Genomic DNA, 144,179 nt, shown 5'->3' on the forward strand with positions numbered 1-144,179 from the left:
TGCTGAGTTTAGTCTGGATGTCAAGAAAAGGGAGAGAGTGAGATTAAATTCTCTATACAAAATATAAAGTATTGATTCCCATATATGTTGTGGAGCTGTGATTAAGGGTAAGGCTTCTTGATGTATTGCAGTCAATTGAAGGAGGGACTACAAATTGCTCTGTATGCACCAGAGCTGTGCAAGTCTGGGTGTGTTTTCTAATAATCAGCTACACCCCCCCCCCCATGTACCTGACTGGAGAGAGAAGGAAGGGAACGTCATAAAAATGTGATGTTGGGACCAAAATAAACATTACTTTAAATCTTTATCTAGCAGTGATGTCTTTTTCATTTTTACTCTAGAGTAGGAGCAAGAGGCTTAAAAGCTCCCCCCCCCCCCAGGGTGTTGATTAGGTCCAGGGGCCCATACTCTAGAGTAAAAATGGGGGGGAAAGACATAATGGCTCGATACGGATATGTCTTATTGGCCCTGAGTGTGCCTGTTGTACCTACCTAAAACATTAGAAAGAGGTGGGGAAGACACCTGTTACAGCTTCACTGTTTAATAATACCTCTATAAATGTGTAAGAAACCCAAGCTGCCTGAACTCCAAAGCTGCCCTATGTATTATATTTCTTTTATGTCAGCCCCTCTTCTGTTCCCAAGGGAATTTCCCTCAAATCATTCCTGATCACCTGAGATGACTTATTCCACCCTTCCCCAACCTGATACCCTCCAGATGTTTTGGACTTCAACTTCCATCAACCCCACCCAGCATGGACAATGGTCATGAATGCTGAGAGTTGTAGTCTAAAACATCTGGAGGACACAGGTTGGGAAAGGCTGTCCAATGGTTATGTGAAGCTGGATTAGGAGCTGATGACAACACAGCTGAATCTTAGAGGTGCAGGTGAAAAATAAGTTACATTCTCCCCAGAGTCATCTTTGCAGTAACTGTCCTGTTTTGTGGTTTTTCTTCTCCTTCTCTGTAAAGGTGCAGACAGATTGGTGGGTATATGTATGGTCATGTATGGTGTTATCTAATGGACTTCTTTAAGGTAAAACTTTTTACTTTTTAAAATTATCTGTGTTTACTCTCACCTGGTGAGCAAGAAAATCAAAGAGCCAAATTACTTGTTATGCTAATTGTGTAGTATGTAGATCAGGATTATCTTTTTACTTTCTCTAGTGTAAGCACAAACAGCCCCAATTCAGATTAGGACCATTGTGCTCTAGGAAAGCAGGATTAAACCTCCCCCCCACACTGTTTGCTTACCAAAATTCCCCCCACCAACCCAAGGGAGTTAACAGAAGAAAAAAGACTTTCCCCTCTTCTCCTCATAACACCACCACACCCTCCAACCCATTCTAGAGGGGACCCTGAAGGAGTGCAGGCACCTGCAGAGAGAGGGGATCCTTTTCCCTGTTCTGCTGACAAAAGCCTTTCTGTCAACAGGAGGGATTAACTGGGTACATCCCACAATTATTTTGTTTGTTCTCCAGAACATCTGTGGCAATAAATTTTACCACTTTTCCTACTCTATAGTGTGTATCTTAACACGGTCTCTCTGCTTGTGTTTTATAGAAATCATTGTTTCCCTTTTTGCTCTAAAGAATGTGCTTGTAAGAAACTCTATTGCCCTGTTAATGTGTTTATGGCTTTCTTCCTCATTCATGTTGTGTTCCTGGGAACAAGCCCCAATGATCACAGTGGGATTTCCTTCTGAGTAGACATGCATGGGAGTGGGCTGCTTGTCACTGAGACTGCTGAGGAGACCAATATACCAAATTATAACCATCTTCCAGACACTCAAGGAAGGTGAAATGTTGACATAGTTACAATTCATCTGTAAGCAGATAGTGGAAAATCGAAACCTCCAGTATTTAAACTTGTTATTTTGAACCCTATTCCTCCTCCTGCACTACCTCCTTCATCACCAGTTTCAGGACATTGTTTGTCCAATAAGGTCCTATGTTCACGATTTGAGTGAATATGCTTTTTTAAAAAAATTGGATTCTTCAAAACAATTGTGAGTGTGCCCCCCAGATACAGAAAAGATTTGATTTGTAATTTATCAACTTCCACATAAGCAAAAACTTCGGTTTCATTGAGAAAGACTTGAGAAACCAATGCGACAGTTTCAAAGAGTTTTGGAATTACGCTTGCAATTATGAAGGACAGTTTTTAATGGCTCTCCACCTACATTCATATTAAAGGACTTTCACTAACACTTTCTATAATTCTCTAACAGATTGTACACATATTGCAGGTTCTTCGCTTTTGGGAGGGAGGAGGAATTTGGAAAGAATTATCTCCAAAGAAGTAAAGCAAAATTATAATTACAGCTATAATCCAGCCAAAATTAGGCATTTATAAATCCAGTTCAGTTCAATAGCAAAATTAAGAACATACTTTAAACAGCTGGGTCATGCCACATTGATATACAATAAAGAAAAAACAGAACAGAGAAGGAGAATCTGAAAATAGCGTCATTTCTTAAAAGCTTGTTTGTGCTTCATTACATTTCATTTCATTTGTTCTTGGTTCTGATGTGTTATATCAGTTCTGTCTTCATGAGATGCTGCACTCTTCTCATTTGCAACCGGTTGCAAATCTTTTGTGTGAAACGTCATGGAATTTCATGCACTGCTTCCTATGAGATTCCATTCCCCACCCACCCACGCATGCATGCATGCATGAACAGTCTTCTGCAGGGATTTCCTGTACTTAGATTCCTACAGCATGCAAAGTTTCACCTGAATATAGGATATGATTTACACAAGGAGGGATTTGAAAGAAGGAACCTGTTTGTTTTTTTAAAAACCAATTTCCTAAAAAAATAAAAGAACACTGAAAATAGATAAAATAGCAGCACGTTCAAAATTAAAGCAATTCGCGTGAGTAACACTTTAGTTTCCTTCCATTGTAACATGTGTTTCCTGGCTGTGTGCGTCCCATTGATCAACATAACTTGGCATGTGACATGTTATGGTCACTGACAATAACTGATGTATTTACTTTTTGGTTGTATACCGTAGATATCATTGCCCCCCCTGCCCCCATGCACACACACATGGAGCTAAAGAGTGGATGTCCTGATTTAGTGCACAGGCTGAGAGTCCACAGCAGATCAGTTTCTCAGAACCAGCACTGGCTATTGTTATGAGCACAATTCATCCATGACAATGACATGAGCTGGATTTGGTGAGCAACTGTAGAAATGGCAGCGGTGACATTTACTGCAAGGGAAACTTGTCAAATCTTGCTCCTTCCTTTGGGAATTTTATTTCCTGATGTTTATAAATGGTCTGAAGCACAACATATGATGGTCTTCTTATTCTTAGTAAGAGAAGCAAAGAGATTGACAGGAAATACATTTACCTACAAAGGAGAGCTGTGGCTCTCAGACTCCATCCTCTGGAATAACCGTGGAGAGGACTTCAACTGTTCTTCTCTTGCATGGCACAGTTCATTAAGGAGAGAGAAGTCACCCATTTTGTACACTGTTCGAAGGACATACTAAGAGGAAGGAAGGACTCCCTAAGAAGCTCCCCCCCAACCCTAATCAACTCAGGACTGGGTTGCATATGAACCTCCATCACTTAACGTGGGTGCATATGTGTAGAACTCGTAGTCTGGCAGTCCCAATTGCTTTATGCCCTGCAACTTGTCCAAGTCAGAAGTGTTTGCCTTCAGATATCAGTCTTGTGTCCTCCCGGCCATCTAACCTTTACATATGTACAAGGCAGACACACCACAAATATCATGCCAGCAACAGAGACACACTATTTTTCAAATCCCTTCTGCTGAAATCAAGCGTAAATGTCCACTGGATTTTCAGTGGAATGTACCAGGTAGAATGACAGGAACTGCTCCAAATCTGTCAGATTCCTGGAACAAATTTTGCATTGGCTGGTTTGTGAGGTTCCGAAAGGACAGCAGAGATGAACACAAATATTGTTATGTTTCTGTCTACTTGAGACAGGAAGTGGAAATACCACTATAAAAATAGCCTCTCTCTCTCAAGGTATTTCAGGCCTGACCTCAGCCTGCTTTCTCATGATTTCCTGCTCAATTTCTCTGCCAAGAAGGGTAAATGAAGCAAACTGGAAATGACATGTTTTACATCATCATCCCATAATTGCGTCTAATCAGAAATGAGACAGGATAACCAAATATGGGCTGTTGAAATGGTCTCAGAAGTGAAAATTGAGATTATGAAAAATGAAAGTAGAGATTATGATTTTGGAAGTCCCCAGATAAAATTTCACCCTAGTTTTCAGTAAAGGACAAAACAAGCCTGACAAGGGAGATGGATGAGTGGATTTCCATAGGGTTTGGGATTTGGAAGGTTTTTTATTACTTTAATGCAGCTTCAACTGCAAGGGGCTTCTGTTTTTGATCAGAGACCAATGACACCTGGATGTCTGTATTCCCCACCCCCCAGGAGGGCTGCTTCAGGAAAGGGGGAAGGGGACTTAGATTGGTCCTTTCGCCTCTCCCTCCCCACATGCTGCAGCTTCAATCAAAATTGGAGCCCTCTGTGGCTGCTGTAAAGTTAAGACAATAACCTCAGGAACTGTTCATGGTCCTGTGTCACGTGTCTGTTTTGACCTGAATTAGCTTTTGCAATGTCTGTAAGGCTGCTTCAAGAAACCTCTGTTGTTATTAGTTTTTTCTGCTTTTAATGTGCCCAGCATGGCTGGCTGGGGCATACTGGGAATTGTAGGATTTTTTGCTGACTAAACATGCATAGGATTGCACCCTTATTCATTTCAGTCATTTATTGGCCACTCTTCAACTGAAACTCCATGAGTGATTTATAAAAACAATGAAATCCACCAATACAAACAGTAAACAGCAGAGCAGATACAAGTCCCAGCATAAAATATCCTCCACCTGCACTGAAAAGAAAGCAATGATTGCACCAGATAAACCTCCCTGGAAAGATAGGCTTTGCATAATTTAAAAGGTGCTGTCTCCTGCCATTACCAGACGTCTCACCTCAGATGGCATTGGAAGATGGAGCAGGATCTCAGGTGCTACTCTCAACTAGGGTGGCCACTAAAACACTGCCAAATGAAATAAGAGGACTTGCATCACCAAAAAAGCAGACAGAGATTTGCATAAGAACTGCTTGGTATTTCAGTTATTGTTCCAGGCCAAACTTTTAAAAAATGAGTATTTGCACTTGTGGTCTCAAATAAAAGAAATCTCAATTATGGGCTACGGCCCAGTTTATACACAAAATTACGCTGGCCAGGTGTCCTCTTGTAAAAAGGGCAGTCCTCTATTTGAAGGGCTGCCAGAGGACCATCATCTATTTGAAGGACTCCTGTCTAATTCTACTTTAAAGAGGATGAACCATAATGAATGAACTGATGTCACCCATCAACAATTAGCACCTGAACAGCAGACTGAACAAGCAAGCACACAGGTCACCTGGTTGCAGACTTCCACACTACTCTGAGATGTACTTTATTTCTATTTAAATCATAATAATGATTTCTAAATTTAGATCTGTAAATATAAATTAGCATATGCAAATTTTATGGAAATCACTGTCCTTTTTTGTCCTCTTTTTTGGTTATGCATTTCCTTTTCTTTTTAAGTGGTCAGTCACCGTAGGCTCTGGCCAGGCAGGATTGCAGGATGATGAGGTGCGGATATGGGCACTCAAGCCAGGAGTTTCAAAAGTGAGCCAGACAAAGTATCTGCTGGCAAAGTTGCTCTTTAATAGCAGAGCATATAAGTCGAAAGAGAGAAGCAGGTGTCCGCAGGCAGCAGGAAGGCTTCACAGGCTGCAACCTGAGGGTAGAGGAGTTGAATAGATGCTTGATGGATGTGGGTGCTGGGTGAAAGCTCACAAAAGAATCTGGGGTTCTTTGCTTTATCAGAGTGGTAGGAAGCTTCAGACAGGTGGTGCTTAATCGGTACTTGCCACAGACAGTGGTGTTTATAGTTCCTGTTTCATACCTACAGAGCAAAAGAATGGGACCAGGAGATGTCTTAACTGAACCAATTTGTATTCTTTTGATTTGCAGCGCCTGAGGGGGCAAAAATCTTAACCGTCTAAAATGAAATCTCTTGGCAGGCAGTCTTGAGGCAGCATTTCAGTTTGTGCCGCTTTCATGCTTGGCTATGCATAAGTAGTTGTTGGGGTGACTTTGGAGGATTAAAGTCTTAAAATCCTGTGGATTAGCATGTTCAAATGTATCTTTCAGCTGTCAATAAATGGAATGCTTGAAAGCAGCATTTCTTGAGGAATAGATATTTTGGGCTCTTTCCCTTTTACAAGAGAGTGCATTCTGAGCTTCTGAGTTACATTTATTAGCCAACCCGGGCTCTTTTTAGAATCCTCAAAATCTCAGCTCTGTTAAAACACACACAGAGACATACACACACCCTAGGCTATGGAGTGAGAGGGTTCTACCCTCACAGGCAGAGTAAAACTCATCGTACATAATTAAATACCTCAAAAGATGACATCAGGATTCTTTAGGCAATTTTTGAAAATGAACATTATTTTGTTTGTTTGTTACATGTATATCCCACCCTTCCTCCAAGGAGCCCAGGGCACTGTACATGGTTCTCACCCTCTCCATTTTATCCTCACAACAACCCTGTGAGGTAGGTTAGGCTGAAAGTAATTGACTGGCCAAAGTCACCCAGTAATATTATAATATATATTATATTCTGTAATCATAGAATAAGTTATATAGTTATAATAGTTATAGTTCATAGTTATAATAAATGAATGAACTAAATAACCCCTATTATCTAATTCATTCATTTATTATAACTATATAACTGATTCTGTGATTACAGAATTGAGATTACAGAATTGAATGTTGAATCTATCCTCTTTGTAGGTCTATCCTCTTGTTGAATAGATTTGTTGAATCTATCCTCTTTGTATGCAAATGGCGGCTGTAGCCGCCGCCATTTGCATACACAGTTTTGTTTTGTTTTTTACCCAGCCATGATAGGCTACGTAAATCTTTACGTAGCCTATCACGTCTTGTAAAAAACACACACACACACACACACAAGACTGCAAATGGTGGCGGCGGCGGCCGGTCAGAAGACCAGCCGCTGCAGCTGCCACCACCGGAGCCAACGCCACCTCCCAGAACATCCGCCCCAGGTAAGTCTCGCCCCAGGGGGGATCTGCGGGGGGGCGGGGGGTGGCAGGCCATTCCGCCACCGAGATCCGTGGCAGAATTCTCTGACATCCCTAGTCCCTGTGCTTTTCAGGGAAATATTTACGTAGCCTATCATGGCAAAGAGTAGGGACACAAATGGCGTAGCCAATCTAAATATTTATGTTTATATACGTAGGCTATCACCGAAAAGCACAGGGAGGCAAATGGCATTGGCTACACCAGATGCCATTTGCACTCACAGTCCTGCAGCGGATGCAAGTCCAGCTGCTGATGGGCCCGGCCAGCAGCTCCGCAGACTCGCCACGGAGCAGAGCCAGCCGGGGAGGATTCTGGGGGGAGGGACGGATCGCCTCCTCCCCCGCAGATGCCCCCAGTGGACTGGTGAGTATGTTTCGTACATCCCTAATCACTGCAAAAGGCAGGGACTCAAATCCGCTACCCCGGATGCCATTTGTGTAGCAGCAGCCAGAGGCCGGCTGCGGCCGGGGAGGATTCCGGGGGGAGGGACGGATCGCCTCCACTCCCCGCGGACCCCTTCAGTGGACTTGTGTGTTTCATACACCCCTACACACCAGTCAAGGCATGAACCTCAGCTTCCTGTTTCCTGGCTTTGTAGAGCTTGAGCCAACATAGCCTTCACTCTGGTCTTAGGCTGGCAGTACTTTTGATCATTATACTGGATTATCAGGTTAACAGCATCAAGACACATACAGCACAATCCTATGCATGTTTACACATAAGTAAATCCCACTGTAGTCAATAGGGATTACTCCCACCTAAGTATATATAGGAGTGCAGCCTTAGTCACCCTGGAGGGTTAAAGGTAACAGCTATTCAGAAAAAACGTATTTCCAAGTCTCTTCAGAATTCTGCTATTGTTTCTAGAAGCACTACATATGCTGCTATCCAAAAGACATGCAGATTCCATCAGCCCTCATTCTTGTGAGAGGAACACATACTTACACGCAATAAATTCATACTTCTCTCTCCCAGCAAGACAGATTTTGGGCACTTTGCTTCTTAGCATCATTCCTTGCCTCCTGTGGCACCAAATGGGCCTGACAGATACATTTAATATTCAACCAACTCGTGTTTTCTGTATCCTGAAAGCCAAAGTAATGGCTGGGAAGGGGGGATCTAATGGGCTGACATGAAATCTTTTGGCAGGCGGCCCTTGACGGCCTTTGCTCCTTCATGGAGTTTTCTTCTTCAGCCAATTCTACGAGGCAATGTTTTCTGAAAAGGAGATTACATGTGAATTAGAGAGCCAAAGTTACCCAACTCAGGTGAACAAAATAACAAATGCTTGTACTGACTGATTCATTTTTACTTTGTCCTGTTCTTTGAGATTGTTGATCTGCCATATGTGCCCATAAAACTATCCATTCAGATGAGGCAACCTAAATCTGAAGCTATAAAGGTTATACTCTTGGATTGTCTGGGTTTGGAGAGGGGAGGAGAAGGGGCAGGGGCAGGATTGGACCACCCCGTAAACTGTATTAAGCCCACAGGGCAAAGGTTGCTCTCCCCTGGTCTGGGGCAACAGGGAGAACAGACTTATAAATTTTCACAAATTTGCACGTGTGGGTGGTGCTACTCTTAATAGCAAGCAACAACATTAATGCTAGCAATGGCTTTAGAGCCATTATAAACCACATACCATGTTTTCATCTTGCTGCCCAATCAGGTTGGCCTTTGATTGCATAAAAGTGCATATTTGGTTCTCCTGCCATATGTTAAGACCTTTGGAGGCCCTCCTCTGGGTGTCCTGGCCAGCTGAGGTGAGGTGGGTGGAATGAGAGACAGGGACTTTTCAGTGGTAGCACTTGAGCTATAGAATATTCCCTCCAGGGAAGTTTGCCTAGTGGATTTTTGTTTTTGTTTTGGTTGTTATCTTTTTAGCAGCAGGCAAACACTTGTTTTCCCAAGCCCTTGGACCATTTTAATCCACTGAAATTAGTTTATGCTGCTTTTCTATGCTGATTATTTGTTATTAGTTTTGGTATTGTCATACTTTTGTTGATTGTACTTTGTTTTTACGTGTCATAAAGCTGCCCTGGACAACAATCTTTTTGAAGCTGCCTTTGAAAAAACACTTTTTTTTGAAGGATGAAATATAAATTTGAAAATAAATAGGATGGCTTGAATTCTTGATTACTTCTTGATTACTTCTCCAGACTGCCTTGCCTCTGAGGATCCATTTTCTCTTGTATGCAGAATTAGGGTGCAACCCTATCTGGATAGTTGCCAGCCCCCAAAATCGGAGGCTGCCAACTGTCCTGTGCAGAGCAGCTGGAGCACAGAGGGGATCCTCTCCTCGGCACTCCAGCCGCCCTGCATTTTTGCCTAGACAGGCGATTTTGCCCGTGTAGACATAGCTTCAGAGAGGGGGAGGGCATCCACTTGGAGACCCAATAGGAAGTTGCATGAAGCAGCTTCCGCAGTCTCCTCCCCTCCCCGCCTCCAAGACTGCACCCCTTTCCCCGTCTCCGTGCTCCATTTCCAAGCGTGGAGATGTAGCCGGAGTGGCAAGAACTGTGCTGGCAATGATGGGACGGGAGTGGGAAGCAGCATTTCTGGGCTCCAAGATCAGAACCCTGGTTCCAACCTCAGATCCTAGAAACCAAACAATCCTATGTCCCCCCTGATGCTGTATAGAGGGCATAGGATTGCTCTCTTAGTGGCTGTCAGTGTCCAGTTCCCCCATCATGAGTTTTCTCCCTTCCAATATTTCAGGTATGCTTCTTGGGATATGATTTGTAGCCACACGCAGCTACCTAAATATGGAGTATATGAGCTGGTTCTCACATAAACTATGGTTTAGCAACATGTGCATGAGCTGGAAAGAACCCACGTAAAACCTCAAGACTGTGCACTCCCCTTCCCCTCCCTCTCCCCCATGTGGTCGGAAGAAGGACTTGGATATCGTTTGGTTTCTCATCCAAAGAATCCTGGTTTGTCACATCATCCAGACCAGATATGGTTTAAAACGAACTCTGGTTAGTTAGACAAGTCAGCCTGAGAAACTGCAGTGCGAAGTTGACTTGTTTAGAAACTGTCCAGAGTTTGTTTTAAACCAGGACTGCAGGCTTGTTATGGCACAACAAACCAGGATTATTTGAACGTGAAAAATGTTACCGAAGCCCTTCTCCCAGTTGCATGGGAGGAGGAGAGGGCAGGCATGCTTTGCTTAGGCTCATTCCAGCTCATACACGTACCGCTACGACATGGTTTAGCATTAGGTGTAAACCCCCCCACTGTGACTTGCTTCCAATATGACGGATGAAGATTTGTTCGGCACAGGGGGCCTCACCCAGCAGGGCAGATACAGGGCCAACATCTATTGTTCTATAATTGTAGAACTGTAGTTGTCGTTTTACCTCAATGCAGATGCAGATTCTTAGAGTATAGAATGGACAATTCATAACTGTTTGCTTGATGCTCTGGAATAAAGCACATTTTCACCTAGTGAGGGACAACTCTCAACTTGTGCATTTCCTCATATATGTGGTGTCTACTAATGTCTACAACTCACGTCCACTATTATCAGTTTTGTGAAGGCTTTTCCTGCATGGACAATTAATTAGCCCACAGTCAAATTCAGCCAGAAGAATGATCAAGAAGAATTCCAGTAGTTACTAACTGGATTACCCAACATATAGAATTAATATTCCTATAGTGGAAATCCATGGAAGCTACTGCCTTACTTAAAATGCAATAAAAGTCAGGCTCTTAATACCAGTGAATTGAGTGTAGTCCCTGAGTGCTCAGCGTAACTTTTCCGAACCAAGAAAATGCTGGGGAGGGGAAAGCCCTGTCACTCATCCTTCTCTGCAGATGGCCACACTTAGAGCAGCTGACCTTGCAGCGCTTCCTATCATCCGTTGCTGTGGAACTGCCAAAAAGGAAACAAATTGGTCTGAAATTATCTCTACACCAAGGACCTTGAAACCTTTCAGCATGCATTGTTTGAGCTGGCAAGTGCAATGATAACACCTTGAAGCTACTGTCCTTCTTCCAAGGGTATGCCGGGAGCACCACCACCACCAAATTGCAAACAGTTCAGTTTGGTTCCTACAAGTAACGCAAACGTGCATAATAACCTAGCATTTAAATAATGCATTTTTCTCCGTACCAGGATGAAATCTTATGTCAGAGTAAGGAATTCATAAAGCACTGCCTTGGATCTTCATAAAACTCTGGCTGAGCACCTTAGACATGGATTATGCATCTGGATGAATGTTCTCCCATGAACTGAATTGAAACTGTTATCTTAATTCCTGGGTTATATGCAGAAGCCCACTGGCCTGTATCTTCTAATCCAGTCATCCACTGTTCTATTAATCTGTCTTGTAAAACAGCAAAGTCTGCTTCATTCCCCCGCCCTTCTTATTCTCCCCTACTTGTGTTCTTAAGACAAACACTAGTTAAATGGTTGAAGATGTATATCTTTGCCACCTGCAGAGAGTCCATTAGATGCAAATCCAGCCATGGCCAACATACACTGATAAAGCTGAATCAATATTATGCATGTCCCAAACTCATGTTTCATTGCTCTTGGCCATTCGGGGCCATTTCTCCACACATGCCTTACAAAATCATGTGAGATATGCCCTTAATTTTATTGCAAAGCAATTGGCCTCTTCCTATCAAGCTCCAGAGCCCTGGCAGAACAGAAGCAGGGCTCTTCTGTTGCCTCTCCTGAGAGAGCCTTTGGCTCTCCCCAATGGTCACTTGCCAGCAGCCATTCCATTAGGCTACTTGAGCTATTTCCATCCCAGCTGGTCATGATTAGAACTGTGACTTTAAGATCTGGTGCCTGAGTTTGCTTTATTCCTCCTCCACCCCCATTCCATTTCCTTGTGTGTCATGACTACTTTTGGATTGTAAGCCTTAGAGCAGGGACTGTCTTACTACTGATATTTGTAAGCCACTCTGGGAGCCATTTGGGATAAAGAGTGGGGTAAAACTGCTTTAACTGAATAAATAAAAGGACAAATCCAGAAACATTTAACGTGATGAGAATTGAGGGGAAAGTCTCCATGTATATTGTTGGTTATGCTCAAATGATTTCTATTTGGGCATCTGTTACCTCCAGCTCTGAGGACAGGCCCCCTCTCAACTGTCCTATAAAGCAGGGGTTCCCAAGGGCTGAATTCCATATTGCAGAAGCATCTGGAGGCCAGGTCACAGCGGTGGCCAGGGCCAAAGGCAAAAGGAGGTGGGGCCAAAAATACCAGCATATTGCAGCTTCAAGCTTTAGGGGAGGCATTTCAACCTTTTAGAACAGGGAAGAAGAAACTGCACAAGAGCCGGGTAACCACCAAACAATTAATGGTTGGGGAAAAGGGGTAAGGCCAGGGGAAGGGGACATCTGGGGAACTCTGGAGGGCCAGATTGGGACCCCAGGAAGACCGGATTTGGACCTGCTATAGAGTCAGACCTTTGCAGGCCAGGGGGGAAGCAGAGACGCCAGCTAGAGGCTTTGGATGTCTACTGCTAGCCAGGTAAACTGCGGCAAGCATCTCCTTGTGTGCATGTGCCAAGAGAGAGGGACCAAGTGTCAAGGCTCCCCTGACAGAATACCATCCAGCAGGCCCATCCCACCCAGCAGGCTTACAATCAGGGACCGGATAGCAGCAGCACTGCCACCTGTGAATAGCTGTGAGCATTCCCACAATGCCTTACCATGGTACGGTAGTCAGGACAAGACTTTGGGGCAGAAGTCCAGGGCCCAACTCAGCAGAATGAGCAGGAGGGCCACCAAAGGCAGCAGGGCTCAGGGCCAGCCCTACCATTAGGCAGACAGGAGCGGCTGCATCGGGAGGCAGATCCTGGGAGGAAAGGAGCTGTAGCAAGTTGTTGAGAGGGCAGAACTGGTCTGCACCCCCTAAGCTAGCCTGCTGCCCTCGGGTCGGGTGTGGTGGAGGATGCCATCCCAATTGCAGTGTTGAAGTAAGGTTCAGCTGCCAATTCGTTCGGCTTTGTGCATGGAACAGGAGAGGGCACCATCTTGTCCTTTGCTTGCCTTGGGCTGGCCCCAGCAGGGCTGGCTTACCACGTTATGAAGTCAGTGAAGTAATACACATGCCATCTATAGAGGGGTCCTTCCATCAGACCAGGAAGTCCAGAGTCTATCTTGTTCCAGCACTGTTGTTCTGACGTAACAGCACTCTGGGGCATTGTGTGGAAATGTCAGAATGGCAGCTTCCTGCCTGTTGTTGCTGGCAAGGGCAGATGGGGGAGCCCCTGGCAGCTTCCAGACTGTGCTGGTCCACTCCACACGGGAAACGGAGCCAAACTGGTTGCCTAATTTGGTGCCTTTTTAATGCAGAAAATTCAAGAAAAAATATGACATCGCGGTAGGTTTTTATCATTTTAACAGTTCAGTGCTGGAGACCTTTATTTAAAAATAGATTTGAGACCTTCAAAATCTCCCTCACCAGCAGTGCAGCTAAGTTACTTTAGACCCTGGACTTAACGGTCTTGTCACCGGGGGCTCTTTATACAGCCATTTGGTAAATTTTTGTATCGTTTCAGTTACGAAGCACACAACTAACATGTCCCCCCCACACACACACCTCCACTGTTCCATGCTTTACAACTACTCCTACATTCCTGACAGGTTAAAAGTGTGTGGGTGGGGGTGGGTGGGTGGGGACTACTTCCCAACCCTAATTAAAAAAAGAAATATTCTGAGTATGTGCAGTTTCACATTTTAAACTCACTTAAATCATAGCACCATCATGACTACAAGAATAAAATGGTGTTTGCTTCTGCAGTCCTGACGCCAAACACATTGACTTGAGAATAAGCCTCATTTTGTTGTAGAAAAGCCTGGCTGCCCCCTGATTCTAAGGAGAAAGAAAGGAGGCTGCAATGAGCAACATCAGTCCAGTGGGTCCTGGCATGCCCATGCTGGCCCAGATGTTGATGCCAGGATGGTTTGCCACTGCTCCTATCACCTGCTGCTTCTGAGAGGTCATCCCCCGCCCCCGGGTTGTGGGGCTCTGGCCCTTGGCCCTGAGATCCAGCCCTAACTGTCCCTCACATGCATGCATGCACACACACAAAAATGGGCTTCAGAGTGAGAAATATCAGCTAAGACTGATGCGTGGCTCTGTGTAACTCAGACATAGACTCTCTGAGTGCCTTCAGGTAAATTATTCTCTCAGCCGCAGATTTTCCCAATCTGTGAAACTGAAATAATAATTCCTTGTGATACTGGTTTTACAAGGAATTAATTGCTGACTTAAGGCTAAGTTGGGCCACAAACCTAAAGTCTGGCCCATTTCCCTATTAGAGCATAAGAAGAGCCATGCTTAACCAGACTAAAGGCCTACCTAGTCCAACATTCTGTTCCCTGAGTGGCTGGCCAGATGCTTATGGGAAGGCCACAAGCAGGACATGAGTGAAATAACCATTGCTACCCTCTGCTTGCGTTTTCCAGCAACTTGTATTGAGAGAGAGATGCCTCTGGTACTGAGTGTAACATACAGACATCCCAATTAGTAGCCATTCATAGGCTTCTCCTCCATGAATTTGTCTAATCCCCTTTTAAAGGCTTCCAAGTTGGTGGCCATCACTATTAACTATGTGCAGTGTGAAGATTTCTTTTTTTTCTGTCCTGAAGTTCCCACCTCTCAGCTTCAGTAGATGACCCCAGGTTACATGACTGTGAGAGACAGAGTAAAACTTCACCCTGTTCTACTTTCACCACCCCACACATACTTGCGTGCATGTCTATCATGTCCCCCTCCTACTTGCCTATTTTTCTAATTTCTACACTAAAGAGCCTCAAATGGGGTTTCCTCACCCCTAAAGTTAAAGAAGGGCCGTGGTGGCTTAGTGATTAAGACGCTGAATTGCAGACCGGAAGGTCAACAGGACAGCAGTTCGAGACCCGAGTGCTGCGTGACGGAGTGAGCTCCCGTCTTCAGTCCCAGCTTCTGCCAACCTAGCAGTTCGAAAGCAAGAAATTGCAAGTAGATAAATAGGTACCACTTCAGCGGGAAAGGTAACAGCGTTCCATGCACCTCAGTGTTCAGTCATGCCGGCCACATGACCATGGAAGCGTCTTCGGACAGCGCTGGCTCTTCGGCTTAGAAATGGAGATGAGCACCACACCCTAGAGTCGGACACGACTGGTTGGGGACACCTTTACCTTTTTAAAGTTAAAGAGCCCCAGATGCTGCAACCTCTCTCATGGAAAAGTGGCTCCAACCCCTTGCTCATTTGGGCTGCCCTTTTCTACACCTTTCCCAGTTCTTTTACTTCAAGAGAAATCTCATAATATACTCTTGGAGGGACACTGCTTAGCTTCTGAGTGTTAAACTTTTTAAAGGGTTTCAATTTGGCCAAAGGGTATGGGCTTGTTGACTTAAATAGGAGTTGTTGGTACAAATCGTAGGTCTGAATTTGAGCCTCAAGCTGATTTATTACATACTGTTTGCATAAGGCCGTAAAACTTTTTTTTCCTGATAAACTAGCTGTCTGTAGAGAAATACATACATAGGCTCATTACTGCTGGAGAGATTAACATTCACTTGTCATTTCCTATCTCCTTATACCATGCTGTTTTGGCTTGGAAAAGACAAGGATATTTAGAACAGGAAAAGAAAAAAAGGGGGTTGGGAAAAGAATGAGCACAATTTTTAAAAGTGTCTTCAGCCACAGTTCTCAAACCACAGTAACATGGAGCATGAATCTAGCGTTGCAAGGATAGCAGCATAAGGCTGTCATTCACAAACCATCGGGTGTAGAATAGTGGCTATGTTTGAAGTGGAGCCAAGAAGTACCTGGTTGATTCCCCCCCCCCATTCTTGAGCTCACAAAGTCTGCAGTCCTGTAGCCCATGAGCTGTCTCCAATGGGCTGAAAGTTCTCATGCCAGCGGAGAGGAGCTCCACCAGCAGGGAACCAGTCTCTGCCAACTCCATGTTTTTGAGGGTCCTTGGGCAAGACATCAGGGATCACCACACAAGGGTTTTTAATTTCGCAATTTACCGGGGCTTCTGTTTCCGCATTCTAAGAGAGATAAAGATCAACTCTTTACACAGGCAAGTTCTCCGCAGCCTTGGGGCGGAGAGCGAGTGGAGAATCAGCGAGTCTCCCGAGGGATTCAAATATCTCTCATTCACTCATGCTCTCTCTCGGTAAAGCAGTGCAGGGGGAAGGGTGTGGCTTCACTTCTGTTAGCAGTTTACATGGTGGGTCACGGTCTTCTTCTTCTTCTTCCTCCTCCTCCTCCCCAGGCCAGCTCTGCACTTGCTTTGAGCCTCTCCTAGCCCAGCCAAGAAAACTCTCTTCCCAGCCCAGGGCAAAAGGCAGACACGCTGGAGGTGAAGAAGGTGAAGAGGTGGAAGTGAAGAAGGGGGGAGGGCAATTATGATTTTCCTGCTCCACCCAATGGCTTCTTCTTCCCAGGCTGTGATTATAGTGGAACTGCACATTTACACACAGCCATTAAAGCAGATTTACATTCAAATAGTGGATTATCTCAGGATTGGGGGGGTGGTTGCGGATAAAGATAATTATGTGACATTCGCATAGGGATGTACGAAAGTGACTTACCTTTCACGGATTACATTGATGGTGGAGGGAGGCGTTCCGTCCCTCCCCCCGGAATCCTCAACGGGGGGGGAGGCGATCCGTTCCTCCCCCCCAGAATCCTCGATGGCCAGCTGTGCTCCGCGGCAGCTCCGCAGAGCAGCTGGCCAGGCCCAGCCCAGCCCAGAGCCATCCGCAGCCGGATTTCTGGCCGCGGAGGGCTCTGGGGAAAAAAACAAAACCGCTTATGCAAATGGCGGCGGCTACGGCCACCGCCATTTGCGTTCCTTATTTTTGGCCGTCTGAATCTACGTAAATATTTACGTAGACTATGACAGCGAAAATAAAGGGGAACGCAAATAGTGTAGCAGGCACTATTTGCATCCCTTTTTGATTCACCATTTTAGCCTACGTAAATCTTTACTTAGGATAAAATGGCGAATCAAAAAGGGACGCAAATAGCGCCCACTACGCTATTTGCGTTCCCCTTTATTTTCACTGTCATAGTCTATGTAAATATTTACGTAGACTAAGACCGCCAAAAATAAGGAATGAAATAGCAGCGGCCGTAGCCACCGCCATTTGCATACGCAGGGGTTTTGTTTTTTTTTTAACCCACCCAGCCATGATAGGCTATGTAAAGATTTACGTAGCCTATCACGTCGTGTGTGGGTTTTTTAAAAAACCTAACCATGATAGGCTACGTAAATCTTCACGTAGCCTATCACGTTTTTTGTTTTTTTTTTTAACAAGACTGGAAATGGTGGCGGCAGCGGCCGGTCGGAAGACCAGCTGCCGCAGCCGGAGCAGCCACCGGAGCCGCCGCCAGAGCCGCCACCACTCGGAAGATCCGCACCAGGTAAGTCTCGTCCCGGGGGGGATCCGTGGGGGGGGGCGGAGGGGTGGCAGGCCATTCCGCCACGGAGTTCAGGGGGCCGAATGCACTGGCATTCGGCCTCACTGAGATCCGTGGTAGGGATGTACGAAAGTCACTTACCTGTGATGAAATTTGATTTGCGGTGGGGGGAGAGGCGCTCCGTCCCTCCCCCCGAAATTCTGGCTGGGGGGGAGGCGTCCCATCCCTCCCCCCCAAAATTCTGGCCAGGGGGGAGGCGCCCCATCCCTCCGCCCCGAAATTCTGGCCGGGGGGGAGGTGCCCCGTCCCTCCGGCCGTGAATCCTGTCCGGCCGGGTCTGCAAATGGCAGCGGCCATAGCCGCTGCCGTTTGCGTCCCTGCAGTCAGCCGTGATAGGCTACGTAAATGTTTACGTAGCCTATCACGGCTGAGTAAAACAAAAAACAAAAAACCGTGCGTACGCAAATGAACCCACTTGCGTCCCTTATTTTGTCACGTCTAGTCTACGTAAACATTTACGTAGACTAAGGCGAAAATAAGGGGAACGCAAATAGCGTAGACGCTACGTTATTTGCGTTCCCCTTATTTTCGCCGTAGTCTACATAAATGTTTACGTAGACTAGACGTGCCAAAATAAGGAACACAAATGGCGGCGCCCATGGGCACCGCCATTTGCGTACACGCGGTTTTTTGGGTTTTTTTACTCTGTCGTGATAGGCTACGTAAACATTTACGTACTCTATCATGGTATTTTTTAAAAATCTAGCCATGATAGGCTACATAAATCTTTACGTAGCCTATCACATTTTTGTTTTTTTCTAAACTTGGAAATGGCGGCGGCAGCAGCCGGTCGGAAGACCGGCCGCCACAGCTGCCGAACCGCTGCTGGAGCCGCCGCTGCCGCCAGGGAGATTCACCCAAGGTAAGTCCCGTCCCGGGGGGGGCAGACCATTTTGCCACCGATTTCGGGGGGCCGAACGTGCTGGCATTCCGCCTCCCCGAGATTCGTGGCGAAATTCTCTGACATCCCTAATCCGTGGCGGAATTCTCTGCCATCTCTACATTCACAGTGGGGGGGGGGGAGGCACTCCATCCCTCCCCCCGAAATTCTCTCCGGCCGGCTCCACTCCACAGAGATTCCACGGAGCCACCGGCCGGGGCCACCCACAGCCGGACATCTGGCCGCTGGGCAGCCTGCAGGGATGCAAATGGCAGCTGCTGTAGCCTCCATTTGCTTCCCTGTATTTTGCCATGATAGGCAACATAAGTATTTACGTAGCCTATCACGGCCATAGTGATGAAGCGAATGGTGGCCGCAGACGCGGCCACTATTCGCAAATCAGTGCGAACGGCAGCAGGTAGGTGTCCCGTTTCGCACACCTTTCGCAGGGTGGGGGGGTGGGGGTGCTTCGTTCTGCCACAGATTTCAGGGGGCTGAATGCACTGGCATTCGACCTCACCGAGATCTGTGGTGGAATTTCTGACATCCCTAGAACAAACAGGTTGTAATGAAGAAGAGCACAAGCCCAGTGGGGTCAATGAGCTCCTGCTGGGATATGGGTCCTTTGCAAGTGCCTCACAATGGGCCTGTAGAGAAGGGTCGGCTAGGGAGGGCCTGTGCCCCCTAAATTTTCTCTGCCCCCCTAATTTTTTTTACAAACAAAAAAAACAATTACAATTTTGTCTTTAATAGGCCTGCAAACCAGATGAACTGCCCCCCTACTTCTTTGGCATCATCCCCAGAATGGTTTAGGCTGGCTACAGGCCTGCCTGACAATGCCTGTCCTTGACGCCAGCCCTGGCACCACTTATACCTTTGAAAGAGCCCCCACAAGCCCTTTCTATGGTGGTAGAAGTTCTGCCAGCATAGATATATCGCCAGTGGTATTTCCACAACAATCATGGGACACTTCATCAAGTGCTGCTTGATTGAGTGGTGTTGCTAAAATGGGACCTGAGTAAGTGACTCAGTATTGCTGCCGGTGTGGCAAGATGATCGTTTGCTCAGTTGTCCCGTAATGTCTCCAAGCTGTGACTTGCTCCGCTGTAGGCTCAGTTTCTAGAAGCAAACACACAATATTCTGTCCAATACTGCGGGGGGCTTCTGTGCATGCGCTTGTGCCTGCCAAGCAGCTTGCCAAACACCTTGGACCCACCAGATCCAAAGCCTCCTTATTTCCACAACATGCCCTCAGAAAGGGCAAAAAGGTACACCAGTCCTGGAGCTCATGCTGTTATTTTCCCTTCCACTGGGAAAATACACTGCACGTCTGCACCACACTACAGCCAGTGTGGTGTAGTGGTTAGAATGGTGGACTGGGACTCAGGAGGGTTAGTTTCTAGTCCCTGCTGGGCCATGAAGCACACTGGGTAACTTTGGGCCAGTCATTGACTCTCAGCCTAACTTACCTCACAGAGTTGTTGTGAGGATGAAATGGAGAGCATGTAAGCCTCTTTGGGTTCCTTGAAAGAGGAAGAAAGGCGGGATATAAATGTAATATTACATACATACATAAAATAGCATCAGTGGTATTAAATGGTCAAATTGGGAAGAAAATCTGCTCCCCACCCCACCTTGCCTGGAGCAAACCAGCATGGCTTAGGGAGTGGTGGCTCCTCTGCCACATAATCTGTCACCACCATCCCCTTAGGATAGCTCTGCCTGGCTGCAATCATGGACCCACCTACCTGTCAGTAAGCCCTCAGTGAACTTACTGATAAGTAAGTATGTTTGTTTTGTTGCATTTTTATACCACCTTTCTGCCAAGGGACCCATGGCAGTTTACAGTCTTAAAGACAAAAGCAAAAGCAAAAAAAAAAAAAAAAGTTATGGAAGATAAAAAGGCAAGTAGTCTGAGACCATTGGGGGACCCTTCCTGAGCTGTTGGCACAAGCTCCGTGCCCTGGGCTTCTTCTCTTCTGCCTTCTCTCAGGGTACAATATGTTTTAGGGAAGCCATTCCCTCACTCTCAATCCTCCCATTTGCAAAATGGGAATAATAATAGCGGCCAATTGTGGATAAAAAATATTTGGGGATTGGAACTAGTGGGGGGGAGAGCTGGGGATTCCTCCCTCTAATCATTTATTTATTTATATGTGAGCTGCTGAGGGACTGTATTATATTTAGCTGTATATAAATATCACAAATAAATAAATAAATTTTATATAGCTGCCCATCAGTAGAAATTCCCCATCTGGATTGCAGAGCAAAAAGTAGAACATTTCCCCCCCCACCCCAAAAAATCAGGGAAACAACCCAATATACAATAATTAAAAACACAAAACAATAAAATGCAGTACAAAATATGGAGTAATACTTTCCTTCAAGCAGGGACAAAGCAATTAGCATTTAAAATGTTCGATTTTAATGAACTGACAATCTTGAAAAGACATAACAGGTTCTAAACAAGAAGAGAGAGAAAGAGGCAGAGAAGAGGGATGTAAAGAGAGGGGCAAGGGATAGCTATGACTGCTGTATGTTTTGAACAGATGGGTTCAAATTTTTAAATTTTATTCACAAGATGCGTAAGCAACTGAGGAGCCTGGTTAGGGTGGCCACTTATGAATTGCCAAAGAAGAGGACAAAAGAGGACAGGGATGTGCATAGAACGCACATGTGCTAATTTATCTGTATAAATGCGAATGTATAAATTATTATTATAACTTAAATAAGAATAAAGTACATCTCACCTCATACTGTGATGAGATGATGTGTGCTCCTGCCTGTTCGATATGCTGACCAGGTGCTAACCATTGATGGGCAACAGTCCTTATGGTTTATTATCTTTAAACTAGAATTAGACAGGACATCTTCAAATAGAGGACTGTCCTCTGTAAAAGAGGCTACCTGGCCACCCTAAGCCTGGTTATTTTTTCACACATAAAACAATTGGGGGGGGGGAGACTTTAAAAAGAAAAAAAAATCTGACTAGGGGCTCTTTCACACTGAGCTTTTATCCTGCGACTGAGATTGCTCCTTCACAGAGGTTTACGGGCTCTTTACATGACGCCATGATCATTCAAGGCGTCTCCTTCACTAAATGCCCTTTGTTCTGTTTTTAAATAGATCGCAGATAATGAGCTATCAAATTACCCTGTTGTGTTCCGCTTCAGTTTCCTCCATGAAAAGAGGAAAAGCAGCAAGAAGAGGAGGGAGATCAATGAAAGATAACAGAAGACTCAGATATGGGGAGAAGGAGGGGGAAGGGGAGGGGGGAAAGGAAGCAGGTGAAAAAGGCAGTGGTTGTGATCCTGCATTTAAAATGGAAGCAGAAAGCAGCATTTTAAATGCAGGATTTTAGGCTGGTGTAGAGATGCCCTAGGGAGGAATGGAGAAGAGCCCAGGTCATGTATCTTGTTGGTATCCAAGGATCTGTGTGTTCCTGAAGAATTTCACCCTCCTGATCATCTGTGTGTGTGCTGGCCTGTGTGGGTCTGTGTGTATCAGAGGACGTTTGGGTTCAGACCTAGGCAGATCCTCCACATGTTATGAGGACATGGATGCCAGGAAGTATATTTTCTACTCACGTCTTTATGAAATGAGTAAGGAAACAGATCTTTGGAAGTGGCCCTGAAAGAAACACTCTTCATTCCCCTTGAAAATGTCTCCAACTGTAACAATTAGGGAGGCTGTGAGGAAGCAGATGTGACAGATGTCCCGCTGAGAGAAATCATGGCATGCTTTCCTGTGCCTCTGCGGCAAGAAGAAAACCTCCCTCTGTGCTAGCAAATAACAACATTCTCTGGCCATTTGTTTAAAGCCAGTCATGTGTGAAATGAGGCTAAATGTTAAAAGTTACTGGCAACAAAGGATGTTCAGTCTCCAACATCTGCACAATGTCTTGCAGTGTTTTCTAGGTGGCTGATGGTAAACTGGAGAGAGAAAGGGTGCAATTTCAGACTTCAGGAAGAAGGGGACAAAATTCTCTGCTTGGTCAAACTATATATCTAAGGCAACGTTCTTATTTTTGAAATTTACCTTAAGAAAATTGGCTGTGGTTATTCTGAAAGCCACAACAATTACAACAATGCTATTAACACAGATTAACAATCATTCATGTTTTAAGCCAAGGAATGGTACCTTTGTCATGGATGTTAAGGGCAAGTGTCCATTTCATGCTCAAAACAAGTCACCCTATGTCTATGAGCGGTTCAAAAATGCTGGCGCTTCTGGGGAATACGTACATGTGGTCTGAAAAAGAGAGATGCAAGATTATAGTTCAATGTTGCCATTTCTAAATAATGCTCATTCCACATGCAGAGAGAGCAAGAGTGTGTGTAATATATGGGACCTGAAGTGACTTTTTAGATTTAGTCATTATAGACAGCTTCGGCTATTGGCCAGTACAGAAATAAATAAATAAATAAATAGTGATTGTGCTCAGATAATATATAATCAATAAACCACCAGTATTTTTGCAAATACAATGCTTGATTTTGGCTTGCTTTGATTCATGTGGTCATATTATCTGTTACTCATTAACATTTGAACTACTGCTGGGAATTTGTGAAAATATTAATGAATCCCAGATACACAACAGTTTTTAGCCAGCATGTGCACTCCTTAAAGTCAAACCAGACATGCATTATATTTAGACAACCCATTCCTTATTGACTTGGCACAAGTAAAGCATATGTATTTGAACCTGACGATTCATGGAGGAGGCACAATCAACTGGAGACATCGTATTTAAGGTCCATTGAAACAAATGAGTGTATTTCACGGAGTCTTGATCAGATGCATCTGTAGTGCCCAGTATCTTTAAAAGGTAGGAGAAATTCAAAATTATGTATGTAAGAGTAGCAGAGTTGAGTAATTGCAGGAGCAGTCTGTAAGGGAAATAAAAATGGGTGAAATACTGGACAACGAATGATGGGTTCTCCCAATACATAGATCAGGGGTACTGAGCCTCTTTCAGCCTGAGGGCCGAATTCCATTTCAGAGAAGCTCTTGGGGGCCGCATTCCATTGGTGGGTGGGGCCAAAAGGAAAAGGGGTGGGGCCAAAAATACCACCACATTTTAGCTTCAAGCTCTTCCTGTCAGTAACTAAGCCTTAGGAGGCGCATTTCAACCTTTTAGAATGGGGGAGGGGAACTGCACAGAAGCCAGGAAATCACCAAAGGATCAGTGGTTGGGGGCAAAGGGGTTGGATCCAGGGGAAGGGGTGGGGCTCTCTGAGGAACTCCAGAGGGCCAGACTGGGGCTCCAGGTGGGCCGGATAGGGCCTGCAAGCCTCACCTTCAGCACCCTTGACATAGATCAAGTGCATGAAATTGAAACACCTGGAATCTGACCTCAGGAGCCACAATGTTGAAGCAATATTATCCATAGCATTAGATAATATGGTAAAACTAAAAACATGAAGGTCATCATCCAATCAGTGCGGAGAGGAGACCAGTAAGCAAATCTGAGTTTACTGGTCAGAGTGGAAGAGTCAAATCCTGCAAGGCATAGGGGGAAGTGGGGGGGGGGAATGTGTCTCAATCTGGAGCTTCTATCACCTTATGTTCTGTGCCACCAGGCCTGTGTCAAGAACCTGGCACTCCGAGCTCTGTGTTTCAAATGCTATTGCGCTACCAGCTTGCCTGAGCGTTCAGTCAGCTGTCCCCATGGGCCAGTCCCTTCTCCAGTCCTCCACCAGGCTTATAAAGCTCTCACCTCGGAACTTGCTTCTAAGCACATAGTCTCATGGGTGAGGATGCTAACAGAGGAACAGAGGAAGCTGCCTCATACTGAGTCAGAGCATTGGTCCATCTAGCCCAGTATTGTCAACACTGACTGGCAATGACTGTCCAAGCTTTCAGGAAGCATTCTTTCCTAGCCCTATGTCCGATGCTGGGGATCGAACCTGGATCCTTCTGCTTGCAAAGCATGGGTGCTACCACTGAGCCACGGGCCCTCCCACAAAAAGCACTGGCTCCTTTTCCTGAACTGCAGCCCTAGGAATGGACCCCTGCCTGGTTTTGACACTGCACCTACTTCTATTCCTCCTAATCCTTAATTGCTGTCTTGAAATGGTAGCTCGGTGGTAGAGCACCTGCTCTCCATGCAGGTCCCAGGTTGATCTCCAGGTACGGCTGGAAAAAAATCCTTCCTGAAACCCTGAAGAGCCGCTGCCAGTCAGTGTCGACAATACTGGACTAGAAGGACCAATGGTCTCGCTCAGTATAAGGCCGCTTCCTGTGTTCCTAATTTGACCCATTTGCAGCCATGCAACTGCTTATGACACAGTTGGACCAACAAATAGCTCCCCTACCCTATCTCTACTTCTGGAACCTGATCCTTGCTGAAGCCTGACAATTACAAAGAATAGGAACGGATGAGGTCATGGAGTCTCCACACAACCAGGAACGTCTCCTGGTGCTTGAATGTGGCCCTCCCTGCCACTGAGGCAACAGCAGCCATTGGTTGGCTCCTGCACCGGTGGCTGCTTCTGGCTTTCGCCACAGGGTGGCTGGTTTCATAATGAGAGAGAGGGAAGCAGGCCCTTGTACAGTATCTCCTCTTAGTCTTCCATAGCAACCACAGCAAGGGAAGGCTTGGCATTTCTTGCAAAGGAGGGCAGAGCCAATGCTTACATCACCAGCCTATTTATATGGCTCTTTGATTCATTTTGCAGGACACAGAAAGCAACATGCAGGTTAAGGTTTACAAGACTCCAGCGACTGAGAACTGTCAGAAGATTCATTTTCAGAGCACCTATGGGGAAAGACAGACAGAAACTGTCAACAAGTTCCCAAACAACGTGGACTGTTGGAAGGAATCTTCAAGATTTTGTTTTGCTAGTCTGCTTAGGCAGAGATGCACTTAAACATTACATCTAATGCCAGGGTTGTTTCAGTCTCTGTTTATGGACTGAATAACTCTCTAAATCAATGCCGTCTACAGAGTGCAGTGAAATCTGTATCTTTAAGATCCTGGACTTACTCCTTTGTACTTTTGGAGCTTAGTGAATGCTTCTAACGTTTTAAATGTAGCATTTTCTGACATTTCCAAAGCACTTTGGGTTCATTATTTCAGTAATCCTTATTACTTGGCCTTCCCAAACCTGGTGCCCTCCAGTTCGGTTGGACTACAACCCCCATCATGATGGGAATGATGGCAGATGCAGTCTAACACATCCAGGGCACCAGGTCGAGGAAGGTTTCCTTATAACAACAATTCAGTCCAAGAGGGAAGAGCTGCCCTTCAAAATGAACTTGCTTTTCTCCCCCCACCACTACCAGCTCAGAGGCAGACCAGTGGCATGTCAATTAATCTCAGCAATGGTCACCATCCAGACACTCTCCAAGCCAAACATGGGAAGAGATGTGGGACAAAGGTCTTTGCCCCCAAAAGGTATTTTTACATGTGTGTACTGCATGCCCAAGTGGTGAGACGTTTTAGGAGTTCCAGTGCTTACCCCAAATTCAGTTTCCTTGGGAGGAGGTCACTGGAGACTTAGGAAATTTATGTAATATAAGTTTTGTTTACACATATGTACAGGCTGAGCATTAGATGGGGGTTCACAGCATTAGCACTCCCAACAGATTCCTGCTCTCATCTGATATCTAGGGGAACCCATAGTGCTGCAGGATTTCCGGAAGAGAGGAAAGTCAGCCCAACGCCTCCTTTTCAGATCCAGTTCCAGGACTGACTATCTTTTACACACAGAGAATTAGCTTGCTTCTATTGTTCTCACAGACCTCTCAATTAATACATTCCTTAGGGAGGGGAAAAGGAAAAGTATCCCCCCCTTTCAGAACGTATGAAGATCTCTGAAGATTGCCACCACTCAGTTTATCTCCGTAACACGACAGTTTCTGCCAGGCTAAAATTGCCCAACCATTTTGATACATTCTCTTTTCACAACCACAGACTCACAGGTTGGAGGGATCCTTGGGAGGTCATTTAGTCCAGCAGTGGGCAGGAAGGAGATCTCCAGGAATTTTGGACTTGAACTCCCAGCATTCCTGACCATTGGCCATGCTGGCAGGGGCTTCTGGGACTTAAAAGTCCAATACTTCAAGAAATTACCTCCTGCCTACTCCTGATTTAGACCACCACTACCACCCAGCTTATAACAGTATTATACTGCAATAGGTATTATATCAATTAGCATGGCACAGAGATGGGCTCAGTTAGTGGTAATGTCAGTCCACTTTTACTTTGAGCTGAGCTAGATGTGAATGCGGTGGGAGGAAGAGCCATGAAAAGCCTTCTGGGCACTGCTGGCCCCCTCTGACCATCATGTAGGCAGATCACCTTTTCACCTGTCTACCTCCTCTCTTTGTTTAGTGTGGAGAAGGGGAGGAGAAATGCATGTGGCCACAGAGGTGCGGAGTTGATGGCAGCTCTGTCAGGACTAAGCCAGGAATAAGGGAGTGAACGGTTCTTTTCCAGTTCAAGGCAAAGCCTGGACTAGGCCATATCCACATGGCTTGCACAGGTGGCAAGAGGGGCTCCCAGCATTACATGAGGAAGGGCAAGCAGCCCCAACAGACTGAGCAGAGTGGAAGAACAATAATCTCCACATGCTAACCACCACAAAGATTTTTAAATGGCTGGTTCAGGGTGTAGTAGTAGCAGTAGTATTTTATTACATCCCACCTTTTTTCCTCTTGCAAGGAAACCAAGGCCTACATGGTCCATTCTGCTCTTTATTTTATCTCCACAACAACACTGTGAGGTAGCTTAGGCGGCGAGTCAGTGACTGGCCCAAAGTCATCCAGTGAGCTCCATAGCCAAGTGAGGACTAGTACCTGGATCTCAAGAGTCACAATCCAGCACACTAACCAATACATCCCACCTGTCTTGACTCACCTCACCCATGAATAGAGAAGTGGTGAGCTTCCCGAAGGGACAGTCTGCAGTCTACATACAAAGCAAAACAAAACGAGGTCTTCTAGACGTGGTAAAGGAGCCACTGTGAGGTTCCTCATAATATGTAAAGAACTGCAGCCTTTAGCAGTCAGGGCAAAATTTATAGCTTAGAATCCAAGAATTATCTAAATAGATTTTTCATGTTTTGCTCCATAAGTTGAGTGTGAAAACAATATGAGGGTCTCAGGTTTTTCTTTGTTTTCTTATGTACAGCATTGACCTCTAGAAGGGCAAACAGGATCTTTCTCCTTTGTTCCTAGTGGGAATTGCATCAACAGAGGAAATATTGTTGACTTCTCTGAAAAATAGAGCCTGGAAATGTAGTTCCAGAACAATCATGGGAAGCTGTTCTAAAGCATGTCCTCTTTAGCAGAGAGAGTGGGAAATGCTTGTCTTGTAATTCGAAGTTCAAAGATGGGACATGGAGTTCCTGAAATCACCTACTTACCAAGATACAAAACTACATATGGAACTCCAAAAAAATTAGCTTGGGAGAACTGATATTTGTCATTTATTCTCAGTAGCCATGCAAATGGCCAGAAACAAACCATTATCTGAGGAATCTCTAGGAATCTGTCAGATAAAGCACTTCTGAAAAATTGTTAATCATGACTAGAGAGGGAGAAATGATCATCCTTTCACTGCCACAGAACATCCTGTAAATATGTTTTGCACTAGTAATTTGCAGAGGGGCAAGGCCCTCATCCAGTTTAATGGATCACCATCATGTGATTTCTCTGATGCAAGAAAATATCTATCCCCACCAATACCAGTTCACTATATTTTATCTTTGTTATATATTTTGCAAAATCTCATTCTCTCAATGTTCCCACAAATAAATTAACCCCCCAAACACCTCGATCAAACTCTATCACATGAGCGCACACACACGTGTGTGTGTGTGTGTGTGTGTGAGAGAGAGAGAGAGAGAGAGTGTGAGAGAGAGAGAGAGAGAGAGAGAGAGAGAGAGATCTTGAAATAAGACCAGATAAATGTATTGTGTGTGTTTCACTACAACCCAAAGGTGTTACCAGATGTTTGTCTAAAGCAAAATTCAAAGGAAATTTGGAGTTTTCTCCTCAGGTGAAGTACTTCAGGAATGTGAGTGAAGCCAAAATATTTTTCTGTAAGACTAGTGGTAGCAAGAACACACAGCCCCACTCCCAACCTCTGGATGCTGCCACACATGCTGGCCTTCCCCCCATCCCCATTGTGTAGGTCCTATTTTTACTTGTTAGCCGTTCCCCATCACTCCACATAAGGTACTGTTGTTCCCAGGCTCCCCCCCGCCGCCCCCCAATTGGGTAGGTACTATTTTTCCTTGTTAGCCACTCTCCATCACTCCACATAAAGCACTTTTGTTCCTGGCTTCCAGCCATAAAGCTATTCACAATGTATTTGGTTAAAGAGTTTATTCATGGTTTACCACAGTAGAAAAACAAACCATGTTTGGAATGAAAAGCAATCCCTCCATCTTTTGAAGACAGAGCAAGAGCCATTCAGGGTTATTTCTACAACAACAAAGGAAGGCAGGATTTGGCATTTAGATTGGGTTTAAACATCTATACCTGGCAGCCACATATTTCTGGAACTAAAACACCTGTGCCTATTAAAATTAGAAGCAGCATGACATTTAGGTCTTCAGGGTAGCCCCTGCTATAACTCCCATGCCAAAATCTGAAGGGATGGGGGAAGAAATGGTTCACATTTTAAAGTAGAGTTTGGTTCACATTTTAAAGTAGCTTACTAATTTTTTGAACCACTATGCAAACTGGAACTCAGTTATCCTTCAAAATTTACACTTCTCTAAATGTTGCAATGGAGTTCTTCAATCAAAAAATGCATGCAAGAGTGTACATATTGGGGGAAATAACCTTTGAGAAATGCTTTATATTAGGAAAAGTGCTTGCAAAAAATGTGGACATTAGGCACAAAGGCATACGTACATGTTAGGAGAAATATGCACAACAAATGCTTTTGAGATTCCATATGAACTATTAAAAAAATATATAATTCAGGATGAGCTAAACTTAAGAAAATAAATTCTGCTCACAGGATGCTCCTGCCAACGGAAGAGGTGGAGGCAAGTTTCACTGATTGCCCCTTCCTCCTGCAGCCCCTTATGTCCCCCAAAATCCACTCTGGAAGGTTGGGAGACCCTCTGGAACAGTATAGGGGCTGAGGCTGCAGTAGAAAAATCACCTCCCTGCTTCCATCAGCAGGATCCTCCAGTGGCTCTCTGTCTTGTCCATGGAGCCCTTTAGTCTGTGGAAGCCTGGTTAGCATCCAAGCCCAAGTGACCTAAGTTCAACTCACTTAACATGCATCCAACCTATGCTTCTATGGTCATCCACTGCAATCCCCACCTTGTACCTGTATCTTTGGACCCAGATTACTGCCACATCTCTCTAGGACCATGAGAACTTAAGATCCTCTGGGATAAAAGAACAGAATCTGAATTCCACCAAGCTGAGAGAGACAAGTCCCCACAGCACTTATTACTTCCTCTGTTCACAAATCAAACTCTCTGTCAGCAGAGGTATGTTTATAAAACCAAACGTGTATTTCTATTTAGAGAACCATAGTTATTCAGGAAGGATTACACAACCTGTTCTTATCGGTAATCAGTTTGAATGTTGATTTAAGGCTTGCTCCTTTGATAGATTAACACAGCTTGCCTGTGTTCCTACTGGGCAAAGGCAGAGAAGGAAAGACTTTAAGATCCTCTTGCTTGTTTACTTGGAGAGGAAGATAGAAATCTTTAGTATCTCTGGGTTTGTTTTTAAGCGAATATTTTGACATTTTCAAAAGCTGCTTTCAGGGAAAAGTTTGGTGGACTCCTGAGAACTTGAAATATTATTGGAAGCCATTTTACATAATGGATGTCAGCCAAGGGTTAACTAGGTTAACAGCTATGTAAATGATGAAGATTAAAAAGCAAGCATACAACAGTCCAGCAAATACACAGGGGATGAAATATTGGCTGATGTAATTATAATCTGTCTATGAACCCATGGAGGAAATGGAAGTATGTGCCGGGGGGATAGTTATTGAGGCCCATTTCTACAAGGCCTCAATAAATGCTGTGTGCTTCCTTTTCCAGGAGACTTCTAACATGTGCAGATGGAATATTTTTAGTTGGCTTCACCCAGTCCTTAACAGCCAGTTTTAAGACACTCCTAAAGGGGCAAACTCACATACACAGACCGGTGTAATTGGTCTGCAATCTCATTAATCTGAAACACTGTGGAGTATTTCCAAAACATTCAGATAATCTTAAATTAAGATAAAGAGGAGTTATTTATTCTGGATTCAGTTGCTATAGGAACACAAACTAAATATAGATGTCTAGTGACTTTGGATGACAAAGTGTTAGCATTGGAGAGACTGGTCTACGCAACCCCAAAATTTACTCCTTTCAGAACTATGTTGACATGATCTTTAACACAAAGGCATGAGGTCAAACTAGCTTCAAACTCAGGAAAGCTGCTACTAACTGAGTGCTCTCTTTAAATCCTAGCAGGCAGAAGTTTGTAATGAAATGAAGTCAGGAGTAAAACTGATGTAGATGTACATCTGTCTTTCTCATTGAACTCAGATGGCTTCCTAACCATACCACTTCATTTAGATCATCTTCTCAAAGAACCTCAGGCTTTTGTGTTGGGGTTTTGTTGGGGCTTCAGTGTTGGGCCCTGGTGTTTTGTTGGGGCTTCAATGTTTCTGAAGAACTCAGGGCAAAGCAAAGAAACAGTTAAACAAATGTAAGCCATGTTTAAGAAATACTGGACAGGCATGCATGAAATATAACAAATATAAAATAGTGGGGGGGGGTTAAAAATGCAAATATAACAAAAACAAAAAGGCAAAAAGATGGGGAAAACAGCAATGAAAATGGAGAGGGAGAAAGAAAAGAACATAACATAAAAGCATATCCATTCACAATAATCTTTCACAACATAATTAATAAAAAGAAAAGATTCAACACTTCTATTTGGAATATGTTCTAACCAGTATGCTGCTCAAATGTGGGTGGTACTTGGAATAGCATGTGTAGCCTATGTGCAGGAGCTCATCGTGACAGTCCCCATAGCCACACCCCCAAGGAGAGGTAAAAAATGCAGGCAGCTGGGCTGATCCATTTCAACAAACCAATTTCATCAGGAGCAGGTCCTTTCTGAAGCTAATGGGTCTTAATTGCCCATTCAAGACCAAGCCACCAAAAATACTTTGCGTTACAACAGGGAACGATGTCGCTGGTAAAATTCATCCCCCCCCCCCGTGAGATTGCAGCTAAGCTCAGAGGGAACAGGGAAGTCTGAAGCAGGTGGCAGATGACCTCAGTGTCCCTGCTAATTAAAAAATGCTGGTGCTGCATCCCTCTGAGTCCCAGGTCCACTACACCTCCGCTAAGACGAAAGAGCTATGAAGAGACCATAATGTTATCTACAGGACAAAGATGGAGGGGGGACTATCACAGCCCACCTGTTTTATGCTGCTCAGTTGATAGATACTTAATTTGCAGATGAAACACAGGCAGTTGTCAAGGTCTTATGGCAAAAGCTGGAGAAGGGATCATACAAACAACAATATTATCTCTAGTAGGTGGAGTTTAAAGCCCATGGTGAAATGCCCTAATCTGTATCTGATGCAAGATAGTCAGCAAGGGGTAGAAACTCTGAGATAGCAACTTCTGAATCATGATTGTGAAAGCAATCTAGTCCGTCTACTGCAATCAAATATTTTCCGAATAAAAAAAATCTCTTTAATGGTTTTAAACATTATTTCCACCTCAGTTTTTACTAGTTGTGACATTCTTTGCATTCTAAATCCTGACACTTATGGCCTTAGGATCCCTTCCACCTGTGGTATAATGCCCAATAAATGGAGGAGAAATTCTATATCTCTTTCATTCAAGAATGTATCTTTAAAGAATAACACCCATACTTTCTTGAAGTTACTCCTTTTGTAGATTTGTCTGTCTAGCATCTTTTTGCAGTACACTATATTTAATAATTCCCTTCTTTTTTTTCTTCTTCACTTTTTTTTTTTGCTCATTCCAAGGGGCTCAGTCTGGAGGAATCATTTATCCTTAGAATTTAAAACATTAACTGTGAGAATAAAGATCTTAATAGGGTTTATTTTACCCATTTGTTTGTGATGAATTAGGCCCTCATGCTTTTTCTCTGTTTTCAAAATCCTTGAATTCACCCTCCCCCACCGTGCTTCCAACCCTCTGGTATTTGTCTCACATTTAAGATGACAAAATATTGGTTATTGAAACAAAGACATAGCGTTCCATCTCCCTTGTTTTATGTAATGGGTATTCTAAGAACCCTGTGTTAGGTGAACAACTGAGTGTTAAGATACTATCAGGATTTAAAGGAAAATTAAAGCTCCTGATATTCTTTATTTTCCCTTGATTGTTCCCTTGATTATTCCCTTGATCCTTCACATCCCACCCTCTCCTGCATTATATTACCTAATCAGCTTCAGACTTAAAATTATGAGCATACAAGGGATGAAGGACAAAGTTAGGCTTACTTTTAAGTCGCAATACCATATAGAACACATAGATGCAGTTAGGGTGACCACGTGTCCCATTTTACAGAGGAAAGCTCTCGGTTTGAAGATATCCTTGTTGTGAAGGGCTCTCCAGTCCAAGTCCAGTTAAAAGATAAAGAACCATAAGAGGGAAAGCATGGACCTTGAAGGTCTCCATCAAGTTAGTACCTGGACATCAGACTGAGTGGGCATAGAGGTCACCTGGTCATACTCTTTCTCTCTATAGTGAGATGTATTGTATTTTTATTTAAATGATTATGATAGTAATTCTTTCCAAATATACTTCTATATGTTTCTTTTAAAAAGCATATGCCAATTTTATGTAAAGCTATGCCCCCGTTTGTCCTCTATTTTGGTGATGCATTTCCTCTTTTTTTTGGTACTGCGTAAGTGGCCACCCCAAGTGTGATAGTCCTACCAAAGCATCCACAGACAGAAGATGGGTAGGAAAGAGGAAGAGGGGGCCTGCACTGAGTACCCAGTCACCAAGAGTGAGGGAGGAATCCCATAAGTGCTCAGCTGCCATTGAACTTGTGGATCTCTGAATCCACTACCTGTGAAACTTGGGGAAATGGGTGCAGCAGGGGTTCCTCTCCCAACAGTCTCCATGCATGGTATGTGGTGTGTCTGTCTTTCTGTTGTCTGCCTGTGGTGGGGATGTAAGTGAAGGAAAGTTTGCTTACTAGATGGAATACATTATGTAATTTTTAACACCCAGCTCTATGTCTCCACATCATCTACATAGGTCAATTGTAGTCTGAGCTCAGTAATGGGCTGGATGAAGGCCAATAAACTAAAGCTCAAGTCCAATAAAATGGAGGCACTGTGGGTAGATGGTTCCTTCATCCAAGAACGGGGAGTCAACTTATTTTGGATGGGTCTTCACTGAGTTTTTACATGAGTTTTTATTGTGCACTCGTCATACCTTGCACATGTTGTTTACAGGTTCTTTAGATGATGTTGTAACCCTCCAGTTTCAATTCTGTTTGTAAACAGCACTTTTGGTGAGGTTTAATTTTTTTTTGAGCAAGGAAAATGGGGTATTATTTCTGAAAGCAAAAGAAAACACTGTTTCTACTTGTCTATTTGCACTATTCTGCTATATCACAGTGCCACCTAGATGTTATGTAGTGGAAAAGCAGGAAAGGAACACTCTTTGTGTAGTTCTCTGATCTCTATTCTGCAGTGGAACTGAAAGTAGATGCAGCGGATTAACAGCTTCATGTAAAAAACCCTACTATCTCTGAAGGATCGGGTGAACTGGCTGGAAGTTCTCCTTAATCCATCTCTACCACTTGAGGCACAAATGTCCTCAGTGGTGAGATTTTTTAAAAAATCCTCTTAGGCTCACACTACCTCTGAGCTCTCCTGGACAGGGATCATATGGCAACAGTGATACATGCTCTGGTAACATCCCATTTAGACTATATAAAGCACTGTAAATGGGGCTGCCCTTGAAGATGGTTCAGTTAGTTCAAAATACAGTGGCCAGAATGTGAACTGGGATAGCTCACTGGGAATACATCTTGCCAGTTTTGAGAAATCTACACTGGCTATCAGTTAGCTTCTGAGCTCAATTCAAAGTGCTGGTTAAACCTTTAAAGCCCATCATGGCTTGGGACTCATGTGCCTTGAGGAGTGCCTTCTCCCACATCCATCTGCTCAAGTGTTAAGATCTCCCGCTGAAGCCCTTATCTGAGTGTTGCAACCATCTGAGATCAAGTGGGCGCAACAAGGGAGAAGACATTTTCATCAGTAGCACCCCCAAGTATAGAATTCCTTCCCCATGGAAAAATTGGAAGAGCAGCTGATTCCCCCCTTTGTTATATTTAGGATGTTTTTATTGTGGAAGGCAATGTAAATGAATTGCATTTTAAGAACGAAGCACCATATTTTTTAAACACTGGAGCTAAGTTCTAAAAGAAAAGCCATTTTGGGAAATCCCAAAAATGCTCAATGAGCTTTCAGGACCACGAGAACTCTTCTTGAAGTTGAGTCACAGAATGCTGAGGGTGCTTGTTGGAAGAAAAAGCACACAGAGAAAATGGATGGGAGGATGGAATTTGCCTGGTTGAGTGCCTTCAGCGATGACCCAAGACATTTTGCTACCTCTGGCAAAGAACAAAATGGCACCCCCCTCCATTCCATCCAGCTGACTGGATTCAACATTGGCAACAGGATAGGGTCCGCAACCACATGTGAGGCTAGCAGGCTAGCATAGGGGATGTAGGAGAGGGGAATGGCTGGCTGACTCAGGGTAACAGGTGTGGATCTGCCACTGCTGCCCCCAGCATAAAATGCCTGAGGCAGTTGCCTCACTCTGCCTAATCGTTGGGCTGGCCCTGAGTATCTATGTACTTATAATATCCTGGAGGTGGGGATAAAGTTTGGGATGCATTCCATGAGGTGAAAAAATTATCCTCCCTGTACTATACAGTGAAATTTCAGGAGAGAGGAAAGGAAAAGCATACGTTTTCCCTTCCACACTCTCCAGAAACATACAGCAGTAAAGTATTCAGGATTACCAAATCTGAGCCCCGTAGCACAGTGGAAAAAAATGTTGAGAGAGTGAGAAATATAAAAACTTGTTCCTTTTTGTCCCCCACCCCTCCTGAAACTGTCCCTTTACATGAGCCTGAGCAGCACTACAAGCTTCCTGTTCCAGGCTGGCTGGAGGCCTGAAGAAGAAGACTCATGTGATGGGCAGGGGATTCACGGCAGTATTTTGTTGTGGGTCTTTTGGTTTGTTTGTTTGTTTGTTTTACTGTTATTGATGATTTAGCTTCTACTGTAAACCACTCTGGGACAGACATTATGATGAGTGGTATAGAAGTACCCCCAAATAAATAATAAATAAGTAGCTGGGCTCCAGTCAAAAAGCTCTTCTTAGCTAAGTAAAGAGTATCAATAGCCATACGTGAGCCCCAGTGCCTGCAAAGGCCACCTCCTTCACCTCAGAGAATGAAATAGACTGTCATGTGTATTCCTTTGCTCATACATATCTGCCACTTTCAAATAAATGCTTGTATCAGCTCCACAGCTGACACTCACAGGAGTGCACTCAGGGCTCTGGTCGGCAAGCAGCATCAGGCAGCACCAGAAAAGAAGATTAGAGAGAGCACTGGGGTGGGAGTGCGGGGAAGCATATCAAAAGTGCATTTCCTTCAACTAACCACAGGGGTACAGCAATGGTAAAAGGCAGGTAGGGCAAGCTACTTCTGTGGGGGACAGGCACCCATGACTAGGACACAGAGATAGGGAGAGGTTAAAAAAAAAATCCATCATACTGAAACACTAAAATCGTAACAGTATATACTGATTCTCTTAAATGGTTGTTTCTATTTTTCCACTGGGACTGTGTGACTACCACAAAACACTTCAGGCCGCAATCCCATCCTATACAAGCTTACCTGGGAGAAAGCCCCATTGAATTCAGTAGGGTTTCTTTCTAACTTAGACATGCATAGGATTGCACTAGTAGTCTGTGTACATAAATGTTATATGTTCATTTAGTTATTTGCAATACCTAAACTCACTTACGTACTATAGTTAGAATTCATTCACAGGTAGATCAAAGTCAATTCTCCCTTTTCACAAAGTGCTGTCTCATTCTTATAATTCTGCCCTCAAAAATGATTTTTCCCCTCCTTCACTAGTTCTTTCTTGGGATGGAAGAGATTATATATAAATATGTAGAAAGATTGTTTTAATTCTATTGGACTGTTTTTAATCACCAGAGTACGAACATATGGTGTTAAGAAATTGTTCAAATGCTTTTCTTTGAGCTTAAGTTACTGAGAAATAGTTTCTTTTTAAACAAATTAAAGGGCTTCTAAGAGATATTGGTGCCTGTTAAAAACCATTCTAGATACTTCATTTCTGAATAATGAAGTATTTCAACCTACAGCCCTGTATCATATGCTTTTATCGTATACATAACTACTTACAGTTTCATCTTCTTCTATACCATACTTTACTTCCTTTCCTTTCTTCTTTTTATTTTTGTTGCTTTTGACAAACAAATGGAATGCAAAGTCATGGCTGAAGACATAAGGGATAGGAAATGTAAAAATGTTGATTGAGAAATTGGATCCATTGAAGAAAATGGGGCTGAGGTTTCATTCATCACTTTTAATTCTAACGGGGGGGGGGGGCAGTTTTAGGCTACAGTCCTAACCACATTTAATTAGAAGCCCCTTTGAAATCATGGGGCAGTATACAATACTGCCACTGCACCTCTGCTTTTTCTGTTGCCCGTTGCACCCATGGGGCCAACTGCTAGCATGACAGGGAGCTGGTGCTTCCTAAAGCAACCCCGGAAACAAGCAGAGAGACTCGTTTCTGGACCGGGACAGGTCAGTGGAGCTCCATTCTGTGAGTTCTGCTGACCTGCCCCATTCCAGAAACAAGCATTTGGGCTCATTTCCAGTTGCTTCAGAAACTGCTAGCAGTGGGTCCTATTAGTGTGCGGGCAGCATTGGATACTGCCCAATGGGAATGATGTCTAAATAAAGAGGGACAAGGGTGGACCATAAGATCTTAGCCTTGGCAATGTATGCTCTAAGGTATACAATATACGTCCACGGAAACATCCTGTAAATGCAAAATTCAGTAATCCCAATGTTTACTTGTTTTTCTTTCTTCTGCAATTTTTGGCTGGCTCACTGGCTTGAATGACCTGGCGTTATTGCTATTTAGCTACCTGACTGCAGTGTTCTCTCCTTATGGGGAGGGGCTATAGCTCAGCAGTAGAGCACCTGGTTTACATACAGAATATTCCAGATTCAGTCCCTGGCATCTCCAGGTTTTGTTTTTAAAGACCAGTTAGTAATAAATACGAACGATCTCTGCTTGATGCTCTGAAAGCTGTGACAATACTGGGCTGACCTGGTACAGGGCAGCTTCCTATGTTTGAAGGGTGCTTTGTACGCAAAAGGTCCCAGATTCACCTGCTTTGGATGCAAAAGGTCCCAGATTCAGTCCCTGGCATCTCCAGGTAGGGCTAGAAATACTCCTGTCTGAAGCAGCCTACTGTAGTGTAGTGGTGTAACAGAGCCAAGACAATTAGGGATGTACGAAAGTCACTTACCTTTTGGGGATTATGCTAATGGTTGGGGGGGAGGTGCTCCGTTCCTCCCCCCCCCCCCGGAATCCTGGCCGGCCGGCTGGCTCCGCTCCACAGGGATTCTGCAGAGCCGCTGGCCGGCCAGCTCCGCCAACGGCTGGACATCTAGCTGCTGGCTAGCAGGGACGCAAATGGCGGCAGCCGTAGCCGCCGCCGTTTGTGCCCCTGCAGTCAGCTGTGATAGGCTACGTAAATGTTTACGTAGCCTATCACGGCTGATTTAAAAGGAAAAAAAAGCGCATACGGAAATGGCAGCGCCCATGGGCACCACTATTTGCGTTCATTTTGGCACGTCTTAGTCTACGTAAACATTTACGTAGACTAAGACGGCGAAAATAAGGGGAACGCAAATAGCGTAGACGCTACGCTATTTGCGTTCCCCTTATTTTCGCCGTCTTAGTCTACGTAAATGTTTACGTAGACTAAGACGTGTTAAAATAAGGAATGCAAATGGCGGCGCCCATGGGCGCCGCCATTTGCGTATGCGTGTTTTTTTTTTCTTTTAAATCAGCCGTGATAGGCTACGTAAACATTTACATAGCCTATCACGGTGTTTTTTAAAAATCTAGCCGTGATAGGCTACGTAAAGATTTACGTAGCCTATCACGTTTGTTTGTTTGTTTGTTTTACTGGAAATGGCGGCAGCGGCAGCCGGTCAGAAGACCGGCCGCCGCAGCCGCTGCCGCTGCCCCACCACAGGAGCCGCCGCCGGAGCCGCCACCACCAGGAAGATCCGCCCCAGGTAAGTCCCGTCCTGGGGGGGGGGGGCAGACCATTTCACCACCGATTTCGGGGGGCCGAATGCACTGGCATTTGGCCTCCCCGAGGTCCATGGCAGAATTCTCTGACATCCCTAAAGACAATCAGTGGTGTAGTAGAACCTGGGCTCACAGAGTTGAAGCACTGGGACCTTTTGGTTAGCAGGGACAAAGACAGAATCTTCCTGTTGCTTCTGAGCTTAGCTGGAATTATCACAGTTGCTGGGGGAAAGTGGATTTTCCCAGTAACAATACATTGTTGTGAGCTATCCCTGTTGCAATGCAAAGTATTTTGGGTGGCTTGGTCTTGAATGAATGACTGACTAAGACCCATTAGCTTTACAAAACACATAGGTAATACACACACATACATTGGGGCGGGGGGAGAGAAATCAACACACCTGCCTGCATTTTTGGATTTTCTTTGGGAGTGTGGCTCTGGGAACTGTCATGATGAGCAGGGCTGAATCTACACATATACCAGTTATACCATTATCATACCGTTATCATAACTATTGGTGCCCGTTGGTGTCATGTATACCAATAGTTATGATAACGGTATGATAATGGTATAACTGCTATGTGTAGATTCGGCTCAGCTGTAATACACCATTGTGGACAATACTGGGGTAGATATGGACCAATATGACTTGGCATAAGAAAGCTTCTATGTATGGGCAGATGGCCTGCCTTTTATCAGGTGGATGGATTCGACATGGAATTTTGCAACGTTGTAGATGGGTCCATGGCAACTAAATGCTCTATGGGTGATTCATCCCTCAATCTTGCCCTGCAATGTGATGCCTTTGTAACATACAATGCTTCAGAAGTGTATCTGGTGCCTCTTTGGAACACAGAGCCACCAACTAATCATCCCAAGGATCCCAGGGCACTTTACACTATTGACTTATAATGTAATGGTGATGCTGCACCTGTCCATGGGTTGGATCCAGACTATGTTAGTGGCACTTAGATCCCACTGAAATCAATATGAAAAGTTAGCCATGACTTATGTCCCAGTGATTTCAATGGGACCAATGTGCAACTAATTTACATTGCAATCCAAAGTAGGGTTGGGGGGATGCTTATTTTCAGCAGCCAGGGTGGTGAAGAGGAGGCACGTTTATTTTCTTTTTCCCCTGACAACAAAACGTTTTGTTTTGTTTTAATCCTCCCATTGGTTACAATGGAAAGGGAAATTCATATGCCAGTTCCAGGAAAATGTAGGGGAACAAAGGGTCTTTGGATCTGGTTCCATCCTAAAATCTTATATACAAGCAGAGTGGATCTTGGTGTCAAATTTGTGTAATATTTTTAAATCCTCATCATCAGAAAAAGAAAAATATTTTTTGTTGCTGTTGTTTTGTTCACCAAATGAAAGCATTATTTGTCTGTCCTGTTTTTGCATGAGAAACTTTCCTGCAGTTTTATTTACTGTTTTTATTGGGATTCCTCCTCCCCCATCTATTTGCTGATCTAACCATCTTACCAAATGTCAATGTTCAGCCACTGTAATTACCGTAATAAATTCACATTTAGACAAAGACAGACCTGCCTTTATTTTTAAGCACAAATTTGCTTTTTAAGTAACAAGGGCTACATTTCAAAATCGCTTTTCAGAGCACCTCTTTAATCCCTAGCCAGAGAATACACAGACCCCATCAGGAAGATCTGTCTCCATGCCTAATGCATTCTCTTATTCGCACACTCCAGACTAAAGAAGATTTGCTTCATTCCCTTTGCTTTCAATGCTTTGAACTATAGTGATGAAAAAAGTGAGAATGGAACTAGCAGTGTGAATGAATAGTTATGTGAGGTTTCAGAATACTATTAGGAACTAACTTCAGAACTGCATTCTGTTTAAGAAAATAAAAAACCACACAAATCAGAATGGTTTACGAAGTTACTAATTCACATATAACTGAAGAAAAGAAAAATCAGATAATCTTACCACTTTGAGAACTAATTACATACAAGTCATATTAATATTAGTTTAATTTTATACTTAGTTGCTGATATTATTAGCAAGTCAGTGGGGGCTTAGGAACAATTTAAGTTGGCTTCCAGGAAGGTGACTGATTCACATTTCCTTCCAAACATTTTGTTTTAAAAGAGTTAGGGCAATTGGAATGGACATTTGACCTTGATACAATTCAATAAGAGATTGCAGATTATTACAACCAAACTTTCAATCTTACAGCCAATGTTTATTTATTTTATTTATTTCATTTCTATACCGCCCAATAGCCGAAGCTCTCAATGTTGTTTGTTGCCACATTATACCAAACAAAGTTGGGGGTCACAATATATTCTTGGGGTGCAATCCTATGCACACATTTTCTTGGAAGTAATTCTCGTTAAACTCAATGAGGCTTGGTTTTGACTTGAGTAGACATGGAGAAGGTTGTGCTGCTGTTTCATTTAATCCTTACAAAAACTGCTTTGAGGTAGGTTATGCTGAACAACAGTGACCTTAGTAGGTATCATGGCTGACAATAGACTTGAACCTCAGTGTTTTCACCAATCCTCTATGCTCTGCATTTAAGTCCAAAGAGCCACTTTAATCATACCCATGTGTTGGAGCATGCCTAGTGGAATTTCTTTATATATTCATTGATTCTTTCCTTTCTGCCTTCCTTCTAGCAAGCAGTCTCCCACATCTATCCATCCACCCAGAATTAACCCATTCCGCACACTCATCCATATTCTAAGTCCAGATGTAAGCCCAGCCTGGGAGTCTGGGTGGAGGAGAGACAGGAGGCCAGCTAAAAATGGCCAGGGGTACTTACAGGTAAAATATATGGAAAAGGGAAGAGATAAACATCCCTTCACAGCTTGGGACCTCAGCTAATTCTTCAACTTATACATCCAAATTCGAAGAACAGAGGATGCAAGAAAGACATTCATTATTTCTGTCAGTTGTTTTAGCCTGCTGTCAAAATGTGGATGTATAAGATTGTCCATGAAAAAGGAGCCTACTGTTCTGAAATGGATTGGGCTGCAATACATTTTTATTTGGGGGGGGGGTGAGAACTAGCATTCCTTCTGGTTTGGGTGCCTCCTTTTTGTTTTGTTTTTTTTTATTTGCTCTTCCCACTTGTACCTTCCCATACCGGCCTTTCTCTACATGCCCTCGCCAGTACCATGGGTTACATGAAAGGGCCTTTTCAGTAATGGCCCTTGTCCACTTAGCACCTATGTCGATGTCTTTCCAGTACCAGACAAAGATCCCCCCATCAAACTGACTTTTTGAGCCAGTAGTTGTATTTTATGGGCTGCATTTTATTGCATGTTTATTGTAATTTTATTATTTTAACTTGTTTTTATCTTGCAAGCTGCCCAGAGAACTTCTGTTATAGGCCTATAAATAGTGTGTATGTGTGCATAAATAAATAAAGCATCCCCCTATTGCTGCCTGTAAATTTGCCTCCGTCCCCATGTTAACACTGGCAAATAGGGAACACTATAGATTTGCTGAGGTAACATGCAGCTCTGCCATCAGTTTCAAAAGCCTCTTGCCCTGAAGCAGGTCAGGGGAGGGTCCACTTTCAGTATTCTAACAAGAATTCACTGGCTGCAATGAACTTTCAGAAGCCACAGCAATATAGTTTACAATACAGTACATCCCACCACAGTGTGGAAGACCGTGACCAGGTGACCTGTGTGCCTTGCTATTTCTGCTGTCCTGGTGCTGTTGATGGGCAACTTCAAGGCCCAGCTCTTCCATCTGATGGTTCTTTATCTTTATACTGGACTTAGACTGGACAGCCCTTAAGACAGAGGATGCCTTCAAACAGAGAACTGTCCTCTGTAGAAGAGGACACATGGTCACCCAATCAAATAAGGGAATACATTTCCCCCCCATTTGGTAGTTAGCCAAAGAAACAGAAGTGGAAAAACCTGAAAGAGATAAAAAAAAATACGTTCAAAACATTGTTCATGTTCCATTCTAATAAGTATTGAGACATTTCATCTATATTCTTAATTTCTTACAATGAAGGGAGTATCTAAGACAAAAATCTGATGCTAAATAACTGAAATGTCAGTTATTTCTGTAAGGTAAAGATTCAAACTTTACTGCCAGGGGTTTTTTTTTTCTTCATAACCCTTGCTTTCTTTCACCTCTTTGATATCCAGAAACTTACTCATTAGGAACGTGCTAATAAGCCAGACTTAGTAATAACAAGGAGATGCACATAGGTTCTTCCTACCCAGCCATCAAGAGGAAAGGCAATTAACATGCATTAGAGAAGCTGGAACTTTCTGTCATGTGGAGAAGGGTGTTTTGTCCACCTGTAAATAAGGCAATGAATAAAACCTTGGTCTACTGTTTTATAACATTTAGAAAGTGAAGAGACATTTTGCTCACTGAGGCAGAGCAACAAATAACACATACACCTTCCCCACAAGTCCAGGTGCTTATTCCCCAAGGCCAGCTAAAGTAATTTGTCACCTGAAGCGAAAATCCCACATGCACCTCTCCCCTTCCCAGGTAGTAAAAATACAACAAACAACAACAAATGAAATAACAATTTGCTGTCTTTTGATAAAGAAATATGAATACAAACAGATGAATCAGGGGTCCCCAACCTTTTTGGTCCAATGGGGATATTTGGAATTTTGAGAGTGTGTTGTGGACACTTCCACAAAATGGCTGCCATGGAGGGAGCTTGTCCATTCACAAAATGGCTGCCATGGTGAGTGGGGCCAGCCACCTAACACCCATTTTCCAGGATGCAAACTGGTGAGGCTAAAAGAAAAATAACTTAATAACTTAAGACTTAAGTACGCGGCACAGGTGGGGTTTGAGTTCCAAAACAGATCTTCTGCTGTTGGGCAGTATAGAGAATGAATGAATGAATGAATGAACAAAGACACTCTTTTGAACCTACAGTTTTCTGCTCCAACACCCATTTCACAGAAGGCAAACTGATAAAACTCAGAGAAAAGTAGCTTGGCCAAGAAACTGAATATAAGGCAGAAGTGGGATGTGAGCCCCAAATGCCAAATCACATATTTGCCCCCACAGAGCACAACAAAATACCCATTTTGCAGAAGACAACCTGGGGAAGCTCAGAGAAATTCATACAGGCAAATAAATAAATAAATAAATAAAATCAAGCAAACCATGCATGTTGTTCAGTCGTTCAGTCGTGTCCGACTCTTCGTGACCCCATGGACCATAGCACGCCAGGCCTTCCTGTCCTGCGCTCTCTCCCGGAGCGTGCTCAAGTTCATATTCATTGCATCCGTGATGCTATCTAGCCATCTCATCCTCTGCCGTCCCCTCCTCCTTCTGCTCTCAGTCCTTCCCAGAATCAGGGTCTTCTCCAGGGAGTTTTCTCTTCGCATTAGGTGGCCAAAATATTTGAGCTTCAGCTTCAGTATCTGTCCTTCCAATGAGCAGTCAGGGTTGATTTCCTTTAGGATGGACTGATTTGACCTCCTTGCAGTCCAGGGGACTCGTAAGAGTCTTCTCCAGCACCACAGTTCGAAAGCATCAATTCTTCGGCGCTCAGCCTTCCTTATAGTCCAGCTCTCACAGCCATACATTACTACTTGGAAAACCATAGCTTTGATTAGACGGACCTTTGTCGGCAAGGTGATGTCTCTGCTTCTTACTATGCTGTCTAGGTTTGCCATAGCTTTCCTCCCAAGGAGCAAGCGTCTTTTAATTTCATGGCTACAGTCACCATCCGCGGTGATCTTGGAGCCCAAGAAAGTAAAATCTGTCACTGCTTCCATTTCTTCCCCTTCTATATGCCAGGAAGTGATAGGGCCAGATGCCATGATCTTAGTTTTTTTAATGTTGAGTTTCAAACCAGCTTTTGCACTCTCCTCTTTCACCCTCAACAAGAGGCTCTTGAGATCCTCTTCGCTTTCTGCCATTAGGGTGGTATCGTCTGCATATCGGAGGTTGTTGATAATTCTCCCGGCAATCTTAATTCCGACCTCTGATTCATCCAACCCGGCATTTCTCATGATGTACTCTGCATATAAGTTAAATAAGCAGGGTGACAATATGCAGCCTTGTCGTACTCCTTTCCCAATGTTGAACCAATCGGTTGTTCCATGTCTGGTTCTTACTGTTGCTTCTTGACCCTCGTACAGGTTTCTCAGGAGACAGGTAAGGTGGTCTGGTACTCCCATCACTTTAAGAATTTGCCACAGTTTGTTGTGATCCACACAATCAAAGGCTTTAGCGTAGTCAATGAAGCAAAAATAGATGTTTTTCTGGAATTCTCTTGCTTTCTCCATGATGCAGCGAACGTTGGCGATTTGATCTCTAGTTCCTCTGCCTCTTCGAAACCCAGCTTGTACTTCCGGTAGTTCTCGGTTCGCATACTGCTGAAGCCTAACTTGTAGGATTTTGAGCATCACCTTGCTGGCATGTGAAATGAGCGCAATTGTGCGGTAGTTTGAACACTCTTTGGCGTTGCCCTTCTTTGGAATTGGAATGTAAACTGACCTTTTCCAGTCTTGTGGCCACTGTTGAGTGTTCCAGATTTGTTGGCATATTGAATGCAGCACTTTAACAGCATCATCTTTTAGGATTTTAAATAGCTCGGCTGGAATACTGTCATCTCCGCTAGCTTTGTTGTTACTAATGCTTCCTAAGGCCCACTTGACTTCACTCTCTAGGATGTCCGGCTCAAGTTCAGTGACCGCACTATCATGGCTATCAGGGACATTCAGATCTTTCCTGTATAGTTCTTCTGTGTATTCTTGCCACCTCTTCTTAATCTCATCTGCTTCTGTTAGGTCCCTGCCTTCTTTGTCCTTTATCATGCCCGTCTTTGCACAAAACGTTCCCTTGAGATCTCCAATTTTCTTGAAGAGATCTCTAGTCTTTCCCATTCTGTTGTTTTCCTCGATTTCTTTGCATTGTTCATTTAAGAAGGCCTTCTTGTCTCTCCTTGCTATTCTCTGGAACTCTGCATTCAGTTGGGTATATCTTCCCCTTTCTCCCTTGCTTTTCGCTTCCCTTCTTTCGTCAGCTACTTGTAAAGCCTCATCAGACAGCCACTTGGCTTTCTTGCATTTCTTTTTCTTTGGGACGGATTTCGTTGCTGCCTCCTGAACAGTGTTACGGATCTCCGTCCATAGTTCCTCAGGCACTCTATCTATTAGGTCTAATCCCTGAAATCTATTCCTCACCTCCACTGTATATTCATCAGGGATATGATTTAGGTCATACCTGTATGGTTTAGTGGTTTTCCCGATGTTCTTCAATTTAAGCCGAAATTTTGCAAGAAGCAGCTCATGATCTGAGCCACAGTCAGCTCCAGGTCTTGTTTTGACTGACTGTATGGAGCTTCTCCATCTTTGGCTGCAAAGGACATAATCAATCTGATTTCGATATTGACCATCTGGTGACGTCCATGTGTAGAGTCGCCTCTTGTGCTGTTGGAAAAGAGTGTTTGCTATGATCAGCATGTTCTCTTGGCAAAACTCTATTAGCTTTTGTCCTGTTTCATTTTGTACACCAAGGCCATGCCTGCCTGTTATCCCGGTGATTTCTTGACTTCCTACTTTAGCATTCCAATCCCCTATGATGAAGAGGACATCTTTTTTTGGTGTGAGTTCTAGAAGGTGTTGTAGGTCTTCATAGAACCGATCAACCTCAGCTTCTTCGGCCTCAGTGGTTGGGGCATAGACTTGAATTACTGTGATGTTGAATGGTTTGCCTTGGATTCGTACTGAGATCATTCTATCATTTTTAAGATTGTACCCCAGTACTGCTTTTCCCACCCTTTTGTTGACTATGAGTGCTACTCCATTTCTTCTAAGGGATTCTTGCCCACAATAGTAGATATGATGGTCACCTGAATTAAATTCGCCCATGCCTGTCCATTTTAGTTCGCTGATTCCCAAGATGTCGATGTTCAATCTTGCCATCTCACGTTTGACCACCTCCAGCTTACCTTGATTCATTGATCTGACATTCCAGGTTCCTAAACAATATTGTTCTTTACAGCATCGGATTTTCTTTTCACCACCAGACACATCCACAGCTGAGTGTCCTTTCGGGTTTGGCCCAGCCGCTTCACTCTTTCTGGCGCTACTTGGAAATACCCTCTGCTCTTCCCCAGTAGCATATTGGACACCTTCCGACCTGAGGGGCTCATCTTCCGGCGTCATCTCTTTTAGCCTTGTGATACGTTCCATGGGGTTTTCTTGGCAAGAATACTGGAGTGGGTTGCCATTTCCTTCTCCAGTGGACCACATTTTGTCAGAACTCTCTGCCATGACCTGTCCGTCTTGGGTGGCCCTGCACGGCATAGCTTATGGCTTCACTGAGTTACGCAAGCCCCTTCGCCACAACAAGGCAGTGATCCATGAAGGGGAAACCATGCATACACCAAAACAAACAAACCAGCTATCTCACACACACACACACACACCATTAAAAACAACAGCAGGTGAACCCACCAAGACACATACACAGGGCACAGGCAAAGCACAGCCGTTATTTCCCACCATCCCTTTATCCCCACCCCGGGATGCTCCTTTGCACCCCCGGCTTACGTTTTCCTTCTTTGGAGGGAGTGGGACATGCTGCAAAGTAAAGCACGGGCCTACAGCCACCCACCATTTTGATTTTCTAAGAATGCCTCTTAGGCCCACATGAGGCCCAGAGGTGTTCGGGGGGGGGGGGCATGGCGCAGTGCTGGAGGCTGGCTCTTTGCTTTGCAGCATGTTGGCCTGCCAGTTTAATTTTTTTTTTTTTCTCATCAGGATGCCCAGGGAGCCCAATGGGCACCAAGAGAGGTGTCCATGGATCCATTAGTGTCCATGACTGAATGAACCACATGGTGTTTTGCTGCCTGTGTGAACAGAGAGAAAACTCACTCAGAGTTAGTTCACACAGGCATCTCAATCACTTGATGATGAAACGTTCCTGTAATGGTTTCTTACATTTGTGAATAAGCCATTACAGATCAAACTGTTATTATCATCTCATATGAGCATAGCAAAATGAGGCTCTAGTCCTATGCACACTTATCCTGGGAGTAAGTCTTATTGGACATAGTAGGATTTAGGGCTAAACTACATGGCATGCTAAATATGTAGCATGCAGCTTACCCTGTCTTTCTTTTTCATTTGCAAGTAAGTGTGTGGGACCTCAATTTGGACTGAGACCACAACACATGGGTAGGAGAGGTTTAAACCTCCCCTCTGGATAGAGAGTTTCAGAAATGGCTGCAAATCTCTTAGTTTCACTTTCTCCCACATTTGACTTTTTAAAATTTCAAGTTTTTTGTGTCCTGTTTATGAAGAAATTTGCAAATGTTGGTTAGTTCAGAATGACATTCTCACTTATCCATACTGAATTTAGGTTGCCACCTCTTTTTTCTGACAGGCTCCTCATCTTTAAGTTACATGGCAGGCAGGTACAACATGGTCTTCTTCATGCTAGGAATAGCAGCACCTGTTGAAGATGGACAGTGGAGCAGGAAACATGGCTGAATACACAGTGCTTCAAACCCAGACTTTTAAGAGCTAAGCAGCACCCAAAGCCCTCTGCATGGATGGGTGAATTTGTCACTCTCTCCCACTTAGAATTTTAAAAAATTCAACTTCTTTCCATCCTGAGGAAATGTGTGAATTGTGGTACGTTTTATTGGAAAATGAAATGAATGAAATTCTCATACATCCCTATGGTGAAACCCTATGCCCACTGACTTTGGAATAAGCTTACTTAGGGCTTCTCCACATAGGACTTTTATCCAGTGATTGAGACTAGTTACAGAAGTTTGTGGGTGCTTTATATGAAGTCGCCAACCTCTCCCATGTTTTCCAATCATTTCTGTGGCTTTATTTGAAATGGAAAAAATGAGGTAATAAAAAGAAGTGGTTTGAATGTGTCCATGTAAAGAGGAAGTGGCGCTATAACAACAGTGCCATGTAGTGGCTGTATAATGACACATACAGAACTTGCAGATAAAGCCAGTCCTCCAGAGGAAAAAACCACCGGGAAGTGTGTGTGAAGGAGCCCATCTTAATCCTGTGAAGAATCTGGAAGCAGAAGCCCTGGTAAAGTTGTGGGATAAAAAATCTGATGTGTAGAAGCCCTTACACAGTGATGCTTACATCCATGCAGAGGATCAGGCTGCACAGTGACTGCACTTGCATTCTCATCCCCTGTTGACAGCATCGTCAAGTGATGACCTGCATATGTGAAATAGTAATCACAGATCAACCACCACAATTTTATATCATCTCACCTTACCTCAAACACAGCATACTTTCTAATGGAAACACAACACCTTCAACTGCCAGCCATGGAGCAATGTGTTATCTCATAACGTACATTGATTTATATGTCAGTCAGGACTTAGACTATGAAATCCTCCAGCTGTTGATATCTCTGGTAAATTTTCATAAACCTAGGGCACAATCCTATCAGGACAGGTGGCCGCCTCTGAACTTGAGTTGAAGGCGACCGCCTAGCCAATGCAGGGCATCTTCCCCTCCGCGTTTCAGCCGCCCTGCATTCGTGACTAGACAGCCGATTTTGGATGTCTAGCTGTGGGAAGTCGGGGGGGGGGGATGCTGGACGATGCATAGGCAGCGTCAGAAAGGCACTTCTGCCCTCCCTGCCCTGGCCCATCCCCAGGAACACCCCATTTTCGCTGCTCTGCGCTCTTCTTCCAAGCGCTGAGCACAGGTCCGTTCCACACTGACTACGAGGCAGCACAGGAGGGGGTGGAGGTCAGTTCCCGGGAACTGACCTATCCTATGGCCATCTAGCCTCTGACTAGCAACCATATGCACCCCTAGAGTGCTCCAGGGAATTCTCGGATGGTTGCATGGATCAGGACTTGAGATCTGATGTTCCTGGCACCTCCATTAAAACTATTAAGTTCAGAACTTGCATGGACATTGATATGGCTGTCCTCTCCTTTGAGAAGCCTGGTTTCATCTACTCACCTGACTCTCACAAAAAGACTTAGCCTAGTAAAGTAACCCCCGCACTTCTGCCACACTGGATCATGTTCTTTGTTTCACTAGCTACAGGCACAAACTCAGCCGGGTCTTTAAAAAGCATTCTCCTCTTCAGAAACATAGTTAAGGCTGTCAATAAACTTTCAGTCCATTGTATACATTTTACCACCCCAACAAAAATGTCAGGCACATAAAATGTGACAGAGACAGAGTGCAGAATGCTCCATCGATTACACTCCCAATAGAGTTTTCTGGCCTGCACAGACTTCTTTACTTGCTCCTTGGATTCCTACCATCCATTTTATTGTCCTTTTGCAATTCTTACTGTCTTATGGGGAAAATGTGAAAAGGAGAAGTTATAACAAACAAGCTAATAATTGGATGAGCTAATACTTTGCAATACTTGGTGGAATGTTCTACTTATTTTTCTTTAAAGGCTAGCCAAACAAATTACAGAAAGATAATGTGTGAGTGAAGAAGAAATATGCAGAGAATCATTTTTGGTCTGAAGGTTGAAAGCTGAGCCATATTTGAAAGAGCACTTTCTGCATGAGAACACTAAGCAATTGCCTGACATTAGAATGGACACTCTAAAAGTTATTAGTTAGCATGTCAAAAGATGGTGACTGGCACATGGATATAATGGCCAATCAGATGTTGCTATGACCTCTTCTGGGATAGACAGAAATGTACTTGGTAGAAGGACTTTATTTTACCAGTGCTGAATTGTCCAGTATGGTGGGATAAGGGAATGTAGATGGGGTGCCAACTTGTGAATTGCCAAAAAAGAGGACAAAAGAGGACACCGATTTGCATAACATGTGCATATGCTAATTTATATATGTAGATGCAAATTTAGAATTATTATAATTTAGATTGAAATACAGTACATCTCACCACAGTGTGACTACAGTAAAACTGTATGACCAGATGACCTATGTGCCTGCTCAGTCTGCTCTCCAGGTGCTGATGGGCAACTTCAAGGCCCAGCTCTTCCTCCTGATGGTTCTTTGGTCAGAATCCAACAAGAGGAGGCTTATGCCCCTGCCAATTCTCTTATGCCCTGCCAATCACTTGCGCAAGAGCAATTTAGCACTTCCGGGGTAACCCGAAATGAGTGGAAATTCTTGTTTGGGGCCTTCCCCTTGGAAGCACTAAATCTCCCTTGCATAAGTGATGGGTTCCACTTGCACAATGGAATTGATGGGACCCACCACTTGCAGAAGGGAATCGGCAGGACAGAAAGGAATCGGCAGGGGCATAAGTGCCCTGTTGGATTCTGCCCTGTATCTTTAAACCAGACTTGGACTAGACACCCTTCAAATAGAGGATGCCTTCAAAATAGAGGACTCACCTCTACAAAAGAGGACAGCCACCCTAGATTGTTGAGTCACCTTAAATATTTCTAGAAGTTAACTATCATGAAATAAAACAGAATGAAAGCATGGAGTCAAGAAGATCAGATGAAGTCCATGTGACTTTCTAGGCACATAATCCGATTACATATTTAAGCACTTGCACATTGCATTAGAAACACAGCAGGAAGCCCCACCAGTGCCTTTCCTGGATCCTGGATTGGATGAACATATTTTATACTTGGGCTCCCAGCAACAATCCTACCTTCTTCTTCACAAACACCCCTCCCCCTTTCATAAAGCTACTAAATAATTGTGTGTGTGTGTACACGCACACACACACACACACACACACGAATAATAATATCCAAAATTATCTTAAAATGTTTATTCATCTGTTTCCATTTGGGATGTTGCTATTATGACTACCTGAACATATTTTTTCAGAAACCAACAGCTTCTTGAGAACAAATTGCACTGCAGTCATGTGCTGAGGAAGAGGGAGAGAGAGGAGAATGAGTCAGTTAGTACAAAGCTATGGAACTATTCAATAGGATTATCCATTAGCAAACACCAAACATTTTGGGAAAATCTAATCTGTTCCAACTACAAGGTCTGTGTGTATGTACGACAGTAAACAAAGAAAGAAATAAGGATACTGTCTGGGAGTGGGGGATGGTCTCAGTACTAGGTTTACTTCCTTTGGCAATGAAGAATATTTTATTATGGAATTGAGTCAAGGAAAGGTGGTCAAATTAGGTGTCTATAGGATCTATTATTTATTTACTACATGTTTATACCATGTAGCTTTCTTCCAAAGCACTCAAAGAGCTTTTCCATTTAAAACCATGACTTAGGGATGGGCAAATTGGTGCCTTCCGATGTTTTGGATGACAATTCCTATAATCCTTGCCCATTGGCCATGGTAGCTGGGGCTCATGGGAATTGTAGTTCAAGGCATCTGGAGGGCACCAGGTTGCCTATCCCAGAAAGGAGGAAATGGAGTTGGAAGAGCAAAATAAGAAAATTCAGGTACCAACTCTACCATACTGTTACAGTGCAGCCCTGTGCATGTCTGCTCAGAAGTCAAAGTTATTCCAAAGTAACTGTGTCTTGGACTGCAGAGTCCCATGATGAATTTACTGAATGATCAAGTGAAACAGGCAGCCACTTAGGGAATAGGGATGTCAGAGAATTCTGCCACGGATTCCAGTGAGGCCGGATTCCGAAGAATCCGTGGTGGAACGGCCTCCCGCCCTCTGCCACCCCATGGAATCCCCCCAGGACGGGACTTACCTGGGGCAGATGTGGCGGCGGCGGCTCCGGCTGGTCTCCCAGCCAGCCGCGGCTGGGCTGCTGCGGCTGCCATTTGCGTTCTTGCAGCCATGATAGGCTACGTAAGTATTTACGTAGCCTATCACGGCAAAGAGCAGGGACGCAAATGGCGGCCGCTACGCCATTTGTGCCCCTGCTCTTTGCCATGATAGGCTACGTAAGTATTTATGTAGCCTATCACGGTAAAGGCAGCCACGCAAATGGAGTAGTGGCCGCCATTTGCATGGCTGCCTTTACCGTGGTAGGCTATGTAAATACTTACATAGCCTATCACGGCTGCTTGCAAGGACGCAAATGGTGGCCGCTACGATGACCACCATTTGTGGCCACAGCAGCCCGGCCACGGCTGGAACTCTGGCTGCGGCTGGCCCCAGCCAGCAGCTCCACGGAGCCGCTGTGGAGCGGAGCCGGCCAGGGAGGATTCTGGGGGGAGGGACGGAGCGCCTTTCCCCCACCGCAGATGCCCTGGCGCGGAGCCAGGTAAGGGATTTGTACATCCCTATTAGGGAAATAGTTTGGGGAACAGGGGCAGGGGAGCGAAAAGGACGTTGATCTCAGCCAAGCCAGTGGAGGAGCCCTTACTATTTTACCTCTTCCACCGATGCTGCCTTGTGGACTGGCGGAGAGATTTATTGGCAGCAGAGCATTTATTGAGACAAACTGTTAATCATTTATTTATGTAATCATAATCCTATCAGGGGGAAGTTGTCATGTGATTGATAGCTACTGCTTCTAGGAGATTATTTCATGGTGAATCACTGTGTGATAAAAGCATCAAATACAAAGTTTATCATTTAATAATTGTAGTCATGATGCAAATGGTCATTTAAACTTGCCTACTATAGCCCTGTTCCCATTTACTTGTGTTTCTGTGGTCAGGACAGCAAAGACAAAGAATCAGGCTGCCTCAAATGTGAAGTGTTTTACCACATCTGCATATTTATTTATTTTTTTAAAGTAAAAACCTGTCCCTAGATGATCAAATTTGAACCCTTTTCCCAGCACATGTGTATACACCAGCTTCCCCCAACCTGACACTCTCCAGATGTTCTGTACTACAACTCCATTCATCCCTGGCCATTGGCCATGCTGCCTGGGGCTGATGAATGTAGTCCAAAACGTCTGCAGGGTGCCAGATTGAAGGCTCATTTCATCAGTGAAACTGATGTCTGTGACTATCACACATGACAATCTTCACACATTTCCCTGGGCACAAAGCGCTTGGCATAATGAGTGAAGCAGCCTTCAGTAGCTTAGTTATCTCTGTCCTAAATGTGGTGATGATCTCAGAGCCCAAATTTGCTTTGTGGTATCAGGATTAAACAGCAGCTAACTGCTTCCAAACTTTTATTCCGGAGCAAGTCCTCCTGAAAGGCATTTTCAGTCTGCACTTCTGTAGTGGCAGGAAAGTAGAGGGCAATATTTTGTGCATGTGTGTGTTTTCTCTCAATCCTGGATCCCTTAAATGAGAAATGCTTCTGATTTCTGCTTGCCCGTGTAAGGGCATATCAGATGGTTTCGATAAAATGTGCAAGAGATTAAACTGTTCCCAAAAAGTATAAAGGGTTTACAACGTACAATGTAATTATATTTAGAGAAACAACAAAATTCACAAACATCGCACAATGTTTGGTTCTAAAAGCTGCGTTATGTAGAAACAGAAGTTTCTGTTCTTCCAAATCCTTGCTAACCCCAAAGGAAGCTCTTGCTGATTTACTTTTCAAATGGAAAACATGCAGGCTCTCAAGGCTGTGCTGCCAGACAAGTTTGCTTACAAAGTCTTTGGAGCATTTCAAATGTTGATGTTTATCACAAACCTGGTACGTGTGCTGTAGGGAGTCTATCCAGCCATGCGATTGCCATGTGCTTTTAAAAGCCCACAGGATCTCAAATGCAGATTATTTATTTATTTTCTTGCTGTATGCTTCAAGGCTTGAGAGAAACAGATGTCTAGAAAGGTGACAACCATTGTTGATCTAAGAGAGTTTCACCAGATCCATATGCAGTGGGGTTCATACCTCCGGTAACTCGAACTACAATTTGCTGCTGAACCCATATGGCCTCTTCTTGACCATGCTGGGGAAGAAAATAAAGCATGCTTCAATTCACATTCATGTAAAAGAATCCTGACACTGAGCCCCAGCTCAGCTGGCTGGGGAATGTCAATACATTCTGAAGAATATAAGTATTAGCAGTGTTATTATTTTACACTGGAGGATATTTTCTTTTGCACCATCGACTAATTAACAGAAGAAACACAATCCTGGTATTTATGTAATCTTGACCTCTTTCTTTTCCCAACAGATTGTTTGCTAGACGTGCTGATCCTTCCCTAGGGTAGCTTTCCCTAACCTGATGCCCTCCTGATGTTTTGGACCACAACTGCCAGCATTCCCAACCATTAGCCATGCTGGTTGGGGCTGATGGTAGTTGAAGTCCCAAAGATATGCAGGGTACCAGGTGGGGAAGGCTGCTCTAGGGAGACCAAATTCATTGGGTTCTGGGCTCCTGTACAGGGCCAGCCCGCACATGAGGCGGGCAAAAACCCCACCTCAGGCAGCAGTGCAGGAGAGGTGGCAAATTTAAATTGTGGTGGGAGAAGGGAGATGCAGCAGTAGCAGCGGCATGTGTGTTCTGCTTCTGCCTCAGGCAGTGGGAAAGGTTGCACTGCTGCTACTCCCGTACATATAACACTTGTGTATAGGGCCAGCCTTACCATTAAGCAAAGAGATGTGGGCAGCTTCAGGCAGCAGATTTAAAGGGCAGCAAAATGGCATTTAATTAATTATTATAGGCACAATGCTATACAGAGTTCTGTGCACATAAGACCATTGAATGAAATAGGCTTAAATGCATTTAGCTCTTATGTGTGGCCTGTATTTTTACAGGTGGCCTTTGTTCTCCTTTACCATGGCTCTGGTTGCAGAGAAGAGAAAATTTGGGTAAATGCAGCTTTTCTCAGCCCTCCAGAACTCTGACATTACATGACAGCTGTAGTTGCTGAAACCTCTCCCTTGTACATCCTTATTAAAGGAGCAGGACCCCTGTGCATGACTGTGTATGGTTCCTTTTACCCCTTGACTTCTGCACCTTGTCCTAGAGGTGGACAAAAACTAACCCCCCAGTTTGTAAACATCAGTATGGTAAACTTCATCATGAGTCATGACTATCCAACCCCAGTGGAGGCTGTTGGCTCCAATTTCAATGGGCTGTGCATCCAATCTGGGCTTCAGTCAGAACCAGCCAGAACTCCAAAGGAGCTATCCAAGGTGCTGAAGCTGTTTGGGGGGTAGAGTTCAGCATCTTGAAAGCTCCTTTAGAGTTCTGGCTGGTTCTGACTGAAACCCAGAATTGATGCACCGCCCACCAAAATTAGAGCCACCAGCCTCCACTGTCCAAACCAGTCCTTAAATCAGGGTTGAACAACTTGTGGCTCTCCAGATGTGGTTGGACTGCAACTCACATCAGCCCTAGCCAGCATAGCCAGTGGCGAGGGATCATGGGAGTTGCAGTCCAACAAAAAACAAACCACCTTATCTAGAGCAGGTTTTATTGTGAGTTCCTGACACTAGAATTTCAAGGCTTTTGCAAGCCTCGGGGTTTCATTTAGTTAAATTTCATGTATTAGATTTACACATCACTTGCGAAGGCTGCAGTCTTGGAAGGTGACTAAGAAATGCATTAAATAAATAAATTAATTGTGACATTGTTCTGTGCTTTCAACATATTAAAAATGCATCAGCAATTTTTTTATAAAATCCAAATCTAGCAAATGACCAACATTACAAAATACAGTATATAAAACCGCTGAATCAAAGATTAAAGGGCAATAAAACAAGGAACATGTTACAATTATGAGAAGGTCTTAAAGTCCTCCGGAAAAGTAAGGCTCCCTGAAAATTGCCTCTAGTACAGATTAAGGAAATAAAACTGGAATGACCAAACGCATGAAAACACTTATTTAAACTAGAATAAAGGCTGAAGTCACTTAGGGCTAGTTCCCATACCAATCTGGTGTGTAAAATAACATGATCATTATATACACAAATACACATGTTCCCCCTATATAGAACACACATATATTCCATGTTTATAGCAGAGGGATTACATAGGTGGGACATACATTGGAAGGGCTGCATACATGCTCTGTGATTGCCAGCACTCCATCATGTACATGCAGTCACTCTCCTCCTGCCATCATTTCTTCCCACTGGGGTAGAAGAGGACCTGCAATCCTAGCTTCCACCAGCACATAGCATATTATACCATGATATCGGGAAGAAACCAACAGCCAATCTATTGATAGAATCAACGACTTCAGAGCCAAACGACACATTATGTTAATCACACAGCATGTAACTCAGGGCGATCTTTTTATTTACTAGTGTAAGCCTGTGTGGCCCCAATTCAAATGGAGACCCCTGCACTCCAGGAGAAGAGGGTTGAACCTTTCCTCATACACAAAATTTGCTTCCCAAAATTCCCCAGGGGCAGGGGAGAGTTAATAAAACAAAACAAAAACAGCCTCCATTGGTACCACTGTTAACTGCACCGGGAGCGGGGGGACAGGCGACACATAATATTGTGAAGGAAATACATAGTGTAGGAAGGTTTGGGGCATCTCTACACCAGCCTAAAATCCTGCATTTAAAATGGGGCTTTTTGCTTCCATTTTAAATGCAGGATCACAACTACTCCCTTTTTCACGTGCTTCCTTTTCCCCCACCCCTTCCCCCTCCTTCTCCCTCCTTCTCCCTGTATCTGAGTCTTCCATTATCTTTCATTGATCTTGCTCCTCTTCCTTCCGCTTTTCCTGTTTTCACGGAGGGAACTGAAGCGGAACACAACGGGGTGATTTGATCGCATTATCTGCCATCTATTTATAAAAACGCAACAAAGGGCATTTAGTGCAGGAGACACCCTGGAGGTGTTCACGGCATCATGTAAAGAGCCCTCAAACTTCTGTGAGAGTGCGATCTCAATCGCAGGATAAAAGATCCATGCAAAGAAGCCCTTAATTCTCTTCTCCCAGAGTGCATCCCAATCTAAATTGAGCCATGTACACTTACACGTATATTATTTAAGGGAACATAGACAAAACTTAGATAACTTTTAGTTAAGGAAACTATCATTTTATCAGTGGTCTTATCACACTGAGGTCTAAGTTCGTTTTTCAGTGTTAAGGCTGCAATCCTAAACACACTTACCTGGGAGTAAGTCTCCCTGAACTCAAAGGGATTTACTTCTGAGCAGACCTGCAGAGGATTGCACTGCAAGATCCTTTGTATTCTTATATTTGTGTTTTAATGTTTACTCCATTTCTTCCTTAATGTACTTGAATTGATGCTATGTATATTAGTCATTGTCAGTTATTCATTATTTAATGTTTTGGTTCTTATAAAAAAGTTTTTGGGTTTTTTTAAGCTATATGTGGGGGGAAGCAATAATAGTCAGGTCTATGATTTTGAAGAAATTCTAAAGGGTTCAATCTAAGAGAGCCCACACACCCCATAGCGAAGTCTGCATGCACCTGATACTTTAGTAAAAGCTGAAATCACACAATTGTTTTAGTTGTTTGATGGGGAAATATATAGGGGGAAGGCTGAATGAAGCTACACACACACACACACCACTGGTTGGCAGGATTTCAGCTTGGTTTAAATGGCTATGTGCAGTCCTGACTCTTGAATTGGAAAGGGGAGCTGTGTACATAGCACCTGTTTTGTGTATGTGATTCCCCATCCAGCTTTGGATATGAATACAGGAGGCTGCATAGCTCCTGGCAAGCTCAAAGGCTGCTCTCTAGTACACATTTACAGCAGGGGTGTTGAACCACAGGCCCATAGGCCAACCCAGCCCTCTGGGATTTACCAGCTAGCCACGCCCCCTTCCTTTGGCCCCACCCATTCCCCTGACGATTGAAGCACTGGTTTCCTGGCTGTTGTACAGGCTCCCCCCCCCCCGCCCCCATTCGGAAAGGCTGAAAGGCCTTTCCTCAGGCTGTTAATGATAGTAAGATTTTTATTGTCGTTTTTATGGCTATTTTACTGTGTTTATGTTTTTAGCGCTTTTACTATTTTAATGGGTCTTATGTATTTCTGTGAGCCACCTTAGGAGGGCTTCTGCCCTGAAAAGAGCCCAGGAAATATTTTAAATGAAATAATAAATAATAATCTAAAACATGCTGGCATTTTTGGTCCCACTCTTTTCAGCACTGCCCACCACTGGAATGAGGCCCCCAAGAACTTCTCTGAAACTATATTTGGCCCACGAACTGAAAAAGGTTCCCCACCCCTGTTTTAAGGTTACTTAAATTCCATGGACTTCACTAGGACTGATGTAGTTTATCTATGTACCAGTTGCAGCCCAAACGTGAATTCAACATTTGAAGGAATTTCTCCTTAAAAACAAACAAACAAAATTCAACGTGTACATCTCCAGTTTAGAAAAGGAATAAAAAGGAGAAATAACTATTTATAAGAGGCAGTCGCCAACTTTGACAGGTGGGGGTGGTGAATTGTACTTCATGTGACTTAGCAAAATTCAAACTGCTTAAAAACTGCCAACTTTTCAAGAAAGCATTATTCTGCAAGATAGAAAGTGCAGAGACAATAGGTGGCCCTTGCAGGCAAGACAGAGTCAGACAGACTGGGGAGAGAAGACAAATGAAATGACAGTTGTAGCACCATCAGTACAGAAACCAAAAGACCTGGATGAGCATAAAATATTCGGTCCTCCTCCTCCTATGCCAAGGTTTCTCCAGGGATTCCTACCCTATAAAAATTGAAGATTTTTAACTGACCATATCATGGTAAGAGACCTTGAAAGTTTGGGCACAAAAGCTGGCAATTCCTGGAAAACTGAAATGACAAGCTCTTTGGCAAAGGATCTAAGTAGGAAGAAGAAAGCTGATGGCTCTGTCGTCAACACAGCACTTGCAGGCTTCTTTTTATCTGTTCCATATTGTTGTCCATTGATGGGAACCTTGAGTTTCGCTTTGATGGAAAGCAGATGCTGGAGGCAGATGTTTGGAGCTCAAAGGAATGAAACACACACTTATGAAAGGCTTCCCTTTTAGGCATTCAAGGCAACAAGCAGAAGAGCGGGCTGACCGCAATTTCAAACGTAACTGCAATGTCAACATGTTAGAATCAGTTGAACTCTGAATCATATAGCTGGATGGACTGAACCGAGAGCTTCGGCTATGGGGCAGTTAGAAATGATGATGATGATGATGATGAACCGGTCTCACCCCAACTCACTATTATATGAATAACAAACAAGAGGACTGATCAATCAGTGCACCAGGGACAATAAAGGAAAGGACTCCTGTGTCTTTAAGAGTTGTGTTTTAAAAGGAGTTTAATTCAGAGGGGCTGAGGCTCTGTCCTCAGTCCCCAAGGTCAATTTCAGACTAGCTCTGGGACATACCAGAGTCCACCAGGGGTCCATACTGCATTTGGGATGGAACTGAGCATTCTTGGGGGATCTGTAGGCCCTGGTGAGTGTCTTCAGCATAGTGTGGCCACTTACACATTACCAAAAAAGAGGACAAAAGAGAGCACATCTTTGCATAGAATTTCCATACACTAATCTATGTGGATAATTTATGTGTATATATTTAGAAATAATTACAATAACTTAAACAGAATTGCAATGCATCTCACCAAAGTGGAGAAGCCTGACCAGGTGACCTGTGTGCCTGCTCAGTCTGCTGCCAAGGTACTAACTGCTGATGGGAGACTTCAAGGCCTTTGCTCTCTGTTCTTATTGTTCTTCATCTTGAAACTGGACTTGGATAGGACAGCCCTTCAAATAGAGGATACCTTTCAATAGAGGACTTCCTCTAACAGCCCTTCAAACAGAGGACTGTCCTCTTCAAAGTAGAGACATGGCTACCATATGTCAACATCATTACCACACAGCAGGGCCTGGAAGCCTCCAAGTGCACTATGGTCTGTGCACCAAATTGGAACTTCCCCACTGCAACCATGAAGTCACCCAGGCAACAAGGAGGGTTCAGTTCCTGGACTGTAGATCACAGATTGCTTAGAATCCCATGAAAGCTGGTGTGGTGACGTGGTTAGAGTGTTGGACTGGACCTCGGGAGACCCAGGTTCTAGTCCCCATTCAGTCATGGAACTCACTGGGTGACTTGGGGCCAGTCATTGACTCTCAGCCTATCCTACCTCACAGGGTTGTTGTGAGGATAAAATGGAGAGGAGGAGGGCCATATATACTGCCTTGGACTCCTTGGAAGGAAGGCAGGATATAAATGTAACAAATAAATACATACATTCACTCTTGAATGTGTGAGAACATCCAGAACCTCAAAGTGTGCTGTACCCTGCAGGTCAAGAACATAACACCCACCACCCCACTGCCACTGTGGAGTCACCTGAGGGCTACAGAAGAAGCACACAGGGCTCAATCTTGCCAGAGCCTCTCAGAAGCCTCTGATCTATGGTGTGTGCCAATGATGTCTGGACATATTCATAATACAGACTCTATGTTGATGGATGCCATGTTGGACTCCATGCTGATGTCAAAGTGAAATATGAGTTGGAATCTATTAAAAAGAATTAAACAAATTAAAAAGTGGAATTAACGGCACAATGTAATCGGAAGTTGCAGCTCATTCTTTGTTTTAGGAGGTCCAGTTTGTTGCATATCATGGGGGGACAAAACTTTGCCCCAAGGGCTACATGCAGCAATGAGTGGTGGGTTGGGGGACCCATTCATGTTCACACACAGCCTTCCCCCACACCCCTCTCTCAACACACACTGCTTTTCCCCACACCCAGATGCAGGGCCATTCTGGCTTCCTTAGGCTGTTCCTGCCGGGCTGGAGTAGAGTGGAATCTTCTCCATCCCAGCAGAGAGAGATCGCACTCCCCTCAGCTCACCAAATAGTGCATGGAGATGACTCCCCCTGCATACTTTCCTCACTATCAGCAGTGAGGACAATCAGACAATGGGGGTTGACTTGACAACCATGTAGGCCGCATAGAAGGCCACACGGATCTCACAAGTTGCCCATACATGTGCTACAAGATTGACAGAAATCTGACGAAGATCTGATGAAATTCCTTTTTAAGCACAACAGTTAAAGGTCAGGAACCATGTCCTCTGTCACATCCAGTCAATATAATGAACATGACATTCCTGCTTTGAATGTCTAAAAGATCATGAAAAGCCAAGCTGCATCAGTCCCTAGAAATGGATGGCCCAAGGGCAACAGTGTAAAAGGTGGTAAGGGGGACAGTAGTTTTAGCCATCTAGAGAAAGAACTCTCCTAACTAGGGTGTCTGACTGTGCCAGTCAAGAAATCCTGCTCATCCCTGTACACGTTCTCAAGCAATGAGAGTGGGTGTAGGTGCTGCACCTCCCACCTTGTTCCTCCACTGGCCCCTTCACCCACCCTTACCCCTGCCTACTCTGGTGCAAAGCCAAAGTTCAACAGAGAATGGAGTAAGGTGAGAAAGGAGAGACTGTCTAGCTGTGAGTCCTGCAAGACCTGGTCCCTGCGTCTCTGGCTCATTCCAGATGGCTTGGGAGGGCAGCGCCCCAACTGACTACAGTTACAAAGCCTACGACTGTTGCTGAAGGTGGCTAGAGACCGTCTTGCTGTGAGTCCTGCAGGGGTGGCCATCTTTTACAGAGGAAAGTCCTCTATTTGAAGGCATCCTCTACTTGAAGGGCTAGTCAGTTTAAGTCCAGTTTAAAGAAACATCAGAAGGAAGAGCTGGGCCTTGGAGTTGTCCATCAACAGCACCTGGACAGCAGACGGAACAAGGTGAGATGTACTGTATTTCTATTTAAATTAATAATAATTGTTTCTACATTTGCATCTATACGTATAAATTAGATGTGCAAACTGTATGCAAAGGTGTCCTCTTTTGTCCTCTTTTTCTGCAATTCACAAGTGGCCATCCTAGAGCTGGTCCCTGCTTCTCTGGCTCATTCCACCTGGATGTGGGGGAGCGGGGGCCTGTCTGATGTCAGCTACAAAGGTTGCCACCCCTGCTGGTTTTTTTACTGCTCTTTGGCTTTTCTTCTTCTCTGAGTGGGGGTGTATGAACCCCACTCACTGGTCAGGTTCGGGGCGTCCACGGGGGGAGAGGTGATCTGTCCCTCCCCCCAGAATCTTCCCCGTCCGGCTCCACTCCACAGCAAGTCCATGGAGCCACCGGCCGGGCCCATCTGCAGCTGGACTGCCGTCCACTGCCAGTCTGTGGACACAAATGGTGTCCGGCACAGCGGATGCCATTTGCATCCCTGCTTTAGCCATGATAGGCTACGGAAATATTTACGTAACCTATCACGGCAAAGAGCAGGGTCGCAAATAGCGTCCGCTACGCCATTTGTGTCCCTGCTTTGGCCGTGATAGGCTATGTAAATATTTATGTAGCCTCTCATGGCTAAAGCAGGGATACAAATGGCATCCGCTGTGCCGGACACCATTTGTGTCTGCAGACCGGGGCAGCAGACTGAAGTGGACGGACCCGGACCAGCCAGCGGCAGGTAGGGTCCATCCAAGGAGAATTTCATGGGGTGGTGGTGTTCCGCCACAGACTCCGGGTGTGGGGGGGCAGATTCTAAAAAATCCGGCCTCATCCGTGGCGGATTTCTCCGCCATCCCTAGACCCGAGTATGAATTATTATTGGATTGTTTAATTCTAGTGTCTATCTATTAATATAAGATGTTCTTAGTGTGTATGACCACTTAAATCTTATTATGAGTTACAGCTGTTAGATAATTATTTGGAAATGTTGCTATATTTTATTATGTAAATTTTGTGATGCTGCTGTAAGTCACTTTGATCAGGTTTAACCATGTAAAAGTGACATATACAAATATGATGACGACGATGTTGATGCATGCATGCAACTACATGTATCATCTTGAGACTTCTGCATTTAGTGAGACAGACATGATTTCTGGCATGATAGCTGGCAATCTACCCTCAGTCCATTCCAGCTGACCTGAAACACTGATGGGTCTGTGCAAATCTGACCATTCCCCAGAGAGTCAGCTGAGCTATCTGAAGTTCAAAGAGCTTCTACCACTCCATTTTTATTTTTATTTTACTTCTCACAGTAAACATTTTTAGATTTCTCCTTTTTTCAGCTTGCAGTATGCTCTTAGCAAGTTTGTGGTTTTGTCTGTTAAATTCATTAATCTCCATGAGCTCTTGGGAAAGTGAAATGGAGATGGCTGTTAGTATTCCTAAGGATGTCATGCTCTTTTCTTTGCAGCTTTACCACAGTACAGCAAGAGAAGTTGCTGAGCCAACCAGCACTGCTTAGCAACAATACAGTGGCACAAATTATGGCATGTCACTAGATATTCATTTTGTAAACAAGAACTATGCCAACCGCCTCGCCTCCTATTCCTCAAAATGTGGAATAGCGAGGTCTTGAACAAACTGTTATAGCATGATAGCGTTGCTGAAAAATTGCATACAGAAACATCGCACATAAGACTGATCTGTTGGTTTTGCTAACACTTATTTGCATGTAAATATGATTTATAGCATCTGTGATTTCTTGTCTTTTAGACCTGAAACCCCTGCATTTACCTCGGATGTGCAAGCCCTGCCCAGGGTGCGCCTTTCACTATGACCCGGGTCAAGGGGTGTTTCCTGTGTGTTTCCCATCCCTGCATAAACCAATTAGTGTCTACTCAGAAGTAACTCCCATTGTGCTCAATGAGGCTTGTCCCCTGTATGCCCACATCAGAATTTACAAAGACACCCCTCAAATGAAATGGCACAGTTTGAAGCACAAATTAAAACTGCTGTAAAGCACCATCTCGAGGCTCTGATTCTCCATTGTTTGGTTTATTGCCTTAGGAAGTAACTATTTCACGCCTTTGTTACAGAGATCCTATGCAGCATTGGATTAGAAAGGGGGCTGGTTTCCCATCCCTGTGTTCTCCCCCCACCCCGCTTCCCGTCTTTCCCAGAACAAGCATATGTGTGTCTACTCGGAAGGAACTCCCATTGTGCTCAATGAGGCTTGCTCCTGAAATGCAGGTGCATCTGGAGCTTCAGGGGAAAGGAGAAAGGGAGGAGCAGTGGGTTGGGGAAGCCTGTCTCATTGGCTGAGCAGCCCCTGCCAGTCAGATGATGTCCACTCCAACCCCAACCCCACCTGGAAGTACATTCTGTGAAGCGATTTTTACTGGTGTGGAGCATTCACTTGTGGAGCCCTGCATGGACTGAAGTGCAGCAAAGCTGATTCCTTTTTAAAAAAATCTGGTACTCCTCCATTCGCTTCTCCTGCTGTCATGGAAACACCCCTCAGGTCTTGCAGGACTCACAGCTAGATGGTTGCTGGGCCATCAGAAGTTTTCAAGTTCCACAAATATACCCTAATCACAGCACTGGCGCAAGCTCTCCTGGGAGAGCCCACATGCATTGATGTCCTCCCTGCCATTGATGTTCCCCACATCACTGTGTTGCCACCTCCCATCGCATCCCACACTCTCTGTTGCATTCCACCACCACCCATAGCTGCATCCCACCCCACTGTTATTGCCTGCCCTCTGGCAGTGAGCCAGAGGGTAGGAACTCTGAACAGCTGTGTTAGACACTCTGGCCACTCTGGTCAGCATAGCTCTTCAGAGAGCTGGCCATGTCTGGCTCTGATGGGGTCCTTCCTCAGAGCCAGGCATTGAGGGGTACCCCTCCCAGAATGCCTGGCTCTGAGGAAGTACTCCCTCAGAGCTGCCCATGTGGGTCTTCAGCGAGCCTGATCACCCTCTGGCTCACTCCGAGATGCTCAGAGTGAGTCAAAGGGCAGTGGCTGCTCCAGAGAGCCCCAGCGGCCCTGTTCTCCCACGGCAGTAAATGCCACAGTGGGAGAGAAGCCAGCAGTGTCATCTCACTGGAGTGAGGCAGCAGCACTCCTGGTAGGTGGGAGTGCACAATTTGCTGAGGTGGGGGATTTACCCTTCCTCATGAGAAGCCCTGCCCAGCCTGTACAGCAGCTTGTTTTAAGGGAGGGAACCTTTGGGACAGAATTGAAGTTGGTGGGACAGGCCTGCTACCTCTTCTCCCAGAAATTCTGTTGCCACAACCACACTCCATCTGCATATTTCTGCCTTTCCTCTGGGTTAACAGTGGGAGAAGGGAAGCAGCTGATATTCCTGAGGGAGCCAGAGCTGGCCCTGGACCTTCACTTTCTGGTCTGTCCTGTGACATTTCCTGATTCACATGTTGTTATTTCCAAGGTATAGGATGGGACACCGCTTGGCCAAGCCATGGTGATAACTCAGTCAGTGAATGGACTGGATTCAATGACTAAACACACACGACACATGCTCCCTCAGACTGCGGACATTCCAAAGATAAGAGCTGTAATGCTGAAAGAGGAATTCAAAGAGGTGGTAGTGACTGACTGGAAATAAAAGCTGACCATCATTGGCCATTGTGAAGAGCTGGATATTCTTGCCAGTTATCCGGATTTTATCAGTGTTCTTTCTCGCCATCACTACTGTTCACAGGCAGCAAGCATAACTGCTAATGCCTCTTTTTGTCTTTCTTTGGAGTTCAAGTGCCACAGTCATTTAAAAATCTTTACATCCACCTTCTATTTTGCAGCATCAAAGCTGAGGAAGCTGGAGTCTGCCAATTCCAGAAGCCAAAAACAAAAGCAATTTTAACACAAAGCCTAACACAGGGTAAAACTGAAAGTAGTCATCAAACTAATGGTGCTGTAGTGAGGTGCAATTTTTTACCTAATCCTAACAACAACAGCAACAACAACAACATGCCACAGCATTAAAAGGTTTGAGCGAACCCACCTTTTTCAAAAAGAGAGCTAAATTCTATCCTCAGAATTATTGATGCAACTTTTAGAAACATGCAGAAAACCATGTGATCTGCTTGGTTTGAAATATTTGGATTTTTTGACAAGGAAGAAGAGTGAAAAATGGGCAATGTGGCAATAAGAGTAATATGAACAATGTTACTGTATGAATAATTCATTGCCTTTGAGGATCTTTAGGAAAATAACTAAAAAAATTAACAACAGAATTTAAAAACAACTTAAAACAGCTAAAAAAAAACCCAGTTATATTTAAATAACAGCCCCTGATAAAACAACTGACATTAAAAGCCCTCATCAATGCTTTCAAATGCCTAGGAATAGAAGAAAGTCTTAACCTGGTGCTGAAAAGATGACAATATTGGCACCAGGCAGACTTCACTAGAGATACTGTTCCATAATCTGGGGGCCACCACAGAGCATGTCCTCTCCCTTGTTGCTATCCTCCAAGCCTCACTTGATCAAAACTCATGCAGAATCATGAGAGTTAGAAACTTGCTTTTTCAAAGAATATGGGTTTCTTTGGATTTACTGGACAAGTTTCCTTTTGAGAAACATGTGTGAACCCATTCCCCTAATTTTAACTTCCTATTAGGGCTGTGCACTGCTTCAGTCTGAAGCCCGAATAATGAGTTGAAGTGGGCTGCTTCGGAGGTGCTTTTGCATGATACAAGGTGGAGCAGAACAGCAACAAGGCACCCTGAAGTGAAGAGGCTTGTATACGAAGAGCCTCGTCTGATTCAGTGATTCATTCTGAGCAGTCCAGACAGCCGGGTGCCAAAAGCATCAACTTGAAAAGGTTCAGCGAGGGGATGCAGAGGAGGGAGGGGGGGAGAGGAGAGGAGAGGAAGAGGAAGAGGAAGAGGAGGGAGGAAGCTCTGGAGTCGCCAAATCAGGGCTAAACATAACCAGCAATCTTCACTCAGTGACAGTGGTGGAGGAGGGGGGAAGACTGAATAACTGGAGAAAAACAGTTGCATTTCAGAGACAGAGATCATCCTGGTGTGTTACGCAGGGATGTGAGAACCCACCCCCATCCAGGTTCTCTGGGTGCCCGCCCAGCCCCTGCTCCACTCGCCAAGCCCTCCACCTTCGCCACAATCACCATGTTTTTAAAAAACATGGAGATTGGAAGTCTATCTGTATATAGACTTATATGCAAAAAGAATCATGAATCTTGAGCATGTGGGCGATTCACAGCACTTTTTACATATAAGTCTGTGTGGGCACATAGACTTATATGCAAAAAGTGCTGTGAATCACCCAGGCAGGAGGAGGAGGAGGCACGGCACACGCCTCAGCCACTAGCCATCTCCTTGCAAGCAGGAGAGAGCTAGTGGTGGGGATGTGTGCCACGCCTCCTCCTCCTTCTGCCCGGTTGGCTGGCAAGGACAACTGACCAGCAGCGCGGCACACACCCCAGCCACTAGCTAGCTGTCTCCTCCACGTGAGCAGGAGAGAGCCAGTGGCAGGGGCATATGCTGTGCCGCCTCCTCCTCTTATTCCTTCTCCTCCTCTTCCTCCCTGGCCAGATGTCAAGGGCAGCCAACCAGCAGCACGGCACACACCCCAGCCTCCACCTAGCCATCTCCTCCTCGTGAGCAGGAGATGGCTAATGGTCCTTGACAGCTGAGCAGGCAAGAGGAGGAGGAGGAGGAGGTGCAGGGCTGAAAGTCATAGCTCTTTGCTTCGAGAGTTGTTGTGGAAAAAATCAAATTTCAGAAGCACCTAGCACAAAATGTACTGGGCCAAACTGTATGAAATTTGGCAGGTGGGATCCCCTCCATGGGGGCAGAGAGGGCCCCATGTTTCATGTATCTATCATGAAAACTGAAAACGTTGTGGCCATTTGTGTTTTCCCATATAAGTCAATGGGAAAACGCCCAAACCGAGTGATCCAAATATCTGAGTCTCGCTTTGGATTCAGATTCAAGTTGAAGCAGATGAGGTCCGAATCGGTTCGAGTTGAAGCAGGGCTGATTTTGATGGTCCAAAGCAAAGCTGGGTGCCTGTGCACAGCCCTACGTCCTATGTCTGTAACAACTGCAAGTAGCCCATCCATAAATTATGTCACACATCAAGGGTGGGGGGCGGGGTGAGAAAGGAGGTAATACCATTGTGGCAAGGGAAGGAATTAATAATACTGGTTAAGATGGGGCAGTATGACAAAGGGAAGGAGGTTAAAAGGGTCTTCAAAAATATGATATACTTTATGGATATTCTGAGAAATTAAGCATTACTGGTGATTTATTAGTACTAGCAAGAGTACTGTGTTCCCTTCCTACGCCCTGCTTAGGTTTAGGGGCACTTCTGCATTGCATGGGTTACTACCATGGGGAAGGTCCTCAAGAAGGAGTACTGACATTCCTTTTCCCACACAAGTCAATGGGAAATTACACACTTCAGTAAAAAGTGAAGAAAATCAGTGGCTCTGTCTTCTACAGTAAAATAGTAACATAATGTATTTCAATGCTATTTAACATTAGTGTTGTTCAGTTCATTCTAATGCAGCATGCTTAAAGGTGACAAACCATTTCTTTTTCATACAAAGTCAACACTTTCCTTCAAGAAAATCAAAGGAACAAAGTGCATGACATTATAATGGTTAGGTTCTTTTAGACAGAGCCAGGGCCAATTCAAATTTTCAGCCTCCAAAGTGGCATGACCCCATTGCATGGTTGCACCACCTGGATCTTCACATGGAGAGTCACTTGAGTGTCCCATCTAAAAAAGCTTGTACCTCAGAAAGGTTGTGTGACAGGGATAGCTCCTCAGCTCTGCCTTGTAAGGTTACCTGAGGACACTTGAGCTGTCCTGCTTTCTTTGGTCTCCCAACAGCCTGTATAAAATGAAACAGGAAGAGGCTGCTAGCGGGCTGGTCAACAGCTTCCATGTAGATCTACTTGCTATTGCTAAATCTTTTATTTCTTTCATCTTGCTGTGTCCTCTCTTGCCCTTAATCCAGTGGTGGTGTAGAGCCAGCGTGGTGTAGTGGCTAGAGTGTTGGACTGGGAGCCAGGAGATCCAGGTTCTAGTCCCCACTTGGCCATGGAAGATCACTGGGTGACTTTGGGCCAGTCACAGACTCTCAACCCAACCTACTTCACAAGGTTGTTGTTGTGACAATAAAATGGAGAGGAGGAGGATTATGTACACTTCCTTGGGTTCCTTAAGGAGGAACAAAGGCAGGATATAAATGTAATAAATAAATATAAATAAATAAATAATCCCAATTGCTCTGCATATCTGTTCTCTCTGTGCCTGCCCTTCACATTTCTCTTGATCTGGTTATGACACCCACATCATGCCTTAGCCCCTGGAAGAATCAGTGGTCCATAATGGTCTTATGGAGGCCCCCCCCTTCAGATGGCCATATGTATTACTTCAGTTGTGAAGCACACAACTGACATTCTTCTTCCCCTCTCAGCCACCATTCCGTTCTTTAAAACTGCTTCTACATTCTTGATATTTTAAAACAACAACAACAGCAACGACACTGTTTGCCAGCTCTGATCATCATCATCTGAGTATGTACAGTTTTACATTCTAAACTCACTTCAATCATAGCAACACAACAACAACAGGAAGAAAATTGAGTTTTTCTTCTGAACCTGCCACTCTCTGGGTGGTCATTTAGGGACCCTCTGCGTTGCAGAACCCCGGACTTTGGCCCCAAGTTCCAGTCCTAGCTGCACCACTGGGAAGGAGGCTGGATGAGGCCAAGTTCTCATATTTATTTATTTTATTTACAATATTTATATACCGCTCCTCATCAGAAGATTTCGGAGCGGTGAACAACATAAGAATAAAACAATGGTTAAAAGAGTTTAAAAAGTTAAAACATTTTTAAAAAGACAAATCCCAACGAATTGGAATTCAACAACCCATGGCTGGTCATGCAAGGAAGGCCTCTTGAAAGAACAACATCTTCAGGAGGCGCCGGAAAGAACACAATGTTGGCGCCTGCCTGACCTCTAAAGGCAGGGAATTCCGCAGGAAGGGGCCACCATGCTGGTTGCTTTCATATGTGGTTGCTTTCAAACAAGTGATTTCCCATTGACAAATGAAGGTGACTTTGGATATTATGACTGAGTGATGGAAGTGAACATATGAGATTTTCATGCTTCCAGTAACAATTTCCAGAGAGGAAACCTGTGCATTTATGATTTAGTGGATTTCATGAACTCTACATGCTTTTTGATACTCACACATCTCGCTACATCTCTGTTTGGGTGCTACATGGGAAATGTGAAAAGCACACGTCCAAATGTCTAAATTGTCTTTGCCACTTGATCCTAATGCTTGCTGACACTACTTCAAGTTAGTATGGTTAGTAGGTGAGGACTATACCAGTTCAGTGACTGAACACCTGAATTGGCCCTAATTGTTCCATCCTGTAATGTTGTCCCAATGGTAAATGCAGAAGCAAAGATCCACTCTGAATTCTGTTATCTGCATTTAGCCACAAATCAAATCAAACTTCCACCTATGCAATAAATAAACGGAGACTATGGAAATTTAGATCTTGACAATATTTCATCAGTACTGAATGACATTCATCTGAAACAGTTAATAATGTACTGCGAAAATCTTGGATAAGGTGTGAGGGGACAGCCCAAATTTCTAACATCTGCTTTTATTTCCTAAAAAAAAGTTTGAGGTGGGAGATGATTTCTTGCAGTTCCACAGAACTCCTGCAAGAAATATTGCCTGCCCCATCAATGCCTCTTCCTAAAGATCCTCTTGTTCTGTTTGCACACATAACATAACAGCGCACACATGGGTTTCTCTTCATTATCCACTATGACAAGAGAAGAAAAATGACACTAGTGCAGTAGCTTTTGAAAATCATAGACAATATGGGGAATCAATACTTTACGCAGAATGCTGTGCACACACAGAATCCCATTAGGGGAATGCTAACAGATGGTTCTTCCTTGTCCAGATGCAATTTTGACTAAGCTTTGAAGATAGGCCAAGGGCAGATGTGCCACTGATGATGATAGCAGAGTAAAGCAAAGGTTTTTTGTGTGTCTTTTTCAAGTAATGGCAACCCAAATGGAGCTGGTTTTGTTCTTATGTTTACATACTTTCACTGCATCGTATTGGCACGGTGTCAAACATGAGATCAGGACATTACAACATGACATGTCACCATATTGCCACACTGAAAATAAGTTCAATATGTTCAATGGAAAGGCAGCTATGTTTTAGAGTTAACCAGTGAGATAACCTTCCAACATATACACCCATATACAACCTTCCAATTGTCACCTTCAGGTAGCCTGACAAGACTTATTTCAGTTCGTAACATTTCACCCACAGCTAAAATGCATTAAAATTAATCTTCAAAATGCACTACTTCAAATGCTGGTGTTGAAGATACATTTCCTACCTTGTCAAAATCTCCAGTATTCAAAACACCTCTTTCTTGGCTAGTGCAAAAACAAAGCGGCATGTCCCACTGCATGTGTTCAGTTAGTTATTATTATTTGTGATAGACCCATGGCCAATAACTCCCACACCGGCTGGCCAAGTGCATATGTTAAAGTATCCCAAAATAATAAATCATGGAGCATTTCAGGATCATTTCTGAGTCCACCTCAGCAAGTGAACTTTATCCAGCAGATTGAGACAGAGAGAGAGAGAGAGAGAGAGAGAGACAGAGTATTAGGGCACAATCCTATCCAGATAGGCCTCCGAGTTTGGAGGGCAATGCAGGGCAGGAGAAGCACAGAGGGGATCATTCCCTCCACGCTTCTTCTGCCCTGCATTTTCAGCTAGTCAGCCGATTTCGGCTGTCTAGCTGCAGGAGGACTGAGCGGGGGAGGAGGCTGCTGTATGACACATTGGATGTCTCATACAGGCATTTCTGCCCCCCCGCCCTGGAACGCCCCCAATCATGCCCCGTTTTCAGCCACTCCACGCTCCTCTTGCAAGCATGGAGGATGGGGCTGTTCTGTGCTGCCTCCAAGGCAGTGTGGAAGTGGGGGGGGGGTCGATTCTATGGGAACCGACCTTGGAGCACGGGCTTTGAGGTCAGTTCCCAGAAAACAAGATATCCTATGGCTGTCTAGCTGCTGTCTCGCGGCCATAGGATTGCTCCCTCTGTAAATCAGCTTGCATGCTTCAAGAATAGATCAAAATACCACCACCATCCTCCACAAAGTACAAACAGCTCAAAGAGCAATGGAACTCTCTTCTTGAACAAAAGACTTTCAAAGACAGATATTACTGTGAAATTGCTGAAGTAGAATTCACTGAAAGGTTCATCTGTTTCCTCTGGTTTAAATAAGGACAGATATTTTACCTAGGGCTGTACACCACTTCGCCCCAAGGCCCGAAGCCCAAGTTGAAGCAGGCCACTTCGGGCCCCTTCTGAGGTGAAGTGGAGGGGCATGAAGTGACTCGAAGTGGGTCAGGGGCTCTCTGAAACACTTCAGTGCACTTTGGAGCTTCGGCACCCCAGCCCAGCCGTGCTGGCACCTCCAGCTCCTTACCTGAGCCATCGCGAGGAGGAGTCACCGTCGCTGTTGCTGCCACTGCCATCGCCGCCATCACCTCCACCACTGCTATCACCACTGCCGTCAGCACCGCCGCCACCAGCTCCTGAGCCCTGGGCGTGGTGGCTCTTGTTGCAGGGAGCCACCATTTTTAAAATGGAGCTGGTGGCGGAGGTGGTGGTGGTGGTGGAAGCAGCAACAGCGGAGGGGGCGATGGTGGTGGCAGTGACGACAAAGGTGACTCTTCCTTGTGATGGCTGCTGGCGCCCGTCCCAAGGGCCCGAGTAAGGAGCTGGGGGGTTGCGCAGCACGGTGGGGGCATCAGGGGGGCAAAGCAGGATTCAGCCATCTGATCGGGGGGCCCTCGAATCAGCCCGAAGCAAATCAGGCCTGCCTTGGAAGCTCCCAAGCAGCTTCCAAGTTGGTTTGGGGGTCCATGCACAACCCTAATTAATTTTTATCACACTACATATGGATTACCACATTAATCAGCTCACCACTGCAATTATGTCTGAGCTATCATCCAACGTTTTGTGAATGCCAATTGTTATGTTACTTGTTACTGTCTGTGCTTTCTGCATTTCAATTCCCTTCAACAACACAGTTTACATTACATTACATTTATACAGCATTTGTATAAAAATCTGCCAATTTGAAGTTAACATTCCATGCATCTGATGAAGAGGACAGTGTCCACAGAAACCTATGCCAAAATAGATTTGTTAGTCTTTAAGCTGCCACAAGAGTCTTTGCTGTTTTTGGAACTCCCGTACTATGTCCCAGGTGTGGTTTTGATGACGCTGCCACTAGGAGATAAACAATATGCCATTAGTTTTGTTTGTGTTCCTAGGGCTGTCTGTACATATGTACAAAATGTCAGCGTTCTAGGTAGAGTGGGAGTTTGCCTCCTGTCCTGCTCTCCATTTCAAGAAAAAGATACAGGCACATCCCTGTAGTAGGATTACCAGAGCTCTTGTCACATGATCTTCCAACTATATACAATGAATGCATGGAGAGGGAGTAGGACTGGGACCATACTCTCTACCCCCAACCTCCACACATTAACGGGGCCCATGTGCATGGAGCCTACGCATGTACAACTGGCATGCACATGGACTGTGTGCACACAGGCATAGTCAATGTGTGGAGTTCAGGGACTTGGCCAGTTTTCCTTTTAAACAGTTAACTTGTGGAAGGAGCTTTGGGCTATGTGTTTTAGCTCACATGGGAGCAGCTTAATTATTTAGAAGTACATCTTAGTCCACTGTTTTGGGAGAGAAATTACAAAATCCCCCCTTCAGACCTTTCCAATAATAACAGTCCTTTGGACTATCTGTGGTCCTCAGAATTGAGGGGGAGCTTGAAGCGTGCCACAAAATAGCAAAGCTATTTCAATAGAACTGAGAAGGATAGATTTTATTTAGGGAGGGAGGGCTAAAAATATAACTAAACAAACAAGCACACACAAAGCATGAGGGAGTAAAACCTTGAAGAAAGAAATGTTAGAACTGGACCATGCCCACAAGTTTAGCAAAAAGGAGGGTGTGTTGTTCCCTCCCCCTCCCCACCCCGCTCCACTGACATGTTAACTATCATTTGGGAAACACGTGGTGCAGTGAAACTATTTTGGTGTTCTGTCAACGGACAAAGAAGGAAACATGTGTGCTCATGGCATCTGTGCTGCTGGACATTGAGAGCCATGCGATGTTCTTCCGTGACCGAGACAGCAACACTGTATGCAGTAAGTTCTTGTGGGGCAGCTGCTGGGCAGATCCCAGAAAAGCCAAATGGCTGACGTAAGGTTGTCACCATTTTAGCAGGAAACACTGTTGCTTTGATTACATGCTTGGGTTCCTAAGAAGACAAGATGGTACCTTGAAGACCTTACAGTGCAAATCATGGTATGGCAAAGATATGTGAAATGAGACGTACTGAGAAGGTAATTAATGAAAATAGCATAGAACAATAGCCTAGTGTGAACACTAATTGATACAATCTTTTGTGGGTTACATATCTTCTGGTGGAATAAACAAGTGATGCAAACTAAATTTTCTGTAGCAGGTCAGCAATCACATCCTGTTCAGCATGGCTCTGGCACTGTTGATTAATTAAAGGGTAAATGGTTAATTTCTGTTCCCTGCAAGGGTAGGCTTTCATTCTTGCTTCCTCTCAATAATTTTAATCTCTTTTTAAATGGCAAAATAGCACTGTTTCATACTCGAAAAAGGGGGGAAAGGGCTTCCAAAGAAGAACGGGAACTGATCAAGGAGAAAAAAAACAATTAGATCAAAGTGAGAAGAAGGAAGCCTTTAATTAAACTTATAAAGGACCTATGCAGAATGAGACTTATTTCTGAGACATCATTACAGATGCCAGCTAATATAGTGCTATATTATTTCCTACATGTTTACAACCAGATAAAAGGTGGCTTACATAACATCAAATAATACAAAATACAATAAAATCAATCGATTGAAAAAGCAGGAGCTTAAAAAAACATACCCAACAACAACAAAAAACCTATTTTACTGAATCCAGGAGCAGTCAGTGGGGTGGCAGGAGCTGCATGAAGCCTGTGGGCTGCATGTTGTCCACCCCTGCTATAGATTCTAGGGAATTTTCCAACTCGGATCCTTCTAGGAGTGTACCACTTCAGAAGGTATGTGGAAAACCACACATCTGAATGCTTCTTCTTGTCAAAAACTTCTGGAAAGCTAGCGCATAATGGAGAACAGTAGACAAAAACTTTTCTCCCTGATGTCCTAGTTTTATTTTTAGTAGGGGAGCATTTAAATGTACAGCCTCTCCAAATATGCAGCCTCTCCATTCTGCAGTGGTATATCTAGGGATGGAGGAGAAATTCATTCCATTCACATTTTAATGCAAACTTCCCTAATTTTGCATTTTCAAAACCAATATGCAAACCAAAACTCAGATATCCTTCAAAATTCAGACTTTTGCAATGAAGTCCACCAATTAAAAAATACATTAAACTTTTATATCAATATAAACATTGATATATTAATGAAAGTAAAGTTTAAAATAGGAAAATTGCTTAAAATGTATATTAGGCAACATTGCACAAAAAAATCATGTATTAGGAAATATGTGTACAAAAATGCATACACATTTTCATGTAAACTTTAAAAAACTTAGTTTGGGATGAACCGACGACCTTCAGACTGGAAAAATGAGAAACAAAGAAAAACCAAAACTGATACATTTGTCCATCCCTAGGTATATCCCAGGAGTCCTTACCATGTCAATTTGCTGAATTCTTGTTATGATTCTAAACTCTGAGGTGTCTTACAAAATTCAGCTTTTGCTCATGGCACTCAAACTCAGATAACCAGCTTATTATATGAGCAGGTGGGGCAAGCATCTGCCATGGGCACACAGGTTTTAAATCAGTTGTCCAAGGCCACTCGATGAGCTTTTAGCCAAATAGATCCTTGAATATGAATCTCCTCCCAGGCAAATCAATATCCGCAATCCTGTAATTAATTGTTTATTTATGTTATGCATTGTTTTCTAACCAAAGCATTCTCAGAGCAAGAATAAGTAAATAGTGCTAATATAAATGATTGGATCTCAAATAAATAAAAACACTGAGATAGTTCCAGGCTTAGTCATACTTAGAGTAGTTGACCCACTGGAATCAATGGGGTTTACATTAGTGATGACTAGCTTAAGCCCCATTTGATTTCAATGAATCTACTCTAGGTATGACTAAGTCTGGATCCAGCCCTCTGGCTTTGCATCCTGAAGAAGAGCCTTTTCATATTCAGATGACATTAATGTTAGCCATTTCATCTTTTTCATGAACTACGGGAGACAAATTTCTCCCTTTCTCTTTTGATTTAGCATTAAACCTGAATAAGAGTTATGTGAAACCTTTCACCATTCTGCAATTTTTTTGATTGGTCCTAATAAAAGTATTGTTTCACTGTCCCTGTCAGGATTCTTCCCCTAATGAATCAACATAGTTCCCTTTATTTTATTTTTATCTACAGAAATGTAATTATTTTTCCTCCCCTTTTTATTTCCAGCCCTTAAAGCTATTAGGATTAGAATTAGTGCTAAAGCGAGACTTCAAATCTCCCCTGCAAACGTTTTAGTGATTTCTCTCACATCTCTCCAGGTGTTCCAACAACCCAGCCTCGTTTATCCCAGAGATTAATTTTTGCCAACTAATTGTGTTGATAACAATAGCTGGGGCAGAGCGTGGGAAACGGAGAGAGAGGGTTTTCACTGCCTGTGTTCTGATTTAGGATATCGATGTGGAATGCTGTGATATGGTAAAGGTTTGGGTATAATAACAAAAGAAGATGGACTTAAGCAAAGTCAGAGAGTACGCTAACGTTCCCTGCACTCATGAAAGCTCAGAAGCATGACTGCCTGTGCTTGGTTTAGAAGTGTGCCTTTGACAAGAACACTGTGAACTATTTGGAGAGGGGAGGATGGGAGCCAGGAAACCATGTCCAAGTGAATGGGGAAAGGGCTCTCTTTTTAATGCAGAGAGAAGCTTTTTGTTCCAGCCAACTTACAGAGAATAAGACAGAGGTTTTTTCTCCTCACTTTGTCACAAATGGGGGAAATACCAGAGTTAAGGCCCAAATGGACTTGGTTCAAGTCAGCAAAAATTCAAATGCAAGACAAATAATAAAGAGTGCTAACTTCTCTCTCCCCACATTGTGTAAATACTTACTTAGGTAACCACCATGCCTGTCTTCCTATGTAAGTGAGAATGGACAATGCCAAGTAGCAGCACCAGAAAAAAAAAATTGGGAAAGCCATGCAAGTGCATTCCTTGGGGACAGGAGAGCTTTGTCCCACATGTTAGATTTTTGAAAGAGAAATAACAGAGTGAGCTGGTTCGGAGGTCACGGCAGCAATTCCTTGGTTGTTTAACCCAGGAATTGCAGGGACAAATAGAATAACAAGCCAGAGTTAACCCAACAACAAACCATAACCCAGATTGTCATTAAACAACTGACTAAATAAATAAATAATCCAGAGTTTGAGTTCAGCTATCATGAAACAACTGACTAAATGGGCATTCCTGGGTTATTGATTAAAGTGGAAACAACAAGCACATGGCCCATGTGTTCTGCTCATCCACACAATTCCTGGGATAAGCTACCCAAGAACTTCTGCCGTGACATGCGAACCAGGTCTATATTTCACCTTAATGAACCCATCCTGAACATATTTTCTCTGAGGTAAGTCCCACTGACTTTGAAGGAGTTAAATTCATGTAAGCATGTATAAGACTGCAGTTTTATTTTAATTCCAATGTCCAATGGAGCTCTTTCAGATGGTGAAGGGCCTCCTTGAAGTAAGCCCTGCAAAGCAATAACTTGAGCACTCCGAATGCCTGCTGTGACCACTTTGCTGGACATTTTGCATATAAAGTCACGCAGATCAATGCTAAATTAGATGCCATTGTTTTAACAGATTCAGACACGGGATGTGACCACAGGGCTGTGTAATGTTATTCAGCTTGTCTTGTACTACTTGAAGACATGGAGGACTGAGGCCCACCACTTGTATTCTGGAGTTGTACCCATCCTGGCTTGTGAAATCAACCAGAGCTGGGCTTGGTATTTGGATCTCAGAGGTGATTAATGCCTCCTTGAGAGGAGGGATCCCTCTCCAACTAGCTTAAAGGAAGCAGGGGTGAGGGGACTATTAAAGAAATCTTGTTTAGATCCATTGTTTTCTGATAGTTACCACCAAGTGTCAAATCTGCCATTTGGGGGCAATGTGTTACAGCCCGTCGTGGCTTCACAACTCCAGGTAGTGTTGGATGATGCCAATTATTTGGAACCATTCCAAGCTAGATTCAGGCCTGGTTTGGGGATGGAAACAGCCTTGGTTGCCCTAGTAGATGACTAACACTGGGGAATGGATGGGGAGAGTGCTACCCTGTTGGTTCACCTGGATCTCTGAGTGGCTTTCAGTACCATCAACCGATATCCTTCTGGATTGTTTACCTGGGTTGGGTAGAAGAGGCATGGTGTTACTCTGATTCTGATCCTTCCTGGATGAATGGTCTCAGAAGGTGGTGCTTGGGGACTTCTGTTCCGGCTTCTGGTCTTCTGCGTTTTTCAGTATCTACATGAAACTGCTGGGGGAAGTCAAGCAAGGTTTGGGCTGGAGAGTGCCATCAATATATAGATGACATTCAGCTCTACCACACATTTTCACCTAATAATCCGAGAGAGACTGTCAAACTCTCTTGAGCTGGTGTCTGGAGGCAGTCTGGCGATGGATGAAGTCAAACAAGCCGATATCTAATGCATACAAGACAGAGGTACTATGGTAGGGAATTTAAAACGTTTTGAAGGCAACAGGGTTGCCTTTAAAAACAGTTTGGAAATGGTGCAGAATACCAGTTATTGGTGAGGGTTGGGCAACTGTGCCAGCTGCACTGGTAGCCAGTGTTTTTCTAAGCCCCACTTAAAGTGCTGATTTTAACTTTTAAAGCCTTGAACGGTTTGAGCCCAAGTTATGAGGGAGGGACTGCCTTCACCGATACTAGCCTGCCCACACTTTGAGGTCATCAAGAGTGGCCCTTCTCATTTGCCCACCACTAAAGGTGGTCAGCTTGGTGAGCACAAGGGAGAAAGCATTTTCAGTCATGTCCCCACACCTCTAGAATGAGCTTCCATCAGGACTTCATCAGGCCCCTTATTTGCAGGTGCTCAGGAAAGCTCTGAAGATCCACCTTCCCTCCCTGCCCTTTCCTGAGTTTGGGGGCTGCTGGCTTTATCTGTCATCACTGTTCTTATTTCATTTTATTGTTTTGTATCCTTTTTGGTTTGGAAGGGTTCCACCCTTAAAGGTGGCTTCAAAATATTTTTAAGCAAATAAAAACCAACAAAATGCAAGCCACTTTCTAAGTACCCCACCAGAAAACATGAATAGGGAAATGCATGTTGTGATGAGAGGGGAAATTAAGAAAACCATATGATCTTTTGTTATCATTCATTCGTTATGAAGCAATCCAAAGCTGATCTTCCAGTCTTCACCCTAAAGTAATCTAAAAGCTTTCAGTGGGACTATGCTGCAAGAAGTGAACCTCTCATGCATTAGTGCCTGAGGTTCTCAAATAATTACATTTGTCACCTAATTAAGTAAATTGTAAGCCCTTTCCAGGCACATGTGGGAGAGGCATTGGGATAGTAGGCTCTGCCCTGACCTATGAGCATTCATTAGAATGTGTTTAGGGAGCCCCACGTATGCATCCAGAGGCTCCCTAGAAGACATTATAGCATCTGTAGGTTGGGGGATGATATTGCTGTCCCCCATGAGCATGCATTGTTCTCTAACACACATCTGAAAAAGGCTACTGTGGATTAATCTTCTATGTTTGAGTTAATTACTCAATTAATGTATTAACACTGAATGCATGAATTAAGAAACACACACAATGCTTCTAGAGGGGAAAACATACTTTTTTTTAGTTTAGATGATAAGATAGCAGGAACCTTTTTTCTTTTTCTGTTTTTTAAAGACATGGCATTCTCTTCTGTGTGAGTAAAATGGCACTTGTTGATAGCTCTGGATCATGCTGGTAGTGTTGATAGTGTTTGATTTTTAAAATATGTATTATTTATTGCTCTCTGATTAATCTGGAGAGGGGGAGTTTTTGAGTCACTCAAAAAGTTTATGTTGATTCGTTTAACTGATTAGCTGACAGATGCTTTCATCGGACTAGAGATCGGGGCTTTAAAATGCCAACATGGATCCAGGAACTTGTGAAGTAAACTGGGGTGCAAAAGAGCTCCTCTACTCCTGTCCCTGTGGAAGGAATCAAGAGCTGGAGGAGGAAATGTCCCATCCTCTGAGACTCAAACTCTTCTCCCTCCATGAAAGAAGGCAGAGGCTGGAGGGAATGAAGTCAGCCCTCCCCTCCTGGGTCCTTTTGACTGGCTCTTTTTGTGGGATGCTAGGACATGGTAGGGATACAGGCCCATCCTCTCGGGTATCTATCAGGATAGGATTTCAGCACTGCTTTATCTATCCTGTGGTTCTTATTCTATGGGGCCATTATAAATACATTGGGGTGAACAAGATGACTGGGTAAGCAGTAAGCAGACTACAGGAGTTCCATTATAAATGCTTCTAGACTTGCTGAACCTTTTCTTGACCTGGGTGAGTCTCCTCAAGTTACCAGAAGAGATCTCACTGGAAATCTATCCATCCGTTTAGATTGGATCAGGGTGCCATGATAAACAGTGTGAGCTGATGAAGAGATTTCAACAGTGGGAGGCAAAACTCCCACCAAGGCTTGCTCTTGAATATACTCAAGACTAAATTGAAACAAACAAAAAAGTATATTGAGAGCATTTTTGCAGTGATTTTTTTAATACTCCATGAGAAACAAAGACATATAGGGGCTCCTAAGGCATAAACATATGTGGTCTGAAAATCAGGACTGCCACCCACCATCAGCTGCCACTAAAACTTTACCTACTGTAAACTGATCAGGATGCTTAGAGCCAAGAGTGTTTGGACATTTCTGTCATCTATGGACAGTGTCAGATGGTTCCTGTGCACCAGTGGGACCCACTGTTAGTGCAACAGGAAGCGAGTGCTTCCTAAAGCAACTGGGAATGAACCCAAACTCTCATTTGCAGTACAGAACAGGTCAGTGGATCGATTAGAAAGGTACTCCACTGACCTGTCCTGTTCTGGAAACAAGTGTTTTGGCTCATTTCCGGGGTTGCTCTCAGTAGTGCCGGCTTCCGGTGGTGCTAACAGTCAGTCCCACTGGTGCAACATAAACCATGGAGGTGTAGCAGTGGTATTGGATGCTGCCCTTTGACCTTATTGGACATAAATCCTAAACTCCCTGCCTGTGGCTGGAAAAAAATAATTTCAACAAATAAGTTGATTCACATGTTTTCTTGCGTGTCTGTCCCTCAAACTCATAGATCACTAATGACTTGGGAGTATCTTCCAGCTGCATGAAACTATGAAGCGGGATGTAGTTGCCAATTATTTCTCTTCCTGAAATTCATCATGTAGCCCATTTCACTTCCATGACTGAGCATTTGTCAGTAGTTCCCACACTTGTGCCATTGTTCTTCAGCTGTTCAAGCACGGCAACCCAATTGTTTAACTAACAGCATTTCCTCTAACTGGCTTTATTAGAGACAGACCAGACAATGTAACCCAACACAAAATTATTTCATCAGTCCTCTGAACAGCCAGGCTTGATGTGGATTAAAGTGCAATGCAAATAAGTATTTGAAAAGTGGGCAAGCTAAACCACCATTTGGACCCTTCAATTAAAAGAACAGATAACTGTTCCTTTAAAGTCGATAAATTTGAGTCAAATTTTCTCAAAGAAATGATTCAGTCATAAAATATGAAATATGGAACAAAAATATCCCCATTCTTTAAAAAAAAAAATCTGTTGAATAGTGGGAAGGTTGTTTATCTGTCTTCAGTCGCAGAAATCTAGGTTACTTACTGCAGGGTAAATTCCATCCTTTCACTCACCATGACAACCGGATGATGCAAAATCCTTTCCTCCTCTAGGACAAAACCATTTACAGGTAAGTTATGCAGGAGAGGCTTAAGAAGCAGAGCACTGAACACAGCCCTCTGTTTCAAGAAATCACGAAAGCGCTTCGTGGTATGATACGATGCAGTAGGTGCTGTTTATGACATTTCTTTGATTTGATGCCAAATGTAGGCTTATGACTGACTATTATTATTACAGTCATACCTTTTATTGCAATGCAGAAACACAACCAGCTCTGATCACTTCATCTAAAGAAGGAGTTTGCATACTATATTGTCCTAAGCATTATGAAGTTAAAGCAGGGGTGATTTTTCACCCCATTCCAGTCTCCCGAAGTGTAACAAAGGCTTCAGGCACTCACTTTTCTATTAGGGCTTCAGGACACAAAGGAATAGGGTAAAAAGGGGTCGTAGGGAGCACTTAACATAGGTCCATGCAAATCTTTAAGCCTATGGAACTCATTATCAGCTTTGGGTCAGGCCCTGTCTTTGCAGAGCTTTAGAGGAGCCCTAAAGATACATTTATTCTCAATGGCCTTCCCCTAAGGATTTGATGAGGCAACTTGAGGGAAATCATTTCAGGGCGCAATCCTAACTAGATAGGTGGCCGCCTCTGACCTCAGAGGCGACCACGCCTATCCAAAGCAACACAGGAGAGGCATGGGGGGATCGTTCCTTCCACGCCTCTCCTGCCTATTTTTTCACTAGACAGTCATTTTCGGCTGTCTAGTGGCAGGGGAGCCAACCAGGAGAGGAAGCTGCCATACGACACATTGGGTGTGTTGTACGCGCAGCTCCACTTGCCCCGCCTCAGAACACCCCCAGCTCTACCCCTTTTCAGTCGCTCTGCGCTCCTCTTGCGAGCATGGAGGATAGGGCTTCTCTGCGCTGCCTCAGAGGCAGCGTGAACGAGGGGGGCAGTCAAGTTTTCTGGGAACCGGCCTCGGAGCACAGGCTCCGAGGTCTCTTCCCAGAAATGAGCATATCCTATGGCCCTCTAGACAGTGTCTAGTGGCCATAGGATTGCTCCCTCAGTATATGATTAGTTTTAATATTGACATATGCTTTTAGCCTTTCTTTTGGCTCTTTGTACTTGTTAAGTTGTTAATTGAATGTTAATTGTGTATAAATGAGGTTTTATGAGTGTCGTAATCTGCCTTGAGAGGGCTCTTTTGTCCTATAGGTGGTCTATAAGCTAAATAATTAAATTTGGCATATCTACTGAAAGTTGCATACAAGGCAGTTGTGGCAGGTGGAGTAGGATGTTCCTTCCTATCCAAGAGAAGCAGGCACGTATGGGTGAACAGTTTTTGTAATGGATTGTTTTATGGTGTTTACTTTTATTGGTATTATTGTGCAGATTACAGTTTATATTGATTTGGGGTTTTTTTCTGTATTATCAGTTATAGATTTCTGTGTGTGTGTGTGCGCGCGTGCGCGCGCGCGCATAAGTCACTTCGAGACTGCTTTTTGCAGTGGAAAGTGATGCATACATTTAATGAGCAACAACATAAACCACACACTCACATTTGGGAGTGAGCTCCTCTTATGGCTGATGCACAGATGCAGATACCTCACTTAATACTTCTATGGCATAAGTGAAAGTTTTGCAAGCGATTGATCACATTAAATACCCTTTAGGTGTCTGGCACAGCTCCTGCCAAGTCAGAAAGGCAGGGCCCCGGAAGTAAGGTGAGGCAGTAGAAGAGATGCTGATGAAGCAAAACAAGGGCGAGGTACCTGTTGCAGAAGATAAAAGCAGACTGAATTCCCATTTGGTTGCAATCAGTAAATGCCCTGTGACCAGAAGTTTGTATGGGGGGGGGGGGTCAGGCCTTATCACATGACCTGCTCTGGCCTATTGCACTTCTCGGCCAACAGAAATTCAGTCCCTAGTTGCCAAAGTGATTTATGTTCAGAAGACCAGATCTTTAATGATCTGCCTACTGCTGTTTATTTTATTTCCATTTGCCATATTTAAAAGTGCTTAAAGAAGAATGGAAGTGAGATAATTATTTAATCAATTTAACACCCTGTTCCTTAAAGAAAGGCAGTCTGAAGGTTTTGGATGAGCACCATCAATGATAAGTCATGAACTAAGAAATCTCCCTTACCAGCCTGCCCGGTCACTGGTGTCATCAGATGAGGCGCTAATGGTGGTTCCACGTGGACCAATGGTCCCTTCAGAGTCCACTTGGAGTAGACCCTTCAATGAACTGGCTCCCTCTCTGTGGAACTCCCTGCCTGTTGTTGTCAGGCAGGCACTGACATTGTTTTGTTTTCAGCACTTGCTGAAGACATGTCTTTGTAAACAAACCTTTCCTGATTGACCAGCCACAGCTCTCTTAACATAACTGGATTTTAAATATTTTAATTCTGTGTTTTTATTATTTGTTCTTTCTTTTATTGTTCACCACTTCAGGAATCTTGTTAGATACAGAGCAGTATATAAATCTTGCAAATAAAAGAATAAATCATGCAGCCCATTATATGGGGATGCTAAACTGTTTCCACCAATTCTGAATAAACGCCCTTATCACCCCTCAAAAACTGGTATTTCTATTAGGATGTCCATTACGGTATCATTTGCACTGGCAGCTGCCAAAGTAAGGACCCAATTCTACAGTAATATGCTGGCTGTATATTTTTGCCTCATGTAGAAGTAAATAATGTACATATTTATATATTTTATTTTTATCTATCATTTATATTATTCTGCTCTTTGCTGCTACATGTTGATCATATTTCATGTTGGGTTTTGCATTACAAAAGTGATTCATTCAAAGAAGGTTTCTCTTAAACCTGGGTTCTCTGGTTTAAGCAAAGACATACAGACAATCTGTAGAGAACAAGCAACCGGAGGACTTGCCTCAGTCACAGATTCTTGCAGCATCTTAAAGGATAACACATTTATTGTGGCATTAGTTTTCATAGGCAAGCACCTAGTTCACTGGGGAACCCAATGAAGCATATGCTTTCCTATCAGCACAATCCTATCTATATCTACTCAGAAGTAAGTCTCACTGAGTTCAGTGGAGCTTACTCCCAGGTAAATGGTTACAGGATTGTAGCCCAAGAAAGCTCATGCCATAATAGCCTCTAAGAGCCAAACAAGTTGTGATGCTGCTCATACCATTAGCCCTTGTGTGATTTCTTAAGAACATTCATAGCAGTTGATTGATGAAAGCGTTCCTCCTTGGACAAATAACAGGTGTGGAGTCAATTTGGATAGGGGCTATGGTGGAGATGGGTTAAATCCCGTCCCCCCACCCCAGCACACAAATACACACCAAGGCATCTCTCCAGTTCATTGTCCACCACAGCTGCTATTTATAAAAAGTAATTGTTAAGCAAAGGCTAATGATGTGGTTAAAGTCACGTCTAGTTTGGCCTTAAATTAACACAAGTTGTCTGTCATTTTTCTTGCAAGATACTCTTCTAGGATTGATCCTTATTTTAAACTGGGACTCTACATGATGCTGGGACTACAAGAAATCATATTAGGGAGCAATCCTATGCATATTTAGACAGAAAAAAAGTCCTGCAACTCCCAGCATTCCCCAGCCATCTATGCTGGCTGGGGTATGCTGGGAATTGTAGGACTTTTTTCTGCCTAAATTAGATGAGATACTAACCAATGCATATTCATTTTAAGTTGCCTATTTGACATATTGCTCATATGATTATCATGGAGATACAATGATCATCTACATTAATTACTTCCACTAACTTCCTCCTCACATGGGTGTGTGCATGCGCACACATATATAACTGAACACACAGTTTTACAGGACCAAACATCTCCATCCTTCCAACACCTTGCCAGTAGAACTGATGAAAAAGCCTGCCACATCCTTCATGAGATTTGTTAAAAAGAGAGTGAGCATAGCTCTAAAAGTCTGAATTACATCATTGTGCATGGCGATACAAAATCAGATCCAGATGACTAGAAAGACGGAACAAAATTGCATGGTTTACATCACCACAGGGGACAAAGTCAAGAAGATTCCAAAACTGCCAGACCTCCCAAGAAAATTTCCCACTCCCCAAAAGAGTCAAAATGAGAAACGGGAAATGGAGGTGTTTTACCCCATTTTGTTCAGATCTCGCTAAAGACTGTGGGGTTGACTCCCCATATCCAATATATACAGCACCTCTACCATTATTACGAGATTAATCATTTATCACTCTATGTGTCAGGTTACCTGGGGTGCAAACAAATTTCACAAAACTCACATAAATTAATCTATGGAATTCATTGCCACAGGATATCATGATGGCTTTAAAAGAGATTAGACAAATTCATGTAAGATGGCTCCATCAATGGATATATAGCCATAATGGCTATATGGAACATCTGTGTTCAGCAGCCACATGCCACCAAATACCAGTTGCTGCAACAAGCAACGGGGTGGGGTGTCCTCCCAGAGGTATGTGCTTGGCCAGTGTAGTTTGTTTCTTGAACCCCCCCCACACACACACACACACACACATGGGGATTGAAGAAAGAAAAAAGTCTCCATTGGAGTCAATGGAGGCTTTTTTTCTTCCTTTAATCTCTGCCAGGGGAGGGTGGAAGAGAATTTTGGGAAGCAAATGGGTGGGGAGAAAGTTTAACCTTCCCCTCCCTGTACATGCTGGTCCTGATCCAAATCAGGCCCATATGCTGTTAATCTAAAATAAAGAAAAAAGATAAGGCTCAGCTACATGCTACACAATTAATGCAATGTGTTGTTTGAATATGAGCATGTGTGTGGAGGGGGGGGGATTAACCCTTTGCCCATACTGGGGGCTGTACCAGAAGTGAGGGGTCCCACACCTGCAATTTCCATAGGGAAAAAGCCTCCATTGATGTCTGCACTCTACCCTCTCACAACTGTCCACTGATTTCTCTGGTCCCTTACCCTGGCCAGCCTCTCTTTATACCTATTTTGGATCACCAGTCTAGGTTGGTAGATGGATTGGATTGATCTGTTGGCTGCTGAAGCAACAGGAGTACTCAGGCCAGCTGGATTATTTGCACTTTTCCCAAATAACATAGTTGTTTGGGGAAGCTTTCATCACAGGTTGTCCAAACACAGGCTATTGATTTGTCTTCCTAGTCACCAGACTGGAAAAATGATTCAGGAAGAGCAGACCCATATGTGGGCATCCCCTCTCCCCAGTATAGGCAGATAATAAATTCCTTCTTTTCTTTTTCAGTTTTTAACAACAACTCTCCCCCCCCCATGCACACACGCACACTTGCGCACACACACACACACACACACATAAATTAAGTTCGGTACCTTTGAAGCAAATGCATTGTCGACATGTTACACACTAATCCTAACCAGCCCTTCAATGCCATTGTTAAAAAAATTATTCAATCCCCAGTCTCTAAAGGTAAGACCTGTCCAGTTCATAGGATATACACAAATGATGGGAATGAAAGCAGAAGGATTAAAGTGTCGGTTTCCCATGCCAAGGAACCCAGGAGACATCTCTCCTCTCCAGGAAAGTTGTGGAGGGGAGGTGGGAGGGAGGGGGGCTGAGGTCATCTAGTGTTAAACCCATAAATTAATGACTTTGCTTCTTGCTCCAAGACATTGGATGATTGGGCCAGAGGTCAGCGCAAATCCACCGGCAAAGTCTCTCAATTAGAAACAAATGCTTTGCCCAGTCATTCCAGGCACCACACCTGAAGTGGCTTCTCTTAAATCTGTTCTAATCAAATCTTGAGCTCCTGATGAGGCCAGGCAAAGGGGAGGCCGCAGAACAAATTGTGCCAGGTGATGCCCCACAGTGGCTTTCCTCGGAGGGAGGGCGCATGAGTATTCAACAGCTGGAGCGGCCCTTATTGTGCCAAGAGGAGTGAACAATATTGACAGAAGGGCAATCAGCATCCTTGAGCAACAGAGGCTGAGGAAACAGGGCAGTCATGGAATGACTTTTCCAAACATAATATACACACCTTATCACTGGTCCCAATTAAGTGTAGTATGTGTGTGTGTCCTATGACCGTCTGACAGAACGGACACATCATTCAAGAGATAGCTTTTGTTTTTAAAAGAAAAATGTGGCGTGGTGACTAATTATCTCTTTTTTCTGTCAGGGCCTCTGTTTCTTTGAAAAGCTGAAGAACAAGCAGAATTAACACAGTGGATGGTTTTATCAGGGCTCTCCAATCCCAGTGCTTCGGGGCAGGGATGTTTAAGTAACATATTGCAATTTGCAGGACTGTTTCAGTGTTCAGTGCTCTTTGCTAGTTCTCTCTCCCATGAGCAGGAACATTAAAAGAGTTTTTGTGGAGTCTACAGAACTTGGGAGGTTGTAACACTGGGTGCTTGCTTGAAAAATGCTAGATATTCAAGTCCTTCTGCTACATATTTTCCACATCCATCATCCACCCTGGTCCTATTGCTCTTTCTGCTATTCTTCTGAAATCGATTGTGTATGCCATTTCATACAAATTGCCCCCCTCCAAAACCCGCAGAGGGGGAAGGGAAAATAAACCCCCTCCCCAAAATTTGAAGACTCTCCTTCCACAAAAACTATTGCACTGATCCTTCCAAAATTGCAGTGTTCTTAGATAGCACCACCTCTATGCTATATGCAATTTTCATAACAATTGCTCACAAATGATGGCGGGGGGGGGACGTTGTTCATCAGAACCCCCCAAACTGTACAGGCTGCTCTTGCAAAAAAAACACCCTTGAACCTATTCATCTGAAATGTGTCAGACTTGATCCCCTCAGAAGGAGCAACTATACTTGCAATTTTCATCCAACAGCAAAAAAGTTATAGTCATTTGTTGATTTCCAGTGATCATCAATGGAAGGAATAGAGCTTTGGATTTCTGAACCAAGATTTTGATTCAGCCCCAAGTCAAATCAGGTAGCCTCCAAATTGATGACTAGGTAGCTTCTGTTGTTCACCAGGTTGAGGTCTAAACTGAATCATGTGGTCGGTTCACAGCATATCCCTAGCACTTCATAGACTGATTAATGGATGGAGACTCTTCAGTTTCACAGAATAAATAAAAATGAAAAGGATGGATGGTGTAAGTACCAGATAATGTGTGATAATTACATAACACCTATGAAATAGAGCAGCCACTGAATATCAGAGGCTCCACATCATGCATCTGTTGCTTGGCTGTACCATTTTAGAGTGCAGGTGGGGAAATGAGCATTTGAACAATCCTCTCCCCCCACCCCCACATTGAACAGTTCACATAAGAATAGGGATGTAAGAACTCACCCTAGTTCGGGTTCTCCAGGCACTCACTGAAGCACCGCCCCTGCTCGCATCCCCCCGAACCTGCACTCGACCCACCCATGAGTTCGGTGAATTCCCCAGTGCTCACCATGAACCCGTTCGGTGAGTGCTGCCATTTTCGCGCCTTTGATTTCTGTGTAAAAGAGGAAGTTAAAAAAATGTGCATATTCAAATATGTGCAGTTTGGAGCTGGGAAAGCTAAATAAGCACAATATTAGAGGGATTATACCTCTACTATTGCGCACATTTAGCTTTCCCAGCTCCAAACTGCACATATTTGAATATGCACATTTTTTAAACTTCCTGTTTTACGCAGAAATCAAAGGCACGAAAATGGTGGCGCTCACCAAATGGGTTTGCGGTGAGCACTGGGGAGCGCGAGCGGGCACAAGCAGGGGGCGAACAAGGACAGCGTCTTGGCAGGCGCAGTTCGGGGGTAGCAGGCTGGGCAGGGATTGCTCGACGAATTCCCGAACCCCGAACTGTGCTCGTGACATCCCTACAAAAGAAATTAGTATTTCAGGTGAAAGGACAGAAATACCTCCCCACATACTATCTTTGTTTGTGAAAAGAATATTTCATAAAAGGGAGCTTTTGGACATTGAGTCCCTCACACCTGACGTTTGTGATGGTACAGGCTGGCTATGGGTTGTACCCAGTGTAAGTCAGACTTAGAGTAGACCATTGAAATGAATGGGACTTAAACAATGGACACAACCATATATATATATATATGTGTGTGTGTGTGTGTGTGTGTATGTGTATGTGTATATGTATACACATATACATATATACACACACACACATATACATACACACACACATATATCACGGGGAACTTCTGATTGTGTTTTGCCTCATAACGTTTCAACCGAAGGTATTTTCATGCCCAAGCTTGGTTACCTTTAAGCAAGCTGCAAGTGTTGTATTGATGATGAAATGTAACAGACCTAATTACCAACTGGGCCTCAACCAGCTGTATATGTCCCACTACGCTCAGAGACTCAGAAAACAAGCTGGTGCCCTTGCGTGACTTACTTGTAATACATGCATGTATTGCATACCCAAATGAGCATGTTTTATGGAGATTCCTTATAAAACAGAACCAACCAAAAATAACAAAGCAGTGCACAGACATTTGCACTTACCAGAACTCTTCTACAAACTGGACATTTAGAGCATCTCTACACCAGCCTAAAATCCCGCATTTAAAGCGGGGCTTTCTGCTTCTGTTTTAAATGCAGGATCACAACAGACTCCCTTTACACATGTTTCCCCCTCCCCTGCACTTTCCCCCCTCCTTTCTCCTTTATCTGAGTGTTCCATATATTTCGTTATACAGCTGCTAGATTGCACTGTGGTCTAACACCTCTTATTGTGGCTTTTCCTTTTTCACAGAGGGAACTCAAGTGGAACTCAAGCACTTTAATTTGATGGCTCATTATCTCCGATATTTAAACAAATGGAATAAGGGTAATTTAGTGCGGAAGACACCCTGGAGGTTAACAACGCAAACTTCTCATGAGTTATCAATCTCAAGAGCAGGATAGAAGCTCTATGTGAAGAAGCCCTTAGTCTGTGTACACACACACACACACACACACACACACATGAGAGAGAGAGACAGAGAGGTTGCTTGGCACAATAGAAGCCCCAGTCTGCAGTTTGTAACATTCTTTAGAAAGAATAGAGATAATTTTTGCAGACTTGATTAGATTAAAGGAATTCAACCTACCGTGCACAAAAAACCTTAAGTTTCAGCAAGGGATGCTGGGTCCAAGAAGCAATGACCATCTTTCCTCTGAATATATAAATACCATATGTATTCAGATCTGAAAACACTATGCTTACTGTTTTGCAAATATCCAAGCACCGGACGTTTTTGTCATCACTATCAATGTTGAATGACACAGCTTTGACATAAATAATGGTGATACTGTACATAATGACATACATGCTGTGCACCCTGTAGGTACAGACAGAGCATCATAGTAAGTGTAACACAGTCCCCATAGCCAGGCATTTCATTAAGGGGAGGGGGATAAGAATATACTATGGGAGCTGTCATACACGTAAAAACCCTAAATACAAGTAGTCTAAGGGCCAAAGCAGACAGGTTATTAAATTCATGAATAGATTTAATGTGTCCTCTCTCTCTCTCTCTCTCTCTCTCTCACACACACACACACACTTACACTTCAACAATAGTAGCCACATGGGGTCCCCAACAGTGTCTGGAACAAAGTACACAGGGAGGGGTGTTCACTTTCCACACACATACACACCATAGTCCCATGAATAATCACCCCACCATGCTCTAAAGTTGTTTTTCCCCTCCGGGAGGGAAGCTACCATTAGTGCCATTGTGGTAGTACATTCGATAAATTAACTATGGGTTGGCTCCAGCTTCTTTTCTCTCAGCTGGATCATTCCCTGACTGGAGTTCTGCTGAGAACATCTTGCCAGCAGAAAGGAATGGGGGACTAGTATGTTTGCCAATTCCCCTCCATCTGCACACCCCAACACCACCTCCCATATTTTCAGAGATCTGCCAACCCTCAGGAGCAGATTTGGTGGGCATAGGGAACTGTAAGGGGAGTGAGGAGCTGAAGATTGCCACCTCTTCCATTCTGCTGGTGGGATTCCTCTGTTGCATCTGCAGCCCTTTGCAGACAGAAGGAGCCCTTCCGTCTGTGGGAAAGATTCTGGATCCAACCCTATGTGTGAAACAGTACCGCATTTTGTCCATTCTCCCAGTAATCTTCATGGAGGAACATGAAGTTTAAGTACTATGAGGGGTGGGGAGATCTCTCTGGCCACTTTCCATAAATTGAAAGCACTTCTGGTTTTATTGGCAACTTTATAGATTTTTTTATCTGTAACCTCTATTTTTATTGAATTTTTAATGAGTATGTATTTCTCGAATTTTATTGTATCTGTTTTGTATGGTTTTTATCTTGTGTGCCACCTTAGACTAGCCTTAAAGGCGGCCTAAAAATAACTTTTATTAAAATAAAATAATTATATAAGCCTCTATCACCATCATACACACATGCACACACCTTTCTTTGTAAACTAATCCCCACTCTACCCCATGCTTTAGATTTTTAGGGAGGGTGCTCCAACCTCTTGTTCATTCTAGTTGCTCTTTTCGGTGCTATGATATCCTTTTTGAGATGAAGAAGCTAGAACTGTACACGGTATTCCAATTTTAAGATTATAGTACACAGTATAGATTTCTATAAAGGCATTACTAGTCATTGTAGTTGTGCCTTTAACAACAACTTGAGATGCAGACTTTAGCAGATGATCATGTTTATCTCCATGTGGTGAAAAGCTTTGGGAACATAAACTTCACAAGAGCATCTCCCTTTCTGATCAATGGTCAACTCTAATATCACCCAACATGCAAACATTCTTATTAAAAATCTCCCAAACAACTTCACATATAAATATTTAGCTATGGTAAATGCAATACAGTAGAAATTTCCCCTCTGAGTGAATATAAAATCAAACTAGTAGAAAGGTAATCTCATTCTTATTTATAGTCAGGGCCAGAAATATTGGAACAAGGATAACTGTTTTGGCAGTTGGCCTCTGTACACCACCACATTGAAGTTGAAAGGAAACACACCCAAATGGAAGCGAAGTCAGGACTTTCAGCAGAAATTCAAGGGGTTTGACAAAAGTGGGGCACTAACCATTCAGGAAGGACAGCCAGTGGCATACACACACCCATTGTTGGTGGCTCATAAGTAATGGAACAAACCAGCGTCATTTCAAACTTAAGGATCGCCTTTATACCTGGATGAAAATCCTTTTCAGTCAATGTCTGCCTGAAGTGTGGAACCCATGGACATGACCAAATGGTGAGTTTCCTCCCTCGAGATGCTTTGCCAGGCTTTCACTGCAGCTGCCTTCAGCTGCTGCTTGTTTGTGGGTCTTTCTGCCTTCAGTCTTGTCTTCAGTAAGTGAGAAGCATGCTCTATTGGGTTGAGATCAGGTGACTGACTTGGCCATTGAAGAACATCTCACTTCTTTGCCTTCAGAAACTCTAAGGTAGCTTTTGCTGTATGTTTGGGTCATGATCCATCTGCAATATGAAGCGGCGTCCTATCAGTTTGGCAGCATTCGGCTGAATCTGAGCAGAAAGTGTAGCCCTATACACTTCAGAATTCATCCAGCTGCTTTTATCAGCAGTCAGGTCATCAGTAAACACCAGTGACCCAGTTCCATTGGCAGCCATACATGCCCATGCCATAACACTGCCTCCACCATGTTTGACAGATGATGTGCTATGCTTTGGATCATGAGCTGTTCCTTTCCTTCTCCATACTTTTCTCTTCCCATCATTCTGGCACAAGTTAATCTTGGTTTCATCAGTCCAAAGAATCTTATTCCAGAACCGGGCAGACTTTTTTAGGTGTTTGCTGGCAAAGGCTAATCTGGCCTGTCTGTTCTTGAGCGTTACCAGTGGTTTGCACCTTGTTGTGAAGCCTCTATATTTACATTCATAAAGCCGTCTCTTGACTGTAGATGTTGACAATGACATGCCTACATCCTCAAGAGCATTCTTGACCTGGCTAGATGTTGTGAAAAGGTTCATCTTCACCATGAGCAGAATTCTGCGGTCATCCACTTTAGTTGTCTTCTGTGGTCTTCCAGGCCTTTTGCTGTTGCTGAGCTTGCCAGTTAATTCCTTCTTTTTCAGGATGTTCCAGACTGTTGTGTCAGCCACTCCCACTGTTTTTGCTATCTCTCTGATAGGTTTATTTTGTTTCCTCAGCCTAATGATGGCCTCCTTCACTCGCATGGATACCTCTTTGGACCTCATGTTGGGGGTTCCAGTGAACAGCTACCAAATGCAAATGGAACACTCAGAACCACCTCCAGGCCTTTTATCTGCTTGATTGGTCATGGGGTACCCAGGAAACAGGCCATGCCTGGCCATGCAGCTGCTTGTCAGCCATTTGTTCCATTACTTACGAGCCACCAACAATGGGTGTGTGTGTATGCCACTGGCTGTCCTTCCTGAATGGTTAGCGCCCCACTTTTGTCAAACCCCTTAAATTACAGCTGAAAGTCCTGACTTTGCTCCCATCTGGGTGCGTTTCCTTTCAACTTCAATGTGGTGGTGTACAGAGGCCAACTGCCAGAACAGTTATCCTTGTTCCAATATTTCTGGCCCTGACTGTATTTAGGAGTAGCCATCAAGTTGGTCTTGAATATGTTACCCACAAATCTTTCCATGCAGTACACCCCTAAGCGTGTTTACTCAGGAGTAAGTCCCACTCAGCCCAATGGGACTTACTGTCTTGTGTAGTCTTACTTTGATACTGGAATGCCTTTTTGAAATATTTATTTTAACCTTAAAAGAGGCTTTGGCTATTGGGTGGCATTGAAATGTCATAAATAAATTAATTAAATGTTGCAGGCTGTTCTTCAAAGCTCCATTTAAAAAAAGCTTTGATGTGGCAAAGTAATTCTGGGCCTGAAACTTTCTCTTTCCTCTAAAGTGGTGTTTGTGAACTGAATGGTGATTTGCCAGATGTGATCCAGCTCTAACCTGCTGACATCAACAAAGGTGCCAGCTACCCTAACTGTACAGTCTTTGTCCTTTTCAACTGTTTGAAGAAGGAGGCATTAGGACACATTAATTTCCTGAATCTGTCATTTCCAGCTTGAATGCTAAATGCTTAGCAAACAAAGGCATAATAATTTAAAGATGAAGAACTGTGATCGTGTGCCTGATTCCTTCCTTTGCTTCTAAAGCTTTTCTTGGAATAAATGAGGCATGAGCTTCTGATTTATTTTAGAACAACTGAAGGAATTCACTTGTAAAGATTGTACTGCATTTTCATTGCTCAGCCAGAGATAATTTCGCGCTTGGAAACAAAAAGAAATATATTTGTTTGTGTGGGGAGGGGAATGTCTTATACCCTCACATTAGGCCATTCAAGGGTGCCTTTTGTCACCGACCTCATGCTGCCCCAGGCTGGGTAATCCAATTGATGTGTTTCCATTTTGCTGTTGGCACAACTGGCAGGTACAACATGGCCTGGGAGGGCTTGTCATGTATGCTGCTTGGTGAGGGATATGGAAAGGGAGCACTCCTTGGGCTTTAGCGGTCTCACCATGTCTAGGGGCTACCCAGTTGGAGTCAGTGTCACCGGATGGCCAGGGCCTCATCAGCACACAGTTGGCGTAAAGGCTAGGGCAGGCATCAATTATATTCTGGCCTGATATGGTGCTTGGACCATGACTGATTGACAGCAGGATGGTCAATCCAGATCTCAGTTGCAGGTAGGGTGGCCAAGTGTCCTACTTTACAGAGAATGGCCCTCTATTTTGGACAGCTGGCAGAGGACAGTCCTCTATTTCAAGGTGTCCCCTATCCAGTGGGCTGCCCAGTCCAAGTCTGGTTTAAAGTCAAAACACCATAAGAAGGGAGGGGCGGGGGCCTTGAAATAGCCCATCTGCAGTTAGCACCTGATCGCAGAACAAGCAGGCAACACAGCTCACCTGATCAGTCTTCGCCACTGCAGTGAGATGTATTGGAGTTCTATTTAAATTATAGCTGTGATTTCTAAATGTGCACCTATACATATACATTTGCATAGGCAAATGTTATGCAAATTGTATCCTCTTTTGACACCTCTTTTTTGGCAATGCATAAGTGGCAGGCGCCCGCACTGTAAGCTGTTAGCTTGAGACTGTCATGTTGATCTTATTGCTGTTAATTAATTCTGTTAATTAATGCCTTTGTGCCTGTCTAACCCATCTCTTGTCTCCTGTGTGTCCTGTCCTCATTCCTGGTGCAGGGGACAATTGGAAAGAAGGATTTTTCTCCCTCTCCTTTTCTCTTAATAGCAAGACCCAGCAGGTGCCCAATTATGACTGTGACTTTCTGGCAATACCTTTGTGCAAATAATAAATCAATTTACTCATGCCATGTTGATACATGAAATGATGGAAGCAATGTCTAATGTGAAAGGCATGCATTTTGGAGGATAATGGAACCCTATGACGTGGTCATTATAAGCATCTTGTTTCCTTACTCGGCTTTCTTTTGTGACCTGATGCAGCTTGAGAGGACACAGAAGGACGTGCGTACGTGCAGAATGGAATGTGTTGTGAAGCAAGGAAGGGTTTTTCCAAATTAGACTGTCAATGTTTTGTGTGTGTGTGTGTGTGTGTGTGTGTGTGTATATATATATATATATACACACACACACACACACACGTATATATATATAAGAAGCCTGTGATATTCCATTCCCCAATTATTATTATTTTAAGTTGGGTTGTTAATTTTGAAAGTGCCAATGCTTCCCCCCACCCCCACCCCCACCCCCACCCCAAATTTGTGGTTGTGATATGTCCTCAATCAAGATCCAATTTTAATTAATTTCTGGTATAATTTTTCTGGCATGCCTATTTGTTGAGTCAAACACAAACAGTTCCCTATGCTACCTTTTACAGCAGCAGTACTAGAAAGGAGTGTTTCCTATATTCTGTTCCTAAGCCACAACACTAAAGCAGTAGCTCAGAGCATCAGGCATACAGGTCTCTAAGCCAAAGGGTCAGCTCATCTCTTTGTATTTTTGCCTGACCAATCACAAACCAGACTGTGATACATAAGAAGCTTTTTGCTGGATGGATCAATGGAACCTGGTATGGGAAAGGATATGGAAAGCAATGGTGATGTCCCGTAACGGTTCATTCTTCCCCCTGAACTGGGAACAGGCAACAGCCATGCAAAACTTTGCTTCTCTTCCCTAGGAACAAATTTTCCCCTGCATTGTGAGTGTGTTTCAGGATTAGGAGTCACAGGATCCAAAGCATCCCCCAATCTACCTATACTATGCCCCCAGTACACCCTTTTTATCACTCCCAACATTGAAATGGTGACATCAGAGAGTTTTATTGATGTGGAATTTCCCATGGGGGCTGGGAGTAGCACAATCCAAGGCTGGATCTCCTCCTCCAAAGGTGCATCTCTCTCTCTCCCTGCCCTCCGAGGGGAAATCCAATATATCCAATGGCTCCTGGGATGCCTTCCAAGAGACTGTAGGATTGTAGCCTTAATTTTATTGAAATTCTTTCAACTTCCCTCAGAACTGACACAGATGTTTCATCTGAACAGGACCTGCCAAACTCACCTGGAATTTCACTCTGGTCACAATTCAACTTGCTGTGGAGAATCTAAACTCTGTTGAAGGGGTTAGGTTAGATTCACCTCATAACCTTCTAGCTCTACTTCTCTGTTTAATGCTTTCGTTTGCAAAGAGATATCTTCTCCCCTTTATTCTTCTGCGGATAGCATTTTGCATTGTATCTGACTTTACTGCCAGTAAGTGTCACATCTAAATCAGCTGTAAATATATTGATGGGGATTCTGTACCAGTATCTGGAATATAAACACATGGGGAAAATGCCAGGCAGTGTCTTTGTGTGTGTGTAATTTCACAAGAGGTTGTGGTAGGAAGCAATACAACAAATTCCATACATAGCAGGCAAAATGTTTCTTTATGTGCAACTTCAAATGTGACCACTGTGAATAATAGGGAGGAAACCTGATGTGAACAGAATGATGCTTGTGTAGATGTTGGCGGGGAACTGGTGTGCTTATCCAAAATACTTTTTGGCAAGCACTTTTTCAAAGCAAGAGCTGTAAAGTTAAAAATGTTGTATTGTCACATCAGTTCTTGACTCTCAGGACAGATCTCGGTAAACCACACATTGTGGTGTCTCAGGATTCTGGCTAGCATATGATGCATCAGTCCCAGTTACAAAGACTGGTTCATATTTCAAAAGGCAGCGCCCAAGAATTAGGGGTGGCGGAGAATTCCGCCACGGACTCCAGTGAGGCCGAATTCCAGTGAATTCAGCCCCCCGGAGTCCGTGGTGGAACGGAGCAATCCCCTCTGCCACCCCGTGAAGTCTTGGCAGACTGGCTCCTACCTACCTCCAGCGGGTCCGGATCCGGCTGCTGCTGTCCGCCTTTCGGTCTGCAGCCACGAATGGGGTCCTGCGTAGCGGACACCATTTGCGTCCCCGCTATAGCTGTAACATAAATATTTACATAGCCTATCACGGCAAAGAGCAGGGACACAAATGGCATCCGCTATGCCATTTGCGTCGCTACTCTTTTTGTGATAGGCTACGTAAATATTTATGTAGCCTATCATGGCAAAGCAGGGACGCAAATGGCGTCCGCTACACGGGACGCCATTTGCGGCCGCAGCCTGGCAGCGGACGGAAGCCCGGCTGCCGGCAGCCCTGGCCAATGGCTCTGCAGACTCGCCGCAGAGCGGGGCCAGTCGGGGAGGATTCCGGGGGGAAGGGACAGATCGCCTCCCCCTGTGTTGAGGATTCCGGGGGAGAAATAGATCGCCTCCTCGCCTGGCGGACCCCCCGTGGACGCAGGTAAGTGGGGTTTCGTACACCCCTAGCAAGAATCAAAATATGCTAGTGTTCTGCAGCTCGCTGCTATCCACAACCAAAACAGCTAATCCAGGGTGTTTCCACCAGCGATTCACTCTGATCTGGCTGTGTGTTGAGGTCGTTAGGGATACATGATGTCGTGGCCATCCAGCAGCCACCCCGGAGCTTATCAGGGAAAACCCGGATTTCCTCAGGCTGCTTAAAGTCCAATTCTTTTCCTCAAGTTGGGTTCTCCCCAGTGTAGTTGCTGTGTGCCCCGACCGCCTCATTTAGCTCGAGTATGCTAGCCCTGCCCAGGGGTGAGGCTTTCACTATGACCACAGCTGAGGGGTGTTTCCTCCCATTGTGCTGAATGAGGCTTGCCCTCTCAATGACCACAGAAATAACAGAGAAGCCCCTCAACTGATTCGGCACGTATCAAAGCCCGATTCCTTAAATGCGATTAAGCACGATCTCGAGGCTCCAATTCATTGCCTTAGGAAGTATGTTCTTCACAGCTTCGTTATAGATACCCTGTGGGTTACAATGGGGGCTGGTTTCTGTCTTTATGTTTACTGCTCTCTTTCCCACAACAAACCCATTAGTGTCTCCTCAGAAGTAACTCCCATTGTGGTCAATGAGGTCCTGTGGGTTAAAATGGGGGCTGGTTTCCGTCTTTGTGTTCTCCCCCCTCTTTCCCAGCACAAGCATATGTATGTCTACTCTGAAGTAACTCCCATTGTGCTCAGTGAGGCTTGCTCCTGAAATGCCAGTGCATCTGGACTTTCAGGGGAAAGGAGAAAGCGGGGAGAGGGCGGGAAGCCTCTTTCATTGGTTGAACAGCCCCTGCTAGTCAGATGACATTCATTCCAACCCCCAACCCCACCAGGAAGTATATTCTGTGAAGTGATTTTTATTGGTCCAGAGAATCTGCTTGCGGAACCCTGCTCACAGCAAAGCTGATTCCTTTTAAAAAAGCCAGTACTCCTCCATCAGCTTTTCCTTTCATTGTCGTAGAAACACGGCCCCAGTTTCTAAGTTAAAATGGCGTTTATAAGGTTTGATTTTTTCATACCATTTTGGTTATGTTTTTTATTTGTTAACACCACCAGTTTTCTTCCTATTTAGGGATGTACGAAAGTCACTTACCTTTTTGTGGAATTGATTCACGGTGGGGGGGGCGCTCCGTCCCTCCCCCCGGAATCCTCGTTCCACCACGGATTTTGGGGGAATGCACGAATTTTTCATTCAGCCTCACTGAAATCCATGGCGGGATTCTCCGCCATCCCTATGTCTGTCTATTCAGGAATATTAGGTGTGTGCAAGATAAAAAGATGCTAGATAATAGGAGAAAAGGCAATGCAACTGTAAGGCACCAGCCCCAGCTGAACTCAAAATAGCTATCATTTGAAGACAACGAGGACTGACTGTGTAGCTCCGCGAGAAGATACCTCTATAAATAATATATCAGCCCGTCCTCAACAGTCTGTCAAATTCTAGTGACTGACAGTTAAGCCAAAGAAATGAAGAAGCGAGTCTATGCAGATAGGGCTGTTCTTAAAAGATCTCATCAAGCTGTAATTTGAAACAAGTAGGGATGTACGAAAGTCACTTACCTTTCCACGGATTCTGTTCATGGGGGGGGAGGCGTTCTGACCCTCCCCCCGGAATCCTCGACAGGGGGGAGGTGATCCGGTCCTCCCCACCAGAATCCTCGATGGCCAGCTGTGCTCCACGGCGGCTCCGTGTAGCAGCCGGCCAGGCCAGGGCCGTCCGCAGCTGGATTTCCGGCCGCGGTGGCTGCTGGGTTAAAAAAAAAAAAAAGGCGTACACAAATGGCGGCTACAGCTACGTAAATATTTATGTAGGCTAAAATGGTGAATCAAAAAGGGACGCAAATAGCACCCACTACGCTATTTGCATTCCCCTTTATTTTCGCCGTAATAGTCTATGTAAATATTTACGTAGGCTAAGACGGCAAAAAATAAGGAACGCAAATGCTTACGCGTTCTTTTTTTTTTTTTAACCGGGATGTGATAGGCTACGTAAGTCTTCACGTAGCCTATTACATCTCTGTAAAAAACAACAACAACCCAAACACCAGACTGCAAATGGCGGCGGCGGTGGCAGCTGGTCGGAAGACCAGCCGCCGGAGCCGCCAGAGCCGCCGCCAGAGCCGCCGCCGCCCGGAACATCCGCCCCAGGTAAGTCTCGTCCCGGGGGGGATCCGCGGGGGGGCGGGGGTGTGGCAGGCCGTTCCGCCACAGATTTCGGGGGGCCGAATGCACTGGCATTAGGCCTCACCGAGATCCATGGCGGAATTCTCTGACATCCCTAGAAACAAGGCTATGCCAAACTTGCCCTTTCTCCCAGAAACTGGGGTCAGAAGAGCAGGCTTAGCCTTTGTCTCCAAGATGGCCCCAGCAGACTGGATATGAATCCTTTTTTTACAGGGGACAATCCTCTATCTGAAGGGCTGCCAGAAGACTGCCCCCTATTTTGAAGGTGTCCTTTATTTGAAGGCCTGTCCAGCCCAAGTCCAGTTTAAAGATAAAGAATCATCCAAAGGAAGAGCTGATCCTTGAAGATGCCCATCAACAACACCTGGACAGCAGACTTGAACTTGCAAGCACACAGGTCACCTGGTCACAGTCCTCCACACCATGGTGAGATGTGCTGTATTTCTATTTAAATTATAATAATTATTTCTAAATTTGCATCCATACATATAAATTAGCATATGGAAATGTTCTGCAAATTGGTGTCTTCATTTGTCCTTTGTGGGTGATATATTTCCTCTCTTTTGGCTATTCATAAGCGGCCATTGGCTAATATCAGATATGGAAAGGAAAGCAGGGCTGGCGTTGCCAGGCCCCTGCTAAGGCCTATGCCCCTCTGGACCCTCTGGCTTCTCCAAGCAAAGAGAAATGAAAGGAGTAAGGAAACGGAGCAGAAACTCCTGTATGCCTTGTCCTCTCTGGGAGGTGTTGTGGAATGAGCCCAGAGGGAATGGTGGTGAGGAGAAGGAGGTGGGTGGGTGCGCACACACGCGCGCACACACACACACACGGCTCACTGAGAGTGTCTTGCTCAAGGCAGGGCAGAGTTGGCCAAATACATTTTGCTGCCTGAAGTGAAGGACAAGATGGTGGTCCCTTCCCATCCCATATACAGAAACTGGCTGGACCGACAGCTGAAACTTACTTCAACACTGTGTCGTTCCCCACTTCTGACTGAGGCAGCAAGCAAATTTAGAAAGTCAAGATTGGTTGTATGGCATACGCAGCCCTGTCATCCAAGAGAAAGAAACAGCTTGGGAATTGAAGAGGAACAGCCAAGAGGCTACTGCCTCTGCCCCTCAGTATCTGCCACCTGAGACTATTGGCTCAGTCTGCTTAATATAGGGCCTGTTCTGAGGCAAAAACCTGGACCTAGCATGAAGAAGAGAATGGCTGGGATTAACTTGCCATGTCTTTGTAAAGAAAGGAGCTAGTTTTGTATAAGATTAATCTGCAAATGTTGGGCACTTGTTCAAGAAGCCTAGAATTCTGATGTGTGTTTATTTCAATATTCAGACTAAACAGAATTTTTAACATATATTTTTTACTGCTTTGCCCCTAAAATCCATCTTGTCCTTACCTTCCAGTACAGGGAGTGGGGAAAATATTTCACTTGAAATCTTGTTTTCTTTTCGGGAAACTCTTAAGAACAAGAGAAGCAGAAGGCTTCAGTGAAGCGACAACAGCATCTATAGTGTTATGGCTCTTTGTGAAGGTTCTAATCTGATCTTTTCAAAGAAAACATTCTCTCCTTTGTTTTCTTTTTAAAGATCTTATCCTGTTTCAAATTCATTCTGCTAAATCACAGCTATTTGTTACCACTTACCTTCTCAAGAGCATATTTTCCAAAGCAGTTTTAGAATAAATATTATTTTATTCACCCTCAGCTAAAAGTTGCTTTTATCAGCTTTGTGCTAAAGGCACAACTCCAGTAAGGAATTTAGTACTCCAGTAATAAGGGATGGATGCTAAAGAGAACCTAGTTATTGTCAACAAGTACACAACAAATTTCTCCATAGCTTCCTTGCTTATTTATTGATTTGTTTATTTTGATGTCACTGTACGGCTGCATCTAATGCAGGGGCAGGCAAAAAGCAGCCCATAAGCCACATGTATTTTCCCATCCTCTGGTGTGGCATCCATGGCATTGTTGAAGTTCAGCAGTGCAGCGGCAGTTTTCAAGCTAAATGTGGCCTTTCTAAGCCTCTGCAGTGGTTTGCCACCAAAATTCAGTAGCAAACCACTGGGCTTATTTCACCACTACCACCGAATTGTGGTGGTGTGGTGGCAAGAGTGCAGCCCATGCGGGAGTTCCAGGGTGGCCCCTGGACCCTCCAAAGTTGTGCACCCTCTAGAATCCATTAAATTCTAAGGGAAGTCTGACTGCAATCCTTTATGCACTTAATTTACTTGACAGCAATCCCCATTAAGCTCAGTTGGACTTCCAAGAAAGCAAGGACAGGATCCTGTTGCACTTCTTGTGAAGTGAGACCCTATGGGATAGTGAAGTAAAATTTCTAGAAATGTTGAAGTGACTGGGGGAAAGTGCGGCTCAAATCCTGTGCCCACCTACCTGGGACTGGGAGTAAGCCCCATCAAATGAAATGTCCTTTACTTCTGAGGAGATATGCATAAAATTGCACTATGAGTTATTTTCCATTCCCGCCCCTGAAAATTATATAAACTGGAGAGTACACACACACACACAATTTATATACTGCCCATCAACAAAGTAGGGATGCTGAAGAAATCTACTGCACACTCAAATACAGTCAGGGCCAGAAATATCGGAACAAGGATAACTGTTTTGGCAGCACCACCACATTGAAGTTGAAAGGAAACACACGCAGATGGGAGCGAAGTCAGGACTTTCAGCTGTAATTCAAGGGGTTTGACAAAAGTGGGGCGCTAACCATTCAGGAAGGACAGCCAGTGGCATACACACACACACCCGTCATTGGTGGCTCATAAGTAATGGAACCAATGGCTGACAAGCAGCTGCATGGCCAGGTGTGGCCTGTTTCCTGGGTACCCCATGACCAATCAAGCAGATAAAAGGCCTGGAGGTGGTTCTGAGTGTTCCATTTGCATTTGGTAGCTGTTCACTGGAACTCCCAACATGACATCCAAAGACATCCAAAGAGGTGTCCATGCAAGTGAAGGAGGCCATCAGGCTGAGGAAACAAAATAAACGCATCAGAGAGATAGCAAAAACAGTGGGAGTGGCCGACACAACAGTTTGGAACATCCTGAAAAAGAAGGAATTAACTGGCAAGCTCAGCAACAGCAAAAGGCCTGGCAGACCACGGAAGACAACTAAAGTGGATGACCGCAGAATTCTGCTCATGGTGAAGAGGAACCCTTTCACAACATCTAGCCAGGTCAAGAATGCTCTTACGGAGGTAGGCATGTCATTGTCAACATCTACAGTCAAGAGAGGGCTTTATGAATGTAAATACAGAGGCTTCACAGCAAGGTGCAAACCGCAGGTAACGCTCAAGAACAGACAGGCCAGATTAGCCTTTGCCAGCAAACACCTAAAAAAGCCTGCCCAGTTCTGGAATAAGATTCTTGGACTGATGAAACCAAGATTAACTTGTGCCAGAATGATGGGAAGAGAAAAGTATGGAGAAGGAAAGGAACAGCTCATGATCCAAAGCATAGCACATCATCTGTCAAACATGGTGGAGGCAGTGTTATGGCATGGGCATGTATGGCTGCCAATGGAACCGGGTCACTGGTATTTATTGATGACCTGACTGCTGATAAAAGCAGCTGGATGAATTCTGAAGTGTATAGGGCTACACTTTCTGCTCAGATTCAGCCGAATGCTGCCAAACCGATAGGGTGCCGCTTCATATTGCAGATGGATAATGACCCAAAACATACAGCAAAGCTACCCCAGAGTTTCTGAAGGCAAAGAAGTGGGATGTTCTTCAATGGCCAAGTCAGTCACCTGATCTCATCCCAATAGAGCATGCTTCTCACTTACTGAAGACAAGACTGAAGGCAGAAAGACCCACAAACAAGCAGCAGCTGAAGGCAGCTGCAGTGAAGGCCTGGCAAAGCATCTCGAGGGAGGAAACTCACCATTTGGTCATGTCCATGGGTTCCAGACTTCAGGCAGTCATTGACTGCAAAGGATTTTTATCCAGGTATTAAAGGCAATCCTTAGGTTTTAAATGATGTTAGTTTGTTCCATTACTTATGAGCCACCAACGATGGGGGTGTGTGTATGCCACTGGCTGTCCTTCCTGAATGGTTAGTGCCCCACTTTTGTCAAACCCCTTACTGCTGAAAGTCCTGACTTCGCTCCCATCTGGGTGTGTTTCCTTTCAACTTCAAATAACAAAACAGTTATTCTTGTTCCAATATTTCTGTCCCTGACTGTAAGACTGGATTCCCAAGAATCTGACCTGCAGAGTCCACAGAGGACTGGCTCCCCTTACCTCCATGGCTGCCGGCTTCTGTGCAGGATGGCTTCCAGGTTTTTTAAAAAAACAAGGTCCACGAATGGGCAGGAGGGAACATGAACAGGAGGGTGCTTGTGGGTTCCTGGTCGACAACTGGTGGGCCACTGTGTGAACAGAATACTGGACTCTCTTTACCCCCCACGAATGGTTGGAAAGAGTGAGGACAAAAATTTCAGCCCAGTCCCTAATGTTTAAGACAAAGAACATTTCTATACCAGGCTATTATTGCACACTCTTGATTGGTGAGTCACAGAAGGTTGCAGGTCCTTTACAAGGTGTCTTCAACCTCTGGGGCATCTCCCATGCTTTCTGACCTTTAGCCCGCTTTTTTTAAAGATCAGGGATAATGCAGTAATAAATATAAATCTGTTTTAATGGCCGTGTGAAATCGTGCGGTTCTGCTATAACCACAGTACCATCTCGTTGCTGTAAAATGAAACATAGAGAACTTGCCAAGAACATGCCAAGAAAGACAGCCCTGAAAAAACAGCCTGTGTCAACCTGTGTAAAGAAAGAGCCAATCTTAATCCCACAAAGAATCCAGAAGCAGAAGCCCTGGTAAGTTGCAGGATAAAAAGCCCGATGTGGAGGAGCCCACAGTTTGTTTTAAACCTTGTGTTAAGCTTTCTATTTATCTTTCAAGGTTTGTTCATCTGCCTTGGACCTAATACTTTAAAATTTAATAAATATGCTAAACAGTGTGATTGTATATGCTAAGTTACACATAATGGGAGGTATCCAATGGGGTCCTGCACCCCTGGTGATTCCGTTCCACAGCTGAGAACCACTGCTTGTACAACGGAGATTTCGTGCTCCTGGGAGCAACCGGAAACTAGCAGAAATGCTCATTTTTGGAATGGCACAGGTCAGTGGTGCTCACATAAGGAAGCTCCGCTGGCCTGGCCTGATCCAGAAATGAGTGCTTTCGCTCTTCTCAGGGCTTCCTATAGGAAGCTTTATATCTATGTTGCACAAGCAGTGGGTCCTGCTTGTGCAATGGAATTGGCAAGAGAGGTGACAGTCCTGAAACTGTGCCCCTGCCAATTCCGTTCTGAAAGCCACTAAGGATAAAAAACTATCCTTTCCCAAACAGGTAAATGGACCCATAAAAATACAGGTGACCTTTTAACCTAGCTCTGTTAAAAATACTAAAAATATCCAAAGCCTGGGAGAACAGAAAACTCTTAGTCTGGGGCTGAACGGTTGTCAGTGTGGGTGCCAGGCAAGCTTCCCTTGGGAAAGCATTCCAGAGCTGGGGGCCAACACTGAAAAAGCCCTCTCTGTTGTCACCACCATCCCAGCCTCAGAATGAGGGAGGACTTGAAGAAGGGCTTCTGTGGATGACCTTAAGGCATCTGTATAGGTACATGTGAAGCCTTGCCCCAGTTCGGGGGTAGCTATAGCCTCCAACACCAGTTCTGAGTCAGAAAGGGATGCTGTAGAATCAGGCCCAGCTGTGGGAAGCCAGGAACCTGAGAACACAACTCTACCGGGCTTCCCACTGGCTTGTCAGCTGATGGAAGGAAGACGCAGGACACTGATACGGCCTATCTATCTCCATGGCCAGGAGACCTGAACTTGATGGAGGCCTCTGCTTCTCGACCAGAGAAGCATTCCATGGAAACAGGGCAGCAGGAAGAGGGTATTTCAGAAGTGTCTCCTTTACTGCATTGTCAGTTAAAGAGGGCGTAGAAGAAGTGTCCCATGAGACGCAGCAGTTGCCGAAGAGGCAGGTTTCCCTACCAGGACTGACGGTCTGATACTGATCTTTAGTAGCCAGTTCCCTGTATTTAAGCCAGAGCCTTTAGGAGGAAACTTTCTAGAAACAACGCTCAGATGACCTGCAAAGCTTCCCCACTTTCTCTTGGACTGCCTGAACTTACTGGGATTCATTCTGCCAGCTTGATCCAGGGCTGGTTTGGGTTCTGTTCTGGGCCTTATGAACTGAAACTGGTCTAAATCTTATGTTGTGAACGGCTATCTGTGGATCTTTATTGGGGTTGTAAAAGCTTAACCCTATTTACTGGAATTACTGCAATAAAAGGTTTCACCGTGACTTGGGCTCCATCTCTGGGAGTCAGGTCCTCACAGGTACATATGGTACATATCACAGGTACATATGGTACAAGTACATATGGGAGGAGGCATTCTGTCAGGAAGGAGTTAAAAATAGAAGTTAGAATAGGAGTTGAAAATAGAAGTGATCAATATTGTAATAACCAAAAGTATTACAATTATTATCATAGTCTCCTCTCTATACCATGTTCAACACAGCTCTTTTTAGCATTTCATGGGGCTGGGGCAAAAACATCCCCAAAGATTGATTCAATCTTCAGGAGGCAGATGAATTAAAAAAAAGGAATGAGTGGGGGGGAGGTGGCCTTAATGTAATACAAGGTAGTCTCCCCCCCCCCCCCCCGCCGCCTTTAATGTTTCTTTATACTCAGATAAACCTAGCCACTGCTTCAAGCAGCAGCCTGGTTCCCTCCAGCAGCTCAGTGGTGTACCTGGGAACAGAACCCCCCCAAGGAATAATGCAGTGTTATGACCCATGGGGGCAGCCATCTTTTTTCTCAAGAATATCCCTGGGAATGACATTACATCATGAATCATAGGCCGGCCATAGGGCCTCCACCACCCCAAAAATGCCTCTGAGAACGACACTATATCATGCTGCAGTGTCATTCCCAGGAGGCATTCTGTTCCCAGGAATATCACTGGGCTGCTATCAGCAGCCAAGCCACCACTTAAAGTGATGGCTAAGGTTTTTTCCTTACTGGACTCAGGGCATAGTCTGAAGGCACATGAGGCAGCCACCTTGCTGAAGCTAAGCAGGTCTGGGCCTGGTCAGTGCTTGGGGGAAACCACCTGGGAACCACATGTAGCCACCTTGAGTTCCATGATGGAAGAAAGGTGGGATATAAATGTAATAAAATGAATGAATGAATGAATGAAAAAAGAGAAAAAACCCTCAGTTACCTTGAATTAAGGTAAGACCACTCCACCTGAAAATTCTTAGAATGTCACACACACACACACACCCCAGAAAGTTCCTGAATATTTTCCCACTTCCTGCTTTTCATAGGGAATAAATGCTCCCATGGAACATTGAGCACAACTTCATTGCTGTCAGCATTATCCTGAATTAGAAGAAACAATTCAAAATCTGCCACATCTGTTTACCAGAGACAACAGTGGGATGAGAGCAAACACTGCAGGCAATAATCCCTCTTTCGGACCTATTCCAATTCTCTAAAGAGTGTTTGGAATCTCCAGCTAGTGCAAAACACAACTTGTGTCTGGCGTGCATTTTATAGGCCATATAACACCAGTCTTGAAACAGCTGTACTGGCTTCCAACTTGTTTCCAAGCTCAATTCAAGGTGCAGGTTCTTATCTATAAAGCCCTAAATGGCTTGGGGCCAAGGTACTAAAAGATTGCCCCCTCCCGTATGAGCCTGTCTGAAATTTGCACTCATTATCCAAGGCCTTGTTGTGTATCCCACCTCCTACAGAGGTGAGCTTCCTGGGCACTCGTAACAGGTCCTTTTGTGTAGCAGCTCCCCAGTTATGGGACGCCCTCCCAGGAAGGTTAGGCTAGATGTCCTTTAGGTGGACGGTGAAGACAATATTGTTCTGCCGAGCGTCTCATAGTTAATGCCACACTCTTTTTATCATTAATCCCTGGTTTTAAAATGTGCTTAGTTTTTTGTAATTCTAAATCTAAATCTAACATTATTTCTAGGCTGCCTTTAAGGGTGGGACCTTCTCAAGGTGGTGAACAAGATAAAAGCCACACAACACAGATACAGTTTTTAAAAAATTTATAAAACAGGTTTCAATAAAATCCATAAAAAATATTTTCAATTGAAATCAATAAAAACAAAACTTAGCAGTAAAAACCAGTGGCCCGGACTTAAGGGAAGGCCAGTAAAAATAGGTAGGTCTTCAAAGCTTTCCTGCAGACCTGAAAATAAGAAGTTGTACATATTTTAAGTGTATTTTTTACTATACATCACCTCAAGCACTCATTGAGGCTGTTCACCCAGTGTGCTAACCCACACTCAGTGATTGAATGTTGGTTGCTGTGGAACCATGGGTTGTTTGTTGTTGAACCGTGGGTTAACATGTTGCCTGAACCCAGGACATTTTCCTCAGGGTGACTTGTTAACCATGCAGTGTGGCTTGTTAACCACCTTGAAGAACCCAACCACAAACCATGCGTTTTCAAGGTGGCATGTTCAAGAAAAATAAATCATACCGCTTGGTTAACAAGCCACCCTGTGGAAAATGTCCTGGGATCAGACAACACATTAACCCATGGTTTGACAAACAACCCACACTCCAACAACAACCCACACTCCAACAACAACCTACACTCAACCACTGAGTGTGGGTTAGCTTGTTGGGTGAACCCAGTCACTGAGTGGAAGAGTGATCCAAAAGTACTCTAAAATAAATAAATATATAAATTTTATTTTATCTTTATTTATTATTAAATTTATTAATCACCCATCTGGCTGGTCACCCAGCCACTCTGGGCGATGTACAGCGTACAATAAAACAGTTTAAAACAATAAAATTCTACAATAAAAACATTTTCTAAAATACCCTAACCCACCCCAAATGCCTGCCTGCACAACCACGTTTTTAATGCACTATGGAAGCTCTTTAAAGAGGGAGCATGGCGGAGTTCCCTAGGGAGGGAGTTCCACAGAGTGGGGGCCACCACAGAAAAGGAGCCCTCTCCCTCGTCCCCACCAGTCTAGCTGTCCTGGCTGATGGGACAGAGAGAAGGCCATCCGAGGCTGATCTTGTTAAGTGGCCTGGCCTGTCTGGTGCTGCTGGAGGCGCTCCTTAAGATAGGCTGGGCCAGAACCATATAGGGTTTTACTTTTAAAGGTCAAAACCAACACCTTGAATTTGGCCCGGAAAACAACTGGTAACCAGTGCAACTCCTTCAGCACTGGAGTGATGTGATCTCGCCAGCAGCTGCCTTTAATCAGGCGAGCCGCCGCGTTCTGTACCAGCTGCAGCTTCCGAACCATCTTCAAGGGTAACCCCACATAGAGCACATTACAGTAGTCTAAACGAGAGGAGACCAGGGCATGTACTACCGATGGGAGCAGATGGTCGGGAAGGAAGGGGTGCAGCCGCCATATCAGATGGAGTTGATACAGCGCTGCCCGGCTCACAGCTGACACCTGAGCCTCCATGGACAGCTGGGAGTCCAAAATGACCCCCAGGCTGCGGACCTGGTCTTTCAAGGGTAGCCGTACCCCATTCAACACCAGGTCAACATCCCCCAGCCTCCTCTTGTCTCCCACCAAAAGTACCTCAGTCTTGTCAGGGTTCAGCTTCAGCTTATTCCTCCCCATCCAGCCACCCACCATCTCCAGACATTTGGACAGGGATTCTACAGCCAACCTTGGTGAAGATTTGAATGAGAGGCAGAGCTGTGTGTCATCCGCATATTGATGACACCGCACCCCAAACTTCCTGATGATAGCCCCCAGCGGCTTCACATAGATATTAAATAGCATCAGGGAGAGGGTGGAACCCTGTGGCACCCCACAAGTGAGTGGTCATGGGTCCGAAACCTCCTCTCCCACTGCTACCCTCTGGTACCTGCCAGAGAGGAAGGACCAGAACCACCACAATACGGTGTCTCCAATGCCCAACCCCTCCAGGCGGTCCAGGAGGATACCGTGGTCAACGGTATCAAAAGCCGCTGAGAGGTCGAGGAGAACAAGGAAGGAGCATTCACCCCTATCCAGAGCCCTCCTCATATCATCTACCAAGGCTACCAAGGCCGTTTCTGTCCCATGCCCAAGCCTGAAGCCCGACTGAAATGGGTCTAGATAATCAGTTTCTTCAAAGTGTGTGCCTTCAACTGCATTGCCACCACCCGCTCTATCACCTTGCCCCAAAATGGCAGATTTGAGACTGGGCGAAAGTTATTCAGAACTTGAGGATCCAAGGAGGGCTTCTTTAAGAGCGGTCTTATCACTGCCTCCTTGAGGGCTGATGGCATCACTCCCTCCTCAAGGGAGGCGTTCACCACCGCCTTGATCCCCTCACCCAGTCTCTTTCTGCAGCTCATAATGAGACAAGATGGGCAAGGATCAAGTAAGCAGGTGGTCGGCCTTACAGATGAGAGCACCTTGTCCACTTCATCAGGAGGAAGAAGCTGGAACCGATCCCACAAAACCGGTTTGCCACAGGCCGCCTCTTGCTCACTAACTGTATCCACAGCATGCAGAGTAACACACCTAATCTGATCAATTTTATCTGCAAAGTGCCTTGCCAAGGCCTCACAGGTGGCCTTAGAATGCTCCAGTGGTTCCGGAGCCACAGGACCGACCAGGCTCCGGACCACTTGGAACAGCCTCCTGGGACAGCACTCTGCAGACGCGATACAGGCAGCATAATATTCCTTTTTTGCTGCCCTCACCGTCACGTGATAGGCTGAAGATAGGAGTGCACGAAAGCCACTTACCTGGTCTCGCAGCTTTTCGTGGTGGGGGGGAGGCGCTTCGCTGCTCTCCCCGCGAAGTTCAGGCCGGGGGGGGGAGGCTTCCCGCCTCGCCCGGCCGAAATTCAGGCCGGGGGGGAGGCTTCCCGCCTCGCCCGGCCGAAATTCAGGCCGGGGAGAAGGCGCCTCGCCTCGCCCGGCCGCGAAATAAAAAGTAAAAAAAAAAAAAAACGCTCCCGTGATAGGCTACGTGACGATTAATGTAGCCTATCACGGCTAGATCTGCAAAGTCAGCCGTGATAGGCTACGTAAATCGTCACGTAGCCTATCACGGGTGACTTTAAAAAAAAAAAAAAGCGCGTACGCAAATGGTGGCCCCCATAGGGAGCTGCCATTCGCGTTCCTTATTTGGTTGCTGTAGGCTACGTAAATCTTTACGTAGACTATGGAGAAAATAAAGGCAACGCAAATAGCGTTGCCCTTATTTTCGCCATAGTCTACGTAATCTTTACACGTTGCCCTTATTTGGCGCTCGTTGGCGCTCGGCCCCCCCAAAGTTTCGGGGAGAAATTCTCCGCCATCCCTAGCTGAAGATACAGCTCTAGCCTGTGTCTGATCGTCTTTGGAGTGAGATTTCCGCCACCAGCGCTCTAGCCATCTCACCTCCTGTTTCAGAGCTCGTAACCGCGGATTGAACCATGGTGCAGTCCGAGCCCTGTTCAGGGGGAGAGGGCGTTTCGGAGCCACCTGATCTAATGCCCCAGTAATTGCAGCATTCCAGCCACCCACCAGGGTCTCGACCGAGTGGCCATTGGCGTCCCCCAGAGAATCCCCAAGCGCGTTCAGGAATCCATTTGGAACCATAAGACGCCTGGGGTGGACCATTTTAATGGGTCCTCCATCCCTGCGGAGGGGTTGTGGAACCGAGAAGTCCAACGTCACCAGATAGTGATCTGACCATGACAAGGGGGTGGTGGATATACCCCCGACTTCCAGATCACTCCCCACTTCTCCAGAAACAAACACAAGGTCTAGTGCATGACCGGCTACATGAGTGGGCCCAGGAGGCCATGGTCTCCATGAAGTCCCAAGGTGCTCCTGTGAGGATGGCCTATGAATGTATGTTGAAGTCCCCCAACACCAATAAGTTAGGGGACTGTACACGCACATCAGAGACCACCTCAAGCACCTCTGCCAGGGTGTCAGTCATGCAGTGGGGTGGACGGTACACGAGCAGAATTCCCAGACTGCCCTTCGGGCCCAACCTCCAGTACATACACTCAGCAACCTTGGTCTCCCGGAGAGGGGGTCTGGTGAAGACCAAGGACTCTCGGTAGATAACAGCCACTCCCCCTCCCCGATCCCCAGCCCTCAGCTGCTGTGCATATGAAAATCTGGCTGGACACATGGCTGCAAGGGTTGGAGCAGCAGCCTCGGCCAGCCAGGTCTCCGTAACACATGCCAGGTCTGCACCCTCATCCAGGATCATGTCATGGATGAGGGAGGCTTTCTGGGTAACAGACCTGGCATTGCAGAGCAGCAAACAAAGGCCAGAAGATGGGGTCACGCCTCCCGCAGCCATCCTTTGGCTCTGGACAGGCCCGGAGCAGGGGACAGATACTACACATCTCTCCTTTTTTCCCCTTACCTGGCATGGCCTGCCCCTAGCGCTCTGCCAGTGCCTGCCGCCCAGCCTCGGTATGTTCTGGCCCCCAACAGTATTTGCACAGTTATTGTGCTGCATTTTAATGCACAGAAAAGTCATGGAAAACCTTTCAATTGCTATTTCTCCCCCCCCCTTCCCCCCCCAATTCTTCATTTTGTGGCTATGCACCATCTCTATTTAATGTGTATTATACTCTTCTCTCAGCCAAACTGAGGGGATAAAATGTGTCCTAACCTAACCAGAAACAATGCATCCCTTCACCATTCTTTGATATGTAATTCTTTGGCTTGAGTGAGCACAGTTGGAAGACATTCGCTTTGTTAGCACCCTGCTGAGAGCTCTTAGAAAGCAAAATAGTGAGTGGAGCACAATAAGATGCCTTAGAGCCCAGGAGAATTAGAGTCATTCTTAAATTTCGCTCATGCACCATTTTTATTGGCTGTCCCTGTATAGAACATGCCATTCCTAATTAGCTGTGGCAAGGGTAGCACAACAAGAGAGAGGAAAAAGAGGTGTTTGAAAGTGACCATTGTGTCTTTGAAATGTGCACTCTTTCATACTCTAGAATAATGATATTATTGTTACCTGAAGTCAGAACTGCAAAATCTCCTTTGTGTAACACAACACACTTGCAGGGATGTTTGCCAAAAGCAGGTACTGGCTGTTTACTTTTTAAGCTGCCATTCCATCTTTCTGCTCAAAAGAGAGACGTGTGCTCAGAAGTGGACAGAGCTTCTAATGATTGTATGGTATAAACCAGCAGCTACCTCCCACAATGAATCCGCTTAATTAAAGGCCTTGAAACTTTCTGGAATGGATGAACCAAACAAGTGCCATCATCCCTCCTCCTCCGACTGAGTCAAATATCCCGTGTTGCCTTGTCTTTAGCAAAGTAATTCCCTTATCAGCTGAAGCATTACTTTGTTTCAGGTTACTCCATTTTAGATAGCAGCAATCAGAGAATGCCTTTTCTTGGGCAGCTGCTAAGTGTGGGAGAGGGTGGCTGTTGATGGCTTTGTTTGTTTTTTCTCAAGATAAGTGTCCAAAAAAAGCTAGGTTATTGAATCATAGAATCATAGAATAGTAGGGTTTTGAAGGGGCCTACAAGGCCATCGAGTCCAACCCCCTGCTCAATGCAGGAATCCAAGTCAGAGCATCATTTCAGCCACAAAAGCAAAATGATCCTATTCAAATTAAAGACCTTGGATAACTGCTTTTATCAGAGCATCTTCTCCACTAACAATCAGCATAGCTGCAGAGCCTCCAAATACATGCTGATAGAAAATAATTGCCCGGCTGCATAGGAGATATAAAATAGGCAGTGTGTTTCAGTATCTGTTTGGGGCTTGGTGGTATGTCTGCATACTCCTTTGAGCACACTCTTCAGTATTTCATCCAGGAAAAGGGATCATGTGCTTCTCTTACTTCATACGAGGAAAGGTTTCATTATATGGCTGCATATGGCAAATTTGGATCCAAGCCAGGATGTTTTTAAAAGCATTTCAAGAGCAGCTGTTATGGGGCGTTATTGAAGATTTCTCCATCTTCTGCTCTGAGGAAATGAATGGAAAAACTGAGGATCACCTCGTTTTAACTGTCTGTTTCATATGCTGCCGGGGCCATCGGAGAGGGATAGTTACGAGTCCTTTTCCCCCAGCCCCACCACCCTTGCCTTGCCACCCACACACATGCTCCAATTCCAGCGAAGTCGAAGCATGACTCTGCTGTGTGTTCAGGAAACAGACACCCAGTGATTGCCTAAGAGTGTTGGAAACCAGCAACGCGGAAGGAAGAGATAAAGGTTTAGTTGAAAAGAGTATCCGGATCCAGGCTTCCATTCAACCTGTAACGGCCTGCTCATGATTCCTAGGGTTTCATGGGAAAATATTTACATGAACTAAGGATACAGTCATTTTTAAAAGAAGTAGTTTTGCATATAAAGCTAATCCAGCATATTGAATCTTGACGACAGCTTGAGAATGATAGGAACACAGAAACTAATTTTGGTGGGTCATTGAAGCCCTATTCAAGCATTTTATTTATTTGTATTTATGTACAGTATTTATATGCCGCTCCACATCCAAAGACCTCAGAGCAGAAAGAACTTCAGGCCTGGGGTCCCAATCTGGCCCTCTGAGATTCCTCAGAAGGCCTCGCCCCCTTACCCTTTCCCCAAAACATTCAGTGGTTTCCCAGCTTTTCTGCAGTTTTTCCCCCATTCAGAAAGGCTGACATGCCTCTCCTAAGGCTCAGTTACTGGCAGTAAAAGCTTGAACCTTAAAATAGGCTGGCATTGTTGTCCCTCCCTGTTTTGCCCTAGGCCCCGCCCACCACTGGAATGCAGCCCCGGACAGCTTCTCCAAAATGGAATTTGGCCCTTGGGCTGACAGAGGTCCAACATGCTTGGGGTACAGGAACACGTGCAAATGGGGTGTGGCCACAAGCATTGGTCCTCGCATGCCCACCCTGCCCTCTAAGTCCCTGACATCCCCGCACTGAGCAGAGAGGGCTGGAGGGGGCTTCTAGTTGTGTTTTCTGGAAAATGAGAAGAAGCTTCCACAGAACCAGGAAGCCTGCTTCATCAGGGTTCCTGACCGCCCAGAGGGTTCTACTCACATTCTCCCACCCAAGATCAGAGGCACCCTTTGGACTCCACCCTTTCCATCTAAAAAAGTGGTGGGAAAGGAAGTGTGACTTGCGTCTCCTGTCCCCACACTTCCAGCTCCCGTCCAAAGGGAAGGAGATGCATTTATAGCCTCACAGGGAGGTATGTGCTCCTTCGATGCAGAGACAAAAAGTGCTGATGCAGCTGTCACAGTAATCCTCCTCGTAGTGCATGTAAACATAGGGGTCAAGCTGCACAGCCTGTCATTAAGTGATATTCATGCAGCCTGCAGACTGGGCAAAGTTGCTAAAATCTGTTTTACTAGTAAGCGTTGCCTGCCCATACGCTCTGCAGTAGATTAGGCAGAGTGTCACCATGTCCTGGCCCAAGGTCACCCCATGAGCATGTCCTGACTGAGAGGAAATTTGAACAGGGCTCAAACTGTTCCAAGTCAAACATGGTATTCTTTAATCCACACAGGCAATCAAGTTCTCGAAAGCAGCCTTCCCCAACCTGGTGCCCTCCAGATGTTTTGGACTACAACTCCCAACAGCCTTGACCATTGACCATGCTGTCTAGGGCTGATGGGAGTTGAGATGCAAAATATTTGGAGCATGCCAGTTTGGGGAAGTCTGCTCTAAAGCAGAGGTGTAGCTGGACTGCAACTCCCATCAGCCCTAGCTGACATAGCCAATGGTGTAGGATGATAGGAGTTGCAGTCCAACAACAACATTTCCCACCCCTTCTCTAAAATTATGGCTATTATTATTATTATTATTATTAATGTATTTAATAGATTTATATACCACGTAACTTATTTTTCAAACATCTCTAAGCAGTTTATGAAAAAAATATTAAAACAGAAACTTTATAAAAACATTCAAACCAAGTATGCACAGTGCCATAATTAGCAATTACAGTGGGCAGCTCACTCTATCAGGCTTGGGGAAAGAGATGAGTCTTCAGTTGGTGCCTAAAGCACGCCACAGGTGGCGCGTCCTCAATACCGGGGGGCAGGCATTCCAAGAGGCGGGGGCCACTGTGGGGAAGGCCCGCTTCTTGGTCGCAACAAGAGGGCAATCTGCAGGTTGCGGTATAAACCCCCTCAATGATCACACAGGTCTATGTCGATGTGCCCCGAGGGCAATGTGCACGATAACTTGGTCCCAAGCTGTTCAGGGCTTTATTCAGCAAGACCTTGTACTTTGTGCAGGTGCTAACAGGTAGCCAGTGCAGTTGCTTCAACATCGGTGTAATATGTGCACGGCCAGGCTCTCCACTCAGCATCCCGGCCACTGTATTCTGCACCAGCTGCAGCTTCTGGACCAAGCACGAAGGCAGCCCCACATAAAGCACATTGCAGTAATCGAAACGTGAGGTTACCAATCCATACACTGTAGTGGCCAGGCTATCCCTGTCTGGGAAAGGGCATAGCTGAGATACCAACCAAAGCTGGCAATAGTCGCTCCTTGCCTTGGGCCTCTAGTGAGAGTGATGAATCCAGGGAGGCTCCAGATTATGTATCATTTATTTCTGAGAAAGTGCAACCCCATCAAGAACAAGCCAGCTCACCAACTGACATACCTGGAAGTTGGCCACCCATAGAGTTTCCATCTTGTCAGGGTTCAGTCTCAGTTTGTTGGCCCTCATCCAACACTTCACAGCATCCAGACAGCAGCTCAGAATATGCACGGCCTCTCCTGAGTCAGCTGCCCCAGAGAAAAAGAGCTGATGACACAGCATACTGATGACACCTTGCCCCACATTTCCTAATGACTGCCTCTGGTGGCTTCATGCCTGAGGTACAGTCACCCAATGCTACTTTCTGGGCCCACCCCCACAAGTAGGAACAGAACAACTGTAAAACAGTGCTCCCAATTCCCAACTCCTGGAGACAATCCAAAATAATACTGTGGTCAACGGTGCCTAGATCACTTGTTGCATGTCATTTCATTTTTGTCCTTCACTCAGACCCGATATCAATACCTCTTTATTGTACACAGATACTAGCACATCTTTACTGAGGTACAAGTTCTTGCATGAAATGCCAGCTATTGCAGGGACAGATCAGTACATGCATACTGAGTTACTGACAGGGCTTGTGCAAAATGTCCTGCCAACTGAGGTAGGAGGTCACCCTGCTGCCCTCTCTTCTCCTCCCAGTAATGTACAGACAGACAGACATGGGCAGACAGATGTCCCCTTCTCCTCCCCCCCCTTCTCCCCCAACAATTATGGTGGTGGCGGCAGCATGACGCAGGCCTCCCCTTCGCTGCGGCACTGCAAGGGGTTCTTCCTCAGGCAGTGGCACTGGTGGGGAAGCAGCCCTGGAGACTGCTTGTGCCATGGCACCACAGGCTGTCTCCAGGGCTACCTCCCTGCCAATGCCTCACTCTGAGATATGACTCCTCACAGTGAGGCATTTGGGCCAGGCTCCTTGCAGAGCTGCACTGGCCACTCTCTCTTCTGAACAGCCAGCAGGGCTTCCCAGAGTCTACCCACCTGATGCCACACTCTGAGGGGTCCTCAAAGCGAGGCATCAGGTGGGTGATATTCCAGAGAGCCGTGCCTCCTGCTTTCCTCCTGTGGCCTTTGCTGAAGCAGCACAGCAGCCAGCATGTCTTTCTGGAGTGCTGGGTGGGCCGATGTCTTGCTCTGAGGATCCTTCAGAGCATGGCATTGGTGCACCACTCTGGAAATCTGCACCAGCCCCTCTCTTGCTGCAGCATCTGTTGCAGCAGGAGAGAGGCTGGTGTGGCTCATTGGAGCAGCTGCCCACCCTGTGCCTTACTCAGGCCCAGAGTGAAACACAGGGTGGGCAGGGACAGGCCCTCTGGAGAGCCATGCTGGCTGCTTTCCCACCGCTGGAGAGTGCTTAGCAAGGCTTTCTGGAGTGGCAGCAGGGCACACATTGCTCCTGGCAGTGGTGGGGCACACAGGATCTGCCACTCTTTGTCATCGATCTGCCACCTGAGGTGGGGGATTCACCCTGCCTCTTGGATGGGCTGGCCCCTGTGTAATGGCTGCAAAACTTCCTCACATATGGTGTGAAAAGTTTTAGAATCCATTGCTTCACAATCATAACTCCAGCATCTGCTCTCTGTGGGTTCATGTTGACCTATAAAGTGTCCAGTGTTGCATGTGGGTGACCCAGGAACTCCACTCCCGCCCCTATCTTCCACTCAGTGAATATACCATTGTCATCCATGTGGGTTGATTAAGTAAGTGGGCCATGGCCAAAGGCAATCTAAGGGGTGATTCATACGGTCAATGAAGTGTTGAAACATGGGTGGAAAGAATCGGTGACAGCACAAGGATGCCAAAAGCAGAGCGGTTTTGTTGTGAGCTGGGCACATGGTGAAGAAGTCACTCAGTGTCCAGACATGAGTCCAAGCTGATCTTGAACTGGCAACCTGTGCCAAGAAAAGCCATGCTGGATCAGACCAAAGGTCCATCTAGTCCAGCATTCTGTACACACAGTGACCAACCAGCTGTTGACCAGGAACCCACAAGCAGGACACAAGTGCAACAGTACCCTCCCACCCATGTTCCTGTGTCAGATTAACTCTGGATAAAAAGTGTGGTGGGGGACTGCATGGAGACCAGCCATTCCAGCCATAGAAGCCTCCTAGAACCAATATACCAGATGACACTCCCTGACCATTATAAAAGCTTTGAGTCAGGCTTATATTTATTTAATCCCCACATGCTGAATACAGACAGCCTTTTTGTTGCTCTGTCTTCAGCTGCACAGGAGCCATGTGACAAACTCTGTGTGGATCCATGCATCACTCCATATATAGGCATGCAAACTGATGGGCAAATCAAATTTAATACATATCTGAGAAGCTCAGCAGTTGATGGGAAATAGGAAGGACAGGCCATGTTCAAGCAGGATCATCTAGGATCTTAATTGCGATGCTTAGAAAAGTAACTTTCTTTTTAATAAACTATATCCCAAGACTGGCACAGATGAAAATCAGGGTGGAGACCTATATTATGTGATGAAATGCATGACATAATGCTCCAGACAGAAGGGAAATGCACATGTTCAGCAACTCCTTGTAGGCACACCCAGGGTAATACATGAGAAACAATATAATTTCTGCACCACGATAAAATGAAACTGGAAAACTTCTGGCAGTTGCCACTAGATCCAGATCAAACACTTCTGAGTTACTACATCTTGAAAGTCTAATTGGCTCTACTGCTTGGGCTTCTGTGAGTGTGCACAGCATGACTCAGAGGCTTTGTCTACGTGCAGGAGCACTCTACATGCAGGAGTAGCTCTGATTCTGTTAAAAAGAAATGTGCAATTAGCACAGCTGAATCAGACATGATTTATTTAGAAGCCTGCCACGCCCTTCAAATACATTAACCAAACAGCTTTCAATAAAATATTTAAAAGCCACCATAACACAACAAATACATTAAAATATGCTTAAAAACAGTAAAAGTGTTTCCATACGGGGCTTTTATTGCACCATCACCCTGCCCCATTCCTAATATTTTGGGTGGGTGGGATTTCCAGACAATAGGGTTCATCAGATGGAGCTTTTATCCCACTATTGAGATGGCTCTCTCGCAGAAGTTTGCGGGCTCTTTAGATGACACCGTTACCCCCCAGGGTGTCTCCCGCAATTTTCCCCAACCTATCTCGTATTTTCCCCAAATGCAAAAAATGTGGTATTTTTTCCAGCCCATGGAACAGGAGCACCATGAAATTTTCCAATAGTGGGAGAAACCGCTGCCTGTCTGCTGTGTGGGCGTTTGTTTTAGGGATGTACGAAACTCCCCTTACTTGGCTCCACCGGGTTCTGCTGGGGGGGGGAGGTGGTCCGTCCCTCCCCCCTGGAATCCTCGCCGGCCGGCTCCACTCAATGGGGCTTCCGCGGAGCCACCGGCCGGCTCTGCCAGCAGCTGGGCATCCGGCTGCTGGCTAGCAGGGACGCAAATGGCGGCGGCCATAGCCGCCACCGTTTGCGTCCCTCCATTCAGCCATGATAGGCTACGTAAAGACTTACGTAGCCTATCACGTCTGCGTTAAAAAAAAAAAAGTGTACGCATATGGCGGCGGCTAAGGCCACCGCCATTTGCGTTCCTTATTTTTGGCCGTCTTAGTCTACGTAAATATTTACGTAGACTAAGATGAAGACAAGAAAGGGGAATGCAAATAGCGTAGCGGACGCTATTTGCGTTCCCCTTTATTTTCACCATCTTAGTCTACGTAAATATTTACATAGACTAAGATGGCAAAAATAAGGGGGAACACAAATAGCGTCCGCTACGCTATTTGTGTTCCCCCTTAGTTTCGCCGTCTTAGTCTACGTAAATATTTACGTAGACTAAGACAACCAAAAATAGGGAACGCAAATGGCGGCTATGGCCACCATTTGCATACGCTTTTTTTTTTTTTAACCCAGACATGATAGGCTACGTAAGTCTTTATGTAGCCTATCATGAATGGGGGGGGGGGGAAGACTGCAAATGGCAGCGGCGGCGGCAGCCGGTCGGAAGACCAGCCGCCGCCGCAGCCACTACTGGAGCCGCCGCCGTCCGGAACATCCGCCCCAGGTAAGTCTCGTCCTGGGGGGGATCCGCGGGGGGCGGGGGGGCAGGCTGTTCCATCATGGAGTTCAGGGGGCCGAATGCACTGGCATTCGGCCTCACCAAGATCCGTGGCAGAACAGATCCGTGGCGGAATTCTCCGTTTGTTTTCAGTTGATGGAGGTGTGGTCAGGATAAGATTTGACAGGCACAAAGGCAAGAATCACCTGCCGATTGCACCCCTGCCTCAGCATTTCTCAACTGGAGGAGAAGAGGGTAAAATGCCTCCCTGCAACAAAGGGAGACACATCTGATCCCCCATCCCACCAAGCTCAGAAGCAATGTCCTCTGTTGATTCAGAGCACCCTATTAAGTTCAATGGGGCTTACTCCCAAGTAAGTGTGCTGCGGGTTGCAGACTTACAGCACAATTGTACATTTTATGTCTACTCAGAAGTAAATCAGAGGTTTCCTGGGGGCTGCCAGAAAACAGTACAGCAGAAGTTAAGCTACAAAAACAAGACTCCCACTCCGTCCTTTGCATACATGCCAGGGAGGGAGGGAGGCACTCCTTCAGTTCAAACCACGTGGCTGCCATGTAAAAAAAGCCCTTCCTAATCCCGCAAAGAAACCGAAAGCAAGAAGCTCCAGAAAGGATGTGGGGTTTTGCGGGGGTGGGGGGGTTGCTTAATGCAGAAACATCCACTGTTGGGTTTTGCTCATAACCCTCCCATGTTTTTCCACCACTTCTTGATGGAATAGCTGCACAATGTCCTCCAATAGATTTCTTCACTGCCTCCTTTAAGGTGGCTGGGATCACTCCCTCTCTCAAGGAAGCATTTATCACCTCCTTGACCCAGGCAGTCAGACCTTTTGTGCTCAGTGTAATGATCCAAGAAGGGCAAGGGCTGAGCATACATGTGGTAGGCTGCACTTGTTGAAACACCTCGTCAGTATCCTCAGCAGTTGAAACTCATCCATCAGTCTAGACTAGACGTGTCTCTGAACACCTCCATAGACTGCTCCAATTGTATTTTCCAAATTGCAGCACATATGAGCCATTTCATGCCAAAGTGCTTTGCAAACATGGCACAGCATGCCTTTGATGGTTCCTTCACATCCCTGGATGGGCCAGGTCACAATTCTGGGAGGCACTGTGAATAAGCAATACTGGCAGAGAAGAACCACTTCTCCAGTGCCATCACAGCCACAAATGAGGTGTGAAAATCAGTTTTTACTAGTGTTCAGTCAGACTTGCAGTGAGCTTTCCCCCACATGTATTCCAGCCCTCTCCCTGTGTCATTTGCCCTCAGCTCTCCAGGAGCCGAGCAGACTCTTCAGGAACAGGACCAGCATCAAGGGTAGGCATGGTTGGGCACCGGCCCGGGCCCATGCCCCACTGACAAGAGCCCCCGGTGTTGCCTGTCTTCTTCACCATTGCAGCCTGCTTGTTCACCTGCCTGGTGCTCTGGTCCAGACAATGGTGGTGGTGCTGGTAAGAACGAACAGCAGATGCTACTGCCAGCTTGCTCCCTGGCTCTCTGCCTGTCCTTGACCTGATCCAGCATGGCTCTTCTGATGCTCTTAGAAAGGCGGGCCTGACTACTTTTGGCTCTGGCTTCACCCGCTGCTGGCTTTGGCCCACCTGCCACCGTCAGATTACCGCCGAAGGAATGTGGCCCTTAATAGAAAGAAGGTTCCCCATCCCTGCCCTGTAGTTTTAAACCAACAGCCTTGTGCCCATTTAACACATAATAGCACTATTGGCTTTAGTCAGTGGAGGCTGGTGGCTCTGATGTCAGTGGGGCAGTCAATCCACTCTGGGTTTCAGTCAGAACTGATCAGAACTCTAAAGAAGTTATCCAAGGTGCTGAACTCTATTCCCAAGATGGGTTCAGAACCTTGGATAGTTTCTGTTGAGTTTTGACTGGCTCTGACTGAAACCCAGGGTGCCCCGCTGACATCGGAGGCACCAGCCTCCACTGGGCTTTAGTCATATGTTACTGGAGGTGTTCAAAAGGAAGATGCAGCCACTGAGCTCCTGTACGCAAATGCCATCGGCGTAACTCCTGTTGTCAGAGCCTGTGCAATACACGGTTATGTGTTTCAAAGCAATAGGAGCAAATGTTCTTTTAACCATCTGTAAAATGGTAACATAAAAAAAGACATTCCCACAGGGGTTGTCACAAGGATGAATAAGAAATAAACACTGTGGTTTGCTTTATAGATTGTGACAGTTCACTTCAGATACAAACAGAAGCATGTTTTTCAATACCAGTTATTTTATAGCTACACATACTACAAAACCCTCTTCCCATTAGCTGGAAAAAGTCTAATGCTCTCTGATTTGATTAGTTCTTGACACAGGACAAGTTCTTTCTTGAATGAATAGTGATTGTAGGGTAATTCTCCAGTGCCCAGAATATTGCTGATTTCCCCCTTACAAAATACAGTAAATCTACTGTGAATTCTCTCGTTGCATCAGACGTCAGTTCGTGCGGCTTTTCACAAAATCGCATTCCTTGGCTTTTTTGAAGTCAATGTGAGGAGGACGTCGAACACACCTACATCTTATTAAGTGCTGATCCTTTTGAATGAAATGTGGAAAATATTAAATTCCACTGAAACAAAGTCGTTCCTTGTAATCCAGACTCCTGCCCAACCCAGGAATAATATATTACAAACTGTGATTTGGAAATGAAGTGTCAGATTGCTGCACCTCCAGTTCTCAAGGCTCTTACAGTCACAGTTGGGGGGTTGGAAAGCCGTGGAAGCATACATATGGAACGCAGGCTGCCTCCTTGGCCCGCGCAGCCGATGACCAACTCCTAATAAAATGCTGCCTGCTGGACATCTCTTGGCCAGATAATTGGAAACAGACGGACTTGAGCCTTCAGTTGCTTCCTTTTAATACTTAGAGCATCAATGCAGTTTTCATAGTGTAAGCATGAGTTCTTTTACTGAGGGCAGTCCTCTCTTTGAAGGGCTGTCCAGTCGAAGCCCAGTATAAAGATAAAGAAGCATCAGAAGGAAGAGCTGGGCTTTGAAGTTGCCCATCAACAGCACCTGGACACCAGACTAAGCAAGGCACCCTGGCCACCTGGTCACAGCCTTCCACGCTAGGGTGAGATGTACTGTCTATTTAAATTGTAGCTTTCCCCCCCTAAATTGACAGCTATGCATATAAATTAGCAAGTCGGTGCCCTCTTTTTTGGTGAGTCATAAGTGGCCAACCTCAATTTGGGCTGCAGTACTGCAAACACTTACTTGTGGGGAGGCCCATTGAAATCAGTTCAAAGGAACTTACATCTGAGTCAACATCCACACAGTTGGCTTATTTAAAGTGATTGGTTGGTTGCCTGATATAATGATAGGATTTAACACCTTAACAAACAAGCAACCAAAGCAAGCAATATATTCCAACAAATCACATTTCTGATGAGTTTATGGAACTGGAGGGGCGGGGGGCAGCAGCAGGGCAGTTATACCAGCAGAAAGCTTGAATTATAAAATCTCCTCTGCACCCCTTTCCCCTTGAAATTTTCAAAGCAAATGTAAATGTTCATGAGATAAGCACTTTTGTAACTTGAAAATGCTATAAAATCTTTATTCTACTATATATGCAAGAATAAGCACAGTCAAGTATATGCAAAAACAAAAATTAACTACCAGTCAAAAATGTAGTTACAGCATGGACACAACATGAGCTTGCATGTTCTCATACAAAAGTAATTCACTTGCATATCAAATCATTAGATAAAAGCCGGTATAAACCTTGAACAGGGTTTTAATACACAGGTCATGAGGAAGTAAAACAAACAGCAACACTCCTATAAATATGTTCCATTTTGGAGAAAGAAAAAGAAAAACAGGTGTATAATGAGTACTTTAATTCAATGTGTGGCCTCTCCTTTGCAAATAAATCCAAGATAATTTTCATACCACTGGGCTTTAGTAGGCAATAAGGAATACCATAAGTGCTATACTGATTATAACTCATCATCATTATTACCATGAGCAGATAGCTGTAATAGCCATCCCTGTACCTACAGTCTAGATAAGCTTTCCCCAGCCTGGTGCCCTCCAGATGTTTTGGACATCAACTCCCAAGCGTTCCTGACCAGTGGCCATGCTGGCTGGGGCTAATGGAAGTCCAGAAACATCTGGAAGGCACCAGGTTGGGGAAGGCTGGTTTAGATCTTCACTCAACACAAGTCCCTACTGGTCCATATGGCTGTCAGAGCTTAGTGGAGGACCAGCGTATACCATACAATCCATGTGCCTAGTTTTCATGCAGTAACCCAGAGGACAATTCCTTCTGGGTCAATTGCCACGTTCCCATTTGTGCTCCATGGTAATACAGGAAGCCATCATCTGCAGTGGTGCAGTTAGGGCTGGGCCTCAGGGCCAAAGTCCAGGGCCCTCCCCACCCCCAATGACTACCTAAAAAGCAGCAGGTGATGGGGCAGTGGCAAACAGGCCCAGCATCAAACAGCTGGGCCAGCATGAGCATGGGGGTCACATCAAGGGAAGGGGTTGGGGAGCATGATGTCTAGAGAAGGGAGTGGCAGGTGCAACAAGCAGTAAGGGGGCAGGCAGGTGGCGATGGTGTGTGCGCTCTCCCACCTCAGGCTGGTTGCTACTGGGGTGAGTGTGACAAGGGTATGTGAGAAGGGGGCGTGTGAGTCTGAGTGTGAGAAGGGTGTGCGTGTGTTCTATGTGAGTGCATGTGTGTATTGTGTGTGCCCTCATGTATGAGCTGTTCCTGCCACCCCAGAGACATCTGATGTGGCCATCAGGACCAAAAAGGTTGTGCACCCCTTGTCTAAAGGGAGGCCCCTGTAAGACCATTGAATTCAGGATCTAAAATTTTCTAGGGCTGAACCTTGGGGCCAAAGTCCACTTTAAACATGATGTTGGGTTAAGAATGATCCTGTGTTAGGTTGCACATAATAACTTTTAAACCAGGTTACCTTGCCAGGGATCTCTAATGTTCCAGATGAGTGCTGCATCTTCGTGCTAACATCTCATGCGTAGTGTCTGAGGGCCCAGTTTAAATGAAAAACCAGGGCTGCACAATGCTGCAAGAGTAAGTTCCTCTTGCTCACCCAGCATCCTCTTTAAATCAGGCTGAGGTATCCTTTTTCCTAATGTCCTCTTCCATTTAGCCTAGTTTGGGCTGGGAGCTTGTTCTGTCAGGAGGGCAAAATCAGGAAAACTTCCTGATGCTGCTTAGTAATCCGTAACTCAACTTCCCTGCTCTCCACTCCAGATCCTAAAAGTCTAAGATTTTAACATTCATTTGGTTGGAAAGATCTTCTCTTTCGGTCATCTGTTACTCAAAATAAAGTTGTGATTGGGCTACTACAATGAACAAGCAGCTATGTGCACAATGTTCTCACACCAAGGCCACCAAAGCATGTCATCACAGATGCCTTGCGACACTGTGACGCTAATCACTCCATCGTGTTTCCAGGAGCTGCCCTTTTCAATGCTGTGCATTCACGCCATTAGAATATAACTTGATGCAATGTAATTCAACTCTGTTTCTCATAATCAATGTTATATTTACCAATGTAAGACCTTGCTTTCTCAAGGATTTCCTTTTTAAATTGCTCTGCAAAGTTTGTCTGCAAACTACCTGCTAGAAATCATGTGTGCCAACTTGGAAATATTTTCCTGAGCTCTTAAGCTGTAGAGAAAAATGACAATATTTCGGTGCAATCAAGCAAGAGAGAGAGAGGTTTTGTGTTTGTTTCATGAGTTTCCAGGACACCAAGGGGGGTTGGGGAAGGATGTACCACAACATACAGTTTTCAGATTTCTTCCGCATGAGGGAACAATTTCCAACTGTCAAGAGTTTCTTTATTAACTGACGGCTTTATATCGCCTGATACTTCATCCTAGTGTTTTCATAAATCATTCCTCCTCTGCAATATGAAGAGGGCGGCCTCCTGGGGTCTTCCCAGATTTTCTTTTAAATGAAAAGGTTTGAAGGCTCCAGGATGTTTGGTGTGCATTATATATATATATATATATATATATATATATGGATCAAAAAAGTAGTCTTTACACAAGGCCTAGCTGTACTGCCAGACACCACGAGGAAAACAATATCCCTGTACTCAGCTGAATGTAAAACCACCTTGGCTTTTACATGCCTATTGCCTGACCCCTTGAGAGTGTCAAGAATGGCAAGCAAAGTGCTAATAACAATGAACAAATCTGTTTTGTATCAGTTCCAGCCTCTTGAAATGGAGTTTCGCAGATTAACATAATCCCATGCCAAACACACCGGCTGGCATGGATATCATCAGCTCCGTACTCTCTGATGTTAAATATTCAGAGCCTGACTCGTGTCCTTGGATTAGGGCTGGAAATTCCTCCAGATAGCACTCTCTTCCCCTTGGTATTTCCATGGAAAATACCATGGGATTACCCTCTGTCTTGAAAATTGGGAAAAGAAATCTGTATTTTCAATTTATCTCCTTTCAGTCATTAAGGGGACTTAATAACAGGCATGCTGACAACAGGGAAACCACTCATCCCGCAGCATTCCTGCGCCTAATGAGTTGAAGGGGAAAGCTATTTGGAGGCGCTCACAGCCTAGCTCCAAATCCAGAGCATTACATTCTCTAGCTTGGGCACCACAACACTACCATGAACAAGTTGGATTTTTGTGTTTTATATATATAAAGGATTTGCAAGCTCCCCCCACCCTACCCTCTCTCTATGGCAGCAAGCCTAGACATTTTTGTCTCTGATCCATCATAAACATTCAGCTTTCCAGCTACCCACATTCTCTCTCTTTGAAAGACAGTGGGTACATTTTGGCAAAAAGCCTACTTTAACTCTGATGCCAAAATGTAGGCACATAGAGCATTATCTATAGGGGTTATTCTTGTCTAACCAGGACCAAAGAATGTCTATTGTTATTTTTTCTATACAAGAAGAGTGGGAGATACCCACTAGCCCTTTTTTATCCTGGCCTGTATACTAGAGAAGGATAAGGGCTCTTTTTTCTCCTCACAGGGCAACTTCCCCCTCTGCCCAACTTGCTGCTCTTTAAATTACATAATCTAGGCAAACTCCATCTTCTTTTCTATTCAAATATGAATTTTACAACTCATGTTTAAGAGACGGGGGGGAGGGTGTCTAGGAAGGAGCTACAGAATAAAAGGAAGGATAAAGGGTATTAATAATAAAGAGATACAGGCAATATTGTTGTTTTAAACAATGGGTTGGATCCAAATTCAGGCATGTGCAACTAGGTAGACTTCCTCTCTCTCTCTCTCTCTCTCTCTCTCTCTCTCTCCCCCCCCCCTTGTCCCCACAGAAGCCCCTCCATCCCCCTGAAAATGCTACACAGAGGGCCAGGGGTGAATGGGGGGCACTGTGGTTCAAGGGAAAGGGTGTCCCTGAAAATCAAGAAGAGGCACCTTCTGTGAGTGAAGGCCTTTCCTCCACAGAAGGCATAGATTCCTTCCTGAATCCAACTCAGTGGTTGGCTGGTTGGTTTATTCAGAGTTATACCCTACCCTTCAAATGTATTATCAGGGCAGCTTACAATAAAATATTACAATATCCAATCTGAAGAAGGGGAGGCCATTTAAAGCAGAGAGTGTTGTCACCAACTAGCCCTGCTTGAGAGTTTTCATAGGACAACTTTCCTAGCCACTGTTGGAGGCGGAGTTCTGGACTAGAGGGACCTTTGGTCTAAACTAGCCTGACTGTTCTTCATGATGCTGTATGGTTTGAGGAGAAGGTGAAGTAAGGCAAGGGTGACTTGAAAACATACACTCCAATCGGGGAGGCAACACTTTGTAGGGACTAACAACTAGTGCATTGCATTATGGCTATCCTAGAACAGTCTTTGGTCAGATCATATGGCTAAAGAGAATGAAAGGATGTCAGAGAGTGATTCACACAACTGACAGTTGGGCTTATCTTTCAGTCTGTGGGGACTTTTCAATCTACCTGGATTCAGACTAAGATGACCAGAAAAAGAGCAAGTTGTAAATTTGCCCTTGTGTTCATATGTAAGCTAAGATGAAACAGTGGGAAGTCCAACACACAACACAACACTGAATGTGATTTCCCTGTCCCGTGCAATTTGCCACATGCTGATAAATGAAGAACAAGGATAAGAAAGTCCCAGGAATCAAAATGTGCTAAGCCAGGCTTGGGGTCACAAGCAAACTCTTCAAGCTAGAAACATTTCATGCAGCCCCTGTCCCTTTTGTGTTCATGGCTGTATTGTTGTTGTTGGGCTTTTAAATATATACACACACACACACACACACACACATGGCTGTTATTGGCCTGGAACATGTTCCGGAACAGAAATGCACCAACAGAAGAACAGAAGAAAAGAATATGAAGAAAGATTCTGACAATGAAACAAATTCCCAGGAAAGAAGACAGGGTAAAAATTGGAGAAATATTAAAAATGCGTCTCTCACACACACACACACACACACACACACACCAGATTTAGAAGTATCTGCCAGGGAACTTTAAAAGGAAAAATGCAAGAAACCCCACAACAAATGTACTGTCTCTTCAACGAGAGTGACAAGCAACCTAGACCCATCTTTGGTATTCGCTTTTTCACACACCAGCTGTGAAATGTCACAAACGCTTGCCAAATGCCTACCAAGGCAAATGTGTTATGTTTATCCCGCTAGGAAAGTACTGTTATTTGGGACCTGCTCTGACAGCCAACTAAGGAAGCAGGAATTTGGTGCAGAGATGGGATAGGCCAAAATTATACATGACAGGGTGCAAGCACATCCAAGTGTCACTACATCTTTTAAATAGTGCATGAACTCTACTTCAGGAGTGGGGGGAGAATCACATTGTGGTGTCCTGAGAAAAGCTAGTGCTACATTTTATTATTTATTTAAAATATTTCTTGGCCGCCTTTCAGGGCAGAAGCCCTCCCAAGGCGGTGTACAACAATAAAATACATAAAAACAATTAAAATATTAAAAGTGATAAAAATATAAAAACATTAACAACAGCAATAAAAGCCGACAATAAAACTAACAACGATGTTAAAAGCAGCAACAGCTATGTAATGTTGTTGTTGTTTTGTTGTTGTTATTGCTATTGCTATTGCAGCTGACTCACTCTTTTTGGAATATGTTGTACTACCCATGTTCTGTTTTACACATATATGTGTACTCACATGTGTACATGTGCTTGACGAGCCCAGAAATAAAAAGATCTTCTGCTGCTGCAGATGCACATAGTAGATTTTACATTGTACTTTGACAAAGTTTGGAAATTAGCTCACTGACCAAGATTAAGAGTGGACAACAGAAATTTTTATTATACTATAAACGTTTTACAGGAAAAAAATAGTATGCCAACCCCCTAGCACTGGACTAGCAAACTATTCCTAATCATAGTAATAGAGAACGAAAAGTAACAGGTGGGGAGAATTTAGGGTTGCCCAAATAAGGAGGGGAGAGGGTGCCGGGGAAATGGCAGGGCAGGGTTTAGGGGGCTAAGAGCAAAAAGGGGAACTTCAAGTATCAGTGGCAAAAGGTGGGCCCCATAGGTGACAGAAGGGATAGATTTAGAGGGATTTCAGCTGAAAGAGTAAGGAGTAGAGTATACGTACCTTGTTTCAGAGTAAGGGGAACCCAAAAGATCTCACTTCCTGATTGGTCACAGTGGTTGACCAACCAGGAAGTGGTCAACCACTTTCTGGTTGGTCGCTGGGAACAAGCTACCTTCTGATCAGGCTTCTGCTCATGGACTATGGCTTTGGTCAGAATAGGTCTGAGGTCCACAGTGTGCTGTCATCCAATCAAATCTGATATATCCAAAGGTGGTTCTGAGTTAGACGATGATGGAGAGACGAAGCCATTATTAGGGGCCCCAAAGCCCTGCAAAAAAAGTGTAGAATGCAGTTCAAAACTAGAATTGAGAGCCTTACAGCAAGGTTTCTCCTAAGATCCTGACTACTCTAAAGAAAATGGAGAGAGGCAAGAGAACTTAAGAAAGTAAGCAAGGAGGGAAAACTAGCTAAGTATGTTGGCTTGAGATGCTGGAATACCTTAGCAAATTGCCCTGGGTTCCTAGCTTGTTCACTAAAGGAATAAACCACTGTGCTGAGTAGGGATGTCAGAGAATTCCACCACAGACTCCAGTGAGGCTGGATTCTAAAGAATCCGGCCCCCCAGAATCCATGGCAGAACGGCCTCCCCCCACCTGCCACCCCACGGAATTCCCCTGGGATGGAGCTTACCTGGCAGTGGATGCAGCAGTGGCAGCTCTGGCGGCGGTGGCGGCTCTGGCGGTGGATACGGCGGTGGCTCTGGCTCCGGCTGGTCTCCCGGCCAGCCGCTGCCAGGCTGCTGCAGCAGCAAATGGTGGCCGTCGTAGTGGCCGCCATTTGCGTCCTTTCAGTCAGCCGTGATAGGCTACGTAAGTATTTACATAGACTATTATGGCAAAGAGCAGGGACGCAAATGGCGTAGCAGCTGCCATTTGCATCCCTGCTCTTTGTCGTGATAGGCTATGTAAATACTTACGTAGCCTATCACGGCTGACTGCAAGGACGCAAATGGCGGCTGCTACGACGGCCACCATTTGCGGCCGCAGCAGCCCAGCCATGGCCGGAACTCCAGCTGTGGCCAGCCCCGGCTGGCAGCTCCGTGGAGCCACTGCGAAGCAGAGCCGCTGCGGAGCAGAGCTGGCCAGGGAAGATTCCGGGGGGAGGGATGGAGCACCTCCCCCCCATCGTGGATTGCCCGGCACGGAGCCAGGTAAGACTTTCGTACATCCCTAGCTGAGAAGTCACTAATTCATAAGAGTGAAACTGCTTTGTCTCCCACTGCAAGGCCCAGCTCTCTGAGATTCTGAGAGGCCCACAACAAGGTCAGTTCCCACAAGACTGCAGTCATATACTCAGTACAGAAGGCCCTCAGGTGTCCAAGGCAGGTCTTTCTTCTTTCAAGACCACAGTGAGTTTGGGCTGTGCCAACACAATGCAAGCCAGCTGAAAAGCCACACTGCCTGTTTCACAGGAGGTGAAGCTGTATCTGGGAATACAAGGCAATGAATCTCTCTGGGCATACAAGGCAGCAAGGTGTGGTGCAAGCAAGAGTAGAGGAACTTTGGCCCTGGAAACATTACGTAGGCTTAAATGGGGAATCAAAAAGGGACGCAAATAGCGCCCGCTACGCTATTTGCTTTCTCCTTGATTTTCGCCATCATAGTCTACGTAAATATTTACGTAGATTAAGAGGGCAAAAATAAGGAACGCAAATGGCGGCGGCCATAGCCGCCGCCATTTGCATACGCGGTTTTTGGGTTTTTTTACCCAGAGCCCTCCGTGGCCAGAAATCCGGCTGTGGAAGGCTCTGGCCTGGCCGGGCCTGGCCGGCTGTTCCGCAGAGCTGCCGCGGAGCACAGTCGGCCTCGGAGAATTCTGGGGGGGAGGAACGGAGTGCCTCCCCCCCTGGCGAGGATTCCAGGGGGAAGGACGGGATGCCCCCCCCATCAACATAATCTGCGAACAGGTAAGTGACTTTCGTACATCCCTAGGATAGGCACCAGGGTAAGAAAAGAAGGATCATGAGAAACAGGCTGTGAGCCAAGCAAACTCCATGGAGATCTTGGAGCTGCATGACAGGGAGTCTGTCCTTTCTGGGTCCCTTGATAAAACACACACACTCATATACTGGGTGCCCAAACACAAGGTCAGTTCCCAGTTTCAAGTTGGAAGCACAAAGGGGCAATGACTTTGGGCAGATTCAAGAGCAGGCAGAACAAAAGGATCAGTAGCTTGACTCAGGGGAATTAAAGGAACTTTGACTTGCCGGCAGCTGAATTAAAGCAACCCAATGAAGTATTACAAAAGCCATGCTTCGCAGAGACAATTAGATACAGATACTCAAAACAAAATGATACCACAAAGGGTGCCCAGGTTGGCCAATGTAAAGGGACCCCCATGAGTTGCTTGACTAGGGTGGCAACTTGGTAGTCAGGAAGGCATTTGTATTGATCTGGAGTTCCCAAGCTTTGCCTACTGCGGAAGGGCAATTCCTTTTAACTCAATGAAGGTAGAGGACATACAGGTCATGAACTTCAATTACAATAAAGGCATATTACCATCAAGATCTCTGGCTCCTAGATGCCATGAGATCCTTGCCCATGCACCCTTTCCCAGAACGAAAGACAAGTGCTGGGATGATGACCACACAGATACAAAAAAAAGTGTAGAAAAGCCATCGTAGCTCAGGTTCTCACTAGCAGTTGATAATCCTCAGTCCTGTATATAACATCAACTGAAGTGTGTGTGTGTGTGTGTGTGTGTGCGCGCATAAAAAACAAAATCTAAGTTGTGTTCTGTCTGATTCCCACTACTTAACCTTATCCAGTTTCTGTCGGTATTCCTATTTCTGTTGCATTTACATATAAAGTGTCAGGATCTATTTCTGCTGAATTTACATATATAGTGTCTACAGCAGAATAAGAATACAGCAGAATAAGAATACGTCGTTCAAGCTCTATGTGCTGTTTTACAGATACTTACTTACTAAGTGGATTGTTAATAATGTTAAACCATTATTTCAAGACCTGGATATTCAGTGCTTTCCTGCTGTTTTTATCTGGAACAGAAATAAAGACATTTAGAGCGCAATCCTATACATGTTTACTGAGGAGTAAGTGCCATGGAGTTCAATGGGACTTACTTCCAGGAAAGTGGATATAGGATTGTGCTGTTAGGCTGCAATTCTATACCTACTTTCCTGGGAGTAAGCCCAATTGAACTCAATTGGACTTCTCAGTAGACATGTATAAGGTGGCACTGTTAACCTGAGCATCAATTTAAGTTTCCACTCTGATAAGCAGAAACTATTTTAGCCCTGTGCAGATGTTTGGGTAGATTGAATGCACATGCAAATGGCAGGGGTAAGAGGCAACACCATCTGGCCCCTGCCACACATATGTTCTGTCAAATGTCTGCAACATGCCTATGTACATAGGCACCTAGTCTCCATGCAGTTGGGAACTCTGCCGTTGCATATCTGAAGAGGGCTTTTGCATTCAAGACCGAGGACTACTGCCTTAGGCCCAGAGTAGCCAATTTCCTAAGCACAGAGGGCTGGAACATCCCCAGTGGCATTACTGATGGGATTGCACTTGGAGCAAAAAGAACTGTTCCCTGTGCATGTGTACAAGCCACTAGGCTCTGCAAAGAGAGAGAAAGATGATGCTAAGGAAGAAGAGGAAGCTGAAGAATGTCCATCGTCAGCAAAGCTCTTTAGAACCTGGCTGTCCTCATATTGTCTTCTCCTTAATTGTCTTCTTCTGTCCTCGTATTGTTGTCTCCTTAATCTGAGTTGCTCACAGTGCCGGCTCCAGGATTTGGGTGGCCCTTGGGCAATTTGACCTTATTAGTATTTAATAGAGTCAGATAACCTTAAACAGAACTACCCTGTGTTTAGGTTCTAGCTCTTCTGCACTGATTTTACATCAATCTCATGTACTCCCTGACAGCAAAATCTCTGGCTATGCAGTATAAAATTGTTCTAAGGAGTCATACAGGGCAGTTAAATTCTCCAACAGATCCAAAAGTCCTGTCTTGGTCCTTTCAAGTCTCTTCCTTTCTGACTAGAGCATCAGTATCACTGCAACGCTTCCTACTTTTGAACTATAACCTTATCCAATTTACAGCACTGTAGTTTTCCAGCAAGTTACTGCAAGAAATATATTTTTGCCTTTGCAAACACTGGAAAAAATAAAGTAAGGCAGCAGCATGTGCCTCAGACCTAAGGGCAATATAAAAAGAGGGAAGACTGCTTTGAGGTCTCTCACATCATTTTTGTAATAAACAATGAGTTCCCGGTATGAGAGTATTTCCAAAAGGGGACCGTGAGCTATAGAACTGGCCAGAGATGATGAAAACTTTTATTGACTTTCTTTTACGCAGATGGTGTTCAACGATATCTGAAAACTTGGACAGAGAGGAGGAATTTTATGGTGTATGGGCAGGACTAAGCAGAAGAACAAAAATATAACTTCTAAACTACTTAGGAAACACTAGCACTCTATTCACAAGTTTATGCCCCACACAATTAGACTCCTGTGAGGGGGAGAGTGGGGACAAGCCCGTTCATCCCACCTCCTCTGCCATGTCCTCGTTGCTCATCCCTATAGCCCTCCATGCTTCGGAGGGGCAACATCTACAGTAGGGAGTCTTCTGTATTCATACAGCACCCCCCCCACACACACACGGTTTAGAATCCTGATTTCTAGGAAGCCTACATGAGTACTGCGGGCTCTGGGGTGACCAAGTGTCTTACGTTACACAGGACAGTCCTCTGTTTGAAGAGTTGTTAGAAGCTAGTCTTCTATTTGAAGAGTTGCCCAATCCAAGTCAAGATAAAGGATGGGTTCAGATGTAATGCTAAGCCATGATAGCTAAGTGGCCTGAGCTGCCCATGATGGTCTAGCGTGTCGTGTGGGGGGCCATTTTTCCCACCCACGATGGGTTAATTCCCTCAGATTAAGCCACCCGCAGAACCCACTGTCTGCAGTAAGGGTTATTTTACCTATGGTGGGTTAGCATGTTGTGTGTCACGCCAGCATGGGTTACAGAGATCGCCTACAGATCTGCTCAGCAAGAGCAGCCAAAAATGCTGCCACCACTCTGCTCCTCTCAAGCAATCTCTGTTCCTGCCACAAAGGAAGCTGGGGTACCTGCCTGGCTGGGCAGGAGGGCTACAGGAGGAAGAGGGGTGAGGGGAGGTGAAATAAACTACTCTGTGTATCCTGTTTGCCTGATTGTCTGACAAAAGCAGAGTAGGTTGTCTGCATAACCAGCTACCCAGCGTAGCTTGCCATCCACAGTGGGTTAGTGTTAACAGGCCCAAAGAAACATAAGAAACAATAAGAAAGGAAAGCCAGGGCCTTGAAGTTGCCTATCAAGAGTTAGCTTGATGGACAGCAGACTGAGCAGGCACACAGGTCACCTGGTAAGCTGCATTGCATTTTTATTTTTAAATTATAGCAGTTATTTCAAAATTTGCATCTATACATATAAATTAGCAAGTATTATGCAAATTGGTGTCCTCTTTTGACCTTGTTTTTGGTGATGCATTTCCTCTTTTTTGGTGAGATGCAAACAGCCACCCTAGCTTGCTCCCTACTACAGACATTCAGCCCCAAAGGCATGGAGGGCTGTGTAGATGGATGATGAGGCAATGGAGGGGGCAGCGCCAAGGGATTCATCCCTACTTTCCCCGTCACATGATTCTGATCAGCTCGTGCTCTTACCCCTTTTCTCAAACTCTTTATCTCACCACTTAGTGGTGGTTCGTGTCATGAGCCACTGTGTGATGTAGTGGTTGGAGTGCTGGACTGGGAATCAGGAGATCCAAGTTCAAGGCCCCACTTGGCCATGAAGCTCACTGGGTGACTTTGGGCCTAATCTACCTCACAGGCATGCTATGAGGATAAAATGGAGAGGAGGAGAAGGGCTACGTAAGCTACCTTGGGTTCCTTACAAGGTGGCAGGATATACATGTAATAATAAAGAAAATATAAACAAATAAATAAAATCTTAGTATCCCTGAATTTTTTTGCTATGTCCCTCCCCAAATCCACCTGCCATTGCTGAGAACAAATATGAAAAGTATGATTTGCTATCCAGTTTATTAGTATAATTGTGATATCTCAAGAAAGTGATTACTCTGATAATGCCCCCCGCCCCAAAGGAGATAACAAGATGCATGTTATCTCAGAATACTGAGATATTGTTTTCAGCATGGTACTATCTGTTGGGACAAGAGAAACAAGAATAAAGCTGAAACATAGAAAACAAGAACAAGTTGTTGGCTCTTAATTTGAAGAGGTCTGTAAATAGCTGAGGTTCAATGAGGAGGTCGTTACTGCTAATCAAAATCTGGCATTCATCTTATGGTTATTTTTTTCTAATTATTATGAAACAAAGGTGCCACCACAGAGTTGATGAGGTGAATGTTCTGTTTTGGAGAATTTATCATAACTTTGACCCTCAGATGCGACTTTAATGAAAGTTAAGAGAGATTAGGAAAGCATTTCCTAGAAATGCAACTATTCTGTCTGGAATTTTTTCTTTCTTTTCCTTTTACCTTGTTATGAAGACAAACTACAGGAAAGCAATTGGATGCTGTGCACAATCATTATCACACCTATTAATAATGAAAACAACAGATCTAATTCCCCCACTGTGTTGATAACTGTTGTAGTGCTTACAAAACTATACATGAAGTAATGCAGTCTTGTAGGTTTCAAGACAAGGGGGGAAATAGTTTTGCAGAGGGGAGTTAATCTGGGGAAATGGTGGCCAGAATACTAAGCACCCCGCCCCCATACTGCTTCTCTAAGCAAAAAATCCAGCAGATCCTGAATCTGCTTTTGTTTACTAACTAAAACTACCTGTTGGGGACTCACTGCATGAAAACATGGTGCAGTTGCACCTAAGATAGTCCCATACAATAACTCATTTAAAGAGTACTTTTTTAATGCTGGCCAATAAGACGATGCACCAATTTCCTCTCATACAGCTAGACAGAAGATTAGCAAACATTTTTTAGGAAGCAAGATTGTGGCCACATCCATGTCCTTAGCAGTAAATTAATGTAAGCTCTTGGAATGGCCTTAAGTAGCCATGTGTCCTCTTTCACAGGGGACAGTCCTCTATTTGAAGGGCTGCCAAAGGACTGTCTTCTTTTTTGAAGGCATCCTCTATTTGAAAAGCCATCCAGTCCAAATCCAGTATAACGATAAAGAACTTGATAAAGAAGGAAGAGCTGGGCCTTGAAGTTGCCCATCGACAGCACCTGGACAGCAGACTGACAAAGGCAGACAGGTCACTTGGTCTCAGTCTTCCACACTAGGGCGTGATGTACTGTATTTTCTATTAAATTATAATAATCATTTCTACATTTACATCTATCCATATAAATTAGCAACTTTTATGCCATGTGCCCTCTTTTGGGGTGATGCATGTCCTCTTTTTTGGCAGTTCATAAGTGGCCACCCTAAATGGCCTGCATTTGGTAATCTCTCAGGCTGGAACAGTAGAATAGTTGTGGCCTCTTGGTACCCTCCCAAGAGCCATGCACCAAATCTTGCCTCCATTTAATCTGAAGAATAAGCCATGATAGATAATTACAGGTGTAACTACCAGATGATCACCACTCTCTCTCCATCCCAGGGAGTAATTCTCTTACTCCTGTGTCATTTATAAACAGGGATCTTTCCTTTCCTGTGATCCCTCTTGGAATGAACAAATGAAGTAGATTTTTCTACTTCCTTCCATTTACATTGTCTGAGCTACAACTTGGAGACTGTCACAAAGGATAACTGTATTTATGAAAGAAGTTTTATTTAAAATGATTTTTAGGCTGCCTTTAAGGGTAGAACTCTGCAAGATGAAAAAACAATACAAAACTAGCAAAACAAATACAACAGAAAATCAATACATAGATATCCAATAAAGATAACATAAGAACAAAGTTATGTTCAAATCAACCATTATCTTCTGTATGGGTCATGTCCAATAAAACCATACAATTAAGAGCAGTTTCCATTGTGATTGTGTGTCTATAATGGTGTGTGTGTGCACGTGTGAAGTTCTTTCCAACATTCACTAACCTGGCTACAACAAGTGAATAAGGTCAGCCACAATCAATGACCTGGTTCACATGGCGCAACAGCCCACCATGGCTTAAATTACCTGTGGGGCTGTCATGTCATGCGAATCCAGGGGTTGAGGGTTATACAACCCTCAAATAGCTCATGGCTTGATTTAGGGTTATTGAGGGTTGTCTAATCCTCAAATAACCCATCCCACCTGCGCTCACAGCGCATGAAAAGCCATGGTAAGCTGGGCACCCATGGGTGCCATGCAAAAATGGCGCCCACAGAAACCTGGCACGTGACTGCTCCCATGGGTACATTAACCCACCGTGGGCTGTTGTGTTGTGCAAACCAGGTCATTGTCTACTTGGGTAGGAATGAAAGATTTTAACTATGGCTGTGCACCGCTTCAGTCAGTAAAACAATAAAAAGTTATAAACAGTTATAGCTCTTTGCTTTGAGAGTTTTTGTGAGGAAAAAAAATCAAATTTTAACTCCACCTAGCACAAAAACCACTTAGTCAAACTGTCTGAAATTTGGCAGGTGGAGCCCCCTCCAGAGGGCTGAGAGTTCCCCAAATTGCATGTCTATATCATAAAACTGAAAAAGTTGTGGCTGTTTGTGTTTTCTTATGCAAGTCAATGGGAAAAAGTCAAAAATGAGTGATTCGGATTTCCGAATCTCGCTTCAGATTTGGATCCGAGTTGAAGCGGAGGGGGTCCGAATTGGTCTGAAGTGGAGTGGGGCTGCTTCAGAAGATCCAAAGCGGCATCCAAAGTGGAACATGGGGTCCTTGCGCAGCCCTAACCTTAACCACTCTAGTCCTGGGTGTGCAAAACTACTCATGCAGAGCAGCTAGCGTCTCTGGATGCAAATGCTGCACATCCTCATCTGCATCAAAAGATGCATCCAAGCAACTCAGTGGGGCTTGATTGAGCATTGTGATGCACATGTGCATGCAAATGTAGAAGCTGTGGTGATTCCTTTCTAGATTAGATTAGGACAAGATTCATTTACATGTCATTGCTGAGGTTCTCATGGCTGTAGCAAAGAATCTAGTTTACATTGGCCTACAGTCCCCAGATGTCCATTAGTAATCTGTAGAGGCTATAATTAGCAAGATCCCCAAAACATTGTTTCTCTAACCATCTTTCCGGACACCTGTATTTATGTTCCCCCATGAGCTATCTCTGTTTAGTTTCTGTAAATTAAATACTTGTTTATGTTTACAATTCAACTTTTTTTAAAAGCCCCCACACATTAATATTTACTGGCTTAGAGTCAAACGCGGGAGGTCCAAAGTAAATGGTGTGGAGCCATATAGGCTTTTGCTAGATCATGAAAATGTGAAATGCTGCATAATTAAAGATAATGACTTGAATAAGAGTTTGAGGTTTTCCTATTTCAGTGTAATTGGTACTCTCAAAGAATTAATTATACACTTTAAGGAAAACCCACCAATTTTGTTTTGTAACTCATACTTGAATGGGTTTATCATGTGGGATAATGGTGATAACTGTAGCTTTTAAACTGTATGGGCTACAATAGATATGAGAGCTATAGTGTGGGAAACCGAAGAGCAACTTTCTCTGAGCAAATTCTATACACTCTTTGATCAAGTGTACTGGGAACAGGGAACTAGGTTCCACGAGGGACATCAGGAGTCATGGATACTGCTTTTCTCATAGTTAACGATGCCTGGGTTGCTGTTGCATTCATACACTGCAGCATCCTTGAAAAACATGTGCTATGGGAAATGTCATGTGGCTCTCATGCCCCCGATAGGGAATCAGGAGCCACCTGGAGATATGTAGATATATTGATACCATCAACCATGGTATCCTTCTGGGACAATTGTCTGAGCTGGGAGTGGGAGGCACTGCATTGCAGTGGTTTCGCTCCTACTTGGATGGTTGGCTCCAGAAGGTGGTGCTTGGGGAATATTGCTCAGCCCCGTGGATTCCGTATGGGGTTCCACAGGGGTCAGTTCTGTTCCCCATGCAATTTAACATCTACATGAAACCGTTCAGTGCAGTCATCCGGAGTTTGGGGGCACATTGTCATCAGTATGCTGATGACACGCAGCTCTACTTCTCCTTTTCATCTTCTTCAGGTGAGGCTGTGGATGTGCTGAATCAGTGCCTGTCTGCGACAATGGTCTGGATGAAGGCTAATAAACTGAAACTCAATCCAGACAAGACTGAGATGCTGTTGGTGGGTGGTTCTTCTGACCAGATGGAGGGTGCTCAACCTGTTCTGGATGAGGTTGCACTCCCCCTGAAGGAGCAGGTCCGTAGCTTGGGGGTTCTCCTTGAGCCATCTTTGTCACTTGAGGCTCAGGTGGCCTCAGTGACACAGGGTGCCTTCTACCAATTTCGGTTGGTGGCCCAGCTATGTCCCTATCTGGACAGGGATAACCTGGCTTCAGTTGTCTGTGCTCTGGTAATCTCCAAGTTAGATTACTGCAATGCATTCTACATAGGGCTGCCTTTGAAGATGGTTCAGAAACTGCAGCTCATGCAAAATGCGGCAGCCAGATTGATAACGGGGACCAGAAGGTCTGAACATATAAGACCAACTCTGGCCCACTTGCACTGACTGCCTGTATGTTTCCATGCCTGATTCACGGTGCTGGTTTTAACCTATAAAGCCTTACACAGCTTGGGACCACAATACCTGATGGAGTGCCTCTCCTGACATGACTCATATATTCCGCTCAACATCTAAGGCCCTCTTCCAGCTGCCTACATTGAGGGAAGCTCAAAAGACGGCAACAAGGAAGAGGGCCTTCTCGGTGGTGGCCCCTAAATTATGGAATGATCTCCCCAACGAGGCCTGCCTGGTGCCAACATTGTTATCTTTTTGGCACCAGATGAAGACCTTTCAGGTCCTCCCAGGCATTTGGCAGCATATGAGAAGTTTTAATTGATCTTGGAATGTCTTATGGTTATGGTTGTTTGCTTTTGAAATTGTTTGTTTGAAGTTGTTTTAGATATATGTTTCTTTTGTGTATATTGTCTGTTTATGAGTTTTTCTGTAAATGGTTTTTAATCCCTGTATATTGCATTTTTAATGTTTTTAATCTTTGTAAACTGCCCAGAGAGCTCCAGCTATTGGGCGGAATAGAAATGTTTAATAATAATAATAATAATAATAATAATAATAATAATAATAATATCTGGATCTATTTCCACCTGTTTTCAGGCCAGGGTTCGGAACCACCTTGGTCTACCTGCTGGGTGATCTACATTGTGAAAGAGACAAGGGGAATGTTGCCCACTTGTTGACCTCCCTTTCAGTACTACCAACAATGGTATCCTTCTGCCTCTCTGGACTGAGAGTTGGAGGCATCGCTTTGCAGTAGTTTCTCTCTAGGGGTGTACGGAACACACTTACCAGTCCACTAAAGGGGTCTGTGGGGGGGGGAGGCGATCCGTGCCTCCCCCCGGAATCCTCCCCAGCTGGCTCTGCTCCGCAGCAAGTCCACAGAGCCACTGGCCGGGCCCGTCCGCAGCTGGACTTCCAGCCGCTGCCACACAAATGGCATCCGGCATAGCAGATGACATTTGCATCCCTGCCTTTTGCCGTGATAGGCTACATAAATCTTTATGTAGCCTATCACGGCAAAAGGAAGGGATGCAAATAGCGTTTTCTATGCGGGATACCATTTGCGTCTGAAGACAGGCAGCAGCAGCGCCTGGCAGCAGCCGGCGGTGGACGGCCAGGGGCAGGTTGGATCCAGCTGGTGCAGATTCCCCCAGGTGGCGGAGGTGAGTCTTTCATTCCGCCATGGACTCTGAGGGGCTGGATTCTTAGAATCCGGCCTCATTGGAGTCCGTGGTGGAATTCTCCGCAATCCCCATTTCTCTCCGTTCTGGAGGGTAGGTTCCAGAAGGTGGTGGTGAGTGACTATTCTCCTTCCCTATGGAAGTAATCCTATGGGCCTCCTCAAGGTCATCCCAAAGTGCAGGACACGGAATAATGGGCTCAAGTTACAGGAAGCCAGATTCTGGCTGAACATCAGGAGAAACTTCCTGACTGTTGGAGCAATACGACAATGGAACCAATTCCCTAGGGAGGTGGTGGGCTCTCCCACACTGGAGGCGTTCAAGATGAGTCTGGACAGCCATCTGTCAGGGATGCTCTGACTTGGATTCCTGCATTGAGCAGGGGGTTGGCCTCAATGGCCTTGTAGGCCCCTTCCAACTCTACTATGCTATGATTCTAAGGTCAGTTTTGTCCCTAATTGAACATCTGCAAAATACCACTGGGAAAGCTCATCCAGGGATCTGTTTCTCCTTTTCATCAGATTCAGGTGAATGGTGAGGCTTCTGAATGCTTGTCTTCAATCAGTGGTAGACTGAAAGAGGGTAAATTAACTTGAACGTAATCCTGGTGGGACAGAATTGGTGATAGCAGGGGACTCAGTACACTGGTTAGCTGCAGAAATGCCTGTTCCAAATAGGTTACAGCTGTAGGCAGAAGTGCCTTGTAATGAGCTTTGGCTGATATGCCAGCTGCACTTGCTACTGGAAGATAGATAACTGCCCACTGTTCATGCTTTAGTGATGTCCAGTTTAGACTACTGTAATAGACACTCTGTGGAGTCACCTTGAAGATGGTTCAGAAATTTCACCCTGTGAAAGTGCAGTGA

Source organism: Heloderma suspectum, chromosome 1, assembly GCF_057233095.1.
Source record: "Heloderma suspectum isolate Gila_16-S chromosome 1, 16-S_ref, whole genome shotgun sequence".
Taxonomy (NCBI): Eukaryota; Metazoa; Chordata; class Lepidosauria; order Squamata; family Helodermatidae; genus Heloderma; species Heloderma suspectum.